This window comes from Pomacea canaliculata, linkage group LG1 (genome assembly GCF_003073045.1).
Source record: "Pomacea canaliculata isolate SZHN2017 linkage group LG1, ASM307304v1, whole genome shotgun sequence".
Taxonomy (NCBI): domain Eukaryota; kingdom Metazoa; phylum Mollusca; class Gastropoda; order Architaenioglossa; family Ampullariidae; genus Pomacea; species Pomacea canaliculata.
The window spans coordinates 1860874-2005052 of NC_037590.1; the positions used below are offsets into that span (position 1 = coordinate 1860874).

The window sequence follows — 144179 nt, forward strand, 5'->3', positions numbered from 1 at the left end:
GAGTGAGTGAGTGAGTGAGTGAGTGAGTGAGTGAGTGAGTGAGTGAGTGAGTGAGTGAGTGAGTGAGTGAGTGAGTGAGTGAGTGAGTGAGTGAGTGAGTGAGTGAGTGAGTGAGTGAGTGAGTGAGTGAGTGAGTGAGTGAGTGAGTGAGTGAGTGAGTGAGTGAGTGAGTGAGTGAGTGAGTGAGTGAGTGAGTGAGTGAGTGAGTGAGTGAGTGAGTGAGTGAGTGAGTGAGTGAGTGAGTGACGCCAATCACGGGTTCAGCCCGAGAGGTTTATTTGAGGGATTAGACAGACGGGACCAAGATGAAAACAAAATAGGGAACCAGTTAGTTTTAATAAATAGGAAAGGGCTAACCTTTAGAATGTGGGTCAAGAGGGTCAAACTACAGTTGAAGCTTTTGGGGGAATTCGAGTTCTTATGTCTACACATCCACGCGGTAAGGGACAAATCCGCATTTCGATGAATAATTATTTTCCTATTTGTTTAAGCCTTCAAAAGTAAGAAAAAACAGGAAGTGTATTTTACACTCTAGCTCCACCTATAAGTGGCAGAGCTTCTGCTTACGCAAAAAATTGCGTACAGTACGCATTAAAAGTTCGGAGGACCCCTTCAATTTTCGTCAGTGGGGTCCCATTCAAATTCGGGCGAAGAACAGGGACCCCTTAAAAATCTGATGAAGGGGTCCCTGGGACCCCAAAGAATTTAGCCTTAGCAGAAGCCCTGAGTGGTAATATATAATAGCAAGCACACACACAAAACAATGGTACAGATTTTGCGGTTCGTTTTGGGAAAAGAAATGCTTCTACTAGTAAAATATTAATGTTGAGTCTCACTCCAGACCCCCACCCTTCCTGAAACACAAATCCTGCTATAAATCATTCCTTTCCTTGACTGAAGTACAGCATGATCAAAGACAGTCTTTGATAACAACAGTGTGCTATGTTTAGTGAAGGAAAGTATATGACAGAGAATTGAGAATCATTATTATTTCAGAGGAGAGGCGACCTTTCCTCGTGGATTGTGCGCTGGAGGTGCAACAGAATTTCGCTGGTTCGTGTCTTAACTACAAAACCTTCTACTATCTACCCGGCAACTGCTTAGCAGACAGATGTCCAGTTTAGCAGGAAGATAAAAGTTTTGGAAGGTTGAGTCTGTCACTTGCCTTGACATAGACACGGTGAACCACTTACATCAACTACCACTGAAACCACCGGGTAAAGGAACACAAATTGTAAATTGGTAAAGGGGTTGTAGGGCCCAGACGGTAGGGCAGAGACGGTGGTGGGGCCTCTGTCACACTGAATGCACTCAGAGAACTTCTTTCACTGAGGAAGACACTGGTTGACACTAGATGTATGATGACCGCGCGAATCTCATGGTCCCCACAAAGAGGGCCACACATCACACAATGTGGTGACAAAGACCATATGATCATATGACCTGAAGACAGACACTAACGCACGGAGGAGCAGGATAGTAGCAGATGGTGTGAAAACCTTTACACCTGTTATTTACAAACATGTCATCTCATCTCAATGACCAAGGAGCGTGCTTCATACTGTTAGCAGACGACTACAAAACGACTCAAAGAGTTGTGTGTATATATTTATAATATTTTATATTTTAATAAACAACTATTGCACTTACATTAACATTTTAACTTGTTTTTACATTATTGCTTAGTGTTTATTATTTTTTGTTATCTAGATTATTTTGTAGTTCATTTTACATATCTATTTAGTACGAAGGACGGAAGTGTGCAGAAAACCACATTCTCGTGCATACGCACATCTGGACTTCCTGCAGAGAATAATAAATAAAATATATGCAAACAATAGCAGCCCCGGTAGAGAATCAGCCTCTTGAAGTGCGCATGTCCTGCAGACCTTATGCCCTCAGGAAAGGGAATCCCCTCCACCCTGTCTTTGTGAACAGCAGAGCAGACTTGCGAAACCCGCTGATTGTTTGTGGTGTGCAGGACACCCACTGGGTGACTTCCTCATCAAACACCCTGTCATTACACTGTCCTCAGTCCCTGGTAAACAAGGAATTCCTCACCGTGTGTGATGCAGTTAACAAGGGCTCTTACTGCAGTAAACAAGGGTGTTTTCAATGTATGCAACCACCACTCTCCATAACTTATTACAAAAATCGTTGCGAGAATCTGCACCAGATTTCTAGATATTACTTAATTTCAGCGAAGTGAGATGAGAGTTGGGCTCTCTAAGTGTTTCATTCACTGTACTGTCCACCTACAGTTTTAGTCCAGTTCTCGTCATTTTACAGAGATATTCGGTTTGTACAAGTTCGTGCGCACTCACTTGCACACGTGCTTATCCTAAGATGCACGACAAGCAGCCAACCACACATGCAACCAGCACAGACAAATCAGAAGGGTGAGAGGTGAGGACTTGAGGCTGAAAGTTATGGAGAAGGAATGTTTCCCTCATTTCAATTTCTCGTGATAGCAAAGCCAGGTCACAGCAAACACATTCAGTTGAGAATAATTAACTCAAGGGCCAATCAGTGTCCCGCCGCACAGGTGCGTCATACGGTGTAACGTGAGATGCGCCTGACGCCGAGCCGAACCCTCTTGACGTCAGCACAGTTCAAAGGTCAAAACTCTGAATGCAGTCTCTTCTGCTCTGCATGCTTCCTTTTTATTTACCTTGAGTTGTTTTGACGCGATCGTTACTGGCAAACAAGTCAGGGAACCACGTGTGAAGCAGAGCGAGACCGAAGTGAGGAAGGAATTTCCCAACCCACCAAAAAAAAAAAGTTCTTTTATTTTCATTTCTCGCATGCTCCGGCTTCGTGGTTTGGCTTGCTCGTGTTAACACGGCGAGAAAGGAGAAAAATAAAAGAACAGACGAACGAACAACACACACACACACGCAGGCACGCACTCACGGAGGGTGAAAGAGAAGGAGTGCAGAGAAAGAAAAAAAAGATGGGTTGTGAGAAGCAGGTGTGAGATTGGACACCTACAAATATACAATGTCAGCACAGAATGGCTTCAGAGCCTTTATATCACGAAACAGTTATTTCTTCTGTCTTTCCTGTTAGAATCATACACCTTCACTGCTGTTATCTTTGTTCATATGAGTCATAGTTACCGGAGGAGGCAAAAAGAAACACAATCTAGGCCAGGGTGCGGTGGGTCCGGCCCTCAAGGTATCAACATGCTGCGTATAAACTTGCTTGTCGGCCCTTGTCACACCTCGGTGTGAAGTGATACCAGTGAACCGTCTCAGTTTCTCTTTAACTCCTAGGAATTACTTTCAAAACAAATTCAGGATGTCTGTTAATTAAATACAAAGAAAAAGCAAAACAATCCACCCGCTGTCCTACCCCCCTCCCTTCTTGACACACACATTCACACATACGTATAAACACACGCACGTACACACGAGCGCACGCGCACATACACATGGTGCAAGTGAATAGCCGCGTGGTCAGACTGGTAGGAGATCGAAAGTGCACGCACTGTCAGGTTCGATGCCCATGTAGTACAACATACTTTCCCCAACTGACCCAGGTCGGACACAGAAGTTTCGTTCGTTTGTTTTGTTCTTTTATTCGTTTTTTGTTGTTATTCATTGCTTCGTTCCACGTCTGTATGTCATTTCCTCAATTTTTCTAATCTCTTCCTCCTTCCACTTGGTCTTGTAAAGCAGCCTACTTACCCAGGGCCCGTTAAAACTCCCATCTATCCTTTTGTGCCCCCCCCCCCAATATCCCCCGAGAACAGGGATTGGGAGGGTAGCTGCTTTTCTGCCTGAAGAGTTGTAAATCCACCCTAATCGCTTTTTAGTGAAATCTCTTTGTGACGGAAGGGTTTTGTGTGTTCATGATTGTATAAGAGCTTGCACCCAATTCGCCGCACCCAACGGGACAGGAGACGACATGAACTCGGGGTTAATCTGCTGGGCACTGTGGAGTCGACATTTCACAGATTGAATGGTGACAAACCCTCTGTGGTTCCCCTCTCACAGAAGACGACAATGTTAGCCCCTTGAGCAGTCATGACTGTCATGTCCAACCTACAGAACAAAGTTAGGATTTCTAGACACGGTCTGTGTGCAGTTAACGCCAGCTCATGTCGACCACTACTTCGTGGTCACGTGCCTGCTGAAATTATGTCGTCCCTCAGGATGTATTTTATTATTTTTCATGGTTGCTTTTCATCAAAAAGTTTGTTCAGAAAGATAAAAAATATAGAAGGTCCTCTGACCAAGAACAAGCTTGTACGTGACCCCTCCAGCAGTGGAATGGAAGGTCAAGGCCACAAGGGTCACGGCATGCACGGCACGTGCACCACTTGACTGGCGCGCACGTCCGGACGGCGGAAGTGGCTACTACGGCGCAACACGTGACGTCGTCTCGACCTCAGCACGCGCTGGCAAGGAGGAGGGGGAAGTGCACGTGACCTCCCGTGACCCGTCATGGCGCTGAGCTCGTGACTCCGTGTTGCGGAGGAGGCGGAGCCTCGATCTGGTGAGAGATCCCTCTCGCAGTAGATGGGAGGATGTTCAAGCATCTGTGAGCACTCGAAACATTCTGAGAGACAGGCTACTGGATTTCTGAAAACCGTGTTCAGAAAGAGGAAAATTACAGTGAACACACAATTCACGTGGTAACAGTGGTTTGAATACAGTCACACCTCGAAATCCGTTCCAAAACAATCGGCGAAATCCGAAACAGACGAAAACCGAGACAATTATTTCATATTCAACAATACAAATCCAATTAATTCGTTCTAGGTCAGGTCAGGTCAGTCCCATGCCCGGTCCGGGCGTAGGGGGGACCGTCCGGCAGCAGCAACAGACAGAATTTTCCACCCGGTCCTGTCTTGAGCAGATGAGAGCAGGTCTGGCATCTCGCGTTCGGTCCATTCTTTAATGTTGGTGACCCAGCTTTTCCTCGGACGACCACGACGACGGCTCCCTTCGAGGTTCCTTGTAGAATCGTCTTGGACCAGGGTGTTGTGGCGGGTGACGTGACCGAACCCAGGCGAGCTTGCGCCGCTTCACTGTTGCCAGAAGGGCTCATGTGGGCCCACGAGGGAGGTTACGGTGCTCCGTACGTATGCGTTGGTCTTGTGTTCGCGGTACGAGATGCGGAGCAGCTTTTCTCAAGCACTTGTTCTCAAAGGCCTGGAGCTTCTTTTCCGTTGCGGCAAGCAGCGTCCAAGTCTCGCAGCCGTAGAGTAGGATTGACACTACGAGGGACTTGTACAGCCTGTGTTGGTACTGAAGCTGATTGGTTGCTTCGCAGATCCTATCCAGCCTGGACATTGCGGATGTTGCCATACCAATCCTGATACGGATCTCTGCTGTACAGCAGCCATCTCTAGTCAGGGTGGCACCCAAATACTTGAAGCTGTTGACTCCTCCAGTTTCTGGCCGTTCATGACGATGTTGCTGCTGCTGTCGGTGGTGGAAATAATCATTACTTTGCTTTTTTCTGAGCTTATTTCCATGCATAGGCCCCGCTCGCCTGGAGAGTCTGTCCGTCAAATCCTGAAGTTCGTTGTTACTGCCTGCCATGAGGTCAATGTCATCTGCAAAGCGGAGGTTGCACAGGGGTCTGCCACCAATGGAGATTGAGGTAAGTGGTTGTGGAGGGTGTCTTGCATGATTTTTTTCAAGGAAGATGTTAAAAAGGATGGAGAGAGAGGCACCTTGACGGACCCCGATCGTCATCGCGAAGAATCGCCTAGTTGGTTTGTTGAGTAGTACCGCGCTGGAGGCGTTCTTGTAGAGTGCTGCTACCATCTGGATCAGTCCTCCTCTATGTTGAATGATCTCATGACCTGCCAGAGTCCATCGTGCCAGACACGATCAAAAGCTTTTTTGAAATCGATGAAGTTATGGTATAGTTGACGTTGATGCTCCAGGTGTTTTTTCTATCATAACACGGCAGTTAAAGATCTGTTCTACCGTGCTTCTTCCAGCCCTGAAGCCAGCCTGTTCTTCTGCCAGCAGTTCCTCTGCAATAGGTTTTAAGCGGTTGAGGATGATTCTGAGCATTACTTTGCTTGGTGACTTATCAGACTGATGGTTCTGTAGTTCTGGCACTGCCTCAGGTTCCCTTTCTTAGGGAGTGGGATGATGATAGACTGAGCCCATTCTTTTGGGCATTTCTTTTCTTCCCATATCTTTTGACACAGTGTGGTGAAGGCCTTGGTTGTTGCGTCTCCTCCATGCTTCAGCAGCTCAGCAGGTACGTTGTCCACACCAGGTGACTTTCTCCCTTCAGACTGTGCATAGCTTCTCTCACCTCATCAGTGAGGACTGGCAGGTCTTCAGCTCTCTTGTCCCAGTCTGGTGATGCTGGAGAATGCTGGTGTCTGGCTCGATCTTGTAGTTGTACAAGTCTTGGCAATTCAGTCCAACGACTTAGTACAGCAGCTTTCTCCGTAAGGAGCTGTCGGCGCTGTCTTCGATGACTGTGGCTGGTCGCTGCTGAGTCTTGGTGAGGGCCTTCAGTGTTCATATGCCTTCTTGCTGTCTCCGCTTGCCATGCCTATTTCCACGCTGCAACACTGGTCTTCGATCCAATCTTCTTTTGCCTCCTTCATCCTTGTTCTGATCTGCTGGTTGACAAGTCTGTACTTGTCTGCTGACGTCGGGTCTCGACCTCTCCCTCTCTTCAAGGCTCTCCTTTCGTCGCAAAGATCAAGGATGTCGTCTGTCACCAGGGTTGTTTGCGCTTCCTCTGCTTCCCCAGCACTTCGTCTGCAGTAGAGAGTAGCACCTCTTTGATACTTCCAGCAAGGGCGTCTATGTCGCAGTCTATAGTAGCCAGGGCTGCAAATTTGCCCCCCACCTGGGCCTGGAAGATCCTCTCTGTGTCCGGATCTTTGAGCTTCTCAAGGTTGAATCGGATGCGAGGGCTCTTATTGTTTGTCACGTCTCAACTTCAGTTTCAACTTGAGGCTAGTGAGGACGAGGTTGTGGGTCGCTGCCTATGTCAGCGCCAGGAAAGGACCTCGTTTGTGCTTTGTTGATGCCTGATTTGAAACGCTGAGGCAGCAAGATGAAGTCAATCTGGTTATGGACCAGACCTCCCGGCGAATGCCACGTTACAGTTCTTGACTTCTTGTGCGGGTGGAGGGTATTGGCAATGGTGAGACGGTGACTCTGAGCGAATTCTAGTAGCCGTAGGCCTCTTGCGTTGGTGTTGCCTAGGCCAACTTGCCGACTGTTCCTGCCCATTGTTGGTAAGCGTCAGGGCCGATCGTAGCATTCCAGTCGCCAAGGACAAGCAAGATGTCTTTCTTCGGAGTTTTCTTGATGATGTTGTCCAGCTCCTCGTAGAATTCCTCAACCTCTTCATCTTCGTGTTCTGATGTTGGGGCGTACACTTGTATAATGGTGATGTTGTGCGGTCGAGCAGAGATTCGTTCTAGACATTCCATAAAAAAAAACAACAAACAAACCAAAAACACGTTTTATAGAGACTAAATGTAGTTTAATACTAAAAACATTTTTTAAAACATAAAAGACTGATGTAAAGAGCTTAAAACTTTCTTTAGTCCCATGATGGAGCTGAAACGAAAGGGTTAACTCATCAGCAAGGAAAAGATTTAACAGGGACAATGAGATTTGAACACATGTGATTTTATCTTACATGCGTTACCTAGCTTTTGAACACGAAAAACGCAAAGTAAACACGTGACATGTGACACGTGACACGAGGACTGTACACAGCAACCACTGTAATATCGCACACACCGCGTGGGTCGCCCTTTCCTTCACAAAATCAGCAACCAAGTCCGAGGCAACCGATCAAAACGGAAAAAATCAACGAAAAGCGAAACCGACGATAACTGAGGTGTGACTTCACAACTTTCCCAAAGGACCGGATGGGGAAGGTCTTAGTACAAGGGAAGATAGCCGAGGACAAGGAGGGTGGACAAGTTTGTTTTTTCTTCCTCTTTTTTCAATTCTGTCTCTCCCATAGTTTCTTTGTGGATGTCACGGAAATGAAGGTCCGTGATAGATAGGCAGTTAGGTAGGTGTGTGTGGTGGTGTGGGTTAGGTTGTTGCTGTGTGACTCAGCAAATGTTGATTACTGTTCACACTGTCCTCTTCCTGTCGTTCTTCCTCGCTCGCTCGTGTCGTGTCCTGGAAGCCTGCCAAGCTGTCTGCCTCTTATTTATGTGGTTATTGTGCAAGTCAGCCACCCACGCATCCGTGGTGTCGACTTCCGGTGGTTGAACCAATCGCAGTGGGTGAACCAGTCCCGTCCCCCGTCCCTCACATTTCCGAGTCCCCTGTCCTACAACTGTGCAAAACCAAAAATCACCTTTAGGTGAAAGTATACTTCACTCTCAAACTCAACGACAACAGCAACAACAACACGCAGATTCAGTTTTTAACTGCAACTATAAAAAAAAGCAACTGTGGACAATCTCATAAGCACAGCAAACACTGAAACTGGCTGAATGTGTGAAAGTATTAAACTCAGCCGCTGATGATAAACGAGAGAAGGATCAAAAGGAAGACACTAAGAACGGAATAAATAAGTAGATATGTGTAAGTAAATGCTATAGAAAGGAAAATAAATTGCTGTGGTCTCGATGAGAAGCTTGTGTCAATGCGTGACCTCGATTGCGTCAGCGCCCGTCATAGCACGCGGCGTCTGGCAGGTCACGTGACGTACCCGAAGGAGCGGCCGCGGGTCGCCAGAGGTCACAGACTGCCGCTCAATGAGCAGCGGAGAAAAGATAACACACATACTTGCACCCGCCTACGTACCCACCCATACAACACACCCTGCATCCTGTCATTTGCCAGCAGACATAAAGTTTGCATACAGATACAGGCCAACCGCCCCTCCTTGACACTCTCACACACACACACAGACAGACAAACACATGAAACGCAACATAACACATGCAGCCATGCTGCTGAATATATAAAACAGATTTTGTTTCTCGTTATGGTATTGGAAGCTAGTTTGCTGTTTGATTTCTTTCGCTCAGATGTGGAAGTCCTTTAAAGTTGACTTTCATTGTTATTTGAGGAAACTATTGCTGTTATTTTCTCTCGACAGTTTAACATTTATTTCGTTAGTCTATCTTTTCTGATGTGTGTATATGTACGTAAAGTTATGTGATCAAACGTAGAGAAGAGATGGGCCCACGGGGAGTATTTATGAATCGTCTGTTGTTTCTGTCTCAAAAGGTCCCCGGAGTTTAGTGCCCCTGCAAATTGCTCGTTTACTCAAGGTGAGGGAGCAGCATGTGATGGGGGTCAAGGCTGGGGTCACAAGGACACCCTGCATGCGGCTGGAACGTGTGACTGATTGACTGGACGTGATTAGCGCGTGCAGAGCAAGTTCGTGCATGTGTGGAAATGTGTGACAGGATGTTGCGACTGCTGGCCATCTGAAAGACTTCCGCAGCATTTGACAGGAATGTGATGTCGGCTTCCTTTTCTTTTAAGTTGATACTCCATTGGGTAAAATTCTCTTGGAAGGAAAGAAGCAAGGAAGAACAAACTAAGAAAGGAGTGTTGGCGAACCAAAACAAAAAACAAAAACACCGCACTCATGAATAATCGACTGTAGCAATCGAAAGAAAGAAGTAATGAATAGTAAGAAGATAACCAGATTGATCAGAAGAATAGCAGGAAAGAACCAAAAAAAAATGTGTAGTTTTCTTGCAGTAACTTTGTCAGTTTTCACAGCTGTAGTAAGAAGAGTTAGTGAATGTGTGTAATGGCCAGCACTCGGCATGACGTCAGCAGTGTACAGAAAGTGACCTTAGTCAGGCCTGACCTCTCTGCTCCGCCACTTTTTCCCCAGAATCACAGGGTGGCAGATGGCTGTCCTACAATCCTGGCATCCGATTGATCGTCTATGATAAACGGTCACAAAGTGTTCAGAGGCGCGCTGGTGCTTCCTGTTTTTCTTACAACCAAAATACACGTTTGAACTTGCAAACGGGGAACCCCCACAACGTGACGATCTGGGTCATGACCCTTCTATAATTAGATCCTAAGCCGGCAGAGTGTCGGCATCCGCACACGAGTCCCATGACCACCATGTGTCCTTCTGATGCAACAGAAAGGTCAGCTGTACTCCCATGATTGCTGTTGTTGTGAATGTTGACAATTTTCTTGCGACCCACAGTCGAGATTCTACTTTCCTTTTGAGGGTACTTTCAGTATTTGTGTGTGTGTGTAAATGATAGCCTCTAGAGTAAATCGAGAGACGCAGACGTACGTATGGACGGGTAGATGGGAGCGTAGCTGTGATTGCGGGTGGGTACAGCCACACGATTCACCTCTCCTCCCCTTCTTCCTGTATTGACCACTCTCCCCGCCCTCACCTTTTTTTCAGAAGTGGAATTCGTGTCCTTTGACCTTCACAACGGTCACATCCTCAGCTGCGACAGAGAGTGGATTGCACAAGACACGACAACAACAACATACTCCATCCCACTTTCAGTTCCTCGCGAAACTTCCTGTTTTGGGGCTAGCTGCACAACCGGGTGGGGGGCTGACCCCTGAGTGAGGTGCGGGGTGGGGGGGGAGAGTGATAGGAGGCTGACATTCGTTTGATGTCAAATTGCTTCTCCTCAAATTACTTCTCCTTTTTCAATCTGTTTACAATTATCTCCTACTCCAGAAACTGATTTCTTAGATGAAGTCGTTTGACTGAATAGTGGCTTCACTCCAAGACTGTACAACTGATCTCGTCTAAGTTCAATCCTCATGAAGAAAACTTTGCCAGGGACCAAAAGGAAACAAACTGTAAAATTCAGTCGTTGACAGGAAGGCGAACTGGCGAAACAGCAAGGTTAGGGTGTTTGGCAATGATATTGACCCTGACCCTCGACCCGACCCCGGCATCTTCGACACTTTCACATCAGAAGTTTACATTTACTAGCGAGACTTTTAACCCCGATAACAAATAAATAGAAATATAAATGTGAAATCTATACGGTTACAGACACCTGGACACCTTTCAAAGTATATGAATTTCGAGTAGTGTGTGCTGACTGAGACCAAGGAGTTCATTGTATCCGAGACAAGGAGACGCCATATTGGTAGCTGACCCGACTTCAACACGTATCCATTAAATGATGAAATCATCTTCGTGGTAATCGTTGATTTCTACTCACTTTAGGCAGAGGGTGGTTTGGTAGATTTTAAAAATCAAACATAAACACATTCAGTCGGCATGTTGATCACACATTTCGATCGAGAACATGTGCTTGGCTAAGGATTTTTATTTCCATCAAAAGATGACTCATTTAGAGAACGATCATCGGCGATACTAGTTATCAAACAGACCAGTGAGTCATGCAGTGTACACGCTGATACCCTCTACAGGTCACAGTACTAAAGCCAGTCACCACCCGACAGTCGAGGGAATCCCTATCACAAGCTCGTTCTCCATCTGCTGCTACTTTGCTGCCCTTGCTAAAGTGTCTACAACCCGTTTCCCTACTACAGTAGTCAGTTCAATACGCTTGACAGAACAAAACAAAAGAAATCCATTCAACAGTCATAAATATACCGACAGACAATGTACCTAGCTTACAGACAGACCATCACATGACAGAAGTAAAGAGGTTAAAGTAGTCTACTGACCTTTCTAGGTTCTTGGGGGGTGAGTTGTAGGGGTCAGCTTTTGTGAGGGCCCATCTACTCTCCCTCACTGCATGATATTCCTCAACTATAGACTCACATCCAATTCCGGCAACTGAGTCGTGGGAGAAGTTTTCTGCGCCAATTGGGTATCGAACCTGCCGGCCTCTTGATTCGGACGCTATGCTCTAAGTCTAGTCACTCGGCTGTCCGCTTCCCCATACGAGGAATGAGAAGAAGAACAAGAAAAAAAAAGTAAACGATAGTCTCAAAAAATATCGTCTTATAATTAAAGAAGTCATCTCTCATAATTAAATACAACAAAATAAATAACATACAAAAACAGCAAAATATCTAACAAGACAATTAGACTAGCAATATCAATATAATTATTATACCATGGTGTGTATGCTATAACTTTGCATATTGTTGTCTCAACGTGCACACCGTTATTCTTATTTCACAGTGTGTATTTGTGTCTGGTAAAAGACAAGCTACAAAGTGTTCGGTGAATACTCGAACCTGTCCAGGGGAGAAGTCAGGGATGTGACGTCAGCATGACAAAACATTTGTGGTCACGTGCTCCATCGACGGTAACTACCCTCGACACCTTGTGAGGTAGTCGCGTGTGTTGGTGGTGTTTGCTGTAAGAAATGTTTCGCCAAACAAGTTGCTCATTAAAACCAGAAAATATATAGCATGTGACCAGAGAAAGAACAGATCAAAAGGGTTGCGGCGTCTTGTTTTGAAAAAAAAAATGTTACTGTTGATTTAAAATAAAACTAACAGATAAATATTGCCTGTATATTTAATACAGGAAGTATTCGTTTATCGCCTTCTCCGTTCACGCAGCTATTATCAATTTTACCATCATGAATTTCATCGCCAGAAGCACTACTGGCATCTGGGTCTTCCCCACGACATTCACAACGACCACTGCTACCACAGCAAAAACCTTCACAACACCAACAGGCGCTTTCACAACGAAACCGTTAATTTGACCATCGCAGAGGCTAACATATTGACTAACATGTCAACAATCAATATTATGAGGAAGATGGCGAGTGTGATCACAGCAGATCGAGAGAGAGAAAAAAACAGGAACTCTTCCTATGGGTAATGAATATTTAATTCGTTTCACTCTCTCTCTCTCTGTGACAGCGGACTGGGCGGTGCCACTAGCAGCTGTACGATTGGCTCGCAGGTCTGGCAGCTAGTGAGGGGGAATCCCTGTCAACAAGGACGCCTGCCATTGGCTGATACCGAGAGTGTGTGTGACGGAGGCGATGATATAGGGAGATCCCTTTTCTTCTCTCGCTCGACGAATGCCTCGGCCGTGGGAAACAAGCTACCTGTGGTGATAGCAACGTGCACGCCATTGGCTTGGGCCTGCGCACGCGCACTCGCTTATGAGAGCAGGTACCCGCACAGGCTGTCATTCATAAGGTTGGTTGCGACGGAGCGAGACTGCCAACACCTGCGGACAACAAAAGTTTGAGTAATCAAACAGCGAACAGACACGATGGAGCACGTGCTGCTTGGCCTGTTGAGCTGCTCACTGATGGTGGTGCAGCCTGCATCCAGCTTCCCGCACCCGTCGCTGCTGCTCGCTCTGAAGTGCCAGGCCATCTCCGAGTACTTCGATTCCGTCACAGGGTCGTGTGAACCGTGTCGAGAAATCTGTGAACTCGCCCACATCACGAGAACGCAGCAAGAATGTGAAACACAGTGCGGGGGTGAGTGTCATGGCGAACTGCTTTCCTCTCAACTGTCAACATGTTTGTCTCACCACCATCAACGGGACAAGTCCAGTTACTCATCTTTGACTTTCAAACCTGTTTTGTGGTCCTCTTTGGTTTATCATAACTGGGGAAAATGTCTTCCAAATTTCAGTTTGAGCAGGTCGTTTAGTGAGGAGTGCATCTGTTCTTTGTTTGACTTGTTCTTGAGAACATCACTGCTTCTCTAACCTCGAAGTTCCAATATGATTGATATCCGTGCTTTCCCAGAAAAGACATTTCTTAAGAGCCTAAGCCATCAGAGTGAGAGGTTTTGGGGATTTCAATTTTGAATAGGTTGTCCGAAATACTCAATTTAAATCTTGAAATCTAAATCAGGAAATGTTTGCCCGCAGTTAACGCCCACTGTATCTATCTGCACTCAGACAAGTCAATAAGTACATTTAAATGGGGTCGCTGGCGTTCTCAGGAAAAGGGATTCCCCGGAGGTCAGGTCAAACTATTTTTCTTGTTCGCCTGTTAGGAAGTCCTCACTAGGAAGAGGTTGGTTGGTTGGCTGGTTGGTTGGTTTAATAAAGCGATTTCACATTATTGGAGGGGGAGGGAGAAGGAAGGAAATAGCCCGACGGCCAGCACTTGTCATACAGTGTTCGAAGAAGAGATCTGAACCCAATGTGTTTTTTGTTTGTTTCTCTACAGACTATGTCTTAGCCTCGAAGTGCACCAGTGACCAGTACTACGACACTGTGGTGCACAGCTGTGCGCCCTGCTCGGAGCTGTGTGACAGCTTCCACGTCACGAACACCAGGGACGACTGCCTCCGCCAATGTCCAGGTTCGCTTGTGTTCACTCCTTGTTGACCAAACACTAACCTGCTCGTGAGTGTCGTGTGCGTAGTAACGGCGCCAACTGACGTGTGTAAACGTTAATTACTGTCATTTCACGAGCCTGTCCACTCCAGTCACGTGTGCGGCGCCATGACCTCACATCCTGGATACGCCATCTCCAAATGTTTGCACGACAATCATATTAGAGACTTGGCAAACTGTCACACACAGTACTTTATGTATCCGGTAAGAATACGAATAACGGCTCTTGAAACGGATTGTGGGTGGGTCTAGTAGTCTGGACCACTAAATGAACATGTGGGTAAACTCTCCATCGACTGTAAAAACACGGAGGGGGTCTGTGTACACGTACTTGCAGTGGCGTAGGAACCAGGGGGAATGAGGGGGGGGGAGATACTGAGGGAACAAGAATGTGAACATTGTTCACTTTCAGCATGGATCTTTGCCCCACCCCAACCTCACAAAGCCGAGCATCTTCCTACCCCACTGACTTGTAGAAACATATGACATCCAATAGCTACCCGCTTTATTTATTTATTGTCTTCTTTATTTCTTGGGACCTCGAGAGCTGTCCTCATGTCATGTTCTCACCTCTTACAGGTTATACTACTATGAGGCTGCCATCTAGCAACGTGTCTGCCACCCCGAATGGAAATTCTTCAGCAGGGGAACAGGACCCGCCCAGCCAGTCTGACGTAGGCCTGACCATCGCCATCATCATTATCGTGTTGGCAGTCGTTGTTGTGGGTGTGACGTTGACTGCTGTCGCCGCTGTCGTATGTCGACCCGGAAAGTGTTGCTGGTGGACCAGCCAGGTGATCTACACACCTGTGGTGGAGGGAAGTCCTGCATCATCAATCACCAAACCGATTCCATGTGCTGCTGATGAGGTGTGACGCTTTTCCTTCATTCATCCCGTCCATCTCCTTCCTTTTTTTTTTTTCTTTCCCTTATATCCTTCCCTGTTCTCTGTCAACTTTTCTCTTTCATTCTTCCTTCTCTATCTTAAGTGTTTATACACCATTCGCTAGATACACGAAGGCTGTCTCCGTGTCCACTTCTGCGCAATGAAATGCCTCGTGAGTCCATACAACCGTTAGTCTGACGCCATTTCCGGTTTACACTGGGGTCTGAATGCGGGCGCAACTTCCCTGTCGTATGTTTACTATGCGCTCTGTTTGGGCTTAGACTTCAGGTTAAGGTTAGGGTTAAGGCTTAGACTTAAGGTTAAGGTTGGGGTTAAGGCTCACGCGTGAGAGTAACAATGTTTGATACAGTGTATATCGCATTTCCTGTCTAGGTAATATTGAGCAGTGTATCTGATGTAAGTGGAAATTGCAGAGAATATATTTGTTTATAAATGCTAACACAACTTTTGGTTTCTGTCTCTGGTCTTAGGTCAAACAGTTTATGACAGCGAGTGTGACCAGCACACGGCCAGGATAGGTTGACACAGAATGGAGGAAATAAAGGTTCATCCGCAACTTGCAAGACCAGTGATCCTGGAATGCTGATACCTTGGGTGGGGAGCAAATAGCTGGTGGAGGCGGGTACCCATGACACCCAGAGAAGGTCACGTGATGTGCTTGCAAGTCAAGAGGACGCTCAGGAGATGAAAAAGAATAAGGTTCACCAGGTGTCACTCGGAAAAAATGGGGAAAACTGTTGGCAAAAACTGTTGGCAAAAGCTGTTACAATTTTAAAAAATTATTATACGGCAGTGGCACCAGGTAAAGAGTATTTTGTCTGGCGGCAGTGGTGAGACTCGTGGAAATAATTCTTAAATACGAATATCTCTTAGCTCTAAGAAATCACAGCTTTGGATAATTGTATGCTGCCTACAAAACTAATTCATCATGAAAGTGTGTTTTCACATTTATTGTTTGCATAGTTTAAACTTTCTTAGTTTGCCATAATAGACTTCACAAATATGTTTCTATCCCAGACGATTGCCCGTGTTGTTCACAATGTCATTAAACATCGGCTTATGAATGAAGGCCGGAAAGAAACACAAACAGAACAAGACCGCGAAGAAAAAAAAACAACAAAAAACACTCAGTTCTCTTCCGGAAACAAGGAATGGTCATTGTGTTTCTCATGTGCTCTAAACAAAGACTGTGATATTGTGAAAAGTGGTGTGAACACGTGATTTTGTTTCTTCAATGCGTGAAAATACTTGTCTACTCGTTGTAAATAGTTCATATGTACATTTGTTTATAATTTAATTCACAGGTGGGTTACATTAGATTTCAGGCTGTAATATTCTTTCGTATCTACAAATGCGAAATAAGTCAGCAAAATAAAGTAAATAAAAAATCAAACATGAGTGTTTTATATATAAATATATTACTCCAGGTTATACGAGACAGCCTTAATCACTGAGTATTTCGTATTGTTTATCGTTTAGTTTTGTCACCATGGAAACAATTTCTCAACGGAGATATCAAGCTCAAGGCATCTCTGTTTGTAGTTTCTCTCTCAACTTTCAATGTTGTAATTTCCAATAATTCCTGACTGTAAGTTCCCTCTCTCACATCTCAGTGTTGTGTTTGAGTCAAACTTGTAAGAGGACCGTCCATTCGCTGACCAATGACATGGAGGGTTTCATGGCGCCGACCAATGACATGGAGGGTTTCATGAGGTCAAGTCAAGAAAGTTGAATGGCACTGCTTAACAAAGAGATAAAAAAAAATTGTTTACATGCAACATATAAAACAGTTCGCATTAACTAGAAACTAAAATTATATCCTGCCTGCTCTTGTCTATCCAACCCTCCCTCGCACTCTCACACACACATGCATTCGTGCACACACACACATACACATTCTCTCTCTCACACGCACACACATTTTCTCTGTCTCTCTTTCTCTCACACATATGCACTCACACACATCTCTCTCTCACACACATGCGCTCACACCCCTACATACAGACCCTCGACTGGACATACACGGGTGTTGTGTGATATTTTGCTTTATCGTGTTTCTCGTTCTGTAACTGTTAGATGATGAGAGTGACTGAACTACAGCAGCAGAAGAAATGTCTCTGAATGTCACCAGTAGAAAAGTAATTATGTGAATGTAGTTCAGTCGATAAAAACTAGCAAAATGTAGTGTCTCTTGTTCCTCATACCTAACCTGATCACTCTCGCCTCTAATGTGCGATGTGAGCAATTAAGGAAGCAGAGGTGCAGCACGAAGTGGCAATAATGAGGACTCATGACCGACAGTCAGCTGACTGATGCTCATCAGATGAATCAGTCATCATCCGTGTCGGCGTAAAGTGCCCTGTGACCCTGTATCTGCCCTGTGTACGAGCGACTGGCGGTGATATGATGCCTTGCACACTTTAAATACAAATAATATTGTTCATACCTCCACTGCTCTTGTGGATGCATTATTATGCATGTTTGTCATTCCACACTCAAAACGGGAGCCATCCATCCGAAGAGGTCGAGGCGATTCTTGTTTTCACTTCATCTGGCGCGTGCCTCCTCTCGAGATGCTCCTCCCCCTTCCCCACCCGGTATGTCGGCTGTTGTGATCCCACCCACCCCGCACCCTTTTCTGTTTTGCGTCACAGTGAGCTCTCACGAGGGGTTTGTGTGACGTGTGACCCACTTTCCCTGGGTCCTGGGTGAGTCAGCCCCACAGAGAGAAGTCAGGTCCCGAGATAATACATATTGTTATTTATAGTCTCTACGATATTTATAGTCTCTGGTCGGGCACAACTTTACTGGTCGTCTGATGACATCAGCAAACTTGAGTTCTTAGCTCGAGGTGGGGGTGTTAGAAACTCTGCCTGGACCCACTGTTCGTCACACATACACTATCCAATCCAGCGTAGCTACAAATACTACCCGGACACAGACACTAGCTTCCTGGATGTTTATTTACTTCGGGAGTAATATATAATAATATCCTGCACTATAAAGCACTAGCAGCCACGCCCTGAGGTCAGGTAAATGGGGGGGGGGGGGGCGCCCGCTAGCGCAGTGGTTAAAACATTCGCCTGTCATCAGTACAATGAGAAGCCCTGGGTTCACATCGTCTCGGGACACTGCATATGACATCTATTCGCATGGCTGTCCGTCAAGGGATTTCTTCTTGAACCTTTTTCTCCCTCTCACCTCATTGTACAAAATTATTTCTTCTAAATAGAAGCACTTTCCTTCAAAAACACCTGCTCTCCTTTACACACAATTTACATTTAAGGTAATGATCTTTCAAAGTAATAGCAGGGAAAAAAAATCAGGAGAAGACGAAGGCTATACATGAGTAATTAATATTTGATTTGACGGATTCTGCGTGTCCGGGTAATGTATGTAATATCAACTGTATTTGTGAGAGTGAGACCATGTGCCACAGCAGGTTCGCTCGTTTAAGGATGGGCTTGTGACGTCACGTCTCGCGATACTCAGGCGCGCGCGAGGCGCTGGCACTCACACCTACACCTGTACGCTAGTCGGATAGAGGTTATTCACCATCGAGCACCCGTCATGTCCACTGGGCTGAAAGCGAGTGTCGTCTTACTAACCGTTGTTGCTATGGTAACAGCAACCGGTGGCTCACCGCCAAGCAAGAAATGTCCGTTTCATCAGTTCTTTGATACGGGACCAACGACTGCGAATCGTGTCGGGAATTCTGCGATAACATGAATCTCACAAGATCTGAAGAAATGTGCAAGAAAGAATGTCCAGGTATGTCCCTTCTTCTCTAAAAATGTTCAGTCATCGATTAAAAAAAAAAAAAAAAAAAAAAGAAGAAATGACAGTTCGAGTCTTAAATGAAATAAAGTCAAAGGTGTTATCCTGCCCTCCAGGTTCATTGTCTCTGTTCAGGTGACACGTTGACAAAGTTAAGGGTAGGTGTGGGGTAGGGATGTTTGCTTGAAATGTCAGCCGACCGTAGGCACAGTGTCCGATAATCTAATTCTCACTGAACGGAGGACATGGCAGGAGAGATAATCTGACGGTTAATTTTCTGCCATCAGTTGCACGATGCTTTCCGGTCCTGTGTTCACCAACAGCCTACAACATAAGCTGAGGTAGTTGTAGTTATGTTTTCTCAAAGAAACATGAGGTGAGGTGGTGGAGGGCGCTTAGTGAGAGGCGAGGTGTTGTTCTCTTCACATCACCGACAAAGGGAGTGTCTACCTGCGGAATGTAGGGGATTCCCCCTTCACCGCATATCCGTGTCATAGAGCACAGCGCATGCGCAGTGACCCGTTGTTGTGCACGCCGTATTGCGCAAGGTTCAGAGGGCAAGCCAGACATTACATGTCGTGTTTCACAGCAATATTAACAAAGATCAGGAAGAGATGAAGAGCACGTAGGCGAGATTGGTAAACTTGTTGACTTGGTGCACTCTGCTTCTTCCGCCTTTAGTTTACAGTTTGATGTGTTGAGTATATATATATGTATGTGTACATGTACATGCTAATGTGACCTTTACTTACTGTCTGCTGCGTCCTCTTCCCCTTCACCTACCAGTCACACGACTGGGAGGTATTTATATCTACATCATGTCGTAAACTAAGTAAGAGGACAATAAAATCATGTTGTGTAGTAGCGTCACATCACAAAGAAAAATCCTTTGTTTAACTGATGGTCCATCACACTTCACATGAAGTGAAAGGTGGATATTTTCAAACACGACAAACTGCTCCGTTGATTTACACAAAAAGAAAAACACTATTTTCAAGATGATCTAAATTCTAAACACTTTCGGTCCTTCTAAAGAAAGAAAACAAATTACAAGAGAAAATAACATTCATCAATGAGCAATGTGAGGATATATTTTATGTGTTTGTGTGTGTGTTTGTGTGTGTGCAGATTATCTCCGGTCCATGAACTGCAAAGCTGACCAATATTACGATGATGTGGTGCACAACTGTGAGCACTGCTCAGAGCTGTGTGATGACCACATCGTCAAGAAGACGACTGACGAGTGTTTCAACAAGTGTCGAGGTCAGTGCCATCAACCTTTTTGGTCTTGCTCACTTCCACATCTTAGAGACCAGCCTCCCTATCCCTCACCCCCTCCAGTAACAACAGGACTACAGCTGAGTGTACTTTTATGTACACGTTTAGATACCGGGATCTTTTCTGACAAAATTAAATGAAGAAGTCATAAACTACAAACAGTGGACAGCTCTACGTTTGCTATGTCAGATGGAGCTGATTATGTTGTTTACAGCCTCCTGTCCCTATTTCCAAGGCAGTTTCCCAACTACACTTTAATGATTTGTACTAGGGGTTGGTGGGGGAAATGAGGGGCTAAACTTAGAAAAAGGTCAGATGCTGACCCCGAAATTTGCCGATGTTCCAGACTACTTCCCGAGAGAGCAGAATCCGAAGCCAGCAAACAATGAGGTGCACTTGAAGACCGTCTCCAACTCTGAAGGGAAAGGTGGCGGGACCCTGCAGTTGGGTTCTAATAGAGGGAAATTAGTGGCGATCATCGCCATACCATCTGCTGCAGTCATCGTATTCATCGTGGTGGTCATCACGATTTGGTTTTGGAAACGTCGTCCTCGTCGTCCGGACAACAGACTTCCGGAAGTCCTGTACGCGGCTGCCACTCAGGAGGACGGTGATGTTACCAGCGATGATAGGGGTCAGAGGTCACCAATCGCGCTAATGTCAGGTTTGTCTGGTTTTCATTGTACCTTGCTTTCTTTCTCTGTCATATACAATGTCTTTTATTATTTTTTTTTCGTGCAGTTAATCAATCAATGTAAACATTAAATTCTTAATTTTAAAATTCCACATCCGAAACATGTTCATCATGCAATCTCTCTTACAATCAATATTTTCAAAATATGAAGCTGAACAGTTTCAAGACCATACCGCTTTCCACAGGCAGTAATGTTCGTGTGTTTCGTGTCTCTCACAGGAGAGGCGTATCCTGAAGATTTTGGTCCGTCCTGCCACTCAGTGTGTGAAGACAGTGGAGCTGATTGCAGATCATCGGTCCCGTCGTCTGTCGTCACATCTTGATGTTGGCTTCTGTTTTTGTGATGCTGCTATGTCTATTGAAGAGACTGATCATTTGTAGCTGGCCAGGCTGGAGGACTTTTGTGAGGAGATGAGATACGAGACGAGAGCAATGTTTGTGGGGCTCATGATGACAATGTCTGTATGTGAGTAAGCCAAGGAGGGGAAAGCAGGATGACCCTGTCATGACACACTGTAATTTAAAAGGGGAAAGGAGGCATGATGTTGTCATGACATACTGTGATGTATAAGCCCACAATGATGTCCTATGGGATCAATCATGATGTCTTGCATTGACTTCCCGAGTTCTCTGAAACGCAGGGTGATGTTTGCGCAGGTCCTTTGGCAGTCATGGTAATGTATCTATCACAGGGTGACAATATAACGATTTTTGGGTAAAATTTGCGTGAATCAAAATGACCGTGTATGAAATCCGTCGTGGATTCAAGTGCCCCCCCCACTGTTTGATGAAATCTGTTGATGCCCTACTCACCCACTTCCACAAACCTGCTGAGCAGTATTGTAAATATTGAGAGTATATTATGTCAGAATCCTCTTCCTGCAAGGAAGGTTTTTATGGTTAAATGTTCTTCCTGTACTGGTGAGCCTGAGAACATATCATGAATGTGTGTCAGGAAGGCACTCAGAATTGTTTTGTGATTGCAAGTACTCCCCCACACTGTACATACAAAAACAATGCATGAAAAAAATGCATGGGGGAAAAGAAAAAAGAAATAAAAAAACTGACAATAAATAAAATAAAATAAGTTAACAACTAAAAAATTCAGTATTGTGCCTGGCGAATTGTACTGCTGAAAATTATTGCCTATCATGTAAATGGTGCTGTTTGTTAATGGATGTAGTTTATGTGCACAGACATTCAGCTTTGAGAAGTCACGGCTGCAATGAACTGTCTAGTTAGGTACATCTTTGTGGAGATAGAAATACAGCTTTTAAGTCTAGTAGAGTGCTGTCTCCTCTCAGCCTGTATTCTTGTAATCTCCTATTCCGTAGTTTGAATGTCTAGGCTCACTCCTTTGGACACTAATATTGTTCAAATGTATGTGTTGCTCGATCGTGAGCAGTTTGAATTTGTAACGGCAACTGTGTGTTGGACGGATATCATTGAAAGAAAGGCAGATACATTCTTTCTGTTGACATTCGCCTCATTGAACCAGTTGAGCCTCCATAGGAATCTGGCCAGTCTGATTTCCTCAAAATGTTATGACAGGACAGCTTGGAGTCTGTTGTTTCTACTGTGATGTCCACCTTTGTATATCTTACTATTCTGAACACGTAAACAACAAAGTGCATTTCGCGTTTTGTCCAAGTATCAACACATTCCTGCTCTGACAGTCTGAACTGTTTGTGGATTTTGTGATTTAACTGTTCATGAGCTGTCTGTTGGGCCTTAACTGCACATATCAACTGCTACCTGTCTGTTGATTATGTTTTCTTTGTTTTGCATGTTGAACACTCAGATATGTCTGTTAACCTGTTATTTCCTTTGTTGTTGTTGTGCCAGTGGGTGAGTTGTATACATACAACGTTGTTTGACCAATTGTAGAATAGATTGGTGTTGGTATTTTAATTTCTCTGTTCTTCACCCACTTGTGAAGCACTGTCAGCCACCTAAAGCCAGTCATAGTTTTGTTTAGTTATAGCACGAACCTATAACCAGTCCGCGGTTATAGACTGAAAACGGCATTATCCATTTGCACTTGCTCAAACATATATTTATGCTAATTATGTATGTTTGTACGTGTGTTTGTCTGTGTGTCTGTACAAGAGTGCAAGAAAGGGAAAGATGGGAGAGAGAGATTTTTAATGACGAGTGCCCACACTTTGATTGCTTTTTAATTGCTTTAATTGTTGTCCACAATTTGGAGTTGTTTACATTTCAATATATAACTCGTCACTCGGAAGACAGAAGTAAGAAAGAAAGAAATTGTTTTAATTATATTAAAGCCATTTTCATCATTTCACTTTGAAGTCATATGGTTATTTTGTGTATGTGTGCGTGTGTGTGTGTGTGTACAAATGTGAAGGTTATGGTATAGTCTCATATAGTTACGGTCATAGGGAAGTGAAGTGTGAACAGACAGGAGTGTGAGAGCCCTCGCTCTTCTGGAGGCCAGCTTTTGTGTCACAGTGGCCATCAGAGAGACAAAGAACGGAGCGAAGACAGACAGTTGCAGTTACTGTTATGTGTGACGTGTGTATAGTTATGTAGAAGGTTCTACATCCTAAGCGGGCCACCGGTTACAGTATATCATCGCACTTTCAACCTCTTGAGAACTGGAAAGTTAATTATTTAAATGACACTGATTCCTGTTTCATGGTCTGTACATGCGTGGGGAGATTGGGGGACGCAGATCATTCGATCATTTGCTTACACTTCTTGAGTAATTAAGAAAAATAATTAGGTAATTTAATTGATGAGATGAATACGTGTAAATCTGTGAGTAAACATATTGAATAATGCGGACACGCCGTTCTCGTTAGCACGGAGCAGGGGGTGGCCGGGAGGATGAGCCGATATATCGAGGAGGAAAACCCGTGGAGACACTCCAGGTTGTGGGACAGCGCGCCCTTGCTGCCATCACGTGAGGGGGACCATGCGACCGCTTGGACAGCAGCCAACGACACTTGTCGACAGCGGATTGGCTGGGAACGGGAGGAGGGCAGGGAGGATATCACGTTATCACAGCGTGCGTCAAGAGCGTACCCCGCCACCCCACACACACACCCCACCACCCGATAAACGTCTTGAACAGTTGCCAAAGTCGTGACTAGCCGGGTGGCAATTAAAGCTGGTGCACGAGGCAGAGGTCACAGGGCGATCTTGAATGGGTAGAGTGCCTTGACATGCGCGGGGGATTCCCCCGTCAACAACCTGCGTGTACGTAGTTGTGTGAGGTCACGGCTTTGACTGGTGTGGAATTATGAAGGGTATATGGACCTGACATAGCCCCTCCCTGTCTGACACACACACACGTACACACACTAACCTGTTTGTAACCGTCTAGTTTAATTTCCATCGTCAATGATTACGAACCTATAGCGCTTTGTAGACTGATCAGCTCATATGTAATAAATCCACAGATAGGTAAAATCTGAGTTAATTACTGCGGGTCATTATTCTCATAATTTTTGTGTAAAAATTCACATTCACGTACGTCACATTGAAATTGAATAATGTGGTCATCGCATGAATTAAACGGGTACAATCAAATTAATTAGTGTTACACGTGCATCAAGACTGTAGCCCATCCCTGAAGCGTTTTATCTGTATTAACGTGTACGATATCGTTGGATGTCTCTAACACATAATTTGGGGGAATCGCTGTTAAATGGGATACTTAGAATTCCTACGAAACAAAAACCCTGTGATAATTAAATAACTGTTTCACGCCGCGTTGAGTAAAGAGCGAGTTCACACCGCGGATTACGCAACAGGTGAGTGATGTGTCGCAACTTCCTCTCCTTTCAGAGTTTTCTCGAACTACCACCGTTAGTAAGTCCGGAAATTTCCGATACATGTAAGCCTCAGACGTCACAGGACAGGAACCAATAATAACCTGACGTTGTTATCCCCACCACCACCACCACTACTACCACCACCACCACTCTCTTTCTCACTCCTTCGTCCTCCCCTATCAGCTATTTGGTTACACGAAAGGCAGGAGAACACGGCAATCCCATCACACCGCGACCAACCTCCGAGTTTACAGCATGCCTTCCACAACCTCTCTGTGTGCTTCCGCCACTGCTGTCGTCCTCGTCGTCACACAGTTGACGTTGTCGTCAGCGAGCACGTCTCAACATTCGTGTGGCGAGAGCGAATATTATGATTCTGGCACCGGGAGCTGCGAGCCCTGCTACGACATCTGTCTGTATGCAGCTTACTACAAAACGGTACAGGAATGTAAAGACAACTGTCCAGGTAAGACAAGCCCATCCTTCAAACTTTTGAGAAAAATTGAGGTTTTCTTTTCACCTAGGTGAGGCCGGTATAGGGCTATATATAGTGGCGTGAGATGTACATCGTATGTCGTATGTCGTCTGCAACTAGCACCCCATCGCCTCCAAAATCAGATGATAATATATTTCTGAGAGACAAGAGGTTATAGTTAATTTAATTTAACATTTCTCTAACTGAATGGTAACTGAACAACGAGGGTCTAGCGATGGGGCAGTGTGTCACCTCTGAGGTGTAACCACAGGTAGACAGCAGGGTGCAGTCAGGGGATTCCCCGCCTCCTGCACACAGACGACAGCATGACAAGTTTATAGCAAACATTCTAAGGGTGAGGGTGGGACCCTGTTGAAGGGTTAACTGCTACTTCTTGTGTGTATTTTGCATTCATTATACATCAGTAAAAGGTTCTTTGTCGAATTAATGCTGATAGCTGGTATGTCAGTAGCATCTTAAAAAAATGTTCATCACAGATGTTTAAATCAGACCGCGTACATAAGGACAGCTTTCAAAATGGAGATGCAAGTAACATTTTTCTCCCTTGCATAAGTACAACATATGTTTGTACTTCTGATTCTTAAGTGTGAAAAAGATCATTTTAGTATGATGAAGTGTAGGTGGTGCCTAATATTCTACATTTTAATTTCATGATTGACAATGTCCCACAGATTATGACGCAAAAAATGACTGCAAAGAAGATGAATACTTTGATGATGTGGTTCACAGCTGCACCTCCTGTTCAGAAATTTGTGATCATCATACACTGACTGACAGTACAACACAGTGTTATGAAAAGTGCAAAGGTGAGGTAGAAAAATGTACCTAATTATTTGTAAAATTATATATAATTGTTTTGCTGTGTTTTCATGTGGAAATGGTAAAGGCAGTTAAAAAATATTAAATATAAATATCAATTCAGACATAATAAGTTACATAACCTTCAGTTCTTTAGAAATACAAAACAGAAAAGTGGCCACTTCTCAAATCATATACAAGTAGATCTCAACATTATTAGCCGTGACTCTGAACATTCAAAACAATTTTTTTAATGTCATCTCTATTTAATTTGGTTTTATTTTAATGTGTTTACAGATTACATTGAGAAGAAACCACCAGAAGTTGTGTCAAACAGGAAGTCGGATGCTCTGAAAGCATCAGCAACTCTTGATGGGGGCAACAATAAGTTGTCCTCAGAAGATCCCAGCAGTACCAGCAGTTTTAGCCTGGCTAACCCTGGATGGGTGACAGCCCTGGCTTTGGGTATTTTGTGCTTCATCTTAGTCATCGTTGTCATTGCTCAACTTTGGAAAAACAGAAGTTCCTACAATCCTGTCAACAAAGAAGACATAGAGCCTGGTGCAGTTCCTGACAACCCACAAACACCGGCACGTCCTGTAGAAGAGACCAGCAGTAATGGATCAGACCATTTTGCATTTCCAGGTAAGCAAACTGTAAAGCTATTAAATACTGCAAACAATAAGGCATCTGCTTGAAAAGTATTTTTTTTACATACATATATCTCCAGATTTACAACAGGACTGTCAGATTTCATAGTGGGGTTGAGATTGGCAGGTTAGTGAAGAAGGGGAGGTAATATAGGCAATGCAGTATGCACTGGTCGTATGGAATACAACGGTCAAACAAGAAATTTTCTGCTAAAATTAAGGTAGTTGCATGTCTTGTATGCTTAGAATCACCCATAGTTATATACTCTTTTAAGTGAAGTTTGTATTTTGTGACAGTGTAGGCACTGAATATATAGGAGCTTTGGAAGTCAAGCATGAAAGTTTTATCCTGGGTTTAGCTTTATAATGTTTCTAGCTTATGGTCCCTTTACATGTATTTTAAACTTTTTCCTGTGTCACCCCAGATTCTGAACCATTTTTTTATTTATTTATTTATTTTTTTTTTTTAAATCTTTTTCAGGATGCCAAAGGGTTGCTTTCAGTGAACTTTCACGGGATCAAGAATGCTGAAATAGAAGTGAAAACACTTTTTATTTCCCTTTTATAGAAATTGAAGAAACCTGTTTGTGAAAACACCATTTTACAGGCTGTTTATATATTGAGATTATAGTACTGGTATTTGCAGCACTGCGTCAAAAATGGGTGCTTGCAATCATCTTCATATCATCAAAGGTCAATATGGAAACTTAAAAAAGCAATGAAGTACATTTTTGAAGACATGTTTAAGTTCTCAGGGATGCAGTAAGGATGTTCTTCTCATTCTTCTCCAATTTCTTGCCTTGCCTCTTTCCTTTTAATTTTTACATAATGGAGTATGAGTGCATGGACACATAAATGTGCATGTAAAAAATGTTTTTTTTTAACGAAATGTCTTTTTGAAATAAAATAGTGATTGCAATTGTGTGTGCGTGCGTGAAGAGAGCAAATTGAAGGTGGGGAGGTGTGTAGAGATTTGTTTTCAAAAAGTTGCCATAAATGTCTAAAGGCTGGATCTTCGAACATTTTAAAATTAAAAAAAAAAAAAGCTACTTCAATGATTTTATGAACACACTTATACTGTGATGCATTGTGATGATCATGCCAAACATGCCTGTCCTTTCTTGTGAGAATAAGAAAAGGAGTGTCTTGTGAGGAAAATCTCTTTGGACTGTGTGTCTTATATTTTACACTCAGTAAAATCTTTGCGATGTCAGCTTGTTTCTTTGCACATTGTACATTATCACCTTAAGTCATAACATGCAATTGTTTAAACTGCACTTGTTTTCATTTGTCTCAGCCATATGTTTCCATGATATTTATAAACTTGTCCATTAGTTCGTTATTTACAATTACTGTTACATTTCATTGAGTGATCGGTTTATGCATCAGTCATGATGCAATTATTACACTGTTAAAAAGTGTTTTTGTGCCATTCTTATGTAAAATGTAATCAATGGACAATTCAGTCACTTTGCAGGGCAAAGTGACTTCTGTTTATATGAATGTGTGAGTGGTGGGACATATATGTTGGTGAGAGAAAGATTTTTCAGAGATTATTTTTCTATTTTTTTATACAGGTCATTGGACAGATATATCAGGACATACACAAAATATGTTACTACATACAATAAATAAACACTAGAAAAAATTATTTTTTTAAATGATTCATAACATATTCTCTCACTGGCAGTACATTTGAAAATCTGATTATTGTACTTTTTAATTATTGCTTTTTGCAAACAGGGTTGCTGACTTCATGTTTGTTTGTATGAATATTGACAGTGTGGCTGGCTTGTAGTTTTTGAAGGACAAAAAAGCATAGTTAAAAACTTTATTGGAACATATGGAGGCAATGTTGATAAGTTTTGAACAATAGTTTGCTGTGAAGAAAATTTGCTACAAAATAAATTATGCATTTTAAAAGTGGGTTTCAGATCTTCACATATCTGACAGACCTGCCATTACTCGATTGATAAGACTATCAACTCGGGACAAGTGTATATGTGAGTGTGTGTGTGTTGAACGATTGCTATATGCATTAATGCTAGACAAACACACTCGATCATGACCGCTACTCTCTGTTTTCTTGCCAAGCTGAGTTGTTTTATAATTAAAATAAATAATAATTAAATATTATTGGAAAAATTATCGGTAAATACAACGCAGCGGAAGATATAATAAGTGAAGATTTATGTAGCGCATATTCACACTCCAGAACATGTTTTTTAACAGGAATGAGACAAGGACAGCATACGAGGGAAGAATAAACAACAATACTGACGACGAATAGAGGATAGGCATAAAAAAAAACAAAGAGACACCGAGTAACAAAAACTGAGAAAATCGTGTTTCTGTAAGAAGTAGTAATTAAAAGTATCAAAAGGGGGAAGGTGAAAAGGAGTAGCTAGCATTGTGTAGGAGTAATACTCAAGGAAGATACACTAGATTAATACCTGTATGTGTGAAACTTACCTAAATTATTCTGAAAGGCGGCAGAATGAGGTAGCCGGGAGTAGAGCAATAAAAGACAATAGAAAAGGCAAAAGACAATAAAACCTGCTGAGCACAGAAAGCACTGACTGGTATACACTGCTCCCAACCTTCCCCATGACGCTCTTCTATGGTTTAAAAGTAATTATCATACAAACGAGACCCAAAACGCAAAAACTGGACGTCAGAACTGTATCGATGTATTCAAACCACGATAATATTTTGCCTTCGTGATAAAAATAATTTTCTGTACGGGGAAAGTTATCTCCCTTGGACAATTATTACTCCAGCTTCCGGTGCAAATAAGTGAAAGCGAAAGTCAGCTTGTGAGGACTAAGGTTTGTGCTTTGTTTATAAATACATTTTATACCTAAATATTATATATATATAACACGAACATTTTGTTGTAGGATAAATACAAATATTAGCTGATATGGTTCACCAAAACTGACTCATCAGGTCGTATTAAGGGCCATTCGCGTATGCTCAACAAAGACATTCATATCATTATTATCAACAACTGTAGCCCATTGAATGATACCCACATTAAAGCTCTTAAACCAATAAGGTCAGAGATGTTGTTGTATACGAATGACACACGGCTTCAGTGACCTGGCTGTAATCTTGACTGCGTAAGTGTATCTGTGTTCATTCATGATGTAAGTTTCAACCTTTTTATGAGCATGATGTTTTTTTGAGGCTTTAATTTCAACGACGGATAAATAGATACTTTGTTTAGAAAGTGTGAGAGAATATTATCTTGAAATGAGCTCATACCAGCCATTTAAACAAATGTATTCTAGAAGACTACGAAAACAACAGCAAAAACATGAGTACTCACTAGATAACTTTTTGGAGAACACTCACCATTGTTTTCTGTTGATTTCTCAGCATACTTTCAAGTCATGTGTGAATATAATGGCAGTACTTTTTTGTTAATATGTGATTTCTTTATCTCCTTCGATACTACTGAAAAAGTGCTATTTAGTAGACTACTGAAACAATGAGAACAACCAAAACACGAGTACAGTCTGAATTAACTCTTGGAGAACTCATTTTTTTGTTTTTTGTTTGGAACCTAGCAAACTCCTTCAATGATCTGATGTTTAGTGAAGTAGTGACTGTATTTTATTTTCTAAATTTTTTTTTTCATTTCTTTTGGTTCTTTGGTTTGAAATGATTTTATAAACTTGTGGTAATTTTTAAATGTTAGGTTGAAACCCATTTGATATATTCCTTAATGTCAAGTATAAATGTAAGGACGTATGGTAAATTACTATTTCTTGTTAATGTATGAATTCTTTCTTCATCTCCTTCACTGATACGCTAACAGGGACCAATAAATAACGGATGGGTGATACAGGTCTAAGTGATGAAGCTGCAAGTGCCAGAGTCTCCAACCATGGCATTTTGCCCAGCAGTAACATAGAGAATGCAATTCTCAAGGAGCAGGCATCCAAAAGCACTTTTTGTGACAAAGATGATCAGAATAGCTGCAACACAGCCACTGTATTATCTGGCCTTGATAATTTGTCTGTGTGTTATACAAGCAATATTGTGGGTGAACCTGACCAACACATATCAAATGTTTCTGGCCTTGGTAATCAGCCCAGCTGTAACACAGGCACTTATCCTGGCCTCCATGATCAGCCCAGCTGTAATGTACCCATGATTGCTAACCTCAGTGATGTGTCCAGTTCTGACACAGATGATTTTGAAGACACTGAAGAATTGGACATTGATGGTATTGTGTTCATTGTTTGCTCTGCTAAAATTAATTAACATTAAAGAACAGGATGGTACCAAAACCATCAGTATTACTAATAACAGATGCAAATCATATATCAACAAGACTGTGAAATTAAATAAAATAAATTTTTAAGAAAGAAGAGTGTGGTATTAATTTTTAAAAAAAAGGGTGGGGAGCATTGGTGTTTTATGCTGAGCCTGCAACTAAGGCTATATCACAGCAGGCAGTCAGCCCTGTAAATAGATGCCACATGCAGAATACATTTATTTAGAAAAATTCATATACACGTTGTGTGTGCAGGGTGTGTGTGTGATCTGTTGATCTTTTCTCCTCAGAACCCGAGGGAGTAAAGGATTCGTTAAGAACAAGTACAAACAGATTTAAAAAAGCATTAAGAAGGTAAGGTAACAACTTTTTAAATAGAACCATTTTGTTTGGTGTTTGATTACATGTATTTGATGCTGATGATCAACTTTATTGGTCCCAGTCGGCAATTTAAACATGGGAATGTGCTCTAGTTACAGTAAGTTAAAAATAAATGTAGAACATTCACTGCAAGGTGGACGTTTAGATGTATATTAGCACATGAAGGGAAGGCGCATTATATATATATACTATAAAACAACAACTTGCATCAAGAATAATCATGTGCGCATCTACAACATCACAAACACACACACCACTGACACTTCATCTGAGGTTGAGCAGCTGGACCGCAGATGGCATAAATGATTTCAGGTGTCTGTTACTTTTACATATTGGCATAGAATAGCATTTACCTGAAGTTAATAATATAATTCTCTCGTTAGTATATGTTCAGGTATAGAATAAATGCATGAAGCTTTCCTAACTGTTTGTTGAACATAAAAATAAGCTAAATTCCTCTTTCCTACACCAATTATCTTAGAACAGATGTGGACAATACTGTTCTGTTTGACTGAAAGTAATCATCCAAACAGAAATAAATATGGGCAATTCTTGGATGTTTATTAACAAAAGATGAAGCAGGGAAAATGATAGGAGCTATACACCAAGTTCTCCATAGCTGTATTAAAACTATGGAAGCCGACCACTTATTGTATATTTCTGATTGAGTTTTGCATTAAAAGGTAATGGCCACAAGACGCATGATAACTATTATTGTCACCCGTAGTCTGTGTTGTAAAATATAAAGGCAACTTGCATACAATAGCACAACCATATTCACTAATCTACAATGTATATATCTGTAACACTATGTTTACTATAAACAATCAGTTTTATTTTTGTTTTCACACTTATTTTGTATCCAGTTTGTGATGATTTATTTTTGTTCTTTAACTTTTTGTGGCTAGGTCAGCCAAAAGAGAAAGACCACAGAATGTGGCATCTATAAATGATGAAGAAAATAGATCAGTAATAGATGAAGCAGCACCTGCAGTGGAAGATCCGGATGTATACAATTTCTCACACAGGAGAAGAGGTCTTGCAGTCATTATTGACAATGAGAACTTTACTTCCACATCTGGAATGCCAAGTCGTCCAGGTTCTCACGAAGATTTGAAGTCTCTGAGAAATATGTTTAATAGGTTAAAGTTTGATTTAAGGTGCTACAAGAATCTTAAAGGGGCAGACATGTGGAAGGTTCTGACTAAAGGTATACAAAACAACAATTCTTTAATTTTGTCCTTCCTCTTACCTGCTTATTTTTATTTCATTTTCTACTTCATTAAGTGCATCAAAGAACAGCAAACCTCTATATCATGTTCAAATGCTTATAGGTGAAGAAAACAACTCAGATATTTGAGCAATATTTTGCTGTTATGGAAAATATCCCCTACTGTTTTAGCTGTTCATGAGAAGAAAAAAAAACTGCAGAGCTAACCAGCCATTTTCCTATGAGACTTATTAAAGGACAACACGAGTGCAACATTGTTTTCTTCATGATCGGGTTAAGTTCATTTTAAAATAATTATTCCCCAAATGTGAATACATAATTACATTTAATTTTCAGGATAAATCTTTAGACATCAGCAATAAGAAAATTACTCCCCTACACTGAAGAGTTCTGTTGCATAAAAGTAGTACTTGTAACAGTGAGTCCACCAAATCTCTGCATGTCTTTTAGTCAGATGAAGAAACATTGCTCAGATTGTTGTGTTCAAGAAGCGATTTTATGCCCAGAAAATGAAAGCCGATTTTGGAATGCAGCCCTAAAGATCTGAACTTTATTTAGAAGCTTCGATTGAAGTTTAAGAAACAAAAAAGGTCTAAATGCAGTTCACTCGACCGACTGATAAGTAAATCTTCCCCAGATCAAAATTTAAAGGGCAACACAATTAATCCACTGGGATTTTTAGTGATTTCCTGTAGAAACTAATTTCATCTGAGTGTTGAAGAGAACATTCAGCAAGAGCACATTTAGTCCTAGTCTGTTTTCTTTTACCAAGAAGATGAAGCTATTTTTAGAAATACTACCCTTTCGCCACTTCCTATTTTCTTGACAAATCCAGGTGTGATTAAGAAAAAAACCCTTAATATAATATATTTTGTACCTCTTCGTTGTAACATACCACCGGAATATGTTTTTGTGATACTGTACTTTATTCTTTATTTCCAGTGATTTTTGAGAACTCGTTTTGTCCTTTAACATGACATATACTGCTAGTTGTTCACTGAAATGGAGGGTTTATAAAAGTGATTTTCCTTCAACAGCGGCAGCCTGGAAATGGCACAAAGACTCTGATTGTCTGGCTGTAGCCATTTTATCTCATGGAGATGAAATTAAATGGCCACAGCATTGGAACCACAGGAAAGAGATTGTCCGGCAAGATATAATTTATGGAGTTGATGGACAGTGTGTATTGACATCCTCAATAATGGACTGTTTCAATGATGATAACTGCCCAGCCTTAAAAGGGAAGCCACGTCTGTTTTTTCTGCAGGTGATTAAAAAACCTATCCCGCAGTCTACATATTCACCTTCTGCTATCGTTTTATCAACTATGCACCTACTCACTTTTTTTAGTTTGGCTCTTGGCCTGCATGCAGCTACAGTTGTCAGTAAGGAAACAACAGTATAGTCATGACTGGTCAACCACTAAATGATTAATGACATAGCTTCCATGTGATGTGGTGGCCAGACTTTCGCATTCATGATATTTAAGTGGTTATCAGACCCTCAGGTCAAATTTTTGGAGGCCCTCACTGCTTCCTTCCAATCCCCAGTGATAAAAATGTTGGACATTGTCCTGACTAGTAACGACAAAAAATAAACCAGTGCACAGCAATGTTGTTGTGCATATGTGTTAATATGGTCATGATCTTTATTCCTGATGTCCTGTTTATATGCATGTAAAAATATGTTACTGATGCTGGATAACAAAAAATGATGAAATGTTATGTTGTATATCTGGCTTATTACACAGTGTCTGATATGATGAGACCCATGAACTAAACTATTTTGTTTTTGGACCTCTGACACCATATTGTTAAAGTTTTCAAATACCCTCAGCATATTTTCATTGCAGGATTTGAAACACTGTGATTTACATATGTTTCTCCATGATGAGGAAAAACTCATGGGTGACATTTGATAGATATGATATGCTACATAAATACAAGATTAACATTTTGTGGGGTTTTTTTTTTTAAGAGGAAAATAAGTGCACTGCCTAAGCTTTGTTAATGCATAGATGATTATCATTTATAGTTCTTTGAATCAACTTATTTTAGATTCATTTGGTGGAATATGGCAAAATTATTTTCATATTCTTGCATCAAGAAGGACAATTTCAGCTTACTTAGAGATAAATGAATTATCCTATGCTGTGCTGGTTACTTGAGATTCACATTATTCAGACAAGGGTTTTATTTATTTTTTAAAATAGACTTGAGCTTTGTGATGTAATGGTGTGACACCAGACTAGTTGTTGCCTTTTGTTGCCCTCCTTTCTGCAGGCCTGCCGTGGTATGAAGAAGGACCGAGGTCAGAACGTTGCTGTTGTGTCTTATGAGCATGGAGGTCTTCAAACAGACATTCAGTCTACATGGGGAGGATGTGGATTTGATGGGGGAGACACTGTTGAGCAAAGTCAGACAGATGCCAGACCTGAACAGGGGCAGGCCAGCCGCAACACAGGCTGTGGGTATGCTGAATCACAAGGGCACAGAAATGATGCCAGTGAAGATGAGACAGATGGAAGCACACCAGCAGTCTCACCTGCTCCTATCTACAATGACTTCCTTGTAATGTATGCAACAGTACCAGGTAGGGCAATAAAATAAAAAGAGACCAGGTTTAAATGAAAACAAAACTAAATAACCAGTTTTTAAACTTATTATTTTGCTGCTGTTCTTTTATATCATTTGCCACCAACAAAAATCTAAATTTAAGAAATAAATATAATACCAGAATTATTCAACACTCGAAATGATTAATGCATTTCACAGACACATTTTTAAAGTCCATAATTCCCCCTTAAAGATAAAAGTCTTTGGTTACAGTCACTTTTGTAGAAAGCCCTCTTTGAAGCTTCCTCCATCACGTTCAGAGCGCCAACATGAAAAGAACACAACAGTCTTTTTGGTTGCTGACCCCTCTCAAAGCCAGAAAGATCTGGCGCACCAGTATAAGAAGAACATACAGATAAAGATAAAACCCAGACACAAAAAAATACAATCCTTGAAATCTAATAATCATTCAGCTTAAATTTGCAACACTACTGATCAAATATTCTCCAATTAATACTCCTGTAGCCCTGGTGCAAGACCTGAATATACCCATATGGTACCATTCATCTGCATCCCCTAGCATAACTCTGTGATGGGTGTGGAATAGGAATCATCAAATGCTCTGAGACAATATGATAGACAGCTGTTTGTGGACTGTCCCATGAAGATGCCTTCTTAAATTCACCAAAAGGAATAATTAGGTGCTAGGAACTTGCCCGACTTAGCTAGATATTCATAAAAATTATATGAACCAATTTTCTATAAAGAATTCAAATCCTGGACAAAGCCTTCCAGTATGTCACAATTGTTTGTTTATTTGTGTTTAATGCCGTGAGAGCAACTAGGGCTATATCACAGCCCAGTATGACCACAAACTAATATCCCTGGACTGTTGGCAGACAATTTTTTTCCAGTTAACTGCTAAAACGAGGCATGATACAAGAAAGCTTCCGGTTTCGTCACATTTTTTGCTTAGGTCTGCCGAGACTAACAGCGGAGAACTTCGCTAGAGGCTAAGCATTGGTCTTGGCAGACAGACAGCAATCCACCTATACACGTCCTTGATATGATGCAATCTTAGGAGAACAGGCACAAGAGATAGACAGAGGATCATAGTTAATCATACCAGTTCTTGCTAATTACATTCTTGGTTATTCTACCATTCACCCCAGTCAGTCAGTTGTCCCTTGACCAGTGCCTGTTGTTGGGGAGAGCACATGGACAGATCCTTGGTCTGTGACAAATAACTCAAACGTTTGCATCTGTGGTTCCATTCCCTGCTTCAGGACCTGAGGATGGATGTCCAAAAGTAAAACACTGCAACTAAAAGTGACTTTGCAGAAACCTCAGTGTCTATCCTGAGATTTTTATAGCGGTATTCACAGACTATCCAGCCTTTCATCACATGTACATGGATCTAAACTTCCTGATGGAGCAGAGGCAGTTGCAGCAGCTCCTGCAAACCTCTCTTCACTCCCTTCAGCACTTAGGTTGACACTGCAGAACTGAGTTTTCTAAACTATTGACTGCCCAAGAAGCACATTTTGGGGTCATTCAGATTCCTAGTCAGCCTTAAATGCCCTCTATTCACAATAGCTAGACCATCCATTATACTTTAATGTTCAGTGTGACAATGTACCTATACATATCTCACCTTTCATTGTCTGTTACCTAATTCTCAAAGTTTTCTTTTATCATTTCTGGTCAATGCAGAGAGTGTCATCTATTTTGTTCATGATGCTGGACAATACAAGTGCTTAAATTTTTTATTATTATTAGTTCAACTGATTGAACTACATGCTTTATTACAAAAAGACAATTATAGATATCCTTTTTATGAGTTCCGGGCCATGCCAATATTATGAAAAACACTCGAGCTGACCAAATAATTCAGGATGGCCCGCAGGGGCCAGTTCTGGATCATACAATCTTTGTTTGAAACTGGAATCTTTCCTTTAAAAAAAAATATTTGTCAACTTAGGCAAAAACAGAGGGACATAATGAACTCCATACTTTCTCTCTCTTCTCCCACCCCATCGAAAAATAAGGCCGACAGGAAGAGGTGGTCCTCAGTTGATTGAAAACTGTTAACATGCTACCCACCATTTTCTACTCACAGGTGAAAATCCTCCTTTGCCCATATCATCAGGAGGAACATTGTAGGACACTAAAAAAGCACTTGTTACAGGCAGTCAGCAGTTCAAGGAAAATATGTACAGTGTAGCTCCTCCATTTGGCCTATTTACAAAATATTCAGATTTCCTATCTAATATAACAGTATCACCAAAGAAATAAGGTTTGAAATACCAAAATTGTGGAGAAGACACTATCAATGAAATTAATGATAGAAAACACAGTTTTATTAATTGTTGTTTTAACCTGAGTTAACATCTGGGGTCAAAGTAATTTAGTTATATCCATCACCTGTATCTTGAGGGTGCTATTGAGATGGAAGCATTTCTTTGCTTTTGTCAATTAAAGTCAGATGTCAGTCTAAAGACATAATGATTAATACTTTTTTTTTTTTTTTTTGTGCAGGTTACTTTGCATGGCGTCGTCCAACAGGCTCATGGTTTGTTCAGTCTCTATGTGCTGTCTTTGAGTTTTACAATCCTAGAATGTCTTTGATACAAGCATTGACACGTGCCACCTACTATGTAACCACTTGCTATGAATCAGAAAACAAAAAAAATCCATGTGAGTCTGGTATGAAGCAGACTCCTGTTATTCAGACTAAACTATTAAAGGATGTCTACTTCACATAGAGGGAACTGTTGCTGTCCATAACTATACTTGGCATTAGTAGTCTTTAAAATTCAAGGGTTGAATTTTATTCCAGGAAAAGAATTGGTGGTACTGCACTAGCAAACTGGAAACTCTTGTCAGCACCACCCATTACTAAAGTATTGCTCATCCTTCTTAAGTTGTTAATGTTGCTGTATATCATTTTCAACAGCACTTGCTTTAACTGTAGCTTAATTGCTATGGTTTTTAGATTGTCTGCTCTACATGGAATTTTTTTTTTTTATAGAAAAAAATGGTTCGTATGTCAGTGTCATGCAGCAGTGTGTGTCACATACATTATTGTCTATCCAGACTGTCTTTTTTTCTTTTAACAAACCAGGATCTGGGAAGGAACCATTGAACTGCTTGCACTGTCTGCTAGCTCTTTTATGACAGTCATATTTAGACAGTAACATTTTGTTTATTGTAAGACTTAAACAAATGATAAAAAAACATTCACATGCTTTTGGTTACTTTGAAACACTTTATTGTCACCTTGTTTTATTACTGGATCATTTTATATTGATGTGTTGAAAAAGAACACTGCCAAGATTTTGGGGTTTTTTGTACCTGCTTGTCTATATTCTGCATTTTGTCTTGTTATAATTACTCTTGGAAAGTTTGCCTCATAACTTTTACATTCAGACAAGTTTTAATGGACCATTACTAATTACACTTTTCCAAGTTATGTACATTCCATGTCGAGAAATTGAAATTATAATGACATTCAGCAGAAACATTTACTCACCATTTTAAATGTTCTGTTCCTTTCCTTTTCAGATGCTGTTATAAAAGTACTGGGTACATTATTTTTTTAATTTACAGTATACAAACAAACACTCATTTAAAAGGTATGTATGTTCAAATTATGCAGATTTGAAGTGATGCATTTTATGGTTTGTAAAAGCACTGACTACGAGCAGTACACCCAAAAGCATTCCTTGTATGTTGTATGTCAGTTTTCCTTCACACTACGCCTAAGAGGTAGTGAAGACTGTTCCTTTGATGCTTGTAATCTCAAGCAATTTAGGGCGATGTCTAGGCAGGCTGATACCAAAGGGGTATCTAGAAAAAAGTGAAAGCTGGTTTAGAATTGTTCATCAGTCTGCCATTGTCCTCTCTTTGATGAGTTTAAGTAGTCCTGCACTTTTGGAGAATATTTTAGTGTTCTCTTTAGACTATACCTGTGTTAAGGTATTAAAAGGTTGCACAGTCATCCAACTAAAGATGCAAGTTGTTCAAATTACTGATAGCTGACCAGAGAGGCTAATCTGCAGAGTAAAATGTACAAGTGCATGGTTAATATGAACAGAGTGAACTGAAAGCCAGCATGAAGAACAGAGCGCAAGCATATTACAGACCATTTGTGATGTGATAGTGCTGAAAAATCACACTGAGCACCAAAATATGACAGCTACTGATAAATTCATTTCCACATTGTGAAGTTTAAGATTATGCATGGTTCTTCTGGAATAGGTCATTGGCATAAATCATAGGTTACCTCTATGTGTGTGTAATATGCATGAACACACTGGCTATTTTTATAAATGGCAGCTTAAGAGCTTCAGGCAAAACTGATGGATTGTCCCAAATTCTTTAAGAAAAAATGCTGAGAGTTTAACTCAGCATGGTTTGCCATTTAAAATGGTGTTTTTAATTATGTTTCAAGAGCTTTTTATTTTATCGGTAGGTTTTAAAAAAAAATTATTTTAGGGGCAACAAATCAAAACTTTATGACAGTGTAATCATGTTCTTAACAGAGAGGATTGATGCTCACTTTATCCATCCTATCTTTTGTCTGTGCAGTAAATTAGTGACTGTATGTGTTGCATTTTATATCTGCATATTACTGCATGCATTTGAAGAACAACCAACAAATTGTATATTTTTGAGATGATTGCCTTCCTATATCAATACACACAGAGACCTGCTTATGATCGCACTCAAAAATCAAGAAGCTAGCATTATAGTCTGCACAAAAAAGCAGATTTTTCAGAAATCTCTATTTTTGATATTCTATTGTTTCAGAAAATCCAGGAACTTGTGTACATGAAGAGTAAATTTTAATCAAGAGTAACTATGGTTCACCATTTGAATGAAAAGCAATTGCAATGCTTTTCATTGCATATAATTTAGACTTCAAAGTTAATGTTTAAAATTGTGTCATTTGAATAATGCAAAGAATCTACACTGACCATGAGCTTTTCAGTGTAATACTTATTGACTAGGTGGTCCACATGAAACACATTGGGGCAGAACTCAGTTTTATCTTTCTTTCCCACCAGTCATTATATTGAGCTGTTGTGTTTTCTTATTGCACTTATTATTAGTAATTGAGCTGAACAAATATCAAATGCTGCAGGTAAATATTTGAACTTTGTAATGTACTGAATGAAGTTTAGACATCTCCTGTGGAATGTTTTCTAAATAATTCCCACAATGAAATACTTTTTTTTCTGGATCCACATAGACCATACTCCCATGGCCTAGGACATGTCATTGTACCAGGTATGAAGTTAGATGTAGTTTCAGATGAAGTGTAATCTTTTTTATGTGTGATGAGAATTTTATGATCATTTCCATGGAAGATTTTCTGTAGAGAAGTAACGTTTGTGGTCACTTTAAAATACTGTATTCTTTGACCACTTATTGCTCAGTGGACCTCAACATTTGTAAAAAATACAAAATTCTTAAATCACATTTTTCAGATGTTGCCTTCTAATATACTGCTTTATAATCCTACAGGTTTTAAGCACTAAAGAATTTTTCATTTAAAAAAAAGAGGACAGGAGGCATTTTACATTCTATTTTAAGTGTCAGTAACCTTAGTGTATGGCAAGAAAATAGAATGTGAAAAAATGCCTTTTATCATTTGTTTTTTATGAATGTTCACATAAACACACTCTGGCTTTTACGTTTATTTACATGTTTAAAGTTATCTCTCTTACAATTATAATATTATTGGATGTATTATACTGGAAGCTAAGTATGATTGCCCATGGCTAAATAGTGGTTAAATAATGGTAATATCTTTTGATGTCTTTCTACATAGCTTTAGTAGAAATATATGAATACTACGTATAGATGCATATTGTACATTTTGTCATAACTGTAATAGTCAAATAAAAGTAATGATTTTAACCTGTTGAAGTATCTGCTTTTGCTATTGGTTTTCCAAAAATATTTTCGTAGATCTTTGTTAGAGTTCATCTCTTAAGTAAGTGTTATGATGAATTTGGTACAATTGGTGGAATCGATGAGGATAATAAGGCGCACGGCCACTCCACCTTTAGTCAAGTAAACCTTGCTATAGCCTCCAGCGTTCGTGTCTTTGTTCTGATGATCGTGAACTGGCAAACATACACACAATCAGGCGAGCACGCTTTGAGTTGAAATAGAGCTTGAAACATATGTCAAAGGTGCAATTTGTTTAATTTAGAAAAAAATCAAAACCAAAATTGTGTCCTCTTCCCTGGAACACCAAAGAGGCACGGACTGACTGGGTGCTAGGGCCGCAGTCTCAGCCAGTGGCGTAGGAAGATGTTCGGCGTTGGGGGGGCAAACTCCCTACTGACAGTGAACGGCCTTCGCACTCGCACGGTGATGACCGTCTCCTCTCTACGTTCCCCTACCTTTCTTCTGTTCTTTGCTCTTTGTGAGGAATTACGTCTCAAATATTGGGGGGGCAAAAGGATATTCCTGCCCCCCCTGTATTTTCCTTGGGGGGGCGGCTGCCCCCGCTGCCCCCCTGGTTCCTACGCCACTGTCAGCCTGGGCGAGGAAGCGAATGGGTCCGGCTAAAGAGCAAATGACTTGAAGGCAAGACGCCATACGAAGTGAGAAATGTTTTACTTGTACACAGTCATAACGAATATTGACAGTCCAGATCGCACTCACCTCTTCTCACGCACAATAAACTCAAAGCAGCTAATCATATCTCACTTGTTTAATAGTCATCTGGTTTTCATAAAATCTGAATCAGTGAGTCAGATCATCGCCGCCAGATACATGAGGTCTATACCGGATTCTTGACTGATCTTCACAATTTCGAGGCACTTTTCAAACATTTGCCACGCTGGAGACGATGACATAGACAAAGCCTGGCTCTGGCTCCACGTTGCTTTGTTTCTGTACGTTCATTATACCGGACGCAGTTCCCGCACATAGCTGGAACAGATGATTTTCATCGGCCTTCATGTTAACACTTTCAGCAAAGACCATGATGCAGTTGTTGTGATACACGTATGGGTCATCTCTCGTATACTCGGCGCTTCTTTCCTGAGGATGAATAGTGGCGCCAATACGCATAGCCTGCCCCAAACGGACTATTCCCTTCAGAACAACAAAATTTACCGGGTGGGTATATAGATACATTGCAGTAACAATTCTGTGCTCACCTTATTAGCTAGAAACCTCTCACAATCTTCCCCTTGTTCAACGCCGGGTAGCAGATTATATAAAAGGTTCGAAGAGCTTCTAGAATGAACCAGACACGTGACTAAAACGGATTGGCTTGCAGTGCATCGCCTGACACATGAGTAGATCCGTCACCACGGCGACCAAGGGCAAGGTGAGTAGCAGGAAGAGTCCAGGCGACGGGCCGAGTCACCAACACCTGAATGTGGCCTCAGCCTACATCGACTCTCCCTGCAGCAGTTTGTATCAAAGCAGACAAAGGACACACCTTTATTTACAAGGCTAACAGAATAAGAAAAGTGTTGTGTTTTTTTTTAACTAGCCCTCGGGCTGAGTAGCAGAGAAAAAATTACAAAACAAGACAAGAAAAACAGAGAAATTGTGATATGTACAAACATATATGGTCGTGGATTTCTGAACTGACAGCTATTTATTTGTTGTTAGCTAGAGGACAGACAGCATGTAGTACATGTTTGCTTTGTCAGATGATTAGTGACAAAACTGACAATGGAGAATTGGGTCGATGTTGCTGAGGCTGAGAATTAGCGACGGTCGAGATCCAGCTCGCGCACGGACTCGTGCTTAAAAAGGTCTGCGTGCACATTCACCTGCAATTGTGCAGTGAAACACGCGCATAACATCGTATTTAAGCACACACATGTAGTACCGCATCCACTTACATTACACACCTGTGCCACTCTTGACCGATTTGCGTTTGCCGGGAAGGACTTTTATTGGACTTTATTGATAGCGATTTTCTGGGGTACGAAGCTAGGAACAGGTTTTCTTCTCTGTGGGCAGGTTGTAGGCTTGTCGCAATATATTATAATAAGTCAGCGTTTTTGTGTGTTTTGAAATCGGTAGTTTACAGTTTGTACACGCATACAGTCGCTACAGATCACAGACGCACGCACTCACATTTGGAAATGTTTCAATCTGCAGGTCGGACTTGCAAACTGTTTTGTGAGGTCTCGCACCTGGCAAGCACAGACTCCGAATGTGTTTGTGTATGTATGTAATTAATATCTTCTGGATGATTAGACAAATAAAAAATGTAACTGTGAGAACCACGGGGTTAAGTAAATAAATTTTACTGATTATTAGGATTGGGATAGTTACGCTTAATTGTATTTCTCAGCCCTGGTTTTGCTTTACTCGGGAACACGATCCATCACATATATATATAGTGACTGATGGCTTGTGCGGTCTGTATTGCAGGGATTTATTGCACCTGTTGCACATCTACTCGATTCACCTCCCAAAACCTGTGTCGCAAATCAGCTTGACATCGTGAAAGAAGTGACAGAGATGAAGATGTGAAGAAATAAATTTCTTGTATGTACTACGAGGGGCAAGAATTATCTGATCAGTGCTGTTACTTGAGGAGGGCGGTATATACCTAATCAAACAGAATTGAGGGGCCTTTCCAGACAGGCATAACATCGCACATAAATGACACAGTGTTATAATATTGTCAATAGTGCAACGGCTTCTGAATAATGGTATTTAAAAAATGCCGCCACCTTATGTCATCAAAGGATTATCTCGTCAAATTGTACAGCTTTTTGATATGAGGGAAGCCAAATGTGGAAAGAATCGCCTTTAAATGTAATGTGCAAACGGAATATACTTTTACTCCGTTGAAAGAGGAGGCGGTTTGAGTTTTTGGAGTGTGAAAGATCGTAAGGTTGTGAAAACTACGGATTGTCTTCATCTCCCGATGTACCGTCCTTCCAGGCTCGTCATGCGCGGGGCCATGGGCTGCCGTCCTTTCTCGCCACCCCCGGCATTAAAGACTTGAAACTCAAATGTGTGACATGCAGTTTTTTAAGCAAAAGTTAAAATACCCTTAGCTTTCAGCTTAATTATTACTGTACCCCCGATACACAACACACACACACAAACGCGTCTACAAAAAATTATAAAATAAAAAATTAGCAAATATTGACTTATTAGGCAATTTACCAAATTTCTGTTGTTGAGTTTTCGTTTCATTTTCACTAACAATTATTCTTTCATCGATTATAACCCTGCTTTATAATCCTACAGATTTTAAGCACTAAAGAAATTTTTCATTTAAAAAAAAGAGGACAGGAGGCATTTTGCATTCTAAGTGTCAGCTTTGAAAAGAGAGAATAGGAGAAAAATACATTTTATGTACACATACATACAAGAGAACAGGTACATGCGTAGAAGTGCGCACTGACACACAAGCAAATGTACCAAGGACTGGTCACTATTTGATTGTTTTACAATTAACCTTAGTGTATAGCAAGAAAGTAGAATGTGAAAAAAAGCCTTTTTTCCATTTGTTTTTTATGAATGTTCACACGAGCACATTGCAGCTTTAACATTTATTTATTTACACGTTTCAAGTTTAAAATATCTCTCTTACAATTATAATATCCTTGGATGTATTATACTGGGAGCTAAGAATGATTGCCTATGGCTAAGTGTGGTTTAATAATGGTAATATCTTTTGATGTCTTTCTACATAGTTTTAGTAGAAATATATGAATACTAGGTATTAGGTTTAGACGCATATTGTACATTTTGTCATAACTGTAATAATCAAATAAAAGTAATGATTTTAAACTTTAGAAGTATCTGCTTTTGCTATTGTTTTTCCAAAAATAGTTTTGTAGATCTTTGTTAGAGTTCATCTCTTAAGTAAGTGTTATGATGAATTTGTTATAATGGGGGAAATCGATGAGGATAAGAGTCACGGCGCGCACGGCCACTCCAACTGCAGTCAAGTCAACCTTGCTATAGCCTCGGGAGTTGTGTCTTTGTTCTCATGATCGTGTACTGGAAAAAATACACATATACACACAATCGGGCCCACACCTCCTGAAACTTTGGAATATAAAGCATGAAACATATGTCAAAGGTGCAATTTGTTTAATTTAGAGAAAAAAAAAAGCAAAACCAAAATGATGTCCTCTTCCATGGAACACCTAAGAGGCACGGACTGATTGGGTGCTAGGGCCGCAGTCTTAGCCTGAGCGAGGAAGCGAATCGGTCCGGCTGAAAAAGAAGAGCAAATGACATTAGAAGGTAAGACGCCATACGAAGTGAAAAATGTTTTACATGTACATGGCCGTAACGAATATTAACAGTCCAGAGGTTTCACACAAACCCACCTCTTCTCATGCACAATAAACTCAAAGCAGCTAATCATATCTTACTTGTTTAATTGTCATCTGGTTTTCAAAAAGTCTGAATCAGAGATTTATTATCGCCGCCACAAGCACGGGGTCCATATTGAATTGTTGACTGGTCTTCCAAATTTTGAGGCACTTTTCAAACATTTCCACGCTGGAGACGATGACGTAGACAAAGCCTGGCTCTGGCTCCGCGTTGCTTCTTTTCTGTACATTCATTACACCGGACGCAGTTCCCTCACATAGCTGGAACAGATGATTTTCATCGGCCTTCATGTTACCACTTGCAGCAAAGACCATGACACAGTCGTCGTGATACACGTCTGGGTCATCTCTCGTATACTCGTCGCTTCTTTTCTGAGGATTAATAGTGGAGCCAATTCGAATAGCCTTCCCCAAACGGACTATTGCCTCCAGAATGATCGAATTGTCCGGGGGGTTATATACATACATTGCAGTATAACAATTCTGTGTTCACCTTTTTAGCTAGAGACCTCTTACAATCTTCCCTTGTTCAACGCCAGGTAGCAGATTATATATAAAGGATCGAGAGGCTTCTACAATGAACCAGACACGTGACTAAAACGGATTGGTTTACAAGTGTATCGCTTCACACATGAGTAGATCCGCCACCACGGCGACCAAGGGCAAGGTGAGTAGCAGGAGGAGAGGCGGCGGGATGATTCGAGTCACCAACACCTGAAGGTTGCCTCAGCCTACATCAGTGGTTCTTAACCTTTTTTGAGGTACCGAACCCACAAGTTTCATATGCACATTCACCAAACCCTTCTTTAGTGTCATCACGAATTGCGGGTGTGTCTTGACCTCCGTGGCGGAGGCTCCGCCGAACCCCTGAGACAGACTCACCGAACCCCTAGGGTTCGATCGAACCCCGGTTAAGAACCACTGGCCTACATCGACTCTCCCAGCAGCTTATATAAAAGTAGACAAATGACAAATCTTTATTTACAAGGCTAACAGAATAAATAAAAGATGGGGAGCTTTTTTACAGCGAACCCTCGGAATAAGTAGAAGAAAAATTACAAAACAAGCAAGAAAAACATCGAAATTATGATATGTACAAACATGGTCGTGGATTTCTGAACTGAGAGCTGTTTATTTGCTGTTAGCTAGAGCAGTGGTTCTCAAAGTATTTCGGACCGCTTACTTTAGTAAAAAATATGGCGGACCATCAAGTCCTAAAAGTCAGTCTGTACTATGAATTTCAAATTTAAATTTCCGCATTTGTTTTATTACAATTAAAAACTGAATGTCCTTTTGTGACAGTAGTATAGTAATAAGTTGACATAAAACTATCTACCTCGTTATTTGTAATTAAAATGTTAATGCGAGGAATGCATCACTTTAAACATCACTTTGGTGACATATGACAACTGTAAGCCATGGACCACCTGACTTATGCCCACGGACCACAGTGGTCTTTGAGAACCACTGAGCTAGAGGACAGGCAGCATGTGGTACATGTTTGCTTTGTCGGTGAGCGTTTAGAATTTAGATGATTAGTAACAATGGCGAAATGGCTGGATGTTGCTGAGGCTGAGAATTAGCGACGATCGAGATCCAGCTCGCGCACGGACTCGTGCAAAGGGCTGTTTGCACATTCACCTGCAATTGTGCAGTGAAACACACACATAAAATCACATTTAAGCACACACATTTAGAACCACATCCACTTACATTACACACCTGTGCCACTCTTACCCGATTTGCGTTTGCCGGGAAGGACTTTTATTGGAGATTTATTGATAGCGATTTCATGGGGTAAGAAACTAGGAACAGGTTTTCTTCTCTGTGGGCAGGTTGTAGCTTGTTGCATATTAATATTAACAAGTTCACGGTTTTGCGTATGTTTTTTTTTTTTTTTTCCAATCCGTTCGTAGTTTGCAGTTTGAATATGCATACACTCGCTACAGATCGCAGACGCACAAACACATTTGGAAATGTTTCAATCTGCATGTCGGACGTGCAAACTGTTTTGCGAGGTCTCGCACCTGGCAAGCAGACTCCGAATGTTTTTCTGTATGTATATAATCTTGTGGATGATTAGACAGATAAAAATTTAACTGTGATAACCGTGGGATTAAGTAAACAAATTTTACTTATTATTAGGATTGGGATAGTTACGCTTAATTGAATTTCTAATCCATGGTTTAGCTTTAAGCAGGAACACGATCCATCACTTATATATATATACACACAGAGTGATTGATGGCTTGTGCGTCTGCATTGCAGTGATTTATTGCACCTGTTGTACATCTACTTCACTCATCTCCCAAAACCTGTGTCGAAAATCAGCTCGATATCGTGAAAGAAGTGACAGAGGTGAAGTTGTGAAGAAATAAATTTCTTGTATGTATGAGGGGCAATAATATATATCAGTGCTGGCGCTAGAGGAGGGCGGTATATACCTAATCAAATAGAATTGAGGGGCCTTTCCAGACCGGCATAACAACGCACATAAATGATACAGTGTTATGATACTGTCAATAGTGCAACGGCTTCTGAATAATGGAATTTAAAAAATGCCGCCACCTTAGGCCATGTCATCAAAGGATTATCTCGTCAAATTGTACAGCTTTTTGATATGAGGGAAGCCAAATGTGGAAAGAATCGCCTTTACATGTAATGTGCAAACGGAATATACTTTGACTCCGTTGAAAGAGGAGGCGGTTTGAGCTTTTGGAGTGTGAAAGATCGTAAGGTTGTGAAAACTACGGATTGTCTTCATCTCCCGATGTACCGTCCTTCCAGGCTCGTCATGCGCGGGGCCATGGGCAGCCGCCCTTCTCGCCACCCCCGGCATTAAAGACTTGAAACTCAAATGTGTGACATGCAGTTTTCTAAGCAAAAGTTAAAATACTCTTAGCTTTTAGCTTAATTATTACTGAACCCCCGACACACACACACACACACACACACACGCATCTAAAAAAAATGTAAATGAAAACATCAGCGAATATTGACATAGACAATTAACCGGTTTTCTGTTGACTTTTCATTTCATTTTAACAAACAATTATTATTTCATCGATGATAATTCCACCACTCTTAATCTCCAACAGCAATTTGAACTTAAATCCACTGAAATATTAAGTTTAGCTGCACCGCCACGATTGTATTTACAGCCGCAACTTGCTCAGATTGCAGTTCTGCAACATGTCACATTATATAAGGGACTGGACAAGTTTAAAAGGAAAAAGTTTGATTTTACAATAATAATCATGGGAACAGTATCTACTTAACAGCAACACCATTCACAAACACTCGAGCTTTAGGACGTTTAACTTATTAATTTGAACTTTGTGAAATATATAGGCTCGTGGACTCACCACAGGAGTACGCATGTTCCCGAAACTGTACCGACCACAGATTTATAAAGAGGATAGAACCATGCATGTGGTACCGACCACAGACCTACAAACGTTGCCGGACTGACGACGTCCCTCGCTAAGGCCAACACCGCCGCCCCTACCGCCAAGTCAGTCCAGTCCTCTTTGGCGTTCCAGGGGAGAGGACGGATCGAATTAGTTAAAGGCCGAAGTCTTTTAACCAGCGGACCATGGCAGCTTGCGGCAAAATGGTACTTCTCTCGTACCCAGGGTGGACAGAACTAAAGCTGTACTTAGAGGGGTGGTTTGAGTGATGCGAAGCCGCTTTCCAACGGGACCATAGCACATTGCGGAAAATGGAACTCACAACCAAAGTTTTACTGCTTTTCCAAGCAGGACCAGACGCTTTTCGGTAAACAGGTGCACGCGCTGACTTTTGCCTTATACTGGACAGTTTGGGTGTACGTCACCCGCTGCTGTCGTCCGTCTCGCGCGACCAGTGATGGGGTGGAATTGGGTGCGGGATGGAGGGAGCAAGCACTGTCAGCGGTACACGCTGCCCTCAACAAGCTCCCGCTACATTAAGACCACGAACTAATATCCCTGGACTGCTGGCAGACGATTTTTTTTCCCCAGTTAACTGCTAAAACGAGGCATGAGACGACAAAGCTTCCGGTTTAGACACATTTTTTTGTTGAGGTTCGCCGAGACTAACAGCGGAGAACTTTGCAAGAGGCTAAGCGTTAGTCTCGGCAGACAGACAGCAGTCCACCTCAACACACGTCCGTGCTTAGATAATAGAAGCATGTGGTACAGAGGGTAAATAATGATAAAAACACTGAAAATAAACTTATTATTTTTTAGACCAGATTCCATTATTATACTTATGTGTTTTTCTTTTTAAAAAAGCGCTATACAAATAACCATTATTATTATCACTGACCGATTTTAAAAGAATCTGTTTCCAGGATGAACAGTTATTTCCCTTAGGTAAACACTCAACTTCCGGTTCAAAGAAGAGAAAGTGAAGTCAGCGGCGGTCAGGTTTGTCATTTATTTATTAATATAATACAGAATAATATATCACAAAGAAAGGTTCCATACACATTGACAAAGGCTTTTATGAACATGTAAATGCTGTGAAATGGGAAACAGATATTAGCTGTTATGTGTAGCCGACTCATCGTCTGACCTAAGAATGCAAATACTTGTTCTGCAGCTTTTATGATCAGCTGCAATGTAACCATGGCTGCCGACTTGGAAGATGTGTCCAATTCTAACACAGGTTACTTGAAAGAAACAGAAGATTTGGAAGATGATGGTATTGTATTTTATTATTCATTGTTTGCTCTGCTAAACAAATTAACATTAAGATGCTGGAATGATTACTACATAGCATTGCTATCTCTAATAACAGCTAGAGATAAATCATAAATGAAACGCAAATAGAATTTTGTAAACATAAGATGTTAGAGGAATGTGAAAGAAAAACAAGAATGAAAATTTGACTGATTTGTCAATACTAATGTAGCGGGAGCACTTGTTTAGAGCAGCCTGTACCGCAGACTGTTCTTGTTTCCTCCATCCTGCACCCCATTCCACCTCCTACTTGGTCGTGAGAGATAGGCAACAACAACGAGTGACATAGCACCCAAACTGTCCAGTATAAATAGTAGGCAAACGTCAGTGCTTGCACCTAGCTGTTTACTGTTAGGTGGCAGGTCCTGCTTAGAGAAGCAGTAAAACTTTAGTCTTTAGTTCTGAGTACGTGAGAAGTACTATTTTAACCATAAGATGCCATGGTCCCACTGGAAAGCGGCTCACGTCACTCAAACCACCCCACTAAGTAAAACCACCCTGAGTACAAGAAGTACCCTTTTGGCGCAAGGTGTTTTGGTTCCGCTAGAAAGTGGCTCACTCACCCCCACCCCTTCTTTCCCTACCCCCAGGGAGTTAGGTGCTAGGTAGATAAAATAGAAAAGTAGTTATATGTGTAAATAAAGTAAATAAATTTATGTCTTTGAACTAATTTACCTGTGTGAGCGTGTCAGTCCAAACGAATGCTAGTGTTTGTACATTTATTCTCGTCTTGAAGAGGTGAACGTGTATCACTAGAGTGAAAGAGTCCGTAGTTGGGACACAGGAGAGAGCACACATGAAGATCCGTGGAGTTGAATGACGCACCGTATAAAACACACTTTTGTCTTGGAAAAAGCAGGGTCTTTTGTGGATTCTGAGGTCGGCTGAGTGTGGGTGTGTAGTGGATGGAAAAAAAAAAACCCACATAAAGCGAGATATATGTTAGACAATGCACTCGACGAGCAAAAGCTAGAAATTTTAGCAGAAAATTCTCCTTGGGAACCTCCATCCTTTTCCCTGGACCACCATAGAGGAGTGGACTGATTTGATGCTATAACGGCCGCAGTGTTAGCCTTAGCAAGGAATGTCTTCAGTCCAGCTACACTAACATGTCATGTGTTACATTACCAGATGTTACAGATGGCAGTAAATTACCATTTTATTGAGGAAAAAAAGGTTTCTTTTGAAATGATTTTGCTGTAAAGTAAAGTGAAGAGTGTCCCAACTGGAAAGGATGCCCAGAACCAGGTCCGATGACAGATGTGGTTGCAGCCCTATGCTCCACTGGGGGCGAATAGGAACAAGAAGAATAAGAAGAAGAAAGTGCAGAGTAAATGCACTACTTCATTAATGGTTGTAACGTTTATTATAGGCATTTTGTGATTGCTATTTGTGACAGTAAAGACGAATGCTGCTAGCTTGTCATTCATATCTCAGTAGTGCATCAAATGTGACATGGTAAGAAACTAGGCAAGATACAATGGCATTGCATTATCACATTTAGAAAAATTTATTTCTCTGTGTGTGTGTGATCTGTTGATCTTTTCTCCTCAGAACCAGAGGGAGTAAAGGATTTTTTAAAGAAAAAATACAAACAAGTTAAAAAAGCATTTAGAAGGTAAGGCAATATCTTTTTAAATATCACAACTTAGTTTGGTGTTTGGTTACAGGTATTTGACTGAAATTAATCATCTAAATAAAAAAGGACAAATGTGAACAATTCTTGGATGTTTCAGAACAAAAAGGTGAAGCAGGGAAAATGATGAGAGGGATACATTGCTCATATTCTTTGTAGTCCTGTTAATACTGTACACCATGTTCTCTATAGCCCCTTTAATATTATGAATACATAATATTTCTGGCATAATTATAACCTTGTATTAACAGGCAATGGGGTTACATGGGAACTATAGTTGTTTGCTATAGCTTTCATGTTGAAAAAGTGCATTAAAACATAGTGCATACTACCATGTTCACCACTGCCACCATGAAAAAAGAAATCATATATTTCTACAGAAATTTCATATTTTTATCTAAACACAGATTAACAGGTAAACTTTTCATTTCATTAAAAGACTGCATTATTTATTTCATATTTTCATTAACATATGTCTTATGATTCTAGTATCTTTTTGCAGATATGTTTTGCATTCCAGTGTTTGTGATACTTGATTTTATTCTTTTCCATTTTGTGGTCAGGTCAGGTAAAAAAGAAAGACCACTCAATATGGCAACTACAGATGATAAGGAAGATGGGTCAAGGACTGAAGTATCACCAATAGTAGAAGATCCTGATGAATACAATTTCTCACACAGCAGAAGAGGCCTTGCACTCATTATTGACAATGAGAACTTTACTTCTGCATCTAGACTGCCAAGTCGCCAAGGTTCTGATAAAGATTTGACATCCCTAGGAGACATGTTTAATAGGTTGGGGTTTGAAGTGGAGGGCTACAAGGATCTCAAAGGCGAAGACATGTGGAAGGTTCTGACTGAAGGTACACAAAACAGGAAAATTTTGGAAATTCTTTATCCCTCTTATATGCATGACTTGTAAGTCTATTTTCTACTTTTTAAGTCTCTTCTGTCCACAAAAATTAATTATGAGCACACTTTATACATCATCATCCTCTTGACAATATTTTTGGTTTTAAGCATGCTAAAAGAGTAGAAAATCTGTTTGCATGTTGAAATGCTTAGTAGTTGAAGAAATAGGCCCAGATCTTTGTGTAGTATCTAACAGTTATGGAAAACATTCCTTACTTTTGGAGCTGCTCATGGGAAGAAGCAGGGTGGAGCTAACCAACTATTATCCAATGAGTGGTATGAAAATGATGTATTGTGCCAGTGGTTTTTTGCTGAAGTGGGTAAGATAAAAAAAAGTGATAAGTGCCTTCTTTCTTGACAGCGGCAGGCTGGAAATGGCACAAAGACTCTGACTGTCTGGCTGTGGCCATTTTATCTCATGGAGGTGAAATGAAATGGCCACAGCTTTGGAACCACCGGAAAGAGATTTTACGGCAGGATTTTATTTTTGGAGTAGATGGACAGTATTTACTGACATCCTCAATAATGGATTGCTTCAATGATGATAACTGCCCAGCTTTAAAAGGGAAGCCACGTCTGTTTTTTCTGCAGGTGATGAAACCTTTGCAGTACTCCACATACCCATCTTGATCTGTCTCTCCATCTTTCCATCAACCCATCCACTCACCCTTTCTAGTTTGTTTTGTGGCATGCATGCAGCCACAGTGGTCAGTGCTAAGTTGGCAAATCCATAGTCATGTCTAGTTAAGCACAGTCCAGACACATTCTAGCCCAAAGTAAATTTTCTATTTTCATAATAAAATATATACTATATATAAAGACTTACCTGGCAGAGCAGAACTGATATTTTTCTGCCAGCTTCCATCTCTAATGGTAACCATGGATGATGACATTGATAATTGCAATATGTCAAAAAACTATATTATTCAAAGTTTGGACTTTTTGGTAAAGGTAAGTGGTCCCATAGGCTAGAGGCTAGTGTACAGTAAGTAGTTCATCTTATATAGAGCAAGGCATTTAGAAGGCAAGGCCATATCCTCTTCTTTTAACATTTTTAATCTTATCTATATCACATCTCATATATATTTCTTAGAACTCGGTGAAAACATGTTTCAGTAAAGCTGTCTGTAGGGCGTAAGTGCCATCTATCCACATTCTTACATTATAGGGGTGGATGTTACAGTTGCTCATCTTCATTGCATTAGTTTGTGCGTTTGGTTATGGCAGAATAGCAATACAGTCTTTGTGAAAATGCTTCATAGAAAGTTCTACCATAAAAATAATACATATGAGTCATAAACAGAGTTTTGAAAGTTGATCTCCAACAATTCTGGAAAAAAAACCAGGAAACCATTTTGGAAAAGGTGTTGAACTTCGACATTTTGCCTACATAGTCTAAAAAAATGTAAGAATTTAGGGAGGGCAGCACAATACATATTCTTTATGAGCTAGGGTGCCTGGGCAGCCTGGCTTTAACTGGTGGGGTTACTTTTTGCCACCAACTCAGCTTCCTTCTGTGATTTTAATTTATCACTTCAGTTGAGTCAAGCATATTTATGTTCATTGTCAGTATAGTAAAATAGTGAAAAGTTTATATTCTTGATGTCCATTAACCTGGCGGGTGGACAGCTCATGTTCAGCACAATACAATTACACTCAAAAGGCAAATTATTGTATTAGTAAAAGAGAAGAATTCAAAATCTCTAGAACCTATGATGCATGGATCCTTTCACCAGCAAACACTGGAAAAACACCAACACAGAGATTGCCCAAAAGTACCTTAGATCTCATACCACATAGCATGAAGAACTATGTTTTAAAGCACAAAACATTTTGCAGTCTTCCCAAAATTATAAACTAAAACACTTCTAGGTGTAATTCTAGCCTTAAAAAAGAAAAAAAGTGGCAGCAAAAAAACTTGGCCAACAACCTTCTAAAAAATGGAAACATTTATCAAGGGGACATTCTGAGCTCCATAAATGTTGTCACCACATTGCCAGTCTTACTACCTCCATGTTTTCACATTGTGTACTGACAGCTTAAAAGAGCTAGTCTTTAAACCATTGTGTTTTGGAGCTTATGTCAAAATCATCACACATCATTGGTCAGTTATGTAGTTTTTGTGTTTTTAATGGATGTCAAAGTCAAACTAGGTCTGAAAAATGTGAAAGAGGTCTAGAAAAAGGAAATTTGCTTGGCCATATTTGTACAGACCATAACTATTTTATTTCTCTCAAAACTGACTTTTTTTTAATGCATTGCATGTTTTGTTGATGCATAAATGATTCATAGCTCATTTAATTGACTTATTTAGCCTTTAATGAATATAGCAAAATTATTTTTATATGTTTTTATCAAGAAAGACAGTTCCCAGCAGGAGGAATATGCATCGTAGCCATTTTTAGATCTGGTCACTTGAGATTTACAGAATTCTGATTCTGATTTAACGTCAGTCTCTATTTTTTTTTTTAAATAGACTTGGACCACTAATTGTTGTTGCCATCTGCCATGTATCTTTCCATGGTTTGCAGGCCTGCCGTGGGGAGAATGTAGACCCTGGTCAGGACATTGCTGTTGTGTCAGATAAGCCTGAAGGCCTTCATATGGGCCTTAACACTCCACATGGGACATATGGAGCTAATGGATCAGTTAGTGGAGACACCATTGAACAAAGTGAGGCAGATACCAGACCTACACAGGGGCAGATCACTCACGACACAGGTAGTGGGGATGCAGAATCACAGGGGCAGAGGAATGATGCCAATGAAGAAGAAAGAGATGAGACAAATAAGGACAGACCAGCAGTCTCACTTGTTGATATCTATAATGACTTCCTTGTAATGTATGCCACATTACCAGGTAGGCCATAGGAAAAAGAGTTTGTTAAAAGGAAAATAAAGCAAAATAATTTGTTCATAAACTTACATTTAGATGTAAATGTTATTTAAAGCTTGAATTAGTTGTTTTAATAAATCAATAAAATAAGATTTATTTCGAGTCACCATGTGCAATGTGTGCAACAGCAATCACTTTTGAATATGCACGTGTAAGTTTCTTAAATGTAGCAGCATACCTCATTTGCCTTAAATCTGCCAACTTAGCTCCTCTTGCAACAATCTTATTTGTTCTATAGAGATGCTCTTTCCTTTCCATGGCCCTGTCTGTCCCTAGAGTTTGTTGTTGTTTTTTTGTTTTCTTTAAGTATTCTAGCTAAAATGTCTCAGCTATACTGCATCACTTTTTTAAAGTCACTCCATCCATATTTTTATGTTGTTAATTTCATTGAGAGTATTTTCTTCCACAATTTCTTTTACAGGTTACTATGCTTGGCGCCGTCCAACAGGTTCATGGTTTGTTCAGTCTCTGTGTACTGTCTTCGGGACGTACAGACCTAGAATGTCTTTGATACAAGCATTGACTCGTGTGACTGGCATGGTAACCACTTTGTATGAATCAGTAAACAAAAAAAATCCACATGAGTCTGGTATGAAGCAGACTCCTGTTATTCAAACAAGACTATTAAAGGATGTCTACTTCACATAAAGAAGAAGTACTCAGCTTCAGTAGTCTTCATGTAACAGGGTAAGCGCAGTGCTCTTCCCCCAATCTTTCCGCAAGAACAAATCACAACACTTTCGTAGGTTCTGGATCGTTTTACTCCAACGCCAGTTGATAGTGCTGGCTATGGCGAAACTCTACACAACACACTCGTGCTCTCAGTGAAATGTGCTCCCACCTGCGCTGTCTCCTCACGTTCTGACCACTCGCCTCTTCACCAGACCTTCATGCTCCACCTCCCTCCAAACACACCCGCACACCTACACCCTGTCGCTAGTCGACCCCCTCTCGCTCTCCTTCGGTCACAGGGTTGTCACCCGGCCAGTAATTACCTCCCATCGCCAGCCTGTACCTGCCCTGTGTGCATGTGTATGCGTGCTATGTTCCATACTACTTTATTCACATAGAGGGGAACTGTTGCTGCCCATAAGTACTTAGCTTCAGCAGTCTTCTCCATTCAAGATTGAATTGTGTACCAGGAAAAGACGTTGAACTGTAAACCAACTGCAACTCTTTGGTCAGCATCTTCCAGTCCTTTAAAATATTACTCACACTTCATATTAAGTCCTGTATTAATGGTGCTGTTTAATGTGTTCTTATTTTTAACACCACTTGCTCTAACTTCGTGTATAAAACATTTGCTGATTTTATGCCATGGAATTTTTTATTTTAGAGGTGAAAAAAAATTAGTTTGCATGTCCATGTCTTATAGTAGTGTAAGCATAATAAACATTATTTTTTGTTTTGACAAGAGTTTTTTCTTAATGGAATATTTTGCATTTAATTCATTTATGACAGGCATATTGAGAAGCCGAGATCTGATTGATTGTAAAATCTTTTAAAAAACTAAATTTCTTGGAAAATGTTCGTGCTTTCATTGAGCTACTTCACTTTATTGATATAATATGACTTGAACTATTTTCTATGGCTTTGTTGAAAAAGGTAACTGTCAAGACATTTTGGTCTTTTTTTTTTTATAATACCTGTTTGTATGTTCTGCATTTTCCATGACAGAATTATACCTGAAAATTTATCACATAACTTTTTTTCATCAGTATATACATAAAACTCAATGAGATTTACACATTCAAACTGTGCAGATTTTAAATGATGTCTTTTATGATTCATAAAACATTTATTTAAAAAATAGACTGACTTGCAGTCATGGATGCAATATCATCCAGGAGCATTTGTGGTCTGCTGTGCGTCAGTTTCTTCTCTACATTACCTTGAGGCAATGAAGACAGAACTGTCTTGGATGTCTGTAGCCACAAGCAATTTCCACTTAACACCAGTTAACTTAACACAAGCTGACAAAAAAAATAAAATTCTCTTGAAAGAATTAGTGCATGTTGGCTTATAATTACTCATCAGTCTGCCTTTGTTCACTTGCTAATGAGTGTTAAGTTGTCCTGTGCTTCCAATAGTTATAGTGTTCTATTTACCTCATGTACCTGTGTTTACCTGTTGCACACACATCCAGCTAAAGATGCAAGTAGTTAAAATTACTCAAAGCTGACCAGGCTAATCTATAGAACAAAAGCTGGAAATGCATTGTCTATGTGTCCTTAGGGAATCGAAATCTAGCATGAAGAAGACAGTGCCTTAAGTGGAAGCTCATTACAAGTACAGGGAAAGTGTTGAAAAATCGCTTTGAATGCTTCAATGTGTCCAACACTGATACATTCTGATAAAATTGTTTGAATTTTCAGATTTGTTATGGTTCTGGTTCTGTACCCCTGGCATAAATCACGAGTTGCCTGTTTTAAACACCCCAGTTTTTTCGTATAAATGGCAACTTCTTATGTGCTATATGCAAAAATTGTTGGAAATGCTTTAAGATAAAAAGTAGAGTGTAGTGAGACTTGAGTTGACTTCAGTGACAGTTTACAATCTTTGTGTTTTTAACAAACTTTTTCAAGAGTATTTCTTATTAATTTTTCTTTTTAGGGCTAGGTAAACAAAACTTTATGATAATGTAATCATGTTCATGAGAAAAGAGGAGTATCCTCACTTTAAGCATCATGTCGTTTGTCTTTGCAGTGAATTAGACTGTATGTCTTGCATTTTTTAATATTCTTTTGTTTAAGAAAATCTAGGAACATATGTACTTTTTAAGAGTAAATTTTAAGCAAGACAAACTGTAGTTCACTGAATGAAATAGAAATTTTATGTTTTTTGTTATAAATCATTGAGATTTCAAAATTAATGTTTAAATTTTTTTGAAGAATGTGAAAAATCTACACAGTGAATTTTTCTGTGTAATATTTATTGACTGGGCAGTCCGTGTGAAACACATTAGGGCAGCATCCAATTCTACATTTCTTTCCCAACAGTCATTATTGAGCTGTTGTGATGAGTGCACATATTTGTAATTGAACTTAACAAATATCAAATGCTGCAGGTGAATATTGAAAGTTTGTAATGTTTTGGGTGAACTTTGGAGACCTCCAGTGGAATGTTTTTTTAAATAATTCCCAAGATGGTTTTAAGTGACTCTCATCCATGTTGGCATTCTAATATTCTACACTCCACATAGGCCATGCTCAACTGGCTGTGGACATGACATTTTGCCAGTTATGAAATTATATGTTGTTTCAGATGATGTTGCACTCTTCGTTTTCCTTATGAGAATATTTTTTATAATTACTTCTTTTAGGCAGGTTTGAAAACATTTTATTACTATCACTAGAATTTTGTTTTCACTTTGTTAAAAAATAAAGGTGGCGGGAGTCATTTTATATTCTATTTAAAGTGTGTATATGTACACATGCAAGGACATAGGCATGTTTTTAGATGTGAACACTGACACACAAGCAAACAATGAACTTGTTTGTAATTAAAATGCAATCTGCCCAGTCTCACTTCTTCCTATTCACAGACAACAGCAGTTAACAGAAACCATCATCGACACAGATGCAGTGTCCCTTTACCAAACATATCAAAATATTTTTTTTATATCAAAAACAAAATAAAAAAGAACTCAAGTAGAGGCGACAGGCTCCTTTTATTTGAATTCAAATATAGTCTCATCATTCTTTTAGTACATGCCAGAGTAAATTAATATCATTTTGTAACAAATGGAGGTGAGACAAGTAGCAGCTTAGACACAGCCTGGGTTCTTGATTATGCTGCATATACGATTGGTAAAACCACACCAATCAATGCTGCAGAATTGAGAAAAAACTAGTTCTGTTTCAGCAGGACCTGAACGTGCAGTGGAAGATTCATAACTAGCTACTGTATACATGCTCTTCATCCACTCACTGAACTAGACCCCACTTTTTCTCTTGCTTTCACCAGCACTTCATACAACAGTTAAAGGTCTGTGTTTTGTGCTCTCTCGTTAGATGCTGTGTGGCACAGCCAGCCAGCCAGCCAGTGGAATGTGCAACTGAGAAACACCATCAAAATTTCTCCATTCTCTAGCATGAAATTTCTCTCTCTCACACACACATGCACCCTTCTTTTGAAGTTTCATACAAATGGTATGAAAGGTAAATGTAAAAGATCACCTAAATTATGATGAATTATGTCTCAGAACCTTAAACCTGCATCATAATATAATCTAAGCAGGTAACAAGCAAGGACAGGGTTACCAGAAGAAAAGTGAGTGCTTCAAATTCCTTCCCACCATGAACAAGACAAAGCAAATGTGTACCATCAACAACAATAAAAGGAACAAAATGTGCAACATCTACAAATATACAAAAGGGTAGGAAAAAAATCTATAACCATTTTATGATCGCAAAAATACACAAATGTCCACCTGTTACAATCTATTCATCAAAGACACAAGACTCCCACTAGCCTCATGATTGCTGCTGTACAAAATACATGCATTCACAACAAATTTTATTCAGTTGCCTCCATTTAGTCTATCAGGTACCTCAATACCAAGCATAAATATTTCTGGCAAACACATTCAGCAACAAGGACAGTCAACACTAAGCATGATGAAGGGAAAATATTTTTCTCATTTCAAGGGTTTTTTTTTTCAACACAAACTCACTGAATTAACCCAAATAATATCAATGGCTTAGATGCATATAAACTTTTCTTTTTTTTTGGGGGGGGGGGGAGAAAATCTTGTATACTAAAATGTATTCAAAATTAGCCCTGCCTGGTCAAACTGAACAGATCACCACACTGCCATGACAGAAACAGGTGAAACATGAAGTCTTGTTTATTGGACAAAACCATGATGCACTTTCACTCAAGCCAACAAGTGACATTTCAAACAATCTTTTACATGAATATGGAATTGGGATTGTTCTCTTGAGGCCTACATTTTGCCTGATGCAGAATTATTGAGTGGCGATTTTTTACAGGGCTCAGAAGGGTTAAATAATTAGTTATGACCCAACCCCATGTCAGACCTAAAATAATGTGTTCAGTCATATTATGTCCAACATTACGCATTAGCTATTCATATAATAATGAGGAGGATTTCCAAAGATTTGCTCATAGCACTTGACGTAAATCATACACAGACTAAATCATCAACGCACCCATGTTCTCATAACAGACACACTCACTTCTACAACATGCACTACTCGAATACAAAGTAAATTACAGACACACATTATGCATGCTCATGGTCAGGAGAGGGTCACAGTGAAGTAAGTCATTGTTCTGGAAAGATGTGTCTTAAGTTTAGACTTAAAGGTGGCAAGAGAATCGGAGTGACAAAGGCTAATGAGACTAAGTAGAAGACCTATTATATCCATATTCTTCAAAAAGAAAATATTTTTATGACAAACAAAATGAACTTGAATTTATATACCCCCTCCCAAAAATATTAATCTTTTACAGTGCAAATAGTGCATGTCTTGCATGTCTTTGCATGCTACTAAATTATCACTAATAGTAATGAAACATCACATTTACCCTTAGCCATACCATCTTTCTGATTACACTCAGAGGATTACATTTACAGCTACATCTTATTTGGCTGCCAAAGGTTTATTTCAATTAAGGACACAGCCTTCTTAAGTGAATGAATTCATTCCATGTATTTAACTTCGATGTCATAACATCTGACAAAAAAACACATTGGCACCAATGCTAAAGATCTGAAACATTATTAATACTCAACCTGAGCTAGCGTCAAAAATATAACCAAAAAATATTAACAAACAATTCTCATTCATCTTCCACGTTTTACAAGTAAGCTTTACATTTTCTTCCTTTTTTGTGAGGCCTTCCAAGTGAAATCTCATGGCTACACACCTGACAGAGTTCAAATCCTAAAAACAATCTGAATCACAACCATGATGGTGAAGTCCACTTGAGTTGTAATAACATGTTTGTTATGCTGTACAATCACAAAGGCTTTGGCTACATTAACAAACTGAAAACATGGACAATGGCAGCAGTGACAAAATATGGTCAGCAAATTCAAATTCTTGGCAAAGCAACACCTGACCCCCTGCACAAATCAAGAATATCCATCGATTTGTTCAAGGGCAAGATCAGTATTTGTTTCCCTAGCCTTCACCATTTTATCCTGATGGGTAGGGGTAGGGGGGTGGGAAATCCTTCAATTTTTAAATTTAAAATGGATACCCACAGAAGCACACCTCTAAACAGTCAAAACCTAGTCAACAGTGACATAAATGTTTGCATGACAAATTTGTTAAAGAGATCTTTTCACAACTAGCCAAGAGAGCTTCTATCACAGGTGAAAAATGTCAGTGGCAGACATACTAGTGGCCAGCTGACAAAGTGAACACCAAGTGAAATGCAACAGACTGACTTCCGCACAAGCATTATCAAGGCTTGGAATCAAACGACAACAATCACAAGATAATGCATCACATGTTTACAATGTGCATCTCTGATCTTAAAAATTTTTTTTTTAACCATGCAAGAGCAGCAAGATAAATCTAAGACTTTTCAAAATACTAAAGGCATTCTTAAAACCTTTTCTACAATGTATCGTAGGCAACTCTGCATGCCTTCTGCTACTTTGTAATCTATCCAGCGCACATCAATCACAAATATTACATGTAGTAAGTTAATTCACTGCATTCTGAATTCTTCTCCAATGCTATTCAACACATCTACCCTATCAAACAACAGTTGTCGAGGATAGAGAAGAAAACTATAGGATGTTAATTATAGAAATTAAGGATTTTCAAAAGGGCTGATTTGAGCAAAAGTACTTTTGAGAAAGAGGAAAAGATTGAAAATTTACAAACACCATTAAAACTGCACAGCAGTAATTCTTAGCTAGGGGCCGATGCTCATGAGTTTCACTAGAACTATGATGCAAGATGTCTTATTACATTGTGCCCCATCAACAGCAATGGCTCTAGAACAGTTGAATGGAGCTATACATTCACAAACTGCTGAGCTGCATACATAAGTTTTATGCATGGATATACCAAGATCAGAAAATTAAACTTTTTTCCCAGGGTAAATGAAATAAGAAAGGCTGCCGTAGTCTTCAACAGGACATGATCAGATGGTGGTATTATCTATGTGATTTGATATTAAATTAGTTCATGTTATGATTGTCAAATTTGCATGATGATTTAGTGGACTAGTCTTTACATAAACAAAATCAGATATACATGTACGCACACACGATTAAACAGATCATTTGATGAAAATGAACTATATTATGACAAGTCTAAATAAGAGTGAAATCAAAGAATTGTTTCATATTATGAAGCCAGAAACATTATGCATGTTATTTTCCTGGGCCATTTTGTTTATAAACCTGAGGTTACACAAATTCTCTTTCCCAGCTGGTGACAGGATATTGCTGAAGCCTTGGCAGTTCAACATCCAAGTTATGTAAAGCTAGCTTAAACTTCGACTACTTGTTTCACTTTTCAGGAGGCAGCAGTTATGTTCATATAAAGCTTGTTTTCATAAGACTGAAGCAGTGTTGCTTTTGAATAGTCTATATGTATTTTTCTGAAAATAAAGACCAAGTTCTCATGGTTTTCTCATTAGGAATAACTGTGGAAAGTCCTCCCCTATTACTGCTCCAACTTCTTAAAGTCACTCGCGAGTTTCTAAAAGTCGGTGCTTCTCATTGCCACGACCAGAAGACTATAGATGCAAGGAAGAACATGAATTTTTTTCTGTCTTCAGTAGGATGTGCTCAATTTTTGCCCTATGGCAGGAATCTATCCAATACTGTATGTCTGAGTTAATACAAAACCCTACAAGTAAACCTTAATCAACAACCAAAAGTATTGGTATTTTAACCCCACTCCAATCAATAAACACACAACAAAAAGATGACAAAGAAGTTAAACTTTTTACAGGCTACCTAATAATCATGGGACCGCAGATTTACAATGCATTAATTTTTGTGCCATGTGTGAATATGGCTGATGATTTGATCACTGGCTTGCTACACTTCATATTCAAATCTGTCCAAATGTAGTTGCTTGTTTTTGTTTCATGTTAGTTTGCCATGTAATTCTCATGCATTGTTCAGAAGTACATTAAATACCTGCATGCATGTACTTCAACTTTCTGGCTGTCAAAGCAATTAACAACATACAAAAGCCTTCAGATGCAACATCAACACCAATTTCCAGTATCCTGAAAATATTTCGACATCCACCAGTTCTGGGATATGCTACCAGCTTATGTGCTTTTACCATTTAAAAAAAACAAAACCGAGCAAACCAGCAATACTTTTTTTTCTAGTTTATGCATGTGAAACAGTTTATGTCCAAACTTCTTAGTCTTAAGACCAGAAGCCTGTCATGATAGGAGACAAATATTGCACCAACCATTCACAACAGCCCTCAGTATTGAAATTTAAATTGAAATTTATAGGCAGCGTGATGTCCTTGGTGCAAGTGGTGCAGCATTTCATATCCCAGTTCCTTCTTGAAACATGGTTACATTTTTGTAGGCCAGTGTTGCAAACTTTCTCCTTGGTATCTTGGAGAGGAAAAAAAAAAAGAGGCCGAGCCTGGACAGAATGTTGCCGTGTGTCATGCAGCAGATAAGAATTTTCAAAATGTTACTACAAAAATACTGCATAGCCAAATATCCAAACTTTCAAGTTATTTCATGGTGTGACACAAGATTAAAGAGTGTCACTGATAAAATGTTTCTTGGCACATTTGTGAAAATGTTCTTTAAAAAAAAAAAATTATTACAGATGGGAATGGAACCCAATGGAAGCAACCAACTGATAAGGTAGATGATAGTAATATAAAATATGACAGTCTTCATATTTTTAACTTTTTGGGAATAAACAGAATAAAGCATACACATGTATACATGTACACATCCATATCCACATCAAACCTCCCAAAATCCACACACTACAAACTAAGTAGGGCTCCACATCCATCGACACTTCATTTGGCAGAAACCAACTTGTTCCTCTTCATACAGTCATGACCAGCACTGCTGAACACTTGAAAAGATCAACATTGCAGAATCTTATCTTCTCCTGTGCTTCCAAACACATGCCTATCTTCACTTTTACCAGACTGCCATGTGGTTCGAAAACTAATGCCAATAGCCTGTCATGTTATTGGTCATTTACACTTATATATATATATACTCAGTGGCATGGTGTTTGGTAGCGATGCTGATGTACAACTCCTAAGTTGTAAGAAATAGTTATGACACTTTGATGACATCAGTGACACATGAAGGACTGAATGTCAAGTTGGCACACTCTCTTGCTGAACTCTAGTCAGTTTTGCTTTCATCCTCTAGGCCTGTCCAATTTTTACATCTATTTAATCTGGTAATAAACTTTCAGGTAACTGGTCAAGTATTCTTTCTCTACTCTCATTGCACCATATGATATGCACACTATTTCACTAAGAATGTGACAATACCTGTCCAAAACCTGTTTCTCATCCTCTTTCAATTTGTTTCGCCTATTAGCACTTTCAGTTTTACTTTCTACTTTGACGATATGGGGAACACAAAGTGACTTTCCATAGTCACCAAATATTCACAACCTAAAATGCCTTGTCCATCAAGACTGCTGCAAGAATCCCTTCTGATGGGTAGACATTAAGTTTGAGGGAATATAGAAGTCAGAAATGCAGCAAAATCACCAGTAATAGCAAAGCACCGACAGATTCTTCAGGCAGTTGAAGCTGTGTGTTTCTCCATTAACTTGAGAACTCTCTTCCTGTAGCGTTTGTATCTGGAAATAAATTTTGTCAAAGAATGTATTATTTCGAAATGTGTAAATCTAGGTGGTGAGTATTTGTTTGCAATGTATGTATAACAAATAACAAAACAGAAAAGCAATCTGCCATAAAAGCACTAATGCAGATAAAGAGGGAAACATCAAAATATTTTCTTCTTTCTGCTACAGCATATGTAAACAGAATTTAATGTGATATTTCTAATGCCAAAACTAATCCTGTAAAGTGGCCTCATAGCCACTGTTACTCACTTTTCTTTTACTCGGCGAACTTCAGATTCTTCATCATTCTCAAACTTCTTCAAAAGGCCTGTTAATACAGCCACTGGAAGAATCATCAATTGCTCTACCTGCAAATTTAAGTGCAAATTCACCCTCACAGGAAGTAAGTACAGATGAAATCATATTTATGTATCTTAACTGTCAACTCCAGATTTCGTGGCAGGAGTTGGAAAAACCAATTATCATGGATTCTGTAATTCTCAAACTCTGTTATATGTTTTATTAAGCAAGTAAAATTCCTTTGTTATGCAACCTTCCATATTTTGGGGGAAGTGGGAGGGAATTACAGTCTATATTTCCTATCATGCCCCCCATTATCTTGCTAGCTGCATCTCTCACTCCAATAATGGCATAACAAATATCCCCTAACAGAAACATTTTGTCCCCATTACTGCCTGAACTAACCCACCAATTTTTGTTGCCAACTGCAGCTTCCACATTCTAATTACCTTTCACTGTAAATAGAGCACAGGTTGGAAAATATGGGACAGGTTAAGACACACACTTTCTGTTGGTTCAATGGAAGTTGTTTTTATTTGCAATTTGAGCACAACAAATATTTATCACAACAATAATTCTTCAAATACCAAAAATAAAAAAAATAAATAAAGTGCAGGTGTTCACAGCTACAACTAAAATAGCTACTGCCTCTAGTAAACTACAAAAAAATAAAAAAAAAAAAAACCTTCAAATCCAAGAGTCTTCTGCAATGCATATCATCACACATATAGGTAAAGACATATAGGAAACAGAATTTTAAAATCTTAGTCTCAGGGGAAGTATTTGGTAATTCAACTGCTATTATCACAAGTCAGTAAGCAAACAAAACCTCTTCTGGCAAGGCCTCCTCCTCCTCTTCCTCTGCAATGGGCAACTGAATGATAGGGTCAGAGGGTGTGACAGCCAGGTCCAGCTGACGCTCCTTCAGAAAAATCTTTGTGCCCTGATCCTCAACGCTAAGCTCCAGGACCTCCAGCAGTGGTCGATCCTCATCCTCTAGTATATGTTCATCTGTTAAAAACAGCACCACCATACAGCAAAAAAAAACAACAAAAAAACAGCACGAGCAAAAGGAAGTGCAAGAGAGCACTCCTGTTATAACTTCAAGGTTAATTTGTTGCTTCAATAAAAAAGATGTGCTAACATTATAATACATTCTTGATTGTAGAAGATCAGAGCACAAGACAGCTCAAATAAAGCCTGATTCCCAAACTACAGTAAAAAATATACAACTGAAGTCTTTACTTTGTTATTATGGGAATCTTTGCAACACTCCCAACAAGAGATGTTTTTTCACCCGAAATACAGGCATCCCAAAATGTCTGTGTGCCATTTTAGATTAACTTTTGAGATTTGTGTAGGGAATTTCAGACAATTTTTTTTTAAAATCATGATTATTTCAATTGACAGAAACTGATAATAAAATCATCTTCACCATTTTAATTTCAATATTCACTGTAAATACTGTGACATTCATATATTTTAAAAAATTGAAATGCATACTTTGCATGCTAAAGTGCCTATCTTGTACATCACTTATACCTCAATACAGTCTAAGAGGAAATAAAACAATTATTCATGGAATCTGTTCCCACAATATAGCCTAGTGACCAAGATTAGCCACTGCATGTCCACTGATATTCTCAAAGGTGTTACAAAGTACTTTCAGAATAATTGCATGCTTCTATGACTTACCATTATCTGTCACCAAACAAAGGGTGTATTCTGAAGGACTGTTTTCAACCTATAGCAAAATTTTAATTTAAAATATTATCAAATTTAACAATTTAAAAAAAAAAAAAGAAAAGCTAAAAATAGTATGATTATTAATTTGTACTTAACAGTTTAAACTCAAAATATCTATTTTCACAATTTGTAAAATGCAATCCACAAACTGCATTTGTTTTACTTCTTACTTAGAAACTGTGCTAGCATATATTTTTGACCACACACTTAATATCTAGTCTTTTACACTGAAAATATATGATGTTAACCTGTAATGAGATGCAAGTCAATATCTTTCATAAAAACTGATGTACCAAATGAAATCCATATTTGTGTAGAAAATGGGATAAACTGTGTCATTGTCAGCAAGCATTTTGGCAATAACTTTCCAGGTCATAAACCTGAACATTCAGAAAAGTAGGTAAGAAACAGTTTACCTTGAATTTTTCTAGGAGTGTTTGTATAACAACTGGGGAAGTCATAGTACTGTCCACCATGACACTAGTGCAGCTACCAAGAACTGGAGTGAACACACTTGTCTGAAAGGTAATAAAACATGTAATAAGAACAATTTCATAAAATTCAGTTCACTTTATAGTATTATAGTATTAAGTACACTTTACCCATTTGTCCATTAATTTCTTGCACATTTATATCTGTATCTTCACATTTCAATTTTTACCAAGGAATTTGGAGTGAAGAAGATATCTGAAATATACAGCTTATATATAAATGTGTCACAAACATCTTCACTACGAACTAACTAAATAATTCACTCCCTGATTTTTATTTTAATTATTTGTGTTCTATTTATCCTCCTGCATATTTAATGTTACAGACTTAAATACAGATTTTTTTAGTCATGAACTGCCAGACACTCCCATGTATGCAGTTACAAAGCCAGAAGAAACTTACGTCAAAGTTGAAAATATGCCCATTGATGGATGCTCGTTTCCACTTAGTGGGAGCATCGCCACGGTAGGCCACAGTTTTAAACTTGCGTATGTTGCCCCGACGCATGACTACATCATCTGCTGCTGATGGCGACATCAAAACACTGTCATCTATCCCTCTCATTTGCCTGGAGGGGGTCTGCTGGTCCCACTTTGGAGAATGCTGGGAACACATTACCATTTAATTCAACGCTAGAAATAAATACTAGATTTGAAAAAAATATTAAGGTAAAAACTATACTAAATGGTGTGCATTTTGAAAACAAAAATTAATTGTGACAAAATGCATCTAATCTGCAAACTGCAAACAGCTGCAGGTTAAGCACTCATTTTGCACATGTAATTAATGTGAGGTGTAAAATCCCACTCAAACATAGGAAAGAGATCCCATATCAGTCTAGTGCTGCATTTCTCAACCATTTACTTGTGACCCCCCCACCCCCAAGACAAAAAAAAAAAGATATGTCCATGCACCTATGTCCTAACCCGCTTAGCTTATACAATATACAAGCTAATTTCACTAATACCAATATGAGAAACTTAAAACTGTTGTTTGCTAGGTTTTGTATTGCAATAAGATTTCATAGAATAATTTTCTTTTTTTTTTTTTATCCCCCCACAAACTAATTTTATAGTCTTGAAACCACAACATTAAAGGTATAAAATATTTCTGAAATGTATTTAGGGAAACAAAAGTATCCTAATAAGCAGATGACATTAACAGACTCACTAATTTAAGAGATATTGTGTCTGATTAGATGATGGCATTGATAAAGTGTCGTAGCTTTTTCCTTCAGAAGTAATTATGTATATTAGGCCAGGAAGTGATCGGTTTTCAAATGGTATTTTTATAGAATCTGTTCTACATTTCACTGTTATATGACTGTTAAAAGGCATCCAGCATTAATTTTTGGTATTTCTTTGTCCCTTAAATTTACAACTATTCTGATTTTGTCAACTTTGGACCTATCACTTTTTTAAAAATCAACCTACATTCAAATCATTAAATGACGTGTGTTGTTAGTATAGTGAAACACATGCGATAAGTGAACTGCTACACTTTTAGCATGTCTGTGCTTCCAACGTCTCTTTGTTTTACTCCATCTATCTCTCATAGGCTCCTATGATGTCCCTACAATTCAAAGTCTCTCTCATGGGTCCCTATAAAATGATGTCCCCACCTCTTTCTTTCCCTTACAGGTTCCTATGAAAGGATGTCAACACCAGTGACAAGAAAACAACTAGGCCAATATCTGCGACGTCCAAATCTCTGTTCTTGTATTTGGAACCACTGGTAACGAATCTTGGATAACGAAGCAAAATTAACAAACTTCATGTGTATAAAAAGGAGATTTGGAAACCATTTGGTTAGGATTGAATAATGTGGAATTTGAACAGCACACAAAAGAGGAAGCACAAGCCCACACACTAAAATACACATATACAGAAAACATGCAAAAGGTGTTTATATAACTTCCCAGCAAACCCGAAAGAGCCTTGCTCAAGACAGGTGATGTCAACAAAACATGTCCAAGAACATGTGCCAACTCCCTGGGTGCATAAGTCTCAGGTTTTACTCAGAAACCTTTGCACTTTTCTAGTCTTTCTGACTTAGCCTACAGCTGCATGTGCCTGTTAAGCATCACCAAGTTTGGGCCAGCATAGACACAACTACTATCATGTAGAAAATAAATGCAATAGGAAATGATTCAGAAACAGCACAATGATGTCCTATACTTAAGTTTTTGACATCTGACATTTCTCAGCCTTATTTGTCAATGAACTTGCTTAGCCATGTTAAAGCCTGAAGTGCAGGTGGCTGACTTGCAAACTGACATTGGTCTCTATACTTAACTGCAGCAGGTTCTGAACAGGTAAACAGTGGCATTTTCAAAAATTTCTTTAGAACTTTTTTTTTTTATTCACTTTAAGTTTGAGGCATTAATTAGTGCTACACAGAAGGTCTTTAGAGTGCAACACACTTTTATATTCCACTGGTCTTTAACACTAAATTCTCAGCATGTGATTTAATTTATGCAGTACTCACCAGGTCTAACTTCAGCTGTGTGGGTGAACGAGATTGTTTTGTTGGACTTTCATTCAAATTCACACATAACGAATGCCGCCATTTAGCAACTGGTGGTGCTGGCACATCATCACACTGTCGTAGTTGAATCGGCCTGGTAAGACCCCAGTAAATCCGAAGAGGTCCTTGTACACACACCTCTCCACTGGGCAGCTGGGTGCAAACAGCAGTCACAATATGTCTGAATTCATGGCACAGTGTATAAAAGGAATAAAAGCATCAACAGTCTTATAAAAGTCACAGGTGGCAAATCCAAGGTGACAGTGATCACTCTGCTGCTTAAAGCTGCAATGTTTCTGAAGAACTTATCACAACCAAAAAGTGAGTTTGATGGCAGACTGCAATGAGCACTTGTACACTGTACACTTGCACAGCACAATGTCCGGATGTGTGCTAACCAACTATGTGCTCCTCTACATTTGAAGAAATAAACTTTAGTTGATTCATGATGTTAATATAAGAGAGTAGAAAGTTTTATGATAAAGGGATGCACAGCCATGCCACCATGGTTCATCATCCAGTCGGATCACAAAAACTGATGTTATTAAGAGGCAACAGCGCAAAAAACAACCAAAAACGTCATTACTAAAGCATATTTTCTGCCAGAAAAAAAAAAAGGAAAATAAATGAAAATCTGCAAATCTTGACATGATTTTTTTTTTAAATTACGTGGATTATGTGATTTTAGAAGGTCTGACAAACTTCTTGAAAGAATAGTAATTATAAACAGGTGTGATTAAGTAAAGGTACAAGAGGCTGTAGGGATAATGAACTGTAAGTAGTTCAGCATATCTAGGACACAAAAGGCAGAACCCAAACCTCTCTTGTGTTATCTTTCAAATAAATCAGTGTACCCATTCATGCTGGGCTAAGGAGAGTTTACAAGTCACAAATCACAGCCTCAAACCAACAACATCATTAAGATCATTAGCCATGAGGCTTAATCCCCTTCCCATGGTTATTATTAAATTTAATGTTCATTTTAAGTATGGCATCTCAATTTGAGAATGGACAGAATTTCAAAATACCTGTTTAACTATTATAACAATGTTACAAGTGCGCTCAACTTACATATCTAAAATAAAAAAAATATATATAATGGCTTCTTATAGCACAGTTTTAAGCACACAGTGAGCTCAGTAGGCTTTACTACTTGCATAAAACACCTGACAAACTACATGCAGGGACAGGAAAGAGAAAGACATGGGTGGATAAATTCCATCAATTTACTAGTTACTTGAGGAATTACCAAAAGAGTTTTTTAATCCACATTTATTTAATGCCTGCAAAACTGCTGCTGAGTTAAAGACTAGGCAGAGCATTGCCAAATCTGTATCCAGAAAAAGAAAAGAGGCTATGAAGTCAGACAGGTGTTATAGAGAGATCTGCGCTGAGCGCTGCCAGGATGTCAGGAGCGCAGACAGGTCTGAACTATTGAGTGACATGGAGAAAAGGCACAAAGTGTTAGGTTTCACTTGTGGAAAGCGAAAGCATTTTAAAGTTTTAAAATTAGGACTTCCTTTATAATAAACCTGTGTGCTCTATCAAGGGAGCTTTGAATACACAAGACTGCTTGAAGACAAAGGAAAGTAATAAGTTATATGCCTTTACTGTGGCTTCACAATGACATTTAATGAACTCATACTTTGTAGTGGAAACAAATTTCGAAGGCTGAACTCCGAACTAGGTAGAAATTTGCAAAACTCATGTCTCAACAGCTTCAAACTTTCTTTTTTTTTTGGTTGTTGTTGTTTAAGATGATGTTACCCTGAATATATCAAAAATAACTTTTAGATTTGATTCCTGAAACTGTGTATTAATAAGTGTTTAAAAAAGTGCAGTCTATTATTAGGAAAGAACATAGAAAAATGGCATACCCTCTTGGTCTTACAGATATTGACCAGAAGAACATGATGAAACTCATCCTTTGTCTTACTAGCTTTGCATAATGATTATACATGAAAGTTCAGGGTTTTGGGTGTGGCCTCTGCCATACATGTACTTTCAAAGTTCTAGCAAGATGTCTACGCACATTCTTTGCTAGCCTGTTTGTTCTGCTGCATCACTACAGTCAATGTATCACTGCTGTGTACTGTAGAAAAAGCAAAACAAAATGGACTTTTCAACAATGTCTTTTTTTTTCTTTAAGGGCCTTTATTCTAGTCTCAGCATCCTTGATTTGGCAAGATCTGTTCCAGGAACATGTCCTATTCGATAAAAAAATCCAAATTCAAGACATACAAAACACATGCACGAGACAATTTAAATGTGTAGATTGATAAATTTACTGCAAAGACAACTGTTTCCTCACCTGTTCCACAGTCATCGGATGATGTATTTTGCCTTGGTTGCGGGCATTGAATTCTTCTACTTTCTTATACATGTCTCTCCTGGAACAAGCAGACCAAACAGGTCAACTTATTTCAAAACAAAACAAAATGAGCACCTTTCACTGATCAAGATTCTCCCCCCCTCCACACACCTCCTCCCTATATTCATTTCTACTCACACTCCCATTTCCTCAGGGCAACCCTGACTTCTATCAACATATGCATGCATACGTACACATGAATGGGCGCACACACACACAGCCTGCAGCACTGACTGGTCAGACATGCGGCACCCTGCTGGCCAGCTTTGCACTTATTTGTGTGAAAAAGAAGCTGACTGAATGAAGATGAGTGAAGCAGAAAATAAAGATGTGATTGACTTCTCAAAAACATATGTGTGAAAGTGTAAAACCAATATCTTACATGCTGCTATAGTCAAACACTGACAGGTCAATAGAACAACAGGAAGCTACATGGGGGGAAACCTGCTGTCAGAATTGATTGTAAAGAAAGGCTGCCTCAGGAGGGGCGGTTTCCTTACACTTCTTACAGCAAACACCTTGCAGTTACAAACCCTATCAGGCCTGGGGTGGCAGCCGCCAGGGCATTAGCTCTTGTAGAACACAGACCACACTTGTAGTAGTGCATGTGTGGTAATCGTTATCATTCTCTCAGCATATGAACTGGAAGACTGTAAGCTCTTCCTGCTCTTCAATCCACACACCCCACCTCTGGGCTGGACAGACTAGGCATTTAACTGCCACAAGATATTACTTGATTCAATGCAACCACCAGTGACATAATATTCTTTGGCCTCTTGGTCTATTTTGGCAGATGTTTGCTATTTAACATGAAATTACCATGTCTTTTTTCTATTCACACATCTTGATCATGCAGAGAGTAATTTCCACATGTAGGAAACACAGAAAGAGCAAACGTTGATATTTTGTAGTACAGCAGTATCATTTTGAAATATATCATCTAACCATAGTAGATTAATATTTTAAAAACTTTTTAGAACCAAATTAAAAAAACCTAGCTAACAAGAATAATCAGCTGCACATAAATTTTGATAATTATGTGTGCATGCATGTAAATGTGAGTATGCGTTATCACATGTCACATGTACAGCATGTCTATGCACATGGCAGTGTATATGTATGAATTCAAGAGCACACATGACTAACCAAATGAAGGCTGCATGTGTAGCCAGAAACCTGTCCTGCACACATAGGACCCATGCAACAGCATGTTACTGCTGTGATTACGACCTGTTTATAAACATGCAAAAGCTGCTCTAAACTTCATGTCCCCTGACTTTGTGCACACCAGATGGGGCTTGGGGGGAAGATACACAGGTGTGAGTGTGGTTGCATGCCTCAGTGCACGCTGCCATGATCCACTGGCTGGCACAACATCTTCCCACACCCTCCCTGTCCCTCACCAGCGCTGCTGCTGTTGCACTTAGAAAATAACCACATTGTTGTTGCTAATAGCTTTAGCTATAATCAACCCCCCGTAGCCAGCTGTTAGGCTATAACTGTAGTTTTAGTGGTCATGCTCAAATAGTGAAGATGAAAAACCAGTCACAAGCGCATTGCTCGTTCAGCCATTTTTTTTTTTTGGAAGACAGTAGATCCAGTTGTTCCTCTCACCAACCAGATCCAGTTGTTCCCCTCACCCTCTACAACCAATAGACTAACACAACCATTCAGTTGTTCCTTCATCCAGCTGGCCATAAATACCCTCAGTTTCTTGACCTGACTTGAAACTATACCACTACAAAGCCACCAAATACTTGATTTGTCAAATAATGCTTCAAGTAATAATTCTCTCTTGCACTTATTTAAAACTTCGTTCGTAAGATTTGTCCAAAAATACTGCTGATTTAGTCGTCTGATCAATATGGTGATAAAAAACTTCAAAAAATGTTTTAAACATATAGATATATAGTTATAGATTGAATGTTCTTAAATTTTTTGGAAAAAAAGAGATGTTTTTAAACAGATGGGTTATGGGAGAGAGAGCAAATGGTCTTAAAAGTATAAGGCACTCACCAGTATGCCTGCGACCTTTTGTATTTCCTCATTACCATCGACAAGGACCCACTTCCTCCGGAAAAACTGTTTCTCTTATTCATTTTTGTTCCAAAATCTGCACTAGTGTATCCTGAAGACTAATATCATAATCAGAATATTCCTGTTCAAGATCTTTGTAGACGATGTTACAATCAACCACTGTCTTGAGCTGTGCTCAACAGACGACCGCTCAAAGTTTATGCTGTGAACGGAACACAACTCTATGGGATACTCGAGTCATAGGACCCCTAACCTTTGGTGTGTCACAACTGTCGACTTCCTTCTTCAAGATGTGTTACATCCTGTAGTAATGCGTTCCCTATATCTTGTAGGCCATGCCAATTAATTAGTTGTGTTTAAGTGCATATACTTCCAGGGGACATGCCAACAGGCGTATCTGCCTACAAACATCCTTGAACTAAGTCACAGTTCAGGGCAGGCCTGGTCAAATGATTAGAAGTCACAGTAATATTCCAAAAGAAACTCAGTTTAAAAAAAGGGAATAAACATTATGCCAATTTATGCTATGCTAGCTCTACTAGGGTAAAGTAAAAAAAAAAAACAAACCCAAAATTCATCTAAATATTTGTTTCTCTAGCTGGATTTTGTGTACTGTGGAAATTTCCAAAACAATTCCACTACTGCAAACAGTTTTTAGATAAGTTAAAGAAACAATCCTCCATACTTTGATGTGATCAAATTTTGTGAAGAAACATTTAAACATTGCACAAATAATATAACATAATAACATGTTACATATACATCACTAAAGTTCAGCCCTGCTGCTAGAATATTTTTGCCTTTAAGTATAAGCAGCTGTGTGGAAGAGTAAAACCTCACATATAGATTAAATGACCTTTTTCAGATGATATATTTAACAGTGGTATTGTAAAGCACTTGATGTGTGAGTATGCACATAACATCTGTAAAGGACTGTAATATCCACCACACAAGCCTTACTTCAAAGTTTAGAACTGCTGTAAGACAGCATTTGGGATGCGGGAAACTTTGTGGAGTACAAGATCACTAATAGGTTTGTACAAACACAAGTATCACGCTAAACAAACAACAAAAATCGTGTGGCCTAAAGCTTCCTATGCTTGTTTCACACATTTCACTTGAGGAACAGTGTCTGAGGTATGGCTGATCAAATCTGACATAACATTCTGACTCCAGATTTTATTCCTATTTATTAAATCAGAAGGGACTAATTTGTTTTCTATCTAAAAAAATTCATCAATACTTACAATAAACATGTATGTGAAACTATTTCTCTCACATGTAAACTTCTTAACATTTTATAGCTCCATCAAAAATACCCACAGATAAAATGCATTTATTGTCTTTTTATTTCTTGTCCTGTCAGTTTTGTTAATATTTTTTAATGTAAAACTAGTCAAATCTATTTTAACTGCTTGGCTGCACAGCAAAACAAATCATCACAGAAAAATTGATTCAAGGAAAAAAAAAAATAAAAAGCAATTTGTAGCAAACTTTGGAAGCCATATTTCATAAGCACCTCAAGAGCTTAACGAGCAATGACTGTGCCACAACGGGCCAATAAAAGTCCTTCAAGCAATGAGCTGAACTCTAGGCATCTCACTTAATGCTCTTCCTCTTAACGTATTCTGACTACTAGCCTTTCTTTCATTGAGGATATGGACCTGTATATGTTAAACAATCCTTGTGGGCAACAGGGCAAATGTCAAGGCAATTGACAACTTATTTAAAGTAAGATGCTTCACAGTCTCAGAAATTTTGCCTATTCCTACAAATTGGAAGATGATTTCAACAGAAACTGACCTCTTCTGGCTGACTTATACATTATGTAAGTATCTCTACTTTTCCATAGTTTTTACAAGACAACATGGGCACAGTAGTGCTGGAAGGCCTATGTTATCACTATAAACAACTAGGCATACTTTATCTATTAAAGAAACTAGTATAGTGTTAGCACTTAAATTATTGTCTAGGAATCTATTTGTCTTTATATACATGTACATCACTCACTTGCAAGAACATGTGCATGCACACAAAGTGAGCTCACATACAGGCATGGATGCACATATCAGCATCTATTATCTTATTTAAATACTTAATAGCTCCAACTAAAGCCTAGATGATAAACATTAAGGAAGTTACAAAGTTCCCTAAAGAAACAGTGCACACTAAATAATAAAACAGAAAATGCGAAAAACAGTGAGAGAATGTTTTAAACAGGAAATATTTACCATTTAACTAGTGCAAGTAACAAAATTCCTAACTGATATTATCAGTGAAGTGAAAAGTGAAGCATGAATAATTCTATATGCTACTTTCTAAAGCATTTTACACCAATACAGACTAAAAAGAGAATTTTTTTTAAACATTAAAAGTTATATTGCAATTCAAAAGTGTTCCATCATTTTCAGTCAAGTTTAACAAACGAAGAAGCCAAGGGTTCAGCTCTTATCTCCTCCCCATTCTCCCAAAACTCCTTTTAAAACAACAAATATGCGCAATGTACTGTTATTCTAACTGTTGTGTTAGCATGGAGTGACCAAAGGTCTTACGATAACTGATTATAATCTGAGCCAAGTGTGTTAAAGTTGCGATCAAAATCCTGTACAGGAAAAGAATTTATCTAGTTGTGCATAATGTAATTTTAAGAAGAGCATTTATGGAAAACACTTCCCTCTAACTTATTAATTGCAAACTACAACCATTTTTGTCAGCTTCAGAATAAATATGGTGCACTCCTGAAAATTTCTGACAATGTCGCCTACGGTTATGACAAGTGTTAAACTGGCATCACATAAATAAAAAAATTGATAAACTTATGGCCAGAGTGTTAGACCCAAAACTAGCAATTTGGAGGAAATGGCGCCTTTCCTGTCTACAGCATAACTGTTGTACAGCATAACTTTTCTTCTTAAAATAAAACTTTGCAAGAATATTGTAGAAACAGCCTTATTGTAGCATTTCACTGTTGGATATGTAAAATGTTTTGTTTGTGTTGTCTAAACATACATGTGGATATTGTATCTGGTCTTAGCTAATGTTGCTTAATTAATGCTGATAGTATTTTGTAATCAGACCTGAGAACGACCTTGTGATGCTCAGTGATGTACATGTCACACAAAAGGTGAAAAACTAGCATAAAATATATGTTCTTCTCAACATTTTGTTGTCAGGTTTCTAAGTTGATCCGAAAACAACATAAGAAGATAGTCGGTCTGTACCTCCATCAGTAACTTAATCTGGCCACGTTTAAGCCTTCAGAGATAAGGTACACTCTTATAAATACAAGGATACAGGTGTACCCAAACCTGGCGTGGTTAGCCCTCTTAACTATTAGCAAACACGAAACTGTTGGCAAGCTCAAGCGGCCTGTTAACCAAGTTTTGCTGGCCTTTTCGTGGTGTAGGCACAGTGGCAGGAACAAACACTTACCCTCCCACCCTCACTCATCATAACCTGTGAAAGGTGGGCACCCTCTTTATCAGGCATTGAGGCAGCAATTGATTGAACTTTGTTCGCCAGTCACTCTGGCCAAATTCAGAGGCCACCGAGCTTTTTCTTGCCTCGTCGCTAACCCACGATCATTTCCCATTTTATATTTTACCTGCACACGGCTTTGAGGAGAAATGCTGTAACTACACGTAGAGCAGCTTACCACCATGCATGGGGTTACTGCAGTCTCGCCTGACAAACACCTCAGCGACAGATTACAGCACCTGTTGGAGAAACAAGGTGAGAGATGAAGCACGAAACACGCACTTACCCACTCATGGCTGGCGCTGTTGTATTTACCTCTAGCTCCTTGCCGCACACAGGTTTACATTTGACCTCAAATGCCACCCCGGTAACTACTGCCATCTGGTGATCGAAGGGCACGAAATCAATGCAAGGGATGCAACCCATTGTACACAGCGGGCCAAGGGAAGCCACTCGTGTAGCAAGACCTCCACTGATTCGGCCTTATCGACTTTGAGATGAAGGCATTCGATCGCTCAACCATCAGAGGATGGAAAGAAATGTGAGTCTGAGTCAGCCCCGGAATGACTCCTTTATGCCGCACGGCAACGCTCTCGACCAGCTGGGTTTTTCTGAACTTTCTCACATCAGCGTTAGTCACTGCAGTTGACGACACTATACAAGATCTTCCGCGGACCGATGGTATAAGAGAAAACTGAAATAATTATCAGTAAATAATAGCATCTCTCATAGTCTACACGTGCCTTTTGTTTTCATTCCACCTGCACCACTTTAATGGTGATGCAATTATGTAGGTGACGGAAAGCTGTGATAAAACAGCCGGACCTATACTTTAATGCAGTGAAAACAGAAGATAACGACTGCTTAAAAACAAAACAGAAAAACAAAACAAAACAAAAACAATGAACAACCTGTCAACGATTTCTGGTAGTCTTCAGAATCCATATACATCGGATCTTGTGGCGTTTTTTATTCTATGAATGCAAATTTTTAAAACAAATCTTCAATAACAGGCCTTGTCAATAATTTGGGTTATGTACAAAATATAAAACTTTACCTTGAACTTATACGTGGAAAATGGCCAGTTTATGAATTACAAATACCAAGAATATAAAAATGTTAAGCATAAAGAAGAAACTACATTCTTTCAATGACTCAAAAAAAAAAAAGTCTAAATATGTAACGGCAAACAGTTGTAGGCCAGTCGTCGCTCTGATCACCTCAGAAGAAGCGCAATTGCGCTAGAAAGTACGTAAGACGCCATACGAAGTGAGAAATGTTTACTTGTACACAGCCGTAATTAAAGAATATTAGTTGATAGTGCAGAGGTTCTACACAAGACCACTTCTTATGATGCACAATAAACTTAGAGCAGTAAGCTCCCTTCAGTCACAACCTGTCCTATCTCACTCGTTTGTCATCTGTTTTACATAAATCAACCGAATCAACATGGAACCATGAACATTAAATAATATTGAGAAGAAATGTAAAGCGATTAAAAAATGAAAAATCATGTCAAGGCCAAACACCAAAATGCTTCCTGAATACCATTAGCATCGACAAGGATTTTAACCCTGACTTTGCTATTACTAGAACCAACAGTAGGAATTAGAGGGGACCAGCATCAAATAAAAATAGCCCAGCAATAAAATCCCCTCATTGTAACAACTAAAGTACGGATCATAAAGGTCCTGGGGTTTGTGTCCCGTCTCAAGGCACGAGATTTGTCGCTGAATGTGACAAATTCTTGGAGCTTTCAAGGGTTCTCCGGTTTTCACCAGGGGGGAGCATCTTATCAAATCAACCATTTGGCATTCAGACGCAGGTTTCTGTAGTAAATCCCACAAAACGACTGTAAATAGCGATGACACTACTGGGCGATTTCACTTAGCAGTCATATAGCCATAGACCGAGTAGCAACTCGTCTTACGGACAGACAAACACAGACAGGCAGACTGCAACCTGATACTCACAGCTTTGGCGACGTGACCGTGTCGTTTGTTTTGGACGGTGATGTAGGACACGACCTGTGCGCAGACTTGTCCGAGACTGGAAACTCATAGTTCGGTATGGCTGGCACCGACTTTCGCTGTCTCTGCAAGGGATTGGTTGCAATCCGTCTGTTGCTAAATATCTCTCGTTTGTACACTTCACTATCGTTATCGTATCCAAACTCCACGGGGCCATCCTTGCGAGCGAAGTTGGCAGGCGAAGACAAGTTGGCGCCATATCCCAGAATCGGAGGGCCAAAAAGTGCCTTGTAGCATGGGGTGTGACAGTACGGGTTTCCTTTGTGCTGCCAACAAATGAAAGCATGTTAGATTATTTACTAGAGCAGACTGCGAGCTACAACTGATGGACTACATACTTAGCCATGCAGTCAGCCCGCGGTTTGATTTACGTGTGGACTGCGTGCATGGCTGCATTTGTGTGCGTGCATTATTGATCACTATGCTCTTTTTTCACACCATCATTGCTTCGATCAGGCCATGTAATGCACAGAGCTCAAAGCACAACGAGCTGAATGATTCAATATGACAAACAAGTTCAAAGCCATGAGATAATAATTAACATCTTCATAAAGTATTAAGTATTTACAAAATTCAAAGTACTGAACGCGCCAATACCGATACCACAGTGTGGTTTAGGTGATCCTGCATCCCGTACAGATTATAAAAACAAACAATAAAACTGCTGTCTTCACTTAGGTGGCTAAATGGTTATCTGTTACTTGTTTGTGATTTTCAGACAGACACATGGATGCAAGGTGCGCTGGGTCTGGATGTGCAAGCCGCAACTCTATGCGAAATGTAACTAGAAGAGTTTAGACTGGACATTAGTAAGATGCATGATTTGTAACATGTAGCAGCGTTTATACACCTGCAATCTGATGTCTTCAACTTGTAGCTTCTTCTGTAAGGGCTGTATGAGGGGGCCAGCCACTCACTGTGTCAGGAGGTTAGTGATGAGAGTGTGTGGATACTACAATAATTGAGAAGCGCGCGTGTGCACGTGTGTGCGTGCTTGCGTGTCACAACATTTGTACACGCGCGCGTGTGTGCACGCTCGGGGGGTGAGAATTGAATTTTTGTTTGAATCGCTAAATTTGTATCCGCATAAGTAGCGTGAACTAAGAATTTCCAGGTCTGTTTGCTGCCAGTGCGTATTCTCAATGTTAATATAAATAAATAACAGATTTAACTATTACTGAATATTTATACAATGAATCGACGAACAAGCATCTCCTTGTTCAAGATTTGTTTTTCAAATCAACTACACTGTCCTTATTGTTCCAGAAAAAAATCCAGAAGACACATCGCAGTCCGGAGGTCACTGTTCACCCTGCGGTCTTTGTACCAGACGCACAAAACCGCTTTTGACTGCTACAAGTTTATGGAAACACCACCCCATCCTTATCGCTGAAGCTCTTTTATATTATCAGCTAATAGTCTGCAAAGTGTTGGGTGTATCATAAAAACTATAAAGACGCAACAGTAGCCCTTTTAAAAAAGTTTTAATGCAACCACAGAAGGGTTTAAATATCCGATGTTCCTCAAGTTTAATGTACAATGATAGCTCCAGAAAACTACTATTTTCTGACAGCTATTACGACTTTTCTAGTAAGTCTGACATGTTAAAAAACCAAAGATTTTTTTCTTGAACCTTCTGGTCTTGCCAGGAAGATGTCGATCAGGGTTTTCTAATAAGGTCTGATAAACCACAGCATAGACGCCTCCTAACCACGCCTCTAACAAAGGCATGTAGGTGGACATTTTTCTAGAAATCAACCAAACTTTTAAATTGTGTTTCCATGCTTGATATCGTGCATATCTTGATATCGTGCATGCTTAATCACAGCGTGCTTGATGTTTGTGCGAGAGGAGTGACTGCGTTTTAAACATGTATGACACAGTAGGTTATGTGACAAATGTTTGGGTGACAGGAGAGATTGTGCTTTAAACCCGAATTCTCCAAACGACACACATGTTTAATACAATTATTATCAACATCATCCCTGACATCGTCGTCGTCGACAGAGTTTATATTTTGTAAATCCTTTCAAAGCGTATCTGCTGACTGCGCGACACTCGCCATATTAACTTGCTCCACAAATGTATCCAATGAGCAATTCAAAGTATGAATTAAATGTACCATCACTTTTAAACTATCAACGAGCAACAAGAATGTCGATTTTTTTAATCTGTCTGTGCATACAAATGGTAATAATAATGACAAGGGTTGCCGAGTCGAAGAATACACTGAAAGACAGGAGAGGCAGAGAAGGAAGGGGAAGAAAGAGTCAGACAGAATGTTCCATCAGTACTGTAGGTTTAGATACCAACATTTCAGGTCAAAACAAAATGCCTCTTTCTTGGCATTTTGCGCAAGAATGCGTGTACATACATGCGCGCGCTCAAGTGCCTAATAACGCATGCGCATGCATGATTTGTACATATCTGTATTCGCGTGTGTGACTGAGTGCAACAATATATATTTATATGTGCATTATACATTTGTGTGTCTACGTCAGTGCGTTGGCGTGTATGCATACACATACTCGTGCAGTCTGAAATTCACATGTCAACAACAGCAGCTGCTATCTGTAAGCCTCGAGTCTTGGCACGAGATGGTCCTTGTTCAATATTGGAGTATACTTAGGTATGACTGTGTGGCAGTCTTCCAGTTTAAAAAAAAAAAAAAAAAACTAGCGCGCCCCAAGTGAGTTGTGGAATTGCCCAGGTAACTAATGCTTTCTGTACTTGGTCTCTCAACGTATGCCAAGGGCTTTCTGCTTCTTGCAGCCAGCATTCGCCCTCCGCCACAGGTCTGTCTTGTACTGTTACATGCAGCTCATTACCATCTCTACAGCGCATGTGACACAGACATTTCACTTACACACAGAAAAAGTAGGAAAAATAAAGTTCGAGAAACATCCAACCCCATACCTGTAGCACTAAGTTTTTTATATTCTGCGTGGCTAGCGGAGGCTTATGCGCTCGTAAACTACAACGACGACGATGATGACGATGAGGATGATGATCAATTACATTTATACAGCGCAATATATATCGAGAAACGCGCCCTGAAAATGACAAAACCAATTACAACAGTGTCGACGGCTGACGAGATTATCCAGAGATTATCAAACAATACCTCGGCATGCTGGCCTGGTACGAGGACACGGTCGCACTTTGTGCACCGGAGACAGTTGGGGTGCCAGTCTCGCCCGAGAGACGTCTTGCGCTCAGCTGCAACACAAACAAACAAGTGGTTAGTGAATATATTACCTGCAGCTTGTAACACAACATACGACGAATATAGATGTTTCCGTTTCTCAGGCGCAAACCCAAAAAACACGAGACGAATGAATGTTTCCGCTTGTGAGCTGCAGGAAGCCTGCCTCCGACGCCATAAATCAGAGATACATCCCGGCTTATTCCAGGTGGAAGAAGACAGTTTTACAAGACATACCAGACGAGGTAAAAGAGTTTCTGAACCTCAAGATGATTGGCGGAATGCGATGAATTCTGTCTACTGCTCTAGACAAACTACGTGGGCAATGAAGGTGATTTCATGTGAAGGTGGTGAGGTGAGTAGATGTAAACAGGGAATAAACGGCGGCAACAGTACAAAAACAATAACTAGTAAACGAGAAAGGCCATAAGACCCCTCACAGTTATGAGAAAGGCTGTTTACAAAACACGGACAGGTAAAAAACAGGTGAGAGAATTTGAACGGTAAGACTTCGAATAGTCTGCCGACTGTAAATGTGGTTTCTAGTCCACTTGACAAAATAGCGCCCCAGTATTCGCACCAGAATGAAACTGCGCGTGCAATAGGTATACATGAACAGAACAAAAATAAAAAAATAAGCAGGCCTTTGAAAGCACTTCGTTACGATGACAACACTGACACCTGCAGTTCAATTCAAACAGCACCCGAGTACAAAGAGCCACGCACGAAGCTCTGACACAAGCACGCTGACAGTCAAACAGATGTTACATAAAGCCTGACAGTACAGGAAACTCGGCAAAAACACTCACAGGCACACGGGTAGACCTACAGATATGCAACTGCAATGAATGTGTGAGCGAGATTTGTGTGTGTGCGTGTGTGCGCACGCTCGTGCATATATACGCGTATAATTACGCACGTGTATGAGCCTCTAAATTAAATAAATGGTATAATTTGCTACTAATGCCTCTAGCCCTACAGCAGTTTATTCTTCACTTACACAAATTAATGTAAAGCTAGTTTTATTTACTGATAAACGACTACGACCGATAACAGAACGACTATAAAAATCTAACGCCATTGGTTAGAACCGATGGGGAAGCCCACCAAACTCATCCCCGAGGCTTTGGATGTATCATGTACCCGTCTGGATCCTGCCATCACTTTGTTGGGTCTAGGCTCCAGAGTTCATTGCTGCGCGCGCCAGACAACTACAGAATCGATACAGTACAGCCTCGTCCCGTCCTCGATGATGCCAGACTTCTTTCTGCACATGCGCAGTGCAGGTCATACCACACAGGGGTCGATATGCATACAACATTCTTACTCGGGTATGTGGGTGGTCATACCTTTGTGTTAAAGGTCTCTGCAGTTTTCAAACTCTGATATAACAGTGGGCACTCGCATGATGAGTGGCCATCAGCCTGAGTGATGACAGGAAATCACAATCATGCATATCGCGTTATTGTCATCTCGTTGTTGCTGACGTCCCTCGAATATAATATCGCCGCTAATTTAGCCAAAAAAGTTGATAAAGGTCGAATTTTCACAGACTACTGGTCCGAACAATAAGCGATTCACGGTCTCTAGCGCAAGGCATTTGAAGGGTGAGCCCAACCTTATCTTTCCACCGGCTTCTGATAAATCTGGTAAACCCAGGACGAAGGAGGGTTATTAGTGTAAGGCCCAGGCGAGCCTCGAACAGCCTACTTCCCGCTTTGATTTCGAACGCATTAATCTCCACACCAACGATTGACATAATATTGAATCACGCGTACAGTGAAAAAAAAAACATGTCCACAGAAACGACTTCTTCACTGCAAACACTACGCGCACCCTTTCCGTTCTCTTGTTATCCCGCTTTTACGTATTTTGGGTCCGCCTCCTACCCGTTTGTAGCACTTTTAAAGAAAGGCACAAAAACGCTTTGAGTGTAACGAGCTATGTAACAATATGCTCTATGGCCTGTTGGGCTAAAATATGGTTTGAAAGAGGGCAACGGGCTTTCAAAAACGCGGTTCACCCACCCAATCACAGCAACAACCAGCTGGACCTTTCAGAACAAACATAAATTCTATCTGATAAAAAAAGCTGACACACGGCGACGGAGAGAAAGCAAAAGCCTACTCCAAAAGTTTGAGATTTCCAGGCACGTAACAGGAAAGAGAGCTTACTTGAAAAACCAGACATCTGAATGATATGTGAAAATGGTACACAGAGGTATAGCTATACTCTTTGAGAATGTGTTTCCCCAGTGTATGCTGTTTTCACATAATTATTATTCAGAGAACGTATTTCCTTAAACTCCAGCAGGATGTGTTAAAACTCAACACACAGACGTTCCACTAAGCCCACATCAACGACGCAGTAGTGAGCGGAGGGTCACTTGATACCGTCCTTCACACCACACAAGTATTGTTACAACGAGCAACATGTGTCATACCCAGACAGTCACAAATTGATTACAACCCGCTCCACTAAGGCCAAAGCATAGCATCATTATACACATGTAAAGGTCACTGCAAAGGCTTACCATCTTGATACAATCTCTGAATAACACTGCCCATGAGTCGTCTCTGGTCAATACATCCACGACACACGACAGCCCGCACGCCGACAGGCCCAGCACATGGTTGAATCAGGTGAACGAACGCTCGGGGCTCTGTGAACGCATGACGCGATTCACTGGGCGAAGGAAGGTTGGATTACCAAGACACGGGTACGGGAGGGTGGACGTATGTCGTTGGTCGGTGGGGGGGAAGGCAGAAGTGTCGGCGGTGACAACGGTGTCGCGGCGAGACGTAGTCGCCAGACGGGAGGGAGATCACATGGTGACGTCACACTGGCAGGGAAGTGAGGCTAATGGTCAGTGTCTGGTTTGGCGGGTGGCGCCTGGAGCACGTGACAGGTATAACGGCGGTGATGTTTTGCCCACTAGAAGTAGAGAGCACGGGTAGGGAATGGGTAAGTAAGTACTGTTAGCAGCTGGTTGTACTGGCGTGCGCCGAGCTGCGCTGACAGGTGCGGAGAGTGTTGTTGCAGCGATTGCTGCTGTTGTTGGCGGTGTCGCCAAATTGTGGAGGAGGCTGCTGCGAGTGCGTGGTTGCCTTGTCCGCCTCTCACTGGTGAGCTCTCCTTTCATTCAGCTGTGTTCTTGTGATCGATTGGCTTCTTTACTTAGAACGCCGTGCAGCATTCAAGTCTGGCTACCGCGTGCACAAGAGTCACGTGCAGGGAGGGTTTATTTAATTATTTTTAAACAAACTGTTGCACAAGCTGTCAGCTCCATGCACATCAGCTGATTTCCGAAACAAGTGTAGGAGTCAAGACTAAAATGGCACACACAAGCGTTTTGTAAGGATGCTGAATCGACACAGGTGATCACCAGCTGCAGACCCCCATTGTAGTGCTCTCCCTTGAGTAGTGACGTTTCGCGATAGTCTGGCTGCCGCGGTGAAACCCCAGTACCTGCAGTACAGGGGTACGATCCGAACCCTGATGTAAACATACTGAAACTGGTTTGCTGATGAAGCAGATGATGTCGAGTAAAGCACATTACTCATCTCGTGGCACACAACCTTTCTCGGCAATAACATATAATATTTACAACCCTTAAAAGTCATGGAATTTCCCGCGCGCTTTGAAGCCCGCTATGCACAACTGATGACTGAGGAAAAGAAACAATTATAGTTAAAAAAAAAATACTGAGATCAGTCTACATTATAGACAAGTCCGTTCGTCCACTAGCTCACATGCATGAAAGTGTACTCGTTTTTAGTACATACACGCTTGCAATTCTTTAACACTTTGTGACTCAAAAGGTATTAGAGTGTGTATGTGTAGGGAGGGGGGAGAAAAGGACCTTCAAGAGTGTCTCCTACAATGTATTCATTTCATGTATTTCATATAAACCTCTTTACCACTTCAACATTATCATCCCAATGAGTCAAACAAGACGAACTCTAGTCATCGATCGATGTTGCCATTTCATGGTCTGTAAGACGGATTGGTGATGATTACAGAAAGAATACTACAGAAACTCTGAAGTCACTTCTTTTGTTTCTACTGTCATTCCGCGAATAACTGTCCAGTCTTACTAAATGTACATGCGATCGGACCGTCTTTTGTCCAGAATCGTCATATTCACCTGAAATTTGACAAGCTACAAATCTTTAGTCCACCGAGTGTTTGTCGTCCTGTATTCTCACATTAAGCGACACCAAACCTTGGCAATGATGCTAACCCGAGACGAGGGCAAGTAACTCAAGCTCGGCTTTGTCAGTTTTGTTGCCCAACCCTTCCATGACTACTCATTGATGGTAATATCAGAGCGGTTGGACTTCCGCCAAATGACTGGAACTTATTTTTCTAGCCTCCGTTTTCTCCGTCTCAAGACCGTCAGGCAGTTTTCCGAGCTCAATCATACCCCGAAAATCAAGGTAACCTAAGATATTTGCACATTAACATGTAGACGATCGTAAGATGGTAAGTGCACCTTTACAACAGGAAAACGGTTATTTTGGAAAGGAGCATGGCCACGAAAATAGCAAGGCTGATTGGAGGGACGGGAATCGATGGGCAGTTGTCGAATAGGGGACTCCCTACAAAGGCCAGGAGACGAGTAATATTCATGTAACACTAAACCAAAGCAGTAAGAGTTTCGCAATGAGCTCTAACTTCATGTAGAGAGAACAGAGATGATGTTCAAAAAGTTGGATGAATGCGGGTGATTGCGAACGGTTGGAGTGGGGGAGACGGTGGGCGACATAAAGAGAAAAAGAAGACAGGTGCGTGTGCACGTACACACACAGGCGTGTGCGCACATGCATACATAAATATTATAAATAGAAAAGAAAGGAAGAGACATTGTCAGAGAAAGAAATAAAAAGAGCTGATATAAAAATGTACCCGCTCATTCAGACTTGAAAACCCACGTAGGCAACAAAGGTCGTTGCCATAGCAGAGAGATGTGGATAATTTCTTGTTTTCCTTTTAGCATTTATAGCACTAATGAAATTACTGCATCATCGTCAAATTGGTTATTTTTAAAGTGTCAATACTTTGAGGTTAATAAAATATTAATGGAATTGCGTGAGGATCATTATTGGATTGTCACTGTGTGAGCTATTTACGACAGATTCTAGTGTAAAGTGAGGTGTCAGAGGACGTGGAGTGGGTATCAGTAAATATTTATGACAGCACGATGACTGGCCTGAGGACCACAGCGACAAATCAGAGCTGCCAAGCTGTGGGGTCTGACAAAGGACTACGGTACTGCATGTCTGGATGTTAACAGATGAAGAGAAGGAAAATCAAGACAGAGTGGTGCAATCGGGTGCCCTCAAGCATGGCTGGCCGACTGGGCGCCTGCGTGCATCCTTCAGTCTAGCCCATCTCAGCTGGGTGTTTGCAGACATATTCTCATCCGAGTGTTAACGAATGTGTTACTAATGTCCTCACCCATTCTCAAGCAGGGCCAAAACTAAAATCCAACATCAAATGGTCATTGTGGAAGTGGGATAAAATGCGACAAGTACATAAACTAAAGATAATATTTGTTGATTAGTCTGAATCATTGTGGTATGATGAGTATCCCCTTGGTGTCATCGAGAATGCGACGTCTGCAACTGAAGTTTATAGCAGACTATATCGCAGAGAATTTGATATTTAAAATCAATTTGCATGTGACATAAATCCCCACCTCCACTACGCTCAGAAACGGTATCGCTGCTAAGAAATTTGTGTCTCAATTTATTGCAGCTGTAGGACTTTTACAGGAGTACAAAACCTTTTATTTTTAAATCACTGGCTGATTTTTATATCAGTTTACTATACCATTTCCCAAACTTTGAGCAAAAATACCCTCCGTTCTCGTGATTACAAGCCAACAAACCATAGTGCTCACAAAGACTTCACTACTGTAACGTCCCCAACGTCCACGCCAACGCCTAATACATGCTGTAGCCATGACAACGTTAGCGTATCCCAGTACAATGAGGTATTTATAGGCCGTTATCTCAAGAACGGAAAAGCGTTACATACTATGACAATGAAAATTTAAAGATTTTACCGAGTAGAGACAAATATCACGCTCGAGTCATTTTACATCATTCATTATTTACTAATCGCGAGCAGAAACGTGACTCTCGATAAAAATAAATTAAAGACGATTTCCCTCACCTGTTCACATCTCTCTTCATGCGCAAACTGCATGTAACCTCATATAATGTCACTGCCAGAAGTAGCAAGGATGGCTGAGGACAGCTCATCTGTTTACACAAGTCAGAAACAAACGACTCTCGAAAGCGTTCGTGTCCTTGTTGAACGCGAAGGAAAGAATAGTGACGGGATAAATGGTCAAACTCACCCCAATGATCAGACACTGAGAAGAGTATCAGGCAATGTTTACTGTGGTTTACTGTGTGTACATAATATTCTGTCGTGTGCAAACAACGGCACGTAGCTCCTGTCACTATATATATATAAACTGCAAAAGCAAATAAGTTTAGAGGTAGTGATGATAACGTTTTGCTTAGGGCCTGTGCTTAATATACAGAAGAAAGTATTTTCTTTTCCAACAACACGACAGTCTAACCCAAACATTTCCTGTGTTTATAGTATTACGTTTTTAAAATCTGTCACAATGGCGACAAGTACACAGGCAACCATCGCTACCATACTACCAATCTGCACAGACCCTTCTGCAGCTTGCACTCATGATCATATAAAGTATTGTCAAATAGCACACAGTGCTCTGTTCTGAACAGAAACATACATCATCAAATTGGACATTTTGTCATCACTGTTGACAGTCAGTGTCCGTACATCAATACTTGCTGATTACAGGTAGAGACTGTCAACTTTGAAATTAGATAATACACAAACGGTTGTATTTATGGAGTTAAAATTTACAGATATATTCATATTTTCTCTGCTAAGCTGATTCTGTGTATAACTCGGATCTTCCTACTGGGGTTTAACGGTACCCCGTAAGCTCGATTTTCCTATCACTTTTAAAAGCACAATATAGTCTTGGTCATGGATGTTTTAGTTTCGGGAGGGGACAGAGGTGACGCTGAATGTAGGCAGGGGAAGTCACATGACACAGTATCACGTTATAACAGCTGTGTCAACATAGCTCGAGCAAGGTCAAAGGTAAGAATGTGAAGCTCACTTATCGCGCCCATCTTTTCTTGTGATATACGAGGCAACAACCTTCACGTTGACCTCCACAATAGGTTTCATCAGACAATACCAACTGTCAAAGAAGGCGTAACATTATCTATACAGTGAATGAAACGTACAAAGACTGAGAATAGAAAACAAATAGGTATTACAACATCATAGGACAGGTCGTGCATCTAGCCTTAGTAGTACGGCAGTGTGTATGTGAGAGAGGGAGAGAGATTTGTGGTATTTAAATATAAAATATCTGTCATCAAATATCGACTCCTCTTTCAAGCAACTAATTTACGAAGAAGAAGAAAGTGACGATGAATAATTAATTCACGAATGAGTTTGGAGGCTGAAAATTACAGGTTAGGTTTATATCGCCTATATCTACCGATATCTGCAAAAAACGCAAACCATTTAGGTTGGTCTCTAACCACGCCTGTCTCAGGAAAGGAAATGAGATAAATTTATCTGAGAAGCATGGACCGAGAAGTGCATATCAGCATAACCTGAGGTCTCAGATTACACAGCAGAAAGGACCGTTGATGTAAAAGAATATTACAAAGTATTAGAAAGGATTAAATGTCAAATAACAAAAATTTTAGGTTATTGGATAAAGGCTATCCAGTCTTGGATATTTTGAAACAAAATAAAGTTTACATCATGAAGAACTTTACTTTTTTTTTTTTTTTTTTTTTTGGCCTCTCATAAACAGGGTGTTGAGGATTTTCCTCATTGGTGAGGTTCGTGTTGTCGTCAGTTCGTATCTCGGCCCCGACACACTTATCTCTATTTTCTCTGTGTCCTCCGGTTTCCACTGTGTGTGAGAGAGAGAGTGTGTGAACTTTAAGGAATAGTTATGATCTGAATGATGGTGGACGAATTTGTAAGATGGATTTGGTACTTACTGATTAGTGCTCGTGCGAGGGCTCTTTCGACTGCCGAATATCGTATTCAAACCAGTCAAGCTAAAAGCTTTACGTTCAGCGGTTCCATGGGTCACCTTGTCAGACGAAATAGCTTTCCTCGTTAACAGCTTATCTAATGTTTTTCATTATTTTTTCGACTAGATTAGTTTAACAAGCCATAAAGTTGAAAAATATAGTCGTGAAACTCAAAAAGAAAAGAATAGAAAATATGAGGTGTCCAAACATAAGGGTAGCGGGGTGCTGATGTACCAGCTAGGAGACTGCGTCATCTGGCTGCTCATGCTGGGAGGTTGACAAAGCGACTTTCAGGATAGCCAGAGAATGTGGCATGAGCCGTATGTTGACACAGAAGTCGGGCGGTAAAGACAGGGGTCGACAGGTGTTAATTCTCTCCCTGAGCAGGGTACACTCGTCAGTGTCAGATGTCCCCAATGTTAGAGGGGTCACTAGGGGCAAGTCCACAACAGTTGGCCACAGGGACAGTGGCGTCATGCCGCGCGGCACGATGGAGCGACGTCGGCCAAAATCGAAGGAATATAAATACAAAGAAAGTGTGTGTAAAACTAAGACCTTTTCACGTGTGGTAAGAGAGCTGCCTAGCATCACACACAACAAGATAGAGAATGCGGTCACGACCTAAAATAATCACGAGGAGACGAATTATTCTTTCGCAATATAATGCGCGAGACACAATTTTCTGCCCGCGGAACATAAAGAAGAGCTGGGGAGTATAGGGTTACAATAAAACTGCCAGACACGTGACCTCCGAGCGTGACCTCTGCCTCCCATGCTAAAGATGTCTGCCAGGTCCCATACGCCCCGATGCTTTCGTTCATAAATATTCTACATCAGCCTATCGGCCTGCATACGTCTGACAGTCGGGGGCGGCTGAGTGCGGTAGACATGCGGGCAGAAGTGCGCGTCTGCACCACTGATTTATTTTAAGAGAGGTCTCAAGCTATATGTTACCAGCTCCTGCTAATTCTGCGATGTTTGTTTTACGCGGAGGCCTACGTAAAGAATGTATCTTCAAATCCATCCATGTTTTTATGTACCGTGGAAACGCCCTGCTGTTGAGGTTGGTTCATAGGCTTTGTGAGAGGAGATGGATGGGGCAGGAACCCAAGCACCTATAGAAATCTCCGACAGCCAGTCCTGCCTCAAATACAGTGTCCCGAGACGAGATCTGAACACAGAATCTTTAGGTTGTCACCGCAATGGTGACCTGTGTGTTTTAACATTTAGTGGCACTAAGATGCCATTATTACTATTTCTTAGTTCACTGCCACTGCTACCACACTATCGCCTTCATCACTTTTCTCATTGCTCCTTCTTTTACCGAATCCACAGAAAATAACGAGTGGTACGACTATACGAGGCGAAAGACTACGGGAATTTAGCATTCGCTTGTAAGTCCCTTCCTTTCTCACCACTCACTGCTTTTTGACCTACAGACAGTCTAGCTAAAACAGCCGCAGCTCACCTTGTTGTTGCTGTGTGTAGCCTCACAGAGCTGAGCCCAGTCAGTAGAAGTGGTAGGACCAGTAACACTACCAGTCTGGTAGCACACTAACGTATTGAAGCCTTGCAGCAGACTGTAGCCAGTGTTCAGAGCTGGGTTATCATGCTGATCTTCAGCAACTGCGCGGACAGGTTCAGCCGGTTATAATGTCCGGGATGAAGTTTATTTTTTCCCTAAATAGTTAAACAACGAACCCTAAAAAAAAAAAAACTAAGAAGATGAAGACCGAAGAGGATATATACACAAAACAGTAGTTTCAGAGGAATGTGAGAATGTGAGCAGTACACAAACATGACTTTCGGTGTACTGTGAGAACATGAGCAGTATACAAACAGTAGTTTCAGTGGAGTGTGTAACTGTGCACAGGGCAGTTTTATTACATAAGATAAGCTGAGCGTAACGACGGCGTTGACCTTACCCTCCCCCTCTGCTATTACTGACTGCTCGCCTCTGTCTGCCTGTCGGTCCCTACCTCTTTCCATTCTCTGCACATCTCATTGCTCGCTATGCATTGTTGGTCTGTTTACCCAGTTAAATTTTCCTGTACACAAACACCATATGTCTGTTCGTCCGTCCGTTCAGACCTGTTTCCCCACCACAGTCGCGTGCGACAGCGTTTACTGTCGACGGTGAACAATGGCTACAGTTCCTCCCAACTGCCTCCTTCTACTTGTAAACAGAACGGCAGTGTTATGTTAACCCTTACATTAAAATGTTTCTAATTATAGCTCTGTATTGACTCCTGCTTCTAACTCTTCCTGAGACAAATTGCAGCCATGATTCTTGGCTAAGGGTTTGGGTTGAGGTCTGCATGCTTCAGCGTGGACTTGGGAAGAGGACGAGGCAATTACGCTAGGGGTTAACGGTTGGGATTAGGGGTGGAGTTGCGTCTAGGCGGATGTAGTAATTTAACACTGTGGTTTGAGTGCTAGGCATTTCAGCTCAGGCGGTATTCACGGACCTACCATGTTGACGCAGTGAGTGGTTCAGCGTGTACTGACACGTGGTCTTAATACTGGCAGACGCCACAACAAGCAGGCTTCTCCACAGAACATGGAGAGTCATTATCCATATGGGGCGTGACTCTGTAGACATCCTGATACTTTACATACATTAACATATGGCAACGACATAATCCCACAGATGACAATATGGACAGTATGTGCATCATGTGAACCATGTGCTGCAGAATAAGATAGGAATAATACCATGTGCATCGTCATCATCAGCATCAGTCCATAATACTATGGACAACATCATCATCATCATCAACATCAAATGGAAATAACACTAAGGGCATCATCATGCAGTCATACACTAACGACACCACCATAAGAGGATGACACTTCAAACCCAAAATGACATTATCATCAGCTCGCAGTCACCCAGGCGGTTATGCTACAGACACAAGGGATGGGGGAAGGGGAGTGAAATCTCACTGTCACATGGACGATAAAGTTACAAACATCACAGTACGTCGACGACGCTGTAGAATTCGCCTGACTTCACGAGAACTACACCCAGCCACTACACTATCATCTGGGCAGATAACAACTCCGTTGTGTACAGATTATGTCATTGTGATGGGTCGATCAGTGTTCGATCTGAATAATAAAAACGAAGCTCACTTTGTCACTGAAGTCGGCGGCAAGCGTAGTTGCCCCATAGCCGCTGCCGTCAGCACACCTATCACAGTGATAGCGTATACGTCACGTGCAGACCGTTATCAGCGAGACCCCATGCCGCACCACTGACGGCTGTTTCATTCATCCTACTTTACTTAGTGACTGCCTATAGCACTTTTGTCCTATATTGAAATTCACAAAGGCTTTTTTCTAAATAGAAAAACCCAGTGTCATCACTGTGTAGATGATGAGATGCGAACTATCTCGTTCTGAGTTTAGCCTAGCTATTTGAAAAATAAAGAAACTGCAGCGTTAAATCTTTCTTCCAGTACAGGCCCCAAATTACTGAGATGTGCCAAGTGTGGGAAGCTAAACAATGTGAAAATACTCCAGCAGCAATAACGGACACACACGCGCGCACGCACGCGCGCACGACGCGAAATAACAGTCTCGCACACAATGGGTGACTCGTGTGGTCTGTCACAAACTTATGCCAAGATGGGATCTTTATTTATTGACCTCAAATAATGATCCGGAAAAGCTGGCTTTGTTAGGGCGGCCCTTTGATCATGATCCCTCGTCTCGCTTCAGTGCATTCTTCCATGCTGCATGTAATCGTGCTTTTTGACACACACACACCCTTTGTCATGTCACGGGATCTACCAAGTAAGCCTGCATTTTCTTCTAACTGTCCTCTGGCATAAGTAAAGTCGTATCTTATTTGTTTGAAGTTTGAAATACTGAGACTGGATGGTAAAGAAATTGACACAATCTCTAGTTGTACAACGATGCCACAAGACATGGTCCAGCCAAAGCCATCATCTGAAATTTAATTAAAGTGTAAGAGAAGAACAAAGAAAATTAACAGACGAAATATTAACAGAATAAAAAAAAACAAATATCTTAGTCATGCCTCTAAAACAAAAAAGATGAAAGAGACAGGTGGTGATGGAGCAAAGACACACAAAGAGACAGAGAGATCTTGCTGTTTCTCCTTTGTGCATGTATGAAGCTGAACTGTACGAGAATATATTTGCATGCAATCACGGTTATCGACCCGAGTATTGAACGCCTGTCTTGCCGGGATTCGGTGTAAATTACCTGCCCCTTCCCTGTCACGCTAAGATTTCACTTTTTATTACAGCCTCCAGCGTCCCAAATGGTGTTGACCGAAACCATCTCCATGGTGATAATGAGTAAACGCGTGGGGGAAGATAAGGAAAGTGGTTCCGGTCACTAGCTGGGTTTTTTTTTTTTCTTATCTGTATATGACAGCTGACAGGAGTGAATAATGTTTATTATTAGAAGATCGTGATGGTACATAGATGAAGGATGATAACAATAATGACAAGTACAATATTAATAAAGCTTAGCTTCGCGACTTTTAATAAATAATCAGTGTGATGCGTTTAAAAAGGAATTTCAACTTTAAAAAAAATGATACAGTCGAAGGAAAAGGGAAGCCGTGTGCTATGTTAACCCTACACGGCGCTTTAACAGTTGTGCCCCGAGAGTAGAGTGTCAAACCCTAAGCTGTGTTACCCAAGCTGAAAGCCATGAGGTGGTAACACGAGCCATCGACGAAGATCTGGGCGTCTCACTGTGGTTGCTGGATGTGTGTTTTTTAAGGGCAAGAATGTCTGTATCTGAGCTGATGGATTAGCTGTGCGTGATAGGACTGTTGATCATAGAGATCATGCTACCCCTCCCTTTTGCAACCCCAAATGATGGCACACCACATATGTACGTGTCGTGTCGGGACATTTTGTAAACTGCACTTGTAGTCTTTCAAATCATTGTACTACACAGCAACGTGCATACATTTTAAAGTGCGAACGAAATTTAAATAAAACGAAAATAAACAGAAGCTAAAGGAAACGTGTAATGTCCAGGAAAGCAAAGAGTATGTTTAGAACCCATAATAAAGCTTTACTGCAGACAACATAAACGAATCCACCTACAAAGCACATGCCCAAACAGACACAAGGACTGTCAGAATTGTAAGTCTTCATGATCGGAAAGGATCAATGAATCTACAATGAGGACTGCGACAGAAATGATTGACGCATTTTAAGGCCATAGTTTGTAACTGCAAATCACGCATGAAAGCGTCCACACATGTCACACAAACCACCGCTATCCATTCGCCCTTATCCAGTTTACCACTGACATATCTTCTGCTTTAGCAGTCCATTGTACCACGGACCTACATTAGATGACGGCTATACTGTTAAGCCCCAAACCCCTTCCCCTGGGGTCCACGCTAACCTGGTGGTAAGCGTTCTCGAAATACGAGAAGGTCGTCTGTTGGAGCCCCGGACCTGTGTGGCTGGGAAGCTCCCTCCCACCTGCCTACCCAGTTGTTGTTTTTTTTGTTGTTGTTGTTGTTGTTTTTTTTTTTTTTTTTTTTTAGGGGGGGGTGATGGTGGTGGTGATTCTAAATATAGAACAAAAGATTAATCTCGAATAACTCAGCAACAAACGCACTTTGGTAAGACGTAAACATATATTTATGTTTATGATAACAAACACACAAAACTAATTAATGAACTGACGTGGCAAGAATATTTGCAAATGTGATTTTTAAACAATGTTTTAAATACAACATCGAAAAACAATATATTATGGAACTACACATAAGATTAAATTTAAAAACAACCAAGTTATCTCGAATGTTAAACTGATCTGAAATGGATAAATCATTTGTTCAATGCCGCAAAACTCGGTTTATACCACCGGTCGTGTAACCATTTTTCCATCATCCCCACTATCTGGGCGCCTCCTCTGCCCAGAACAATAAACTGTGCCTTTCATCTGCACTCGAGCAAAAAAGGATACTGTGTAGCAAACGGATTGTGTGTACATTGTAATGATGACAGTGAGAGAAGTTTACATATATACTTGTCCTAGCAGCTTGTAGACAGCGAGTATGGGAACCGCGGCCGTCGAGAATCAGCAACACCTTATACTGTCGCTTTAAACAGGTTCAAGCACAATACAAAAATAGATTTATTTTTCCCACAAAAACATACATTTACTTCTAATTTGGGAACCTTTTCATCAAGATCATGAGAGGAACACTGCCAATACTTTTATTATCACTAGTCTTTTTTTTTTTACAATCCATTTTTAACAAACACGATGACCATAATGAAAACATGTTATTGACTCCTATCTGTTACTGTTGTTCAAATTCACATAATAAACACAATGAAAAGTGTTATTACCATCTCTCTGCCACTGTTCAAATTCACATTACTGCTGTTATAGTCCATTGTACTAAATACTGAGCTGTGATATGGCACACTGTGCAGTATTTGAACCGACTTGCATTTCATAATGCAAACATCATGCAGGCATCTCATCAAACATGTCTTCCAGACCTGCACAGCAATCAACTTAAATGCACCTCATCATTAGGGCGCTAAGCTTAGCAGGAGAATTGTATGCATCATTAAAAGCAAAACACAAACTCACTTGCCCTTTCCATTTTGGTGGTAGCTGCCTTTCGAAGCAAAATACTCGAATTCGTATGCAATAATTAACTGGTAATACATCTGGTATTTCAGAGTAACTGGCATGTTTAATGTTACCGACTGTTTCATATTAAGTATCATTCCTATACCTGATTTGGGTTCGTCTTTTATTTGCGATGCTTTAGACACATTGAACCACTCACAGTTCATTACCTTTACCCTTTTTATTCACACTTCTCGCTATTTGGCAACAACAATTTGCGGTATTTTCTGTGGAATCTACATGAAGGAAACAACGTGTGACTGTGCTGAAGAGGAGAAATGGGGCCAAACTGGAGGGAGTGGAGACTGTTAGGGGTGAGACAGAGGGAGGGATAAAGACCTGCAGTGAGTTGTCTGCCGAGGAGTGGCGCCACAATCGCTAGAGTAAACTTGCACCCGCAGTGTGTTTGCACCAGATACTGCTGTCATAAACTTCGTGCGTGTGTGAAACAAACTGATCCTTTATGGCGGCTGTTGTGGCTTTAAAAAAAAGCGGGACAAATTCGGGACAAACTAACACGTCTTCCTAAAACGAAAGACATTATCAATCAACCACCTGGTTATATTACAATCTTAGCAGTTGTTAACATCATTACATTTCATGGCGAATGAAAATGTATGCCTGAAAAAGGTCGCAAAGCCTGCTGGTCGAATGCCGCATCTGCCTTTGAAAGTCAGCCAAGTCAAGCATGAAATGTAGATCAAAGTTGACAACATTAAACAGAACATAAATCTGTCACTGGTTGTTAAAAAAAATGCATACAATTTAATTGAAGTCTCGTTATCTCGACACTCGTTATCTATCTCTTGACACATTTGGATTTCCATAAGTTGTGTCTAGTTATGCCCCCTCTTTACATTGCCTCCCTCGCCTCTGATGGCGATGATGATAACGTGTTGGGAAAGATTGATGATAACGAATTGGGCTATTGCTTTGCTGGTCATGACGGCTCCGAACAACAACCTATGAAATCAGAGGTTTACATGGAGTTAAAAAAAAAAAAAACTGTTGCCGTCATGTTAAAAACTTTACGGCCTCCCGTTATAAACATCTCTAAACGAAATGTACCTAACATGTTCACACTAATTACCATAGTATCTCGCATCAGTCATAGACTTCAGTATGATTATGTGCTCACGGTATCTAGATTTTCTGCTACATACCTTCCTGTCCACGCCAATCATGTCTTCCTTCCGCTTCCTGATATAAGATCTCATCAAGAAACCGAACTAAGCCGATTACTCTCAATTTCTATTAACTTCAAAGACTACTTGTTTATTTATTTCTATATGTACATCTCAGTCGAAATAATATATGCTTCGGCATCAAGTTGTGATGACTTCTTCTGTCACTATAGTGTGGTACAGAGATATTATCATCACCGCGAATGCTTTTGAAAGTAAGATAACAACTGTTGGATAACATTTACTTGATAGAAGGAGCCCTCAAAATACTGCCTGCCTGAGCGAGTACCGAGTTTTTCTCAGGGCTCTCTTCAGCGTTACGCTGACTGCCTCGATCGTGTCTCTCACAATCTCCATTTTGTGTGAATACGAGCGTGGTGTCGTGCGTAGTTTCCAACGAAGCGCAACGCAATCGTCTCCGCAACATTCGAGTACCAAAAGGTGTGTCGCCTCGCAGTAGAATGGTCTGAATACTTACCACCCGGAACAAGGTTAAACTCATTGAAGGCAATCCCTCGGAGGGGCGAAAATAAGGCTAACCTCAGGCATATTTACACGGGACAGCGTATCCTGTCTTCGACCTTCACGTGACCTAGCGATCGATTTCAAGGAACATCTTCTGTAACTGGTTTGTGCATCAAAACAAGATCCGGACCCACCTACACCCAAAATGATCCTTTGGAGAATGTACACGTCTCGCCCCAGTAATGCCCTGAATACTATAGTCACAGTCACGATTTTCGTTCGATAGCTTTTATGGCTTACGCGCTCCTTAACGTACCCTTCGCTGATTCCGATTCTTGCTGCATCCGTGAAGACACACACAGCTTTGCCCATAAAAGTTGGTAACAGCGATCTCTAACACGTGTTTTTGTTCATCAGGGAGACAGCTCTGCGCTACACTGACAATGATCCGATCCAATAAGAATATTTGATACACCATGTTGCCTCCTTACTTCTATACCTGATAATCTTTGAACAAAGGTGCATCATTTCAAGGGACGCAATGACTTTTCCTCGCTGTAAAATATTTAGCCAGGTCGTTTTCATCCGAACGACTTTCATGTCAGTCATCGCGTACCAGCTGCACGGTCTGTACGATGGGTACAATGGGTACACTTTTAGTGTTTACTAACCCATCCACCCCCGATCTTCCGTCGACACGTGAGCTTGGGATTCTTTGTGTGCGCTGAGTGCAGGTAAGCAAACGATGACTGATCGGGGCAGAGAGCAAGGGAGGGGAAGAGACAAAGGATAGAAATAAAACGAGAGAAAGGAAAGGCAAAAAGAAAGACGGCATCTCATGGCGCTGGCTATGGGGAAGAAACCGAGATGAACGAAAACCGCGTACACAAAGGCAACCATCATTGTCATGGTAGCCGAAAAACAACAACGGAACAGGAAGATGCATCCATGTAGTCGTGCACACTCGATACCAGTGCGCGTTCTTGGAATCTAACCTTCTTCCTGTGAGTCTGCAGACAAATGGATTTCTTCAGCAGCCGAAGAATGATGAACTGACCGCGATCTAGCCGCGCACGGATGTTTTACACATCAACTTTCTTCACCTGCGAGACTGGGGAAATCTGTAGACAACCCGACTCGGAATAGACGCTGGAAGGTAGATGGATGCATATATAGCTGAAAATATGCACGAAGCCCTGTTCAAAGCAGGATGCATGAGAAGCGTAGGTATAGCAAATAAAGCAAAGTAAACTCACCAAAGTAAACAGGCTTTCCACAGAGTGCACACAAGTCTCTGTTCATTGCGTGAGTGGCGGCGAGATGTCATTCAAATGCACAGCATCCAAGTGTTCACACTGTAACAGCTGGAAATCGCTAAAGCGAACAGACAACATGCGCAGGTGTGAAGATCAATCACAGACTGTTGTTCGCCTTTGGATGGAAAGAAAGTGTGCCCCGTGTAAACAGTTTGATGGAGCTGGCGATTGTTTTACTCGCGCCCAATTCGATCAAACAGCGTCGCGGCGTCAGCACACTGCTCTGCTACCCAAGCATGGCCTCCAGCTGTTGTGTCAGACTAAACAAAGCATGGTGACACTTTCTGTGAGTATCCTCCAAGATCTCTTTCTCAAACAGTGCTCGCTGTCACGCACTCTCTCCTTGGAACGCACACTTTTCGGCCCAAACATTCCGAAGTAAGCGCTGTTGCAGACGACAAGGGGAGCCAGACTTGACGGAGTCAGTGTCGCCGCAGTTTCGAATTCGCCGCGTGACGTCTTCAATATCGCGCGTGCGCAGCAGTGCTTGCGAGGTCTCGCGTGGAATACGACCTCCACGCTTCCAACCTGTCGCCACATTCCGCTCTGTCCCGCCAGGTCAAAGGTGAAAGGGTCAAAAATTTTTTTAACCCAAGGCAGTGGACCGGGAAGGTCACACTCGAGTTGTAACATGCTGGGTAGTGCCTGTTCCGAACTTGTTGACAATGGCAACACAGTCCCCCAGACACCCGCGAACGACACCCGCCTATACAGATAACAATGATCGTGGGTTATGTTCACTCTCACTATGGTCTGCTTTGTGACGCTAGTGTAGGAGACATGCAACCAGTGGAGGTTGTTCATGCGAGAACAGAGTTTCGCCTTTTATAGGCAGTGCAAGATTTTTATATGCTGCCGCGCTTATCGACCTGAGTTACTATTGCAATGTTTGTCTTTATGAAGGCAATGCGATCTCTGTCATTTTAACAAAGTATTTGTGCTGATGTTATAGTGCCATCGACCATGTTTGCACATTTGAGAAGGAGCATGTCAGGAGACTTTACACCGAACACCTCACTGTATCAGCTGTCACGAGGTTTAAACCTCTGAATCACTGCTGCCTAAGGCAGTTACATTAGGGACTATACGAACTTTGTAGATTGAACATAATACACAGCAGACCAACTAAACCTTTTTATTTCCAAAACATCCATTTGCGCCAAACCACTTGCCATGGCCATGCACACAGCATGCAATCTTTTATAGTTAGCACTCCCCTCCTTTAGACACAAATCTTAATGTGAATCTTAAAAGGTCAATGTGAACTTTCTTCTTTTGTCGGATAAGATCAGACACTGAGGAAAAAACATTAAAAAATACTGTCAACTTCTGCCCGTATAAAAGCAATAGTTTGTACTGCGTGAAACAGTTATTCAATGGTCGAGCGCATTTCCAAATTCACTGACGCGAGAGCAAACCAGTTTGTGAAGCCCGCAGTTTATGAATGTGTATCCGCTGAGATAGACATATGATCGCAGGAGTTTTTCGTCGTATGTTGACAGACTTATAGGTGGTGAAGAGGTAGCAGTGTTTTTTTTTAAGCTATATTCTTTCAATGTAATTATACTTCTTAAGCGTGAAAGCAAAACATCATTTGAACCCACATTTAAAGATGATTTGCTGAGCCATGGATTTCTTATAGCGAAGAAAGAAAATGTTACAGAGAAGAAACTGCCTGTATGAAGCCGAAACTATAAGATGTATTTCTGTTATTAACATCATCTAGTCGAAAACCAGTAAGATAAGGGGCCGGAGCTAGAATTTTGGAGCAGTGGCGCCGTTACACAGGGGATGTTGTCTGTCAAGGTTTCAGGGGAGATAGATGTGTATATGTCTTGGCGCCATACTCAGATAAGAGTCACTTCATGTGTACCGTCTTTCTTGATGAACAGGAACACGTTAAATGTTTCATAAAATGGACGTTTATACTTTCTTTTCCTCTGCTAACAGAAGTCCTCTGGTCGTCTGTATACTAGGCTGTTTTTTTTAAAAGAAGCAATGCTAACAGTCGGCAGACTTCTATTAAAACAATATGGAAATAGAATGACACTGATCTGGAATTAGATGGAAGACTGAAGGACGTGTAACACAGTGTATGGAAGAGATAGTTTTTTATGTGTTATTTCTAACTCTGTACTTCCAGATGTCAGAGGTCATTCCTTTGAGATATGGGGACATGACCGTACGAAGTCTCTTAAACGGTCCAACCACTCCCCAGCACCCAGCAAATCGAGCTGGTTACGTTTTGGAAAGGCTTCACGCTAGGTCCTCCATCATTTAATAAACACTTTATCTGCACCACTGTCCGTCGCGTGTATTGCTTATGCTTATTTCGATACCATCTTCTACCGCTAACAGATGTTGCCGTCAGTATTGCAATGTTGATCAGGGTTACTAATCGCTCTTCTAGTAGGGAAAGGACGTATGACGAAGTCGAGAACAAAAAGACCAGGAAAACCGACTGCCGTAGCCAGCACCCAGCCACCCTACTTTCTATCATGTTACCTTCAAGCGCGAGTAGAATCCATCGGCTACCCGATTTTTAAGAATATATATATAAGCCCGTCGTCTACCGGGTGCACTTCGTGATATATTTGTTCACAGAGTTTTAATTTCACAGATGATGCTATAGTCCGAATTTCGGTGCATATATCTCCTTCCTACACTTAAACTGTCCATAAATTTCTAAGAATAAGCGCACCGAAATAAGACAACTTAATGTGTAAAGAGGAGATAAGAGCGCTGGCAACCATTCAACTGGTGTCCAACTGGGTTGATTCCTTATACCACGAACGGAAATTATAGCGTCTATGCTTATACCAAGGGTTTGGTTTAGTTTATTCCTTGTTACTCCTCAAGGAGCATAGGGACGCAACAACACCTCGCCAGCAGACTCGGTTTTGGGCACACCCCTCAGTTGGGCCCATTTGGTTCCCACTTCCTTTGCCTCGCTCTCTACTGTTCTTTTCCAAGTCTGATGAGGTCTCAACAACTTTCTCTCTTTATTACAATAAACGCCTAACATAAGGATGGTAAAGCACCCATAACCAGTCACTGTAGGAACAATCAACCCAAGAACGCATTATACAAAGAACAAGCAAACAATTCAAAACTTCATATTCAAAATTAAATCAAAAAGCATGGTCTGTATAAAATGTCATGTGCATACATATCAAAAGAGTTAAAGTACACATCAACACATGTCTGTGAGTTCGAATTACCTGCACTGGAACATTACATGAAAATAATAACTGTTTAACACAAAATTCAAAGGTAAATTATCTTTGCATGATCAGCAACATTGCCTAGCCAAAATTTCCTTAAGTTAATTACATGATATTTACTGACATTGTTTTGTAAAATAGAGTGTATAAAGTGCTTGGTATTTATAAATAATGTAAAGTTGTAGACCAGATCAAAATAACACACACAAAAAACAAAAACAAAAAACAAATACATTTTCCTTAAACTGAACACATTAAACATTCCTATCAAGGAACAAAATCCAAATGTTTACATTTCAAAACATTAATTCGTCCTTGAACATCTTCCTTCACACAATAGCTCCCTTCAAAGCTTTCCAAAACTGCTCTTGAGAATCACCTTTTTTTGTAAATAGCTCCAGTAGCTGGCTGTCTTCTCGTTTTCTCCTTCCTCTCCTTTGCTTTTTCAAACTGTGCTACTATATCTGTTTCTCAAGCAAGTTCAACAAGATCACTGCTAAGTAGGGCAATCCGCTATGTGTGCTTTCTCTCTTTCATATGACATTTTCAAGTAAATGGCCATCTTCAATATCCCCAGAATTTCTTCCTATATTCAGATCTGTCACTAACATGTTATAAATTCATTTTTCGAAAATCAAAAGTTTGGTTTCCACAATACTCAAATACTGGCAGTTTTAAAAAGGCAGTTTGCAACCATAAAAGTCATGCAAACATGATGAACATTAAGAACTGTGATAATGAGCAAAATAACAAAATGCTCAAGGACGAATTATGGTTGATATAAATAACAATAAATGCAATGTGCGCAATAACTGCTGATATTCTGTGGCAACACAACACCACACCAAATGTTTATTATTCATGAAATGGAGGTTTTGCGAGGCAAATGAGTAGGCTGATGGACCAGAAGTTGGTTTTTCCTCTTGGGTCTTTGTCTTTCTTCAAAACGGTGACTATGATGGCTTCCTTACAAGTTGTTGGGAAGATGTTTAATTTCCATGAGTGGCATCACTCCACCTTCACTGGGATGGCTGACTGCTGTAATTCACAACTAAGACGTGGCTCGCCCACAGTCACCATTGAATTCATATTGAAAAACAATGTTAGCAATTGACTTCAATCTAGGAAGACTCCCACCCAGATAATGTCTGTCAGCTGAAACAGATTACCAGGGTGTGGCATGAAGAGCCAGTGGTGGGAAGATTTTGGCAGTAGGCTGGTGCACATGGACATGCTATACATAGGAACCACTGCCCAGGATTCTGCTAGTCATCTACCATATACACCCCACAATCCAAATGCACTATTTCTAAGGAGTGATAAACAAATCAATCTTCCTAAAGATATTTATGAGTTGTAAACTATGGAAAATTGTCTTCTTCTTCTTCTTCTTCTTCGATCACTCTAGAAAATTGTCGTAGTCTCATCTCTTTTAACTCCTACATAGATTTGAGTTAAAAAGCAGACAGCATACAACATTTCACCATCATATATACCCTTGTGAATTTTACTGACCATCACAGTAAATACATCTAAAAAAGTCACAACAGACACTACAATAAAACCACTGCATTCACAGTTGATTTATAACATTATCTGTAATATCCTCTCAACTATAAATAAGTAAATGTTTTTGTTCATAACACAGAACAAAAGCATGGCTAAAATATACTAAAAAGGCAATCAAAATTGGGTTCTGTTCTAAAGCAAGGATCATTTCCTTAACTAGGACCAGACTAAAATCTGTCCTGATTGATGAGCTGCTTTCAGTAATAAGTCCTTGGTCAGCATGGAATAAAGGCATGGTGTCTGTTTCTTGCAGTCTGTCTCATAGTTCAGGGGAGTGCGTGACATGAATTCCTGGGTCACCTTTTGTGTCACACGCGTCAAGAGTTGTAAGATGGTTTTGGTCCCATCACAATTTTCCAAGACTGAGCAAAGGGCTTGGATAAACCATGAACCATCCTTGGGTCGACGAAATGCAAAATACCCTAAAAACAAATATGTTACATGTGAACACATATTTCCTTGCAAAACAATGCCCACATCTGTCCACACATCCCACAGGATGTTACTAAAAAATATCAGACACCCTCGGCTTTACACAGCTTCAATTAAATTTGCATTTAGTTTAACTGTTAGTCTGGATAGAGCAAAAGCAAAAAGATTAAGATTGTTAGTCTACATGATAAGATAATGTGATGTGTAGTTAAAAAATGATGTGAAAAACATTTTCATCACTTTGTTAGTATTCAACAAATGCAATAATTTAAGAAACATATTAACCACTTTGGGAATGTTTATTTAGAACATTAATTAGCAGCTTTGTCAGACATCTTTGTTTAAATTTTCTCTGTTCACTATTTTCAACAAACAGCATCCTTTGAATTTGTCACAACCTTTTTTCACTGTGATATAGCCTTATTTGTTAGCAAAGCGTAAAGCACGAACAATCAAACAGCAATATACAACAATGATAGATGTCTACCTGGAGGTGTTGCATACATGATCAGACAGTCCTTGAAAAGAGGAGCTGGGGACACTATGACCTTGGCATCCGGGAAACCATCAACTTCATCAAGAGTGGATTGAAATACCTCCATATCTTGACCAGGGTCTAGCTGTGATCCTCTGCATGCCTGTAATACAACCTTTGATGAGACCATTTCTAAATGCATGTTGTGGGTGATTCTCTTGTAAAAAAAGGGTTACTTATTTTTAAGATTTGAATATGTTTTTTTTTCATTTTGGATTCTTGAAAATTACACTATAACAATCACAAAGTCAACACAAGATCCAAGTCAGTTCAATTAGTTTAGCTTAAATGCATTTTAACAAGCAAGATCCAATTACCCTAAATAATATCATAAAAGATTCTTCAAACAATACTTTTTCATACAAGCTTCAATTATCTTTAAATAAACCATCATTAAAAAAAATGATTTAAGCAGTACCTGTATAAAGAACAGACGGGGTTTTCCAGTCAGTGTCGGACACTGGCTATCTGAGAATGCAAACACAAGATCTCGTGTTTGCATGAAGAAATCTGTGCAAAACACAACGTCTTGGCGAACCTGTTTCTTATCTTTTGGAAGCTTCTGAATGATTTCATCTCCATGACTTGATATAGCTAGCACAAAGCAGTCTGCATCAGTGTGATCCTCTTCAGCAACTACAGACACACAGAAAAATACATTTCAATAGTGTTGATATTTTAAGTAGACAAAGGCCTTATAAAGCTTGGATATCATCAAAGCAATAATCAATCTGTTTATACTCTACAGTCATAAGGAAAAAACATAAAACAAAATGCAAAATGTACAGGTTTCAATTTATTAATTAGCAGACTAAAAGCCACATAAAGCTTAAGTTAACAGAAAAAAATGAAACCTTGTCATACATATCAAGGCTCATGAAAGTAATAAAATCATGTGTTCTAGGTCCACTTCTACTTACTTCCTTTTAAAATGCATCTTAACTCTTCCAAGGTGCAGTCTTTGACCAGTCGCACCTCAAAACCCAATAAGCTAAATGTATCAGATAATCTGCTAGCATCAATCTGACTGCCTTCTCGGGGTGCATGTCCACGGAACTTTTCATTGATGATGACTAGGGCAAGCCCTCTGCGTTTGTGATCAAACTTATATTCTTCAGACTCATCATAGTCTGCATGCAAAGTCTGCTGTTCATCTCCTGATGAAGACAGCGATTTCCTAACAAATATATGCAAAAATGAGAATACAAATCATAATACTTAATTAGAAATGTGATTAGTCCTATTTCCTAACATTCTCAACAAGTAAAAACTTTAGGAAATAAATATAAATTTATTTGTTTGAATTATCTGGTGTACAGACTAATCAGCATATGTAGCATTATTATAACAAATAAAAATTACTTGCATGCACAAACAGAATTCATGGACTGCATATAAATATTGTTATCACAAAAAATCTGAAAGCTAATTGAGTTGACTGGTTGCACAGCCAGTTTGTTCTATCTTCTGTTTCTTTGAAACTATTTCCCCTATAGCAGTTAGTAACAGTAATCATTATTTGCCAAAAAATTATATTCTTACAACATACTCCTGAAAGCTCCTGTAATGGACAGAACATCCGATTCTGGAAACAAAGAGAAACTCTTCATGTTATGAAGCAACCATTTTTCAAAACGAAAGCATAAAACTTTTGTTTTTTGGACATTTGTGATAAACGGATAATAAGGACTTAAAATGTTCTTTCTTAATGTTACCAATCCTTCAGGGGGATAACGCTTCAATCTGAACAACTGGAAACAGGAGCAATCATGCACGCACACAAGTGGGAAAAATGTTTAAAAACCATTAAATTTTTCATTACCGTCAGAAGACTTCTTTGTCTCTAAGATTTCATGGCTGTTACTCATTGTGGCTGTCGAAAATCAAAACAACCCAATTCTAGGCCCGATAATGATCACAAAGAAACTTTAACAAGCGATTTATAAGTTATAAGCAAATCATTTTCATGCATAAGTCTTTTAAAACTGCTGTTGGTAAGTTCTTAATGCTACTGCTTGTAAGTCGTATTTGCATGTTAACTTTCGTAATTAGTTTCCTTTTCATGCATTACCGAGAACTGCTACCCCAACCCTGCGTTCCGCAACGCGAGCGCCCGCTTGCGCTCACGCAAGTTTCGCATGAACGTCACGGGCGCCCGCGAGCCTAGTTTATAGCCAAGATGGCTGCCATGGTCGTAGGATTTTAGGCTAGCAGACGACACTTCACGCGAATCTTCAAATAAATATTTTGATGCATTTATAGGACGACATAGAAGTGTATCAAAAGTTCAGATTTCATCGTCATGACTTAAAAAAGGTGGTAGATGAATCGAATCGGGACCACAACTACAAAGTCTACTCGTCCTTTATGTTTTTATGCTTCTTTATAAGCGACAGGCCGACGTTGCATTTTCCTTTCCTCTAATTTTCCCATGGTCGTGCAAGAGATAGCACACTACTGCACTGTTCTTTCCACATTATCTTTAATGCTTGTGGGCTTTCTCCTCTTTTGTTCACAAACGAATGCCACTATAAATGGTATATTCTCTTTGGTACTGCAATGGATTGGTCAACAAAATTACAATCTCTACTTTGCTAGCAGCCGCCAACGGCGTGCAAAGGGTTTCACCACGAACATTACGTCCATGGTTTCACAGTCTCACTGGCGAGAGTTAGCGCCCGTTTGAGCATGTTGCTATACGTTATCTCCCTTGGCACACGAACGCCATAATCTACCAAAATAGATTTGACATCGTCACAACAACTTTTGCATGTCCGAGGTTCTAAAGGTTGACTGTGTTCCGAAGAAGCGCTAGAGTGACACATCTTCCGCTAAGATTACAATTCTTCTTGTCATTGGAAGCTGTTCGTTATCGGTAAAACATAAATTACTCCTAAATTATCTTTGTAAGAAATCTGCTTCCGGAATACGGAACAATGACTCGGATCTCTTATGGAAACACTTTCACGAATAGAGGTGTATAATCTGAATGACCAATAATTTACACGATCTGAATAACATCTTAAGGTTTTACTCAACCTGATGAAAGCGCGCGGGTTAGTTTTTCACCGTTGTTGTCGCTGCACCGTGTGTGGTCGTAAGTTTACTTTGTAAAATGTGCGCTTTCGGCAGATTTTCTTAAAGTGATTAAATATTAACAAAGTTATTTAGGATAATAATCACCTTAGGCTTTGCCTATGAAAATAACTTGAAAAGGACACTTACTGTTTTACGTTATTGTTTTCAAACGAGGCGTCTGCTTGTTTGCATTTTCTGGCTAGAGTTTTTTTTTTGTTTTTTTTGTTTTTTTTTTTAGCTTCTCATCACAAAGACACTGTTGAAGAAAGCTACAAAAGTACGTAAAAGGCATTGAAAAGTATCAGTTCAACAAAACTTCCCCACTTGAGGATATTGCAGAACACTTAATCATGGGTAAGTCTCACTTTGTCTCTGGTTAGCTTTCTGTCTTCCTTTCCCCCTCATACTGTAATTGATGCTTTGCCTTCAATATCTTCCTCCACTTTGAACCCCCCCCCCCCAAAAAAAAACCAACTTGAGAAACTTTACTACATTAATTGTTTACTTCACCATATCTGCTACTGCATTTGCATTGTTATCTTTTGTTGTGTAGCAGATGACAATGTTGATGCAAGACCTGAGGGCGATCAGGGTGATGCACTGGCATCTCCTGGGTAAGATATGATTATGTATGTGTAACATTGGAAATAATCTGATCAATGATAAATTTATGATAAATGTGGATGTAACCTTTTTTCCTACCCATCAATGGCAGATACAGTTCAGAATTTATGGAAAGAGCACTTCAGTATAATGGACACATGTGAATATCTTGTAAAATATAGATGTTTAACTTTTGATTTTTAATTTCATTTATCTAGTTAAGAAAGTGTAGTTGACTTTAAATCTTTAAGTCATCAAATTATATTGGAAATGAATGCATAATTTGAAAACAAATTTCAACTTAACTTGCATTTATTATTTTTGCACATTTTTATGCTGTAAAAATACAGTATACAATACCTGGAAACTGTATATTTTAATGATAGGAAATGTATCCAGATAATGTAATTTTTTTAAAACTGTAAACTAAAAATGGAACTTTTGAAAAATAGCAGAAATGATGAGTGTTTATTTGTGATCAATGTCTTATTTCAGTGCTCCAGCTGTGCTTCCAAAAGGTGATCTTCCTGTGATAAGCAAGACTGACTTTGTGTCCGATAGTTATAATATGAACTACCCTCGAAGAGGAAAAGCTGTCATATTTAACAACAGAAACATTTTCTTCCAAAACGGGCAATGGGCGAGAGAACAGGCACAGACGTTGATGCAAGAAACTTGTATTTCATGTTTACTGAGATGGGTTTTGACACCGACATTCAAACACGATTTAAAAGCACATGAAATGGAATCATACATGGTGAAAGGTAATATCATCTTTTTTACTTAAAAGTAATTTTCATGTGACCTAGTTGTCTTCAAAAGTCATGTCAAAACAAACTTATTTTTAAAAAAAATGTCCGTGGCATTAAGAGTTATTTATTTATAAAATCAGCTTAGAACTGTGTATCAATGTTTCCAAGGCTTTGAACATTTTCCCATCCATTTTGCAATTTTCATGTTTAATACAGTTGATGTATATTCTACCATAACATGAGGGTCACATGCTTGGTTTTGGACACTTTAAAATGCCTAACCAAGGTATTTTGGAGGATTTAAATAAAATTTTGGGGCGTATGCTTGTATTTATTATAAAGACTGGAAAATACAGACAAACAAATGTTGATTCTTTAACATTAGCAGCGAATTTGGTTGGGCTTTTTTTAATATGAGTATACATTCAGTTTTGGAACAGGAGCCAATTTAATACTTGGGTCACTAAACAGAAGATTACTCTGTCCACCCAGCTGTGATGGGTTTACTCATTTCAGTCTTTCATTGTCTTGTACTTTTATGCTTGATGTTTATTATATTAGTTGGGGGTACTGTATAAGATGCTTAGCAATAGACCGTATTCTTACTACTTATACTTCACAAATTACCTTTGCACAGCATTTATTCTTCCATAGGATATCCTTACAACAGTACATCTACTGCCCAATTACTTATTAAAATATCACATGCTTTGTATGGGGCACAGTGTCAAAAGAAGACCACTCTGATGCTGACTGCTTTGCATGTGCCATTCTTTCTCATGGTGAGGAGGGCTATGTTTATGGGCAAGATGCCCGCATCGAGATAGAGAAACTGGTGGGTCCTTTCAAGGGCAACAGATGCAAGTCACTTGCTGCTAAACCCAAACTGTTTTTTATTCAGGTAACAATTGTGGTTAAATTCCTCATAAGCAAGAGTAAAACATGCTTGAAATTATCTAGACATATTGAAAAAGTTTGCTGTATTTTGAGAATGGCTTGTATTATCTTTCACTAGAAACATACCAATATTGTACCTTTTACATTAACTGTTTGTAAATATGTTTCTCGTGCTTTGTTCTCTACCCTTCAGTAGGGCAATGGTCCTGGAATAAATCAATCTCACTTTCTCTGAAAGAGGCTATACATTCAAAATTGGCATTGGGATATTGTAATTGTGTTGGCTTTTGTTTATCTTGCCTTTGAAGAGTCACTGATAATTTTAGCTTGAAACCCTATAACTTAATTTCAAAAATCAAGAATTGGATAGGATTATTTCAGCTCTTTTTTTTTTTTTTTGTTTGTTTTTGCTGTTCACGCCAGAAAAATCAAGTGTTCAGTGTTCATTATCGTGAGCTAGGTCAGTGTAGTCTTGTAGATAAAACTTTCATGCAGTGCAAGCATTTATGGGAGTACTATTTGTTTTGCATTATTTATTTGGTATTAGGTTGATAGATATTTCACCAAGTAAAGAGAAAAGTCATCTGAAAATCATTTTATCCCTTTATTGTGATGACATATTGTAGCTAAGTGAATTATAGAAATGGCTGTGGCATCCAAATCAAGTCCATAAACTAGTTTTACCTATAAAATGTTGATGTGAACATGCTGTTGTAGGCATGCCGTGGCACGAACCTGGATGATGGAGTGAAGTGGCAGATGCACTGGGCACAGAGGGGAGAACAGAAGTGGAAATTCGCCGAATTCCTACAGAAGCTGATTTTCTTATGGCATACTCTGTTGTACCAGGTGGGGAGCATACCTGCAATTTTTTTATCAGCTATGGACTATTGCAGTGTTAGATACATTCCTTGATGAAATTTGAAATGTGTTAACAAAAATTAGAAATTATATAGATATATAACATAATTCTTTTATTGAAAAGTGTTTTGCTCTTTCCATGCGCAAACATCTACCTTCACAAGCACATGTTCAGATGTATCCACACACATCCATGTATGGACTACGCCAGAGAGGGTTCTTACTTGCCTTCTGACACCTCTTTAGCAAACTTCTGTTAAAATCTAATCCACATGGTTGATTTTGTTGTGAGAGTGACGAGTTCACAACAAAGACAAAACAAAGACTTAAATGGAATCTTGCCCTCTATTTGAATGTTAGTCTATGGTACAACTTGAACTATATCTTGAAGACCTAGTTATTGTTAATGCTTCACCAATTTCCTCCACCATCTTGCCACTTTTGAAACTATGTATCAGCAACACCTTTTAACTTTTTGATAAATTTTCTGCTGTTCACCATGATTTTGTTCAACTCTTGATGCAATTGTTATGCCACTCATCAATACAATACAATAAACTTTATTGATCCCCAGGGCAATTCAAGATAGTGTTCATACTAGCAATAATATATATGATATAAAAGAGATAATATAAGTGTACATGTTGAAATAGTTGTCTCTCTCTCACACACACTTATTCCCAACAACAGCAGATACAGTTGATGATCCCAGACTACCTCAGACTAGTACAAGATCATGGCCAGTAGAGTTTATCAAGTTAATGGCACATGGAATGAATGAGCTGCGGTAATGATTGGTTCTGCATGCATGTATCGCATACCTACAGCCAGACCACAAGAGTGAAAACTCACATGCCAACACATGATTAGAAATAGAGGATGCGTGATGCCTTTCTTGAGGATTTGCTGATGGCAAAAGGCTGCCAAGTCCCTCTGCCTTGTTTTGATGATCTTGGAACAGATATTAACAAAGGAGACAAGATTGTTCCTGTTCCCAATGGAGAAGCTGTGGAACCAAGAGATGAAAGAAATAACTGATGAGACTTTGCAATGAACAACTGATAGTACTGTGTGAGGATGACAGAGCTGACAGAGAAAGCTTTGAATTTCTGTAGGAGGTACAGATGTTGTTGGCTCTTACGGAGGATCATGTCAAGCACCTCCCTGTTCTTTATTTTCTGTTGTGTGCAGTTCTGGTATAAAACATATACTTCTTGTCAAATACAGATTTTTGTTCCTTCACTACCCAGGGTTTATTATTAGGAAAAATGACATTTTCCTTGAAGGGTATGTGTCAACACAGAAAGGGATGTACGAAGACACAACATCATCCAAGTCATCTAGATTGTCACTGGAATTATAAAAGACTTGCCAGTCTGTGTAGTTGAAGCACCCCCTGCAGGTGGGAGATGTTCTCTTCTGTCCAACACTTTACTGTCTTAAGATGCTGGCCAGAGTACTTCTACTATTTTGCACAGTCAAGTGCAAGACTTTCCCAGTTCTCTGTGTAAAGATTGAGTACTGGCACATTGCTCTTGTATACATCTTTATACTTAAGGGTGCCAGTGGTTCTCTTCCCAGATGCTAGTTCACCATAGAGAATGTCTTCTGGGATGTGGCCATTTTCCATGCAGTGGACATGTCCTAGCCATCATAGCCTGCATTGTCTAAGCCAGGGGTGGACAATGCCAGCTGCATTGTTTGTTATTTTTATAATTTGTGTAAGAATGTTACAGACTGCCAATTTATAACATTTGATAAATTAAATTTCGAACATGTTAAACTGGGTTCAAGAAAAAATTTTGAAAACAAGTTTACTTCACATCAAGTCCAAAGACGTCCACAGTTTGTACTTTCCTCATCTCTGGTCTAAGCAAAGTAAGGGAAGGCTAGCACAAGAATTCTTAGTTAATGATGAGATAATTTTGCATGAAATTATGCATGAGAATAAGAGTGGTTGATAATAGAACACATTGTGGGGAAATAAATTCAGATATGTGCCAGAAGAGTTGAGAATTATGATGAGTAGTATTACATTATTTTACATTATGCTTGAATGTTGTTTGTGAGGACATTAGAGAGTACCATCTAGACAGTTTATATAAAAATTCATGTTTCATATGATTCCAACTAGGATACTTCGCCTGGAGAAACTCATCTCGTGGGTCGTGGTTTGTCCAGTCTCTGGTGGAAGTTTTTTGTCGAAAAACTGGAAACGAATGGATCTGATGACTATGATGACTCGAGTTTGCCGCAAAGTGGCCTACGAATTTGAATCCAATGCCACCAGGGAGTACATGAATCGCAAAAAGCAGGTTCCCTGTATCACATCCATGCTGACCAGGGATGTCTATTTCACACCCAAAGCAAAGTAACCTAGTGTCAGTATACTGTGATGCTTTATCATACTAAGGCAGCAATGCACACATGTTCTGAAATCAGAACTTAACTGGAAACATGATGAAGGAACATTTCAACAGATATACTTTTAAAAAAAAAAGAGTGTTGCAATGATGAGGTTGATTTGAGGTCGTTGTTTGGAATGTTTATGTAGGAAAGCATATTTGGAGAAAGACATGATGTATAACTTGGTTTGTGCATTGGCAAAGCCCACCCTTTTCAAAAACAATAAAATTTAGAGATTTTGAAATCATGCTATAAAAAATAATTGTGCTTTAACATTAACAACAAAATGCAGGATATGATCTATTAAGTTCCAAGTCTTGAAGACAGTGAAGTGGTTCCAAGTGATTGTATGACAGTATACTTGCTTTTGCCTAAATCCATTGTTGTATAAAATACAGATACAGTTATGACTTGTGACTACAACCAAGGTGACAGCTGTAAACATATGTTTACTTTTTTATTTTCTGTGAAAAAAAAGTTGAAAAGGGTATTTACTCTCTGGATGAGCAAAAACTCAAAATGGTAAAGAGAGGCAAATAGGCAAATTCTAAAACAATGTCAAAAGTAGACAGTTTCACTATGATCAGGTTTTTTTTCTGTTTTGTGTGTGTGTGTTTGATTAGCACAATGCAGCTCAGGTTTAAATGGCTGTGAAGAGCATCAGCATAAAATTTATTGGCTCTTTTTTCTTTCGTATGTAAAACAAAAGAAGTGCAGATGCAAAGTACAGTATCTGGAGTGCATGTAAATGAAGACCATTTAATATGCATAAGAAAGATAGCAGCTAGATCCATATTCTAAGTGTGGCCCTATGGTTCATGGATATATATGCTCCTAAGGATCATTGCATCAGCAACCCAGTTTGTTCCCACCACTTTTCGACTTATGCTGACCCTGCCCCTACATTAAATGTGCTGTTTCCATGTAAGTTGTTTGGCAAAGGTCATCCCTAGGTAAGTCTGCTGGTTTTCAAAGTTTAGGTGAGCATTGCCTACTAATAAGCTGCCTGATTGTACATCAGTGAAGAGTGTGGCTGTGGTTTTGTTTTTTTGGATGGTACTGCACCAGTTGTCTTGGTTTTAGCAGTGTTGAGGGTTAGCTGCATGCTCTATGTTGCAGTGGTAATATGTTCTGTTGAACACTACAATACCAAGTCATCAACATAGAGTATTGATTTCACTCCCTTGGATAGCTAATTTGGTAGCTGATGTTAGAAATTGTGAAATATTTATATGAAATTCATTGACGTTTTGAAAGTATTCTGGTATGTCAAAACTAAATATTTGTATTGCAACTGCTCTTGCAAATGCCATGACCTATTTATTACAAAGTTTTTTTTTTAATTCAAGCCATAACTAAGCACTTGTAGATAAACAGGTTTTACTTCATGAGTTGTAATATTGGTAAATACATTTTATTTTTTTCTATGCATGATGTACACTATTGATACTGTATTTTTTGCTCTGTCTATTAATACTGTGTGCAGTTTTTTAGGAGAACATTGATTTGGCAGCCAAATTTAAAGCCTGGTTTGTCTTCAGACCTCTTGGTCATTTGCTGCTTTATTAAGATGTGGTAATGACCTATAAAGCTTGGTGATCATGCAAGCATTTTTCTCTATTAAAGTGGTGTGTTGAGCACAGTTAGCATGTGCCTGTCATCATATTCTTTGTCCCTATGTCTCTGTGGCAGCTCTACTTCATTTCCTGCTTTTTTTTTTTTTTCTGTCATCCTAGTTTTCTTTGCAGTGTTGGGATTTTTGGCTCTACAGATTCATTCCATGTTGTTTCTCCACATACTCTTTCAGGGATATCTCAGTAATGTTAAAGTTGTCACAAACACCACTAGAGAGTTCCTTTTTGTGTGCATTTTGTTGTTGTTTAGCAAAAATGCTGAGTGCCAGTAAGAGTGTATTGATAAAGTATTGTGCCATCTTGAACTTTCTTGAAAAATGTGATAATCTTATTTGTATTTGTAGCAGCCATTCTGAGTAGAGTTACCATTAAGTTGCATTTCTCACCAAGGAGCTGCCACTGCTTAAACCACTAGGTACTTCTATTTGCGTTGCAGTCAGTGGGTGTTCATACCAGGGAAGCTTGCATTATCAGCATGCTTTCTTACCCTTTCTGGTAATATATTGCCTCCTGAGTTAAAAAGTGTGTGCTATTTTAAAATCAGAATCAGCACAACTGGTAATGGTTGTCTTTGATGAAATTTTGAGGCATGCTGTAGAATGATTTTAAAGTGCCAGTTGAAGCAACAGTGCTTGTTTACTAATTAGAGTTTTTACTTGCCATTTGTTTTTATGAGTTTTCTTTCAAAAATTCACCATATTTTACTTTGTGAAACATGTTGGCTACTTTGAAAAAAAATTCTTGTTTACTTGACGATTTCTGCAAATATTTTCAAATTTTGTCAAAGGTTTGATTTTTGTTTTAACTTGTGTAAAACTACACAAATACATGTGTGTCAAATGGATTTATATTAGAATTGATATCTGGCTTTGGATTTTTAACTGTGCATGATTCTGCATCACCTTTACTGACGCTTCCTGTTGTGGCATAGTGAACCATGTTGTTTTCCATTTTGATTTACAGACCACATACCTTGCTACGTTTGTGTAGATTAGATTCTGGATGTGTGGGCTTCACGATGTCGTCGAATGATGAGATGTGTTTGTGTTTGTATGTGTGTCATCCTCCATCTTACTGCCTGCGTGTCACTGACTGATGTCGCCTTCGCTTCTTTAGTGCCAGGACTGTGCTGTGTTCTCAAATGTCTTGCCCTCAAGCTTCAAATTCGGTATTTCGACGAATCTTTCTACTGACCTACACTTGAAATGCAAGACATTGTTTATACCGATCCTCGCTTTGCGAAGATCAGCTTCAAAGTCTGATGCTGGCAGTTTTATGGAAATTAAAAATCTAAATTATGAACACACCCACAATATAATGTAAAGAAGAAGGCTGCTCAGTGTGAGCAAAGAAATCCAGTATTTTATGATTTTTTTTTATTAATGGGGATGTGCTGTCAGAAGAGTCCCTTTTGCTGGTGGTTTTTTTTTTTCTTTGTTTTTTTTTTAAATTTTACTGGTTAACTGTGCAAGAGTATTGAGTCGCATGCGTATTGTATTTCATTCAGTCAACAGAGAGCTGTGCATTTATTCTATCTGTTACATGCTTAGAAAGATTCACGTCTATCCAATTTCATAAGCTCATGTTGAAGAACCCTAGCGGTTGAAAGCAATTGCATCAGTCTGGCGTGCCTGTACCATACATATAAGCTATACTGTGATGTACCTGGCAGATCTGATACTGCAATCGTGCAAGATATGACAACAGCTAAGAATATGAAACTTGCACTCAAATAAAACTTGCTCAAACTAAAGGAGTCTGGTGTCAAGAAAATGCCTAGGTTCTTATTCTCAACAATTATGAAAAGGCTGTTTGTACCTTTTCTAATAACCATGCATGATGTCAACCTGATTTCTTTGCTAAACAGTCGCCTTGGATAAGTAAAAGTAAGACGTAGCCCTTGTAGGCAGTGAACTTGTGTGGTTCACTGATCAAGGTGCTGCTTTTGGAAGGCAGAGCTGAACTCTTTCTTTTGCTCTGGACACTGGGTGGTAAGGGTGGGGTTGTCCAACCACAGGCTTGAGCAGGCCTTCAAAAGTCATGTGAGTTGGCAACATTTGGCAGGAAAAATAACACTTTCCAGTCTATGAGGCAGTTGCCAATTCTGAACAATAAAATTCTATGCATATATATATACTTATCATCCAGTTCATTAGCAGCACTCCAAGCTCGCTCTCCTCTGTTTAGTCTCCTCCGCTTCACTCTCCATTGCTCGGTGGGATCTCACTTTTCTTTAAGATTTTATCAACACCTACTGCGGTATAGAACTTCCTACATAAAATTGGAACTATCCTGAAAATTTACTTAAATCTGCTCGCTGTTTGACTTAGGAGTGGGAGATCAGGCATTGCTGTCGGGACACAACACGTCCACCCCCTCTCAACCACTAAAGTCAGAAATAGTTCGATGTCTTCTCTAACACAGTTCACTCGCATGGAAGCAGACATCTTTTATGTATCAAGCGAGAAAAAATCTTGATCTTCGATCAACACAAAACCAAGTTGCACTTGATCAGCATTTATTTCACGAAGAACCTTTGCATGAAGGTCCAGACCACAGAAATCGCTTGAGCGGCTGTCTTGGCGAGTAAAGATGGCGTAGTGAGGCAGATGAATGGCCACTTCAATACACAGCTGTTATTTAGAAAGCAATTCTGTCTACGGTAGTTATATATATCAAGCACCTTGGCTTGTGAATATAAGTGATATGCAAGACCTGCTTGTCTTGTTGCCAGCTTGTGTCTGTTCCTTTTCCATTTCCTGTAAAGCGCTTTGAGCAAATCACTGGCAAAGCGCTACATAAATGTTCATCATTATTATTATTTAATTTTGCCTCATCCTTGGCCAGGTCTGCCCAAATGCTATTTTATGTGTTCTTTTTCCAAAGTCAGAAGACTTTCCATCCCAACTTTCTGAAAAGAAAAATAAAAGGTTACAAGAAGCCTTCCTTAGATCTTGTCAAACCCTTGCTTCTTTTTCTGTCTGTAGAAAAATTTTCACAGCTTAGTTCTGTACTTCCCATGATTTCTTTTTTTTTTTTACTGAGAAAGCCAAGGAAAAAAACAAATTGTATCTCAGGTTGTCTGTTTACATATTTTCATATCATATCATACCGACTGTAATAGATTGCCTAAAATCGTTTGGAACTGTCAGTAAGTTTGAGAGAATGAATTGTGTTAAAGGTAATTGATGTAATAATGAATGAAGTTCTGAAAACATAATAAAAGGGAATTAAGAAAAATCTTTCTTGTATATGTGTGTGTGTGAGAGAGAGAGAGATCGTGCTTTACGGTTGGAAGTGGTCCCAGAATTTACAAGTGAAGTTATGCAGGGCATTGCAGGCCTTTGACAATGATGTTTGATTCATCGTCCTACTTGGGGATGCTCTGTTCAGAGTATAAAGACCACATAATGTCAGTCACACGCAGAGCCCACCAGGGTGTTCCCACCTCAATTCCATTTGCCCGAAAACGGTCTGCGACACGCCCTGCTACCGAAAGTGAGAAAGAGAACGCGAAGAATGATGAAACAAGAACCAAAAAACCGACATAAAAGAAGAAGGAAAGAATGAGGAGGCCGAAGGTGTGAGACAGAGGTGCATATCTGATGTCCAAGAAACCTTGCAACCCTCGTCGCAGAAAACGAAGTTTCGTAGAAATAAAAGGGGTTCGGTCTGGAAGAGTTTCTTTTTTTCACATGTGGAAGCAGTGAAGGATAAAAACAAGGCGGGTGAGGTGCAATTCCGGAAAGTGGCGACGGTGTCATTTGTTCTCGTCGCTTCCACAGTGTGTCGGCGGCGATAACGGCGTTAGAGAACCCAGCAATGCAGCTTCCACATGTTCTCTTTGTATGCTTTTGTTTTCACTTGTAAAGTCCATGCATTCCTGAAGTCCAATGTCCATTTTACATGTTGGTTTTTAGAGTCTGCTTCGCATGGATAGTTGTACTACAGTCATGATATTACAAAATGATCCCAAAGTAAGAAAGTCCACCTCATCTTGTGTAAGTGCTTGGAGAGACTGGCCGCTTCCCTCTTAGTCGTCTTATTAAAAGTAGAATACTCAGTTTGTGGTTTAAATTGAAATGTATTTATATACTTTGAATTATTGGATTGCATACGCAGATATGCATTAAAGGGATAGAAGAAGAAAGAATGATATGGAAAATTAGTTTTTAACTCTTTGAGTTAATATATTACCTGTTATGAACATGTGTGTAGGGGTGTGTGAGTGTTGTGTGTGTAGGTATGAGTAAGATATATTGTACAAAAATGTGTGTTAATGTATATTTATATATTTTTTCTTTAATGTCTCAATTAATGTCTCAATTGGTCAGCAAGTTCTCACCTTGGATGTGAGTGGCTCCTGGCAGGTTACTAGGGCCGAACCCTTATAAAAGGTCTGAACAGACCGTATAAATAGATATTTAGCCGTTATAAAAGGTCTGAAGTCTGAGTACCCAGGGTAACAAATGCAGTACATTGTGGCCACGCAAGACTGTGTACAGAGTCAGTAGGAAGGAGCTTAGGAGAGGTGGACATCAGTAGAGTGCACGGACTTCTGTTGATGAGGAAATGTCAAAAATCCGTCACTGTCAAATTAATTATCAATCCTATTCTTTGTACTTTTATCTGTTTTTCATCTTTAATTTTTTTTTCTTTATTTTGTAGTAATGTAGTGCTTTAATTTCTTTTCCTTAGATTGAGGACTTCACACATACAAACAAAGATTAGTAAATACAAACTAAAGTATAGACTATTTTTAACAATAAAGCATACGTGCTTCATTAAATCCTTCAGTTTGGTTCATTTGTTGGATAATTAAGGGAAAGGAGTTCCATGGGTTTGGATGCACAGTACCCGATCAAATGTACCCGACTGTTTCCCCCTCTCATTCTCCAAATCAACTTCTACATCCACGGCTGTTCGCGTGGTACAGTGGGCAGGTGGCGCGGCGAGTACAGTCACCTGTAGCATCGTCCCTGACCGACATCACTTCTGCTGATGGGATAGACCGACAGACGACAGTCAGTGGATACTGGATAATCACCGGGCTATCTCTACCGGCCCAGTTATCGCCAGACAAACACCACGTTTCGAGAGCCAAGCAAAATCAGAATCGCAGAAGGCAGATGGCACGGGCTTCCCTCGTTTCCTGAGGTCTGATTGTGTCCTGCTTTATTGTGATAGCCTCGGGATTTGCATCCAAGCCATTCTACGGGCACAGGTTAACAACTTCCAACGGGAAGCCAGAGCAGGCTACTTTACATCTACACTTGTCTAAACCTCAAACGGGAAGATATGTACCCAGTTGTATTATACTAATTACTGTAGATGAACTTGATGGTTTGCAATGGTTGACTTTAATTATGTTTTTAAAAAAGAAATCTTCACCTCTTATATCAGCAGTGCATCTGAGCTTTTAATAATCTTGATGAAGGCAAACCGAGCAGATCCTACAGCACTTACGAGCAAAGAACAACATCAAGGACTTTCTACAGCACTTACTCACGGGCAAAGAACACCACCAAGGACTGCAGCAACGGCAAACAGGACATTGCAGCATCAAGCATCACTGGCAGAGACGGCTGACGAACCACTGCAAGGAAAGGTTGCCATCCATCACACTCTCACCATTGCCGCTTGTCCCCGCACTTTTCGTGTGTTCTCTCGCCATCATTTGACATCTGCATAAACTGTACATACTATCACCCTGAAGCCACCACTACATCATGGGTATATTAACTAAACTGTCGTTATGTTACAGGCTTCAATTGGGTGCACAATATGACACATTGCAGGCAAAGAACCCTTTTTTTTCATCACTGCTTTGCATCATCATCAAGCGCTGCAAGTAAAGTCCCTCGTGCCCTCGCACTCCCTGGCAGTTTTTCACGGAAGCGGAGAAGATGAAGGCAGACAGCCAAGGTAAAAACGGAAGTGACGTATACATTTGCATGTAACGAGAAAAGCCTCGCTCGTCATGGGGCCGACACCCACAATCCACTTTTGTGAGGAAGCTGAGCAGCCTCCCTGGAGCAGCAGCGTGCGCAGCGGATGTCAGAGATTGTAAACATTGTCAAGAAAATATCACGGACAACTCATTCTCTTTGTCTTGTTTGTGCTGCTTGTCGTGGTGTGAACAGCTTCCCCGCTCGGAATGTTTTTAATATAAGATAAAAATAGATATTACACAACATGCTTCATCTTTTTTCATCTCATCTATGCACAGAGGGAATACAAACACTCTCTCCCTCATTCTCTCTCTCTCACGCGAGTTTTAACAAAATACTCGGAATCATGCTGCTGATGCGAACACAAGATACTCAGCTCACGAGCTGACCCCGTACAGACCCAGGTCGCCTGTCTCCTCTGACATGCTTACCTCAACACAACCTTTCCTTCACAAGATTATCTCAATAAAACAAGATCAAGTCCCGGTACTGGACCAGGAGAGGACGCAGAGTGACAGGTGTTAGTGCCAGGTTAACCCAGGAACACAGTACAGTCCAGATGGACAGTCCACTGGGACTTCTGCTCGGAGTAGGATTAGTGCAGAAATGTCTGTAATTATGTTTACAGTCAACAATTCAAGCGACAAGAGACAAAAGCAATATAAGTGTCCTTTTTGTAAATCGATGGTCTTGAAGGCATTCTACCCTCCCAAACAAAAGAATGGTTGTAGTTACATCAATGATGGCTGTTGTTTTTTTTTTATCACACTATAAACACAATTTTTAGTCAAAAAGAAATAATGTGTGTTTTGAATAAAACATTAAATACAGAATATCTCAAATTTGCCACCAAATATTCAGGACCAAGCAGTAAATGACGACCTTTCCATCCCTCCTATCCACAAGAAAAAACAATAAAATCTTCGGGAGAAAATTCCCTGGAGACAGACATATACAGAAACAAAAACAATCGGCCGCAGACAGATCTAGTGACAGAAGCATCTGGTGCCAGAAGACACCTGGGGACAAAGAACTCGTTGGGACAGAAAACACTGGCAGGCAAGTCGTCCAGGAAAAAATACTGTCGGTAATAAGATCAGGGCCTGCCACCTCCTCCACCTACAGCCCACCCCACCTCCCCATGCCAAAGTCGTGGTACTCTTGGCGATAACCTGACAAAGCAACATTTATCTTTCCCGAAAGCCGGCTGTAATAATCAGGCGTCAGTCTCAGAACCCATTAAGAGTTAGCTATTATTAAGAGGTTAACAATACCCGAAGGGAGAAGATGCAGTTTGAAACTGCGAAATTTAAGTTCGGCCATCGCAGAAAAACAGAAACATAAATAAGGAATTTGGTAGCTCAGGACTTAACCCTCTTCCTGCCTGGGCGGCACAGAAGGTGTCTACTAGAGACCTCCATTTTTAACTGTCAACAGCCCTTAGTCGTGTTCCCTGCGAATTTCTAGTCTTTCGATTGTTTTCTCAATGAATCTGTTTCTTCTGGTCGCCCATATTTCCTCTTAACATCTACTGACTCGTGAAGACCTGTTCTTGGTGGAGCATTGTTTTTCTTTATTTTGGGCTCATATCCTACCATCCCCTTCTTTTCTGACACCTGTCCAGCATACCTGTCTGAGCTACTCATACTTCACCATCCGCTTCGGTCTTTGCTGCTGTCTGCCTTTGCTGCCCTCTTCTCTGTGTCATGATCAGACGGAGGACACCAGACAGACTCCTTCTTCTCCTCAGACTCCACTGTTCTCTGTCCCTTCCTAGCTGAGTCTTAGTTCGAATCCTTCAAATCCGGCTTCACATTCAGTTTCCTTGAGAAGCATCCTGCATAATCAAGCGAACTATTCTCCTCACTCCTGAGTTCGTCTTCATCCTTGCACTTCATGTTGGCTGTGGTGTCCTCCGTCTGCTGATGATTCTGTTTCTTGTATTGCCGTCTGCTGGTTCGTTTGTATTTCTGTGTGAAGGGCACTGAGCATTCTCAAGGGAAAGTGCACTTTACAAATTCAGTTACTGCTATTATTGTGGTAACCCTATTTGTGAAGCTGGCTTGTATGAGGATTTCCTACTGGTGATTATGTTTGGCCAGGATATCGAGGATTTTCTTCAGACATTTGTTTTGGAAGGTCTGTACTTTCTGCTTGATTTTTGCTGGTATCTTGCAGCTTTCTCTCCCAAGACCGATCAAGCACTGCTTCTGCGATTATTATTTTTGTAGTCTTGCTAAAGACTTTGGAATTACTGATTTCTGTAAGCATATCGAAGGCTTAATTTGTTTTGGTAATTTTATTATTCCCTTCATTTTCTGTTTCTCCAATTGTTATTACTAGACCCACTAGATACGCAAGTTCATGAACTTTCTCCACTTCTCTGTTGTCTACTGTAATAGGCTGTTGATTGGCCTTCTACCTCATTTCCTGTTTTATGTCTGTGTTGACCAAGTCTTATTTGTGATGTAGTTTTAGTCAGATTATTTCTTTTTCTGTGCGTTTTTGTGTTGGCTGGATAGTGTAACAATGTCATCAACATAATCTGTCTTCCAGTAGTGACTTAGGTGTCTAGGGGATTCCTCTTTTCCTGTCTTTTGTTGTTGCCTCATAACCCAGTCCATAGCCAGTATAAAGATAAATGTTGACAGAACTCCTCCCTGTTTGAAACCAGTTGAAATGCTGACGTATTCTGTTGCTGTTGCTACAAACCACCCAACAATGAAAATATTTTTGTTCTTTTTATATATTTTTTTATTTTCTATGAGAGTCAATAACAACTCATGATTTTCCACAATGACTCGCGGCTCATGCTGTCAAATGCTTTCTGAAAGCCAGTGAACACAGTGTTCAGAGCCCATCATATGCTTTGTCCTATAATCTGCCTTGAGACGAAGATTTCACGACTTTCTGTTTGTAAAACTCGATTGTACTTGCTTGACGGTTCACAAGGAACATTGGTGAGCCTCTTCACAATGATTAGGCTGAAGATCTTGCTTGTCTGTGATAACAGGGTTATTGCTCGCCAATTATTGTACTCCTTCAACTCGTCCTTTTCTGGCAGTTTAAGACTGTACACTTTTTCCATTCTGCTGATGTTTGTTCTACATCCTATATTTTGTGTGAAGATCTCGCAGTTTCGGAATTTCTTCCACTTCCTGCATTAATATTTCAGGGCAGATCCCATCATGCCCTGGTGTTTTATAATTTGGTTGTTTTTGGATGGTTTCCTTTACCTCTGTCCGGTGATGGTGTCCACGTCTTCTTCACTTTCTGGAATATTAGTTATACTGATGGGTTTGGCCTGTCGAGCAGTTGCTCGAAGTGCTCATACAATCTCTCTGCTTTCTTCCTCCCTTCGGTGAGCTCTTAAAGGCAGGTCTTGAATGTTGTTTCTACTCCTGATAAACTTTTGTGATTTCATAGGCAGGTTCATGTCTTGTCTTGCTGGTGCTTCTGCCCTTACAGCGACTTTTTCAATTTTTTTTTTTAAAAAGTCTCTTTTAACACTCTTATTTACTTCTTTGTCTCTCTAGGAATATCCTCTCCTTCAGGTACTGAGACTTTATGTTCTTATTGCTGTCCTTTGCTCCATTGTTTTCTATGTTTCTATGGAGATCCAGCTCTCTTTTACTACTTTTACATAGCCAATGCTCTCCCTAGCCGCTTCTTTGATTGCTTGGTTAAACTGACTGATTGTCGTTTGGCTGTTGCCCCTTTGGACACTTAACGTCTTTGTCAACGCCATTCAAACTGCAGCTGAACTGTTGTCTGTCAAAGGCTGGACATCTTTGTTTTGCTACCTTCACTTTTCTTATCATTCCAGCAAGTTTGCTAAAGATTAAGGTCACTGCTTATGTCTGTCCCTATTTTAGCTCTCAATTTGTCATTAATGATAATGTGGTCGATGTGAATCTTTGAATCTGCCATCCGGGGACTTCCCGTCATTCTGTGATCTCTCTTGAAAAATTGTTCCTTCTAGTCCAGGGACATTTTCTCCACACAACTTGCTGCCATCGTACACTACGTCCCCTCCGCCTCCCTTGCCCATAAATTGTTGTCTTCGTTCTTGGCGCCTGTTACTGCACTGAACTCTCCCTGTACTGGTTTTACATCCTGAGCAAGAGTGTCTTGCAATGGTGTCTGTAGGTTGTTGTCCAAGTCTTTTACGATCTCTTCCTCTTCCTCATCCCTAGTATAGCAGGTCAGCACTGATGGATGTCTTGGTCCCCAGCAGTCACATCTCTGGTCTGTCCCCCTTTGTTCCACTGTATTTTTTAAAGGAATAAATTATTGGTCCATTGCCCAACCCCCATACCTCTGTGATTTGGGGAACAAGTGAACCACTCGTCTCGACCCTTTGAGTCAGAAAATGAGTGTGCAAGCAAAGAGACCTTCGCCCAACGACAACAGAAGTATTTGTCTTTAAAAACAGCTCTCGTGCGTAAGAAAATAAAATAGAAAAGCATAAAGCTCTCTCTCTCTCTCTTCATCCCTTTAGTTTAGAAGAGACAGAAATAAAGATTAACAACAGAAGAGACATAGACTGAGGAGGATGGACAGATAGGAAAGAGGGAGAAAGTTTCCAACCTGAACGTAAGATATTTCGATTGTAGAAGTAAATATTTAGGTTAAGGTTAGCTTTCAGACCTATGTGTTTAAACAGATGCCACATGCAGACAAAGAACAGCTTGTTGAGATGCGAACCCAGGACAGCCAATCCTCACTGCACTGGTGATGGCGCAGGAAAGCAATGCCGGGGTCGTCTGGCTACACGTGCAGCACACCACCGGATGTCCCACTGGTGTTTGTCTATAGTACACTCGGCTGAACACGATTCAAACGATTTAACACTTTGTATATCTATGTGCGATTTTTACACGACATCACATGACCAGTGCGAGCAAAGCCTCTGGTCATGTGATTAGCTCCACTTACTTGGTTACGTCCCCCACTTATCTCCCTTCTCCTGACCAACAGTTGTATAGTCAGCTGGTCGGTCACTGCATCCCGTGATACACAGAGTGTGTCTGGTGCATGCAGTCGCACTTTTCGTCCGTCCGCGCACATCGTCAAGGAAAGATAAGTGAAAAGGGCGTGAGACCAAGAGCCGCAACCCTTGCTTGCTACCGAAACGTTCCTTCCAATTTTTGTGGTTTTGTTGTTGCAAGTGGAGACAACCCACAACGAGGCGCGCTATTTGTTTGTAATTTGTAGTTTTTTTCACAAAAGTGGCCATCGACTACTGATGCCCTCCTTCGAACCCCGACTTCCGGTCTTGGAAACCTCTCCACGGGAATTCCTTTTGAATCAGTCGAAGTAGAAGTAAAACTGAAGTGGAAACCGTGAGTGCAGATGGAAAACCCATTCATATAGTCCTTGAATGTGTTCTCTTCAAATCAAGTCAAAAGAGCAGCAGGACGGACACTCAAGCACGAGTCACAAACTTTTGCTGCTGGCTGAACATGTGCTCAGCTAAAAAAAATGTGCAAAACCAAAAACATTCAAGATTTCATCAAACTGCAGTTAGACGAGAATATTCCTAAGCTGGACCGAATCATTAAACAGCAATCAGTTGGTTCTTCGTCAAGAAATTCTGCTTTTGGTGATGGGCTACAGCAGGGGTCGATGTGTTCAGAGTTATGATGATGATGGAGTGAATGAGAAGGATTTGTTGGGTTTAAAAGCGACGAGGAAAGAACTTTGACGGTTAGTGTTGCTTCGTTGTTGTGTGAATGTCGCTGTCTTTATGTTGCTCGAGCAGCCAGGCTTCTCTCCCCATGACAGCAATCAACGTGGACATCTTTATGGAGTATGCTTTTTTTTGTGTGGCTCAGGACAGCATCTTTATGTAAACACATAAATCTCTCTCTCTCTCCTTGCACTTCACACCCCCGCCATCGATTTCTTCTTCATGTACAATAACGTGTCACGTGACAAGACGGGTATCCCCAGTGTTGCCTTTGTCTTCCTGTTGCTCATGCGACCAACAGACTTTGACTATTCGGCTTACTCAGAGTAAAACTAATTCAAAAAGTTAAAAGAGAGATACATGAGACACAAATAGTTTGTCTGGGAATAACTAAGAGTAGAGCTGTAGAGTTGGTTCGAGCTTAAAATTGTTTACGGTTCGTGCAAGCGCGTAGCCAAACAGACCGATAGACGCTGAAATAGAACAACGAGAGAAGTCATCTCGAGCCTCACTTTCTATACATATAGACATATATGTGAGTCAAGCTCACGAAGAAACATTTGACAGTTTTATTCTTTAGTGTTGTAACAGCTAATCACAGTCACGTCCCTTGCAGAAACATAGAAGAAGAGGAGGAAGCTGTTGTTTTCACTGAGTTTAATAACAATTTTCCATTAAATATTTACTTTTATGGAAGGAAAAGAAGTCGTCGGCAGGAGACCTGAGAGTTTCTGATTACTCAATGTTCTTTTATTTTGTTCAAGAACAACAATGTTTTATCCAAAGATATATTAAGATACGTAATTGGATTTGTTTTTACCTTTTTGCGCATGCGTTATCTTTTTGTTAGCCAAAGGTTGGCTTGACAACATCTGTTTACTTTATAGTGCACCTGGTCAGTTGATAAAAAATACTGACAGCGAGCAGTCAGCTGGATGGCTCTCACTTCCCGCTGAGTTGAGAAGGAGGAAAACAAAGCAGCTCGGGATGTTGATGCAGCTTCACTCCATTGGACAAACTCCAACCTCCAACAGCTGCATGCGGTCGACTAAAAATGATAACATCTTTGATGACCATGACAGCATCGGACAAATTTTAGTGTTTTGGTTTCCTGAATGAACTGGAAACTTTATTTAGTTCAATGGCGTCGCATGTTACGCAATCGCACGATGCAAAGAAAGATAAAAAGGAAGGAAGGAAGAAAGAAAGAAGAAAGAGAGAGATATATGAGGGCAATGAAGTTCCCTTATTCTAGTGTCCCTAATTCTGAATGTGTTATTAATTAGCTGCGTAATATAAACGATCGACTGAACTTTATTCCTCCGAATGCCGCACAGACACAACACGCGCCGCACGTTGGGCAACATTATCGTATTATCTCCTGCAATACAAATGTCACTTTGTGTCCATGGCTTGCACTCACAGCTGCTGTGCTTCGTTTTCCAAGATGATCTGTTTTCCCCAGGTCAATATTATTATTTTCACTCTTTGCTTTAAATCGTGAAGACAGACTGTGATATTGTTTAATCTCCATAATGTCGCGAGCCTCTCATTTATCTCACTGTCAAACGGACCCTGGGGTTAGGAGAGATTCGTGCTGGCCAAAAAAAATGTCCATGAACTCAGCAAAAATACCTTTAAAATATTTATTTATTTATTTTAACGCTTTGAGAAAAAAGAGAAACACTCGAGTAAGCTATTTCTGTATGGGATATGCAATATGTAAGTGGATACTTTACTGGCCGATCTCGTTCTGTTTTAAAAAGGACCTCGTTACTACAGGCGGATATCAAGGGCTACAGGAACAGTCTTGACATCTGAGGGATCGTTGTTGGCACTAAAGGCAGGAAGAAGAAACTGTGTAGACTGGCGGTATTCAGAGGTCCATCGTGTTCTCCCGGTGTCTCCAAATGAAGCTTGTGATGATCTCATCTAATGGATGTAAATCTTGTGTGTGTGTGTGTCATTACCTACAGATGGATATATGAGAATCGTGATTAGGTGTGGATCGTGTAAAGACAATTTGTATTAATTTCAAGAGTTTCTGGGTAAGACCTTTAATATTAGTGATAGTAATGAAGCCAGAGGTGTCCAGACCTCTTGATGCCCACGATTACCGGGTACCGACACTCGGCCAGAGTTAAGCACACTCAGTCAAGACACCCGACTTTCTTATTACATTACAAAGAAAGAAGTAAGATGTCTGATGGAATTCACTGGACTATTTGATTGAAGACATTTTTTGGTGGAAATGAAGGGTGCTAATATAGATTACCCCTCTCCTGTGAGTGTCACAATTCGATTCGTTGTATTTTTAAATTATTTGTTTGTCTTTACTCCCTCCCCCACTGACCTGTGGAGATCCTCACAAGTTTCTTCAAGATGTGTAGACTATGTTCACCGGCAGCTCGGCAAATGCAAGAGACCATTTGATTGCAGAAAAACGATCACTTACAATTAATGTTGACAAAGTTCCTAAAACTTTGGGGAGGACGGGGTGGAGTTGTATTTGAAACAAATCCGACTGGAAAGAAAGAATATGGAACATATGGAAAATTTTTGCATCTGTTCTGATACCGATAAGAAAGTTTATCATTTGTGACTTTGTGTCTGTTCAGGTCCACCATCGTTTATTCATCCTCATCTCCACGCACTCATGTAAATTCTGGACTGTTCGTTTCATTTGTCCTGCGATTTTCGATGCTCTTTATGAGATTCTGATGAATCTGTCACATTTCGGGGAAACCTTGTCTCATAACATGTCCACCCCATCAGTTTAAACGGTTTGCCTCTAGTTCCTATTGAACGCCGGCTGTATTGGTAGATATGTTTATATGTTTATATGTTTATATGTTTATATGTCGTGACCACTGAAGTAGGAATGAGTGTGAAGTATTTATGACCATGGACCCCATGCACTAGTGAATACAATCAATTTTTGTTAGTGATACTCGTGTTCATCCCCTCTTTGTTCAGGATGATATCATTTCTAAGCACATGTTTCGATCTTCAGTTTTTATAGCTTTCATCCCAGACTCCATCTGTGATGTCGATTGTGAGAGGTGAGACGATGATTCCACTGACAGGCTCCCAGTGGTCCTCCCTCACCCAGGCTGACAGAAGCCACAGCTTGTAGTCCTTGTCTGTCAGTAATCAGTTTTCAACGAATTAAACAAATGCCTGCCACAGTATTATGTTGAAACTCTTACAGAATAACCACAACAATGATAGGAGAGACTTCATCACCTTCATTACTTTGGAAGAAAATAGTGTAGAGAGCGTAAGGGAGATTTTGCCTGTCTGTAGTTTATAAACGAGAATACTTTTGTCGAAGTTTAGTCTTCTTATCAGTGACATGAGTCCTACAGACGAGAAATCACGAGACGGAATTTTTGGTTGAGTAACCCCGAGCTGATAGCTCCTCTTTGAACTCCCACAGCTGGCCTCATCGAAGCACTCGCTGATCCCCATACACTGGGAGGGTTATCGATGGTCGACTGAAAATAATCTGAGGAACGAGGGTTTAACAGGAGTTTAACACACAGACACGTGGACAGAAAATGCAGCGGATTAGACATCCAAATCACGGAGAAACACGGAGAAAGCGAGAGAAACCCAGACCTCATTAAAGATGCTTAGTATGGTGAATAGAGGCAGTCAGGAAAAGAAGGATGGGGAGGAGAGATTCAATAGAAGGTCCGTGTAGGCAGCAGCTTAGCTGCACGACCAGCCCTGCCGACATTTCTTTGAGGATGGACTAGAACACTTTTTTGGCGAGATTACCTTCAGAGGCCGCCATTCCCCGGACAGAAGGGTAAAAACCGAATAATGTGGCGTCCCTAATCTCGTCCCTAATCTGAGATGTCAAAATGTGAGCTGTCTCAATAAACCCAGAATGTAAAAGCCACAAGGTAGACATATTACTATGATGAGACAAATTACCTGGGCGTGGTGTACTGAAGTGACCTGCATGACTTTCTTTTTGATGAAGTGTGCTTGTCTCACTCTGTACTGGGGTCCCCCTCCTTGTGCCTCTGGCCAGACCTCGGTACGAGCCAGAAATTACGAGCGATTGGACCTGTCATCCACGCTAGGGTGCCTGCATCTCCGAGCTGGTTACATAATAACGGGCGAGAGGCTGATAAAGTATGGCAGGCGTCAGGAAAGGTTCATGCTTCAAAAAACTTTAATGCTCAACGGCAGGGAAGGGAGAGAGAGAGAGAAAGAAAGAGAGAGGAGGCAGCAGACTAAACTCCATCCCAGGCACAATTAACAAATCACAAACCTAGCAAAGCCCAAGTCCATAGCAAGCAATGAAAGTGAGGTCTTATTGCCATGCCAGAGATTTCTCTCGGCAGTTAATTGTGTGTTAGCCTCTTCTCCATCTTGCCAGACACCGTGGGTGGGAGGTAAATGACAGAATATGTTTGGAGACAGACTAGCGACCTCTAGTGGCCAAGACAAACAACCAGACACTGATGGAGCTCGACTCCAACACTTGTCAGTCGTTTGTCATAGAAGTTTCTTCCTGAAGGGATACCACTGGGCAGTTGGCCTGCAGTACACAGCATCCTAATTAACATTAATTAGTAGTTGACACTAGCGAGCACCTTTTATAAACGGGTACATTGAAAAAAATTAAATAAAATAATTATACATTTGAATTGTTCAACCTACGTGTGTTGAAAAACTAGTTTCAGACCTTTAAAACGAGCTTTAATGCTAAATGTGATGAATATTACGATTTTAAAGAAAGGACCAAACACTCACGTGCCACACACACACACACACACACGTGCGCACGCGCCCGCACGAAAATCCAATGACAAACTGTAACAGTTACAAACGTGAAGTTGAAATTATTAGAAGTAGAAATTCCCATCACATCCCTGGAGCTGTCTGGCACCCAGCTCATACACAGTCCCTTGAGTGGCCATCGAGCTTCAGAAGGTCAGTCTGCTCGGACACTTGTTTTGCTGGCCTCGGAAATGTTTTGTTTGTAAACAGCGGTAGCTGCCAGTTCAGTCACCATTAGCACCCGGGAGAGAGGGTCTCTAGCGGGCCCAGTCATCTGCCAACTGGTGACCTTTGATCCAGCCACTAGTTTAGTGTAGGGTGTGGAGGAAACAGCAATTCCGAGAGATTCCGAAGAATGAAAATTTTAAATAAATTCAATAGAAAGATCATAAAGGAACAGTACAGCTACTGAGTATGTATCTGTCTTTAGTTCAATCAACATTACATCTATTTCTGCATAAAAATCATTAGATAAGTAATCAGGTGGTTTTTGACAATTTCATCTAAACATCATCATCATCATGATGAACGTAGACATCACCATCAGAGAAACGTATTCCATTGTATGTATTGCAGACATCAGAGGGCATCGAGAAACATGTCCAGACACTCCAGTCCACTGAAGTATAAACATGTCCAGGCCTCCCCATGCATCGAAAGCCATCTATAAGCATTCACATGCATTTCTGCAAATCTCAAGGCATTACAGGAACTGCAAATCAAGTGAGGTTATTACAAGGCTACAATTCCCGAGGCTTTACAGTAAACTAATATATATCTAAAGTATATCGTCTCGAGACATCATGGCCACTGCGACAATCCCAGAGGTAAGCTCCTCAAAACTGCGAAAACTTCAGATAACATTCAAAGGACCAATATTATGGGGGAGAACTTTACTCTGCGGACTATAACAGGAATTCAAGTTGCGCACAGATTGCACTAACTTCCGGTGTCAGGGGGGGCAACTCTTGCTGTATCCTGCACCCAGTGACAGGCGTGTCCGTGTGTAAACAACTGTCACAGAAAGTCATGAAGACTAATTGATGCTAATTCAGTTCTGTCTGATTTGTGTTTTTGGACGACAGTGAACGATCTGACCAGTCTTTGCTTACAGGTCAAAGGTAGCCTCCAAGGAACAGGTTGTGACTGAATTTCTCCCCGTTGCTACTTTCTGTCTGATCGCTGCGTTAGTCCGAATGATAACAATTTTAAAAAATCAAGATAAAAAAATGGTTTATTGAGCGATGTGAGAAGCGTTCTCCGGGCTAAATGTCTAAGAAAATGAGGAATAAAAACAGAATTGAAAGCGTCTGGAAGCGCGTCTAGTTCAGTTATTGAGCAGAGGGGTTGAGATATTTCTCTAACTCAGCAGCCAGACAGAAATAAAAGACTTGGAAGACCGTGTCATGTGTTTAGCACAGCCGAGTCTGTCGAGCAGCCCGTGAAGTGTGAGGTCGACAAAGCAACAACTTGGCGAGTGCCGGGTAGATCATGAGGCTCGCACGTGCTGATCAATAACAACATTTGCATGGGACACGGAACTGTACACAGATGACACTCTGTGTGTGTGTTTACCCGAGTGACAAAAATTCGTCGTCCTTCACTCTATCCTTTGTTATATTCCTACTAGAAACTTATTCAACTAATTTACGAACTGAAATCTTTTCACTGTTTTTGAATTCTTTTCTGTTTCTCTGTACTGTGCACTCATTATTGGTTATGTCTCTGTTGGCCAATCTCTAACAGTTTGTGTTTTATTGCCAGCTGACAGAGATGCCCGGGCACTAGAGATAATTAGTGTCAACAAACTCCTGCCCTTTCGCAATCTGTCTCCCGTCAGTGGAGTAGTCTGCAGCAGAGGTCAAACACCTTTTCAAATTCGCAGCCATTTTATACGAGACTATGTCATAGTCTTCACCCTCAACACACAGCCTACATCTTCATCTGCCAGTCACGTAAGACACATAAATATTATGTATGATGTACACCAACTGATCCTCTGTTCAGCGGGTATTATTTTTGTTACAGTGTATGTGTCTGTATATTTGTGTGTGTGTGCGCTGGCGCTAATGTGACTTTAAGTGGGAGAGAAAGGCATTTCTGAGGATGTTTAACCTGCTATGAGTGATAATAGAATGAAGTTAAACTTACAATTCTAGTTATCTATCATGTCAAAGAGTTCAGACAGTGATTTTTATTGGGTTTTTCTTGTATGTGTCATAAAAAAAGTTCAATCTCTTTTAGTTATATGAAAGCTTTAAACGCCTTTCTTGGGTGCCTTTGTGAGTATTGTTTTTCCATTAAGTCAATATTTTCCATAAAACTTTCATTGTTTAATTATTGTTTCTATCTCCGGTGATCTTAATACTGAACCTCACCCAAATACTGCAAATGTTATTAATGCATGAAGGTTGTAAAATCAAATTATGTGTGCACGAAAGCCACTCGTATTTCTACATCCAACTCACATACTTCAAAGGTGGCTGCCAGCGTGATGGCGTGAGTTCGGCTCGTCTTCCTAGTGATATCCTATGCTTTGTCGAGTGCTAGTCCTCTTTTTTCCCTTTCTGTACTCTATGCTCCATTGTAGGCAAACCACAGATTATTTAAGCAGCCAAGACCAAGCTGCGCCATTAGCATATGAGCTGATTGTACAAGCAGGAGGCTTAACAAGGGACAAAGAATACAACCGCTGACTACATTTTCTTCATTGTTTTAACCCCCAATGGGCAAAGAATATTGATACTGATCTTTATTATTTATTTTTACATATATCTACTATTTTTATAGCCAGTTAGAATTTGAGTGGTCGATACTTGTTTAATTACTAAGTGTAAAAAAACTCTCATATAGATCTTTATCAAAAGCCTTTTTAAAATCAGGATTGTTTTCTCTCTTTGTTATTGAAAATCTTGTTATATCAAATGTAACTTTATCACCATGATGCGGTGTAATATATTTTTGTCCCTTGGCTCAGCGGGCTCATCATCAATGACCTGGCACAAGAGAGACTGTGACACGACCACATGGTGTTGACAAAGAATTCAGTACAATTACCTTCGTCAACTCACTCTTATTGTCTGGCGAACAGCAAACAGTGTCACGAGAGAATGTTTAGTTGCCTTTATCAGTCTCATTATCTCTGCCTGTGAACAAAGGTGAACACCGAATGCGTGGTAATGATACATACATAACAGTACTCAACAGTCAGACTGTGTGTATGTGTTGTGTGTTTGTGTGCTTGCGTGTGTCCGTGAGAGAAAGACAGAGAGGAAACAAGCTATTTCATTGATAGCTGTGTATGCAAGTCCACTTGAACAATCCTCATTAGTATTCTGTGAGCGCCGGACATTTTTCGTGGACAACTGAAGCATTCTGAGTCTTCACAAGACTTTTTAACAGTGTGCCGCAAAGTTTGTTCACTTTGAGCTACAACTTTAGTGGAGACAAAATGAATCATGTACCGCAAGTTGATATTATAATTTCAGTAAGTGCTATTTAAAATGGCACCGCTCATGAAACAAAAATTCATCATATGACATCACAGTATCCTTTAAATGAAAATTCGAGTAAGAGCAGCTCAAAGCACCACACTTGCGAAGAATCAAGTCCGTACCATCATCTGTCGAGGTATACACGCTAAATATAAATTCAGTTAGTGTAGTGTAGGATCAGTCTATGGGTATCATAGCCTTGTTTACGAAGTGAATATTTGTGCCACGTCTGGAAAGGTTTCATTATTGGGAGATACAGTAGGACGGGAATATTCTGAGCAAAGTGTAACATCGAACTAAACGAAGTTCTTCCCGAGCTACGGGAAAGTAATGTGTCCATCGCTGTAGTCAGCTCCCACCACAAGTGCCGGGTATGTTCTGGATAAAAACTCACATCAGTTGTACTAATGGGTGCAGCTTGTACAGTAGCTGTAGGCAATCTCTCATCTTTCCTGGGGGCGTCCAAACTTTGTACACTCCACCCCGTATGTAGAAAACACTCAATGGCTCTCTCACTCACTCACACTCACTCTTTCACTCACTCACTCATGAGGATTTAGTATGTGAAGTGAGCGAAGCTTGAAAATTGCAATAAAAAAGTTTTGATTCCTCGATCAGTGTAGAAAAAGAGATTGATTATTGTGGCTGCCCGTGAAATTGCCTCCGGTTACAGATGCTAATACACATGCAGATGGCTGAGAGGAGACAGGCAGATCTGTCAGCCTGGTGTGAGATTAAGGCGAGTATTATGTGTGTGTGTGTGTTACAATATGTTACAATACACAGTAAACATTTCATCACCAGCTTATGTTGCAGGCACTCCACTCCGGGTACTTTTCTCGAGGATTGAGGCCAATGTCAGGAATCAATCTGACAATGAGGTTGTCGACAATCTGTGAGAGCATTCTAATTGTGGATAATCTTGTCTGCGGTCTCTGGTGTAGGTGAGGTCGAGCACCAAATACCAGCTCCAGCAGCACTCAGGGAAGCTGTAGGGTGGATGAGTGTAGTCTCATGTAGGAGTGCACTTCTACTCGACCGCCAGCCTTTCAGGGCTGTGGACACCAGACTGGTGGGATTGGAGACCTAGGATGTCTTCCTTTTGACAGATTGGCCTTTTAGGCTTAGAGAGGAGCCGAACCCTCTCTACGCAGTCACTCCTTCCCCTGACAAACATGTTCGTACACACCGACGGACAGGACAAACAGTTTGGGGTGGGGAGGAACTTAGACGGCGTCTGAGGTGTGTTTAATTAATTAAAAGTGTAAGAAGTTTAGAAACAAAAAAGTTCGAGAACAGCCCATGGGAACCTGGAGATCTTGTCTCTCTGTGATCTCTACACCCTCCTTTCTTCCAGTCTTTCACCACACACACAAACATACACATACCAGGAGGGGAGAGATAGAGAGAAGGACAGAGCTGTCAAGTCCTACTCACTCCACACATGACGAAGTAATGTCAGCAGCGCCAAACAGATTACCTCCCGTTGATGGGAGAGTACACGGCCTTGATGGTGATTCACAGAAGATAGACGTGAGATTTGCGAAGACGAGACTCTGGTGAGAATTTATGAGACTAAGCGGCTCATGGCCGCAGGGTGGCGCTGGGGGAGTGGATGAAGCAAGTGTACAGACACACCTAACACCGGCGGCGCTGTAAGCTCGCCATCGCCACGGACTTTACCTACTTTCTCTCCTCCTCTCGGTCACTCGCCCGATGTCACAAACCTAAATACTTTGACCTGACGATGTGCATCAAGCTGTTCACACAGCTAAAGGTGGCCGCTCACAGTTCACATGCTTCCATCCAAACAGTTCAACCTTCCGACTTGCCATAATTGTCTCCCAAACATTTTGCTTGAGGCGCATCTGAGGGGAACATCTTCGCTGGTAGCAATGATTTGATTCACTTTCGACCGAAGTGTCGAAGTGTTAGCTGTAAATTATCAGTCTAGTTGTCGACTGCTTCCTTTATCCCAAGTTGTTCCGTGTGAAGCCAGCTGAAGTCGCAAAACTTGAAACCACAATGTTTTTATTTAGTGTCGCACTTTGCAGTTATCATGTCCTTTGTAGTTTTCTTTTGTTTCAGAGTGGCATGTGTTCTATTGAATTTTTAAATTAAGAGGACCGATCTCAGTTCGCAAATTAGTCTTTCACAAAGCTTTTTGTTTTATGTCGTCAGGTTAAAGAATTAAAAGAAAAGTTAACGAAAAATACGAGAATGACTTATGTATCTGTACTGTAGAATGGCTGCATCTTTCAAAGCTAGTTGTAAAATGGTTTCAAAAAAGAACTGCAGCAGGGTGAAAAAAGGGGCCATTGTCAATGTTCCGCCACTTTATCTTCACAGAAATCCAGTAATTAAGGTTTAATGAGCTTAGTTCAGTTCCTATTCGACTGTGATGGCATACATGGACTAAGGGGAAAGAACTGGTGCAACTAGAGGCACAGATGGAAGTGTCCAGCAAGGAAGGACACAGGAAGGAGAAGATGGATTTTATGCCGAACCAGCAACTCAAACTATTATCAAGGCAAAGCATCCGGCACGAAGCCAAGCTACCAATATTGTCTGTGTGGTGATGACAGACACTTGCAATAAACAGTAAATAAACAAGAGGCTGTGAGAGAGGACGACCTTCCATGTGACACCCACAGCCAGCTGTCTGACACATGAAGTCCAGCTTCAGACACACGAAGGACTCATTCATTCTACGTGACACGTCGGCATGTCCGAGACGGCGGCCATATTGTTTCATCAGGCGGAAACAGCAAGTGCGCATGCGTCACCAAAATTCCGCAGTAGGATTAGGCGAAGTACAGAACATCCTCACAAATCACTCAGGGAAGAAGTGGCTGAAATCCACCAATCAACACCTCGCTTACATAAGCTAGGCAATCCAGAAAGTACAGGGAGGTCACTGAGGCAGCAGGACAACTGATTGGTCGAGGTCTTGGTGACCTTGGTGACCTCTCGAGTCTGATTAATACACACTGTGCTAGACTTAAAACTTTCTGTTCACTTTTCAGGCTGAGCAGATGCCAGACAGGAGTCGCATTCCTGGAGCGAAGACAAGTCGCCCCTGAGCTAACGATGTCGCCTCGCTTCATGATACAACCACTGGACGTCGACATAAATGTCTTTTTTTAATTTCACTGGTTTGCAAGAAATGTTTTATTTATAATTTATTCTACTTCACTAAGTTATTTATAGTGCATGTAGTGAAATGTGTTCTTTAACCGTCTTTGCTCATCTACTACGGATTTACTTCTGTCTGTGCGCACCCTGGGTGGCGGTCTGTGCATGCGTGTGGATGGCGGGAGCAAGGAGCCAGCAAAAGTTCTGCAAAATGGAAATCTGTTATTTCTGCTGACTTCAGTAGAACATTAACTACAACGTCCTTAAGAGCAACAGTTGCTGAAGAAATGTGTGTACATTGCGGGTAGCCCTGTACCAGCTTCTGTTGCACAGCTTGCAGCTGCACTGTCTTCAGTTAACCAGTCATCCTTGCCTACCAACACACGGAAGCCAATTATAAGCCGTAATTCTTGTCTTCAAAAAAAGACCTACCCATAATAATCCTGTCGTTCAGTTCCATTTCATTCTGTTATAAAACAACATACATCAATACTGAACGGAATAAAATTTGTGACAATGAAATTAGGTTCAGGGAATATCGGGTACTCCATGTCGGGTACGTCCACTGCTAGTGTTTTCAACATCCTCTTGGTGGCCAACATAGGCCTGTTCAATTTTAGTTTTGAGGGACGAAGTCTATGTACAGTAAAACAGTTTGTACCCTGGACGATAAATAACGGCTCTGGTGGGAGGGTCCTGTCTGACAGCCTGCAGTCGATGCTCTCACAGTTTGGCGGCTGATAAAAATGCCGTGGAATAAAGACCACTCTCCTGTCGAAAAGAATTTTCACAGAAAGCCTTTGGGTAACTGAGAGCACACTTCAAAGGTCCCCGCATCAATCAACAGACAAACATGATTTGTTGATTTGATTTCAAACACTTACACTGATTTTGCTCGATGGGGGTTAAGTGGAGATGAAAGAAAGGAGATCGCCATGCTTGGTGATGATATCTGAACCCGCCCATGCCATCATCGTCGTCATCATCGCGAGCTGCACATTTGCCCCTCGGCAATCAGTTAATATGTTTGAACAAAAGAACACCGCGAGAAACGTATACAGCAGCCTTGCTAGCAAACTGGAAAACGACAGGGCGATGAGAGAGAATGACGAAAATGAGAAACGGATATGTATGATAGAGTGTCAACATCCCCGCTTACGTACACTCACACTTACAGCCAGACAGACAGACAGCCAGACAGACAAACCGACAGATACATACAGGAGAGAGTGAAGAGAAAGAATCAGATGGATTCATTTTTCACACTCAAAAGTCGCAAAGCCGGCCTGACCGCTGTCCCGCACCTTTTGTCAGGAAGCCACGTGACCGGTGACGCCACGCGCACGCGCACGCGCACGCGCATGCCAGGATGAACGACTGCCCAGGAGAGCGCCCCCTACGCGTCAGGCGGAGTGAACTGCCTGTCGGACGTGACGTGTCTCTGGAGATACAAGAGTTCTTGTCCCCGCCACAGGGCCGGCCAGCCGAACGATTACGACTTCGCACATTTGTAGCGGAGTTATTCATGCTTTGCAGGAAAATACTTGAACTTTCAACAACAAAATCAAGTTATTAAAATAAGTACTTGCAGGGAAATGTGATCTTGAGTGCCATCTTGTTTTTTTCTTGTTGAAAATGTCATCATCACTTGTCCTCGACAAGAACAGAGCTCTCATCTGTAAGTATTAATTTCATGTCCGAATCTTTGCTATCATTACATTTTACTTTTTAATTAGCAGTTGTAATAAGCATGTAACATGACTTTGAACATATTTTAATATCATAAACAGGTCCAAAGGTTTTAAAAATATATTACTGATCTTAGAATTCATTATTAATTTTTTTCGCATTCAAACATTAATCACACAATTCTGGTCTTTGTGTCTTTTCTTGATGATTAACTAAGAGGTTGATCTTCTGAGCTTGTTTGTGAACAAACTTGATAAATATCTTTTGTTTTAAAAATTCTCATAATACCTGTCCTCATTGTTAACGGCCATAAAACCCTGTTGCATGACAATGCAAGCTAAGCGTGCTTGGTCAAAAGCGTTCTCAAGTACTGAGCTCTAAACAGTAGTCAAGTCGTTCATATCTTTTTCACACAAAGCTACTGTTTGTAAGGGACCACACATAGCTATCATTGAAGTCAAGAATTATGGAGCAATCTCGTTCATCATTGTAAAGTATTCTCACATGCAATTCCAATCAGTCTGGTCCAGTGGAATCTCAAACACTCACAGTCTAGAACCTGCAGCAGTTTTGACCGACATTAATTTGATTGAGGACCTGGTGCTGGACCCTGTTATCAATCTGACTTTGATTGAGGACCTGGTGTGTCACACCTTTATCAGTTTTCCTGATTTTTGGGTTTTGTGTGCCGCTAGCGATCCTTAGGGGTTGGAGGAAGCCTGGCTACAAACGACAGAACAATCAGCGAAAGGCAACTAGTGATTCATAAGTTTATTTGTGTAAACAAATAAGAAAACAGTGATGAGGATTTTACCCGGCGGCTGACAGTGGAAAATAATTGCTGCTGCTCGCTCTCATTAAAAAAAAATAACAAAAAGAATGAAGACAAACATGTAGACTCTAAGAGGAAAACATTTTCACATTGGACCATTTCCTTCAGGGTTTGTGTTCATCTGCACTTTCTGCATCCTCTACATCTCTGTTTAAACGTTGTCTCACGTCTCATGTCTCACGTCTCGTGTCTCTTGTCTCTTGTCTGATGCCTTATGTGCGAAGGGCGAGGCAGCAGGTAGAGTGAGGACATGAGACACTGAGTGAAGTGCCTGTGTGCGAGTAGACCATAGGACAGTGTGTTGCTATCTAAATGAACACAGAGCGAAGGAACAGATTCAGTTTGTTTTTCTCCGGTTAGGACAACGGAACAAGCGAAAAACAGTTTGTGCCTGTCTATGTGGTCAAGGCATAGGTTCAGGAGCAGACGACGAGTCCACGTGTCTATCTCCGGTTAGACGAAGTCTATCGCCAGTTAGGACAAAGGAGCAAACAGGTATGCAACTCGCCACAAAGAATGGAGTTTGTTCTCTAGTGTCCACTGCCTGGGCCGCCCTCTGTGGGATTTGTTTTCGTTTGTGGGTGACTCTCGACTGTTTGTTGTTTGCCCGTTGGTACTCTACACTTGCTGGTGTCAGTAGGTTGCCTTCTGTGTAGACAGTAACAGACCGCAGTATGCTACCCTAGTGCGCGTGCTAGTGTGTGTTAGTGTATTAGTGTGTGTGTGTGTGTGTGTGTGTGTGTTTAGTGTGTTAGTGCATTAGTGTTAGTGTGTGTGTGTTAGCGTCTGTGTTGGTGTGTTAGTGTTAGTGTGTGTGTGCTAGTGTATCTATGTGTCTGTTAGTGTATGTGTTAGCGTGTGTGTGTGTGTGTGTGTTAGTGTGTGATAGTGTGTGTGTTAGCGTGTGTTTTAGTGTGTTAGTGTATTAGTGTTAGTGTGTGTGTTAGCGTGTGTGCGTGCGATGAGGGAGGCAGAGAGAGTGAGAAGCAATCAATACTGACATCGGGCGATGTGTCTGTATCGTCCCTGTCGCTCTCGTCGGTCACACGGGAAGGAATGTGAATGTCCATCGATATTCCGCCTGCAATACAAACTGTCGATGCCGAAAATAAAAGAGTCAGAGGATATTAGGTTTATCTCCCATTGTAGTCTCTCCTTCAGTCGGGAACAGCTGGACAGCTGTGAGGAGCAGACAGACGGATGGGCGGACGAACAGAAAGACAGATGTCATTTAGAAGATAATATGTAGCGAGAGTATAGAGTGTCACCTGTGGTTATTGTGAATAATGTCAGAAACAATT

General features: G+C 40.4%; 8 protein-coding genes and 3 long non-coding RNA genes across 17 annotated transcripts; 7 read left to right on the forward strand and 4 right to left on the reverse strand.

The window, feature by feature from the left end:
• Positions 1-12923: 12923 nt before the first annotated feature.
• LOC112568767 lies at positions 12924-16517 on the forward strand. Its single transcript, XM_025246246.1, has 4 exons — positions 12924-13345; positions 14048-14182; positions 14797-15086; positions 15595-16517. The coding sequence occupies exons 1-4, from the start codon at positions 13132-13134 to the stop codon at positions 15640-15642; spliced, it is 687 nt and encodes a 228-aa protein (XP_025102031.1). The 5' UTR covers positions 12924-13131; the 3' UTR covers positions 15643-16517.
• A 2150-nt stretch (positions 16518-18667) lies between these two features.
• LOC112568774 lies at positions 18668-23178 on the forward strand. Its single transcript, XM_025246258.1, has 4 exons — positions 18668-18895; positions 20030-20164; positions 20526-20843; positions 21093-23178. The coding sequence occupies exons 1-4, from the start codon at positions 18850-18852 to the stop codon at positions 21194-21196; spliced, it is 603 nt and encodes a 200-aa protein (XP_025102043.1). The 5' UTR covers positions 18668-18849; the 3' UTR covers positions 21197-23178.
• Positions 23179-24804: 1626 nt separating this feature from the next.
• On the forward strand, positions 24805-28540 carry LOC112568752 (tumor necrosis factor receptor superfamily member 13B-like). The gene is made up of 4 exons (XM_025246222.1): positions 24805-25139; positions 25841-25975; positions 26265-26612; positions 27099-28540. The coding sequence occupies exons 1-4, from the start codon at positions 24929-24931 to the stop codon at positions 27146-27148; spliced, it is 744 nt and encodes a 247-aa protein (XP_025102007.1). The 5' UTR covers positions 24805-24928; the 3' UTR covers positions 27149-28540.
• An 830-nt stretch (positions 28541-29370) lies between these two features.
• LOC112568690 (caspase-7-like) lies at positions 29371-41168 on the forward strand. Of its 2 annotated transcripts, none has more exons than XM_025246128.1 (7): positions 29371-29445; positions 30441-30851; positions 31193-31256; positions 32192-32493; positions 33552-33781; positions 34797-35106; positions 37608-41168. In XM_025246128.1, the coding sequence occupies exons 2-7, from the start codon at positions 30458-30460 to the stop codon at positions 37832-37834; spliced, it is 1527 nt and encodes a 508-aa protein (XP_025101913.1). In that variant the 5' UTR covers positions 29371-29445; positions 30441-30457; the 3' UTR covers positions 37835-41168. The 2 variants fall into 2 exon arrangements, with proteins under 2 accessions (XP_025101913.1, XP_025101917.1); XM_025246132.1 differs by lacking the exon at positions 29371-29445 and adding an exon at positions 29595-29739.
• A 616-nt stretch (positions 41169-41784) lies between these two features.
• LOC112568884 lies at positions 41785-42432 on the reverse strand. The gene is made up of 2 exons (XR_003100233.1): positions 42251-42432; positions 41785-42020 (listed from the first exon to the last, which is right to left on the reverse strand). It is a non-coding gene; the product is annotated as an uncharacterized LOC112568884 (long non-coding RNA).
• Positions 42433-45153: 2721 nt separating this feature from the next.
• On the reverse strand, positions 45154-46024 carry LOC112568876. The gene is made up of 2 exons (XR_003100229.1): positions 45458-46024; positions 45154-45296 (listed from the first exon to the last, which is right to left on the reverse strand). It is a non-coding gene; the product is annotated as an uncharacterized LOC112568876 (long non-coding RNA).
• A 3665-nt stretch (positions 46025-49689) lies between these two features.
• Positions 49690-57589, forward strand: LOC112568719 (caspase-7-like). The gene is made up of 7 exons (XM_025246175.1): positions 49690-49827; positions 50003-50104; positions 51697-51760; positions 52342-52640; positions 53051-53280; positions 55221-55548; positions 56006-57589. The coding sequence occupies exons 2-7, from the start codon at positions 50008-50010 to the stop codon at positions 56230-56232; spliced, it is 1245 nt and encodes a 414-aa protein (XP_025101960.1). The 5' UTR covers positions 49690-49827; positions 50003-50007; the 3' UTR covers positions 56233-57589.
• Positions 57590-59235: 1646 nt separating this feature from the next.
• LOC112568705 (ras association domain-containing protein 2-like) lies at positions 59236-101755 on the reverse strand. Of its 3 annotated transcripts, none has more exons than XM_025246145.1 (11): positions 101238-101755; positions 83484-83578; positions 80303-80625; positions 72756-72834; positions 70406-70597; positions 68321-68521; positions 67843-67944; positions 67376-67424; positions 66510-66691; positions 65651-65748; positions 59236-65395 (listed from the first exon to the last, which is right to left on the reverse strand). In XM_025246145.1, exons 1-11 carry the CDS (start codon positions 101281-101283, stop codon positions 65332-65334), a joined length of 1431 nt encoding a protein of 476 aa, XP_025101930.1. In that variant the 5' UTR covers positions 101284-101755; the 3' UTR covers positions 59236-65331. The 3 variants fall into 3 exon arrangements, with proteins under 3 accessions (XP_025101930.1, XP_025101938.1, XP_025101948.1); XM_025246153.1 differs by lacking the exon at positions 101238-101755 and adding an exon at positions 86098-86479; XM_025246163.1 differs by lacking the exon at positions 101238-101755 and adding an exon at positions 85739-85769.
• Positions 76221-82148, forward strand: LOC112568868. 2 transcript variants are annotated; one of them, XR_003100227.1, is made up of 3 exons: positions 76221-76680; positions 81078-81139; positions 81626-82148. It is a non-coding gene; the product is annotated as an uncharacterized LOC112568868 (long non-coding RNA). The 2 variants fall into 2 exon arrangements; XR_003100225.1 differs by having other exon boundaries at positions 76228-76680; positions 81078-82148.
• Positions 101756-104285: 2530 nt separating the features above from the next.
• On the reverse strand, positions 104286-109684 carry LOC112568728 (caspase-3-like). Of its 3 annotated transcripts, XM_025246183.1 has the most exons (8): positions 109597-109668; positions 109129-109190; positions 108880-108930; positions 108600-108642; positions 107978-108234; positions 107476-107693; positions 107010-107160; positions 104286-106512 (listed from the first exon to the last, which is right to left on the reverse strand). In XM_025246183.1, the coding sequence occupies exons 3-8, from the start codon at positions 108923-108925 to the stop codon at positions 106247-106249; spliced, it is 981 nt and encodes a 326-aa protein (XP_025101968.1). In that variant the 5' UTR covers positions 108926-108930; positions 109129-109190; positions 109597-109668; the 3' UTR covers positions 104286-106246. The 3 variants fall into 3 exon arrangements, with proteins under 3 accessions (XP_025101968.1, XP_025101978.1, XP_025101988.1); XM_025246193.1 differs by lacking the exon at positions 109129-109190 and having other exon boundaries at positions 109648-109684; XM_025246203.1 differs by lacking the exons at positions 108880-108930; positions 109597-109668.
• Positions 109685-109752: 68 nt separating this feature from the next.
• LOC112568743 (caspase-3-like) lies at positions 109753-120530 on the forward strand. Its single transcript, XM_025246213.1, is given in 11 exon segments — positions 109753-109932; positions 110374-110489; positions 110689-110749; positions 111234-111348; positions 111351-111455; positions 111457-111502; positions 112216-112391; positions 113105-113135; positions 113138-113236; positions 115383-115444; positions 115447-120530. Coding segments are annotated over 10 exon segments (876 nt in total). The 5' UTR covers positions 109753-109932; positions 110374-110485; the 3' UTR covers positions 115624-120530.
• The last annotated feature ends 23649 nt before the right edge of the window (positions 120531-144179 follow it).

Bases quoted from the DNA above. Each gene is read 5' to 3' on its own strand.
- LOC112568767 (XM_025246246.1), top strand. From the start codon at position 13,132: ATGGAGCACGTGCTGCTTGGCCTGTTGAGCTGCTCACTGATGGTGGTG. The intron at 13,346-14,047 runs GTGAGTGTCATG...GTTTCTCTACAG, and splicing joins ATGTGAAACACAGTGCGGGG to ACTATGTCTTAGCCTCGAAG. The intron at 15,087-15,594 runs GTGTGACGCTTT...CTCTGGTCTTAG, and splicing joins TTCCATGTGCTGCTGATGAG to GTCAAACAGTTTATGACAGC.
- LOC112568774 (XM_025246258.1), top strand. From the start codon at position 18,850: ATGAATCTCACAAGATCTGAAGAAATGTGCAAGAAAGAATGTCCAG. The intron at 18,896-20,029 runs GTATGTCCCTTC...GTGTGTGTGCAG, and splicing joins GTGCAAGAAAGAATGTCCAG to ATTATCTCCGGTCCATGAAC. The intron at 20,844-21,092 runs GTTTGTCTGGTT...TGTCTCTCACAG, and splicing joins ACCAATCGCGCTAATGTCAG to GAGAGGCGTATCCTGAAGAT.
- LOC112568752 (XM_025246222.1), top strand. From the start codon at position 24,929: ATGCCTTCCACAACCTCTCTGTGTGCTTCCGCCACTGCTGTCGTCCTC. The intron at 25,140-25,840 runs GTAAGACAAGCC...AATGTCCCACAG, and splicing joins ATGTAAAGACAACTGTCCAG to ATTATGACGCAAAAAATGAC. The intron at 26,613-27,098 runs GTAAGCAAACTG...AATCTTTTTCAG, and splicing joins AGACCATTTTGCATTTCCAG to GATGCCAAAGGGTTGCTTTC.
- LOC112568690 (XM_025246128.1), top strand. From the start codon at position 30,458: ATGGGTGATACAGGTCTAAGTGATGAAGCTGCAAGTGCCAGAGTCTCC. The intron at 31,257-32,191 runs GTAAGGTAACAA...TTTTGTGGCTAG, and splicing joins TTTAAAAAAGCATTAAGAAG to GTCAGCCAAAAGAGAAAGAC. The intron at 35,107-37,607 runs GTAGGGCAATAA...TTTTTTGTGCAG, and splicing joins AATGTATGCAACAGTACCAG to GTTACTTTGCATGGCGTCGT.
- LOC112568719 (XM_025246175.1), top strand. From the start codon at position 50,008: ATGATCAGCTGCAATGTAACCATGGCTGCCGACTTGGAAGATGTGTCC. The intron at 51,761-52,341 runs GTAAGGCAATAT...TTTTGTGGTCAG, and splicing joins GTTAAAAAAGCATTTAGAAG to GTCAGGTAAAAAAGAAAGAC. The intron at 52,641-53,050 runs GTACACAAAACA...CTTTCTTGACAG, and splicing joins GTGGAAGGTTCTGACTGAAG to CGGCAGGCTGGAAATGGCAC.
- LOC112568705 (XM_025246145.1), bottom strand. From the start codon at position 101,283: ATGAACAGAGACTTGTGTGCACTCTGTGGAAAGCCTGTTTACTTTG. The intron at 72,835-80,302 runs GTGAGTATCAGG...TGCTTGTTCCAG, and splicing joins ACGGTCACGTCGCCAAAGCT to GAGAGACATGTATAAGAAAG. The intron at 68,522-70,405 runs GTGAGTACTGCA...ATGTGTTCCCAG, and splicing joins CACAGCTGAAGTTAGACCTG to CATTCTCCAAAGTGGGACCA.
- LOC112568728 (XM_025246193.1), bottom strand. From the start codon at position 108,925: ATGAGTAACAGCCATGAAATCTTAGAGACAAAGAAGTCTTCTGACG. The intron at 107,694-107,977 runs GTAAGTAGAAGT...GTGTGTCTGTAG, and splicing joins AAGATGCATTTTAAAAGGAA to TTGCTGAAGAGGATCACACT. The intron at 106,513-107,009 runs GTAGACATCTAT...ATTTGTTTTTAG, and splicing joins CATGTATGCAACACCTCCAG to GGTATTTTGCATTTCGTCGA.